The sequence below is a fragment of the Conger conger genome, chromosome 5 (assembly GCF_963514075.1).
Source record: "Conger conger chromosome 5, fConCon1.1, whole genome shotgun sequence".
In the NCBI taxonomy this organism is placed as follows: domain Eukaryota; kingdom Metazoa; phylum Chordata; class Actinopteri; order Anguilliformes; family Congridae; genus Conger; species Conger conger.
Window position 1 is genome coordinate 62,706,870 of NC_083764.1, and position 128,084 is coordinate 62,834,953.

General features: G+C 45.8%; 10 protein-coding genes across 10 annotated transcripts; all 10 read left to right on the plus strand.

Annotated features, from left to right (window-relative positions):
* The first annotated feature begins 262 nt into the window (after positions 1-262).
* On the plus strand, positions 263-4,347 carry LOC133129126 (E3 ubiquitin-protein ligase TRIM35-like). Its single transcript, XM_061242972.1, has 6 exons — positions 263-670; positions 1,653-1,748; positions 1,834-2,060; positions 2,457-2,491; positions 3,011-3,127; positions 3,554-4,347. The coding sequence occupies exons 1-6, from the start codon at positions 263-265 to the stop codon at positions 4,072-4,074; spliced, it is 1,404 nt and encodes a 467-aa protein (XP_061098956.1). The 3' UTR covers positions 4,075-4,347.
* A 5,800-nt stretch (positions 4,348-10,147) lies between these two features.
* LOC133128957 (E3 ubiquitin-protein ligase TRIM35-like) lies at positions 10,148-14,142 on the plus strand (the record flags this gene model as incomplete). Its single annotated transcript, XM_061242765.1, has 6 exons — positions 10,148-10,531; positions 11,497-11,592; positions 11,678-11,908; positions 12,243-12,265; positions 13,236-13,354; positions 13,619-14,142. Coding segments are annotated over 6 exons (1,377 nt in total), but the record flags the coding sequence as incomplete, so codon positions are not given.
* Positions 14,143-21,898: 7,756 nt separating this feature from the next.
* LOC133128958 (E3 ubiquitin-protein ligase TRIM35-like) lies at positions 21,899-25,571 on the plus strand. The gene is made up of 5 exons (XM_061242766.1): positions 21,899-22,306; positions 23,242-23,337; positions 23,423-23,687; positions 24,507-24,623; positions 25,054-25,571. The coding sequence occupies exons 1-5, from the start codon at positions 21,899-21,901 to the stop codon at positions 25,569-25,571; spliced, it is 1,404 nt and encodes a 467-aa protein (XP_061098750.1).
* A 3,930-nt stretch (positions 25,572-29,501) lies between these two features.
* Positions 29,502-31,224, plus strand: LOC133128959 (cullin-3-B-like). The gene is made up of 3 exons (XM_061242767.1): positions 29,502-29,610; positions 30,209-30,354; positions 30,882-31,224. The coding sequence occupies exons 1-3, from the start codon at positions 29,502-29,504 to the stop codon at positions 31,011-31,013; spliced, it is 387 nt and encodes a 128-aa protein (XP_061098751.1). The 3' UTR covers positions 31,014-31,224.
* Positions 31,225-32,601: 1,377 nt separating this feature from the next.
* LOC133128960 (E3 ubiquitin-protein ligase TRIM35-like) lies at positions 32,602-38,895 on the plus strand. Its single transcript, XM_061242768.1, has 6 exons — positions 32,602-32,727; positions 34,400-34,771; positions 36,313-36,408; positions 36,494-36,758; positions 37,622-37,738; positions 38,169-38,895. The coding sequence occupies exons 1-6, from the start codon at positions 32,602-32,604 to the stop codon at positions 38,687-38,689; spliced, it is 1,497 nt and encodes a 498-aa protein (XP_061098752.1). The 3' UTR covers positions 38,690-38,895.
* Positions 38,896-45,994: 7,099 nt separating this feature from the next.
* Positions 45,995-60,193, plus strand: LOC133129267 (E3 ubiquitin-protein ligase TRIM35-like). Its single transcript, XM_061243230.1, has 6 exons — positions 45,995-46,487; positions 47,210-47,305; positions 47,390-47,620; positions 47,934-47,956; positions 58,918-59,036; positions 59,467-60,193. The coding sequence occupies exons 1-6, from the start codon at positions 46,083-46,085 to the stop codon at positions 59,982-59,984; spliced, it is 1,392 nt and encodes a 463-aa protein (XP_061099214.1). The 5' UTR covers positions 45,995-46,082; the 3' UTR covers positions 59,985-60,193.
* Positions 60,194-68,706: 8,513 nt separating this feature from the next.
* Positions 68,707-72,971, plus strand: LOC133128962 (E3 ubiquitin-protein ligase TRIM35-like; the record flags this gene model as incomplete). The annotated part of the gene is made up of 5 exons (XM_061242769.1): positions 68,707-69,084; positions 70,321-70,416; positions 70,502-70,726; positions 71,522-71,600; positions 72,031-72,971. Coding segments are annotated over 5 exons (1,302 nt in total), but the record flags the coding sequence as incomplete, so codon positions are not given.
* A 7,260-nt stretch (positions 72,972-80,231) lies between these two features.
* On the plus strand, positions 80,232-84,252 carry LOC133129848 (E3 ubiquitin-protein ligase TRIM35-like). Its single transcript, XM_061244197.1, has 6 exons — positions 80,232-80,639; positions 81,606-81,701; positions 81,787-82,017; positions 82,350-82,372; positions 83,005-83,123; positions 83,554-84,252. Exons 1-6 carry the CDS (start codon positions 80,232-80,234, stop codon positions 84,072-84,074), a joined length of 1,398 nt encoding a protein of 465 aa, XP_061100181.1. The 3' UTR covers positions 84,075-84,252.
* Positions 84,253-91,720: 7,468 nt separating this feature from the next.
* LOC133128080 (E3 ubiquitin-protein ligase TRIM35-like) lies at positions 91,721-106,331 on the plus strand. Its single transcript, XM_061241323.1, has 6 exons — positions 91,721-92,128; positions 93,550-93,645; positions 93,731-93,957; positions 94,373-94,407; positions 105,171-105,287; positions 105,717-106,331. Exons 1-6 carry the CDS (start codon positions 91,721-91,723, stop codon positions 106,235-106,237), a joined length of 1,404 nt encoding a protein of 467 aa, XP_061097307.1. The 3' UTR covers positions 106,238-106,331.
* Positions 106,332-115,054: 8,723 nt separating this feature from the next.
* LOC133128081 (E3 ubiquitin-protein ligase TRIM35-like) lies at positions 115,055-118,958 on the plus strand. Its single transcript, XM_061241324.1, has 6 exons — positions 115,055-115,462; positions 116,447-116,542; positions 116,627-116,857; positions 117,200-117,222; positions 117,884-118,002; positions 118,432-118,958. The coding sequence occupies exons 1-6, from the start codon at positions 115,055-115,057 to the stop codon at positions 118,956-118,958; spliced, it is 1,404 nt and encodes a 467-aa protein (XP_061097308.1).
* Positions 118,959-128,084: the final 9,126 nt, after the last annotated feature.

Sequence of the window (128,084 nt, forward strand, 5' to 3'; positions counted from 1 at the left end):
AGTTAATCAGTTTGAAACTATACAGGGTACATATCATACTTTAATACAGATATATTGATAAACTTTTAGCACACATCGTCGAGAGTTTTGAAGGAACCAGCCTGCTCACTAAGGCGGAGTCTGATTTTGACTTGTGATTGGTTATCATGCTTTTAGGAGGGAGATCTTTCGTTCTGTGAATTTTCCCCTACATAAGTAAAAGTGAAACTAAACTGCAGATATAGCAGAAGCCATTACTGAGCTCAGAACAGACGGAGACAGAATGGCGTCTGGATCTCCTTCTCTCCTGGAAGAGGAGCTCTCCTGTCCTGTGTGCTCTGAAATCTTCAGGGATCCTGTTGTCCTGAGTTGCAGCCACAGCTTCTGTAAGGTCTGTCTGCAGCAGTACTGGGATCAGAAGGGATCTCTGGAGTGCCCAGTTTGCAGGAGAAGATCTTCAAAGGAAAATCCTCCCATTAACCTGTCTCTGAAGAATATCTGTGAGATGTTCTTAAAGGACAGAAGTCAGAGAGCTAAAGCAGGATCTGAAGTGCTCTGCAGTCTGCACAGTGAGAAACTCAAAGTCTTCTGTTTGGATGATCAAATACCCATCTGTGTTATCTGTCAAATTTCCAAAAAACATGAAAACCACAAAATGCGACCAGTTAAGGAGGCTGCAGAAGAGTATAAGGTAACCGGTTAAAACACAATTTACACATTCATAATTTCTTTTATTAACTTTATATTTTACAAATTTCATCAGAAAATTCTTGCTGACTAAAAATGATTTGTTTTGCTTTCATCTACTGAGCCCTTGGTGAAGGTTATCAGACTGAAAACAGAAGTATAATTAACATTGAATATTAAAATGTTTCACTATTTTCACATTCTAATGTAAGTATTTATTGCATTTCCAAAGTGAAATGATCTGCAAAAGGAGCCATTTTAGTTCTCAGGCCTGACTGCAGTTGGAGCTCCTCACTACGTGTCACATGACTGACAGAGAGAGACAGGAGGGAGGGGCAGGAGTGTGGAGACGTTCTCAGAGCTGTGTTAGGGAGCAGTGCTCAGCATGGGACAGTCGGGGTCAAAGTTCATGCTCTGATAAATGTGTCTGAAACAATGTGGTCTAAGATGGAAGATCACTGTTAATGTGTCATGAGAGACTAAGTATACATTGTAGGATATTTTCATTTTAAAACATCTGGATATTGAATGCCTCACAGCAAGGAGGTTCTGGGTTTGAATCCTTGTCAGCCGGGGCCTCTCTGTGTGGAGCTCGCATGTTCGCCCCGTGTTTGCGTGGGTTTCATCCCACAGTCCAAAGACATGCAGGTTAGGCTGATTGGAGAGTCTAAATTGCCCGTAGGTATGAGTGTGTGAGCGAATGGTGTGTGTGCCCTGCGATGGGCTGGCGACCTGTCCAGGGTATATTCCTGCCTTTCGCCCAATGTATGCTGGGATAGGCTCCAGCCCCCCTGTGACCCTGTTCAGGATAAGCGGGTTAAGATAATGGATGGATGGATGGATGGATATTGAATTTTGTCTGTGAAAGCAGAATAGAGCCATTCTGTCTCCCCTCTGTCTGAGCAGGGACTCTTGTGCTGTCTGTAGGCAATGAAGTTTACTGTCTGTCCGTTTCCTCAGTAAAGTGTGGACTCATTTCTTTCCAGAAGAAACTCAGGACTGCACTGGCTCCACTGCAGGAGAAGCTAGAAGCCTTTAATGCAGTGAAGCTAATCTGTGATCAAACAGCAGAGCACATCAAGGTACTGAACTGAGGCCTTTAAATCACAGTGTTGAAAATGCAGCACTGGATTGTGCTGAAATGATGCTGAATAATGTTTATTCCAGAGCCAGGCCCAGCACACAGAGAGACAGATAAAGATGGAGTTTGAGAAACTTCAGCAGTTCCTAAAAGATGAAGAGGCAGCCGGGATCACTGCACTGAGGGAGGAAGAGGAGCAGAAGAGTCGGATGATGAAGGAGAAGATTGAGAAGATGACGGAAGAAATATCATCCCTTTCAGAACAGATCAGAGCCTTAGAACAGGAGCTGGGAGCTGAAGACATCTCATTCCTGCAGGTAAGACCTGTTCACTCTGTGTCTGTAGGACTCTATGTACACTGCTGTTAATGCTCACACACATTCATTTATACAATATAGTATTCTCTATTCTTGCAAAAGTCATTCAATCTCCTCAAAACTTAATCAAGCAGAATTATTGTCTTGCAGGGAAAGTGTTTTAAATCAATGCTATCATGCAACATACACTGTACACATGTATAACAGTGTTAAAGCAGAAGATTTATTTTTCTATGTCATATAATATCAAAAGGTATTTAAAGAGATTAATGTGGTTCCTAGCATGGTCTTAATGGACAGAGTATTGCTACAGTGATAATAATTCACTCTCTTTATTTCAGAGCTACAAGGACACACAAAACAGGTAAACAAACTCCATCCTCTCTCATAAGGTTAAATATCAAGAGTAGTTTATTAGCTCTGCAGTGTTCTATCAGTGAGCTACTGTGGAATGTGTTTGAAATGCCTCTCTCTCTGTAATAATTACTGCAGCTTTAATAATGACTATGGAGGAACATATATATATAATAATATTGAAGTATTTACAATATTATTTGCCTCAAATATAAATACCCCCCTTCCCCCCTCCCACACTCCTACGAGTGTGTGTCCCTCAGTGGGGCTGTGACTGTGTGTTTCTCACTGGGGCTGTGAGTGTGTGTTTCTCAATGGGGCTGTGAGTGTGTGTTTCTCAGTGGGGCTGTGAGTGTGTGTCTCTCAGTGGGGCTGTGAGTGTGTGTCTCTCAGTGGGGCTGTGAGTGTGTGTTTCTCAATGGGGCTGTGAGTGTGTTTCTCAATGGGGCTGTGAGTGTGTGTCTCTCAGTGGGGCTGTGTGGCAGAATGCTGGGAGGGATGGAGCCATTTTCTTCCAGAATGAAGATCTGATGTTGCTGCTGATAATCTTCTACGCCCACAGCACAAGTGACTCCTGAATATTATTGCAGAGCCCAGTGCACCCTGGGGGATCCAGAGACGGTCTCAGGAGCGCTGATTGATGTGGCCAAGCACCTGGGCAATCTGAAGTACAGAGTGTGGGAGAAGATGCTGGGGACTGTTCAATACAGTGAGTACTGGGGGCAGGGAGCTCCACATTGTCACTGTACAGGGGGAATCTTCAGCATCCTTTCCACAAGCTGATGAAGCCAGTCAGAGTCATATTGGTCCTGTCTATGTGAGAGCCCTGGAGTGAAGAGACTGAGCACCAGTCCTTAATCTCACTGATGCTCATAATAAAATGCTGCTTTCAAAGTGATACTGTATTTGCTACAGAAACACTGACAGGCTTTGCTCCTTCTTATTACTATATTATACAATCCTTGTGACTTAAGAAATATTATTGTCTTTTGGTTCTGCTGCTTCTCTCACACATGTATCTGAGGTTATAATGGTTGTTGTTGTGAAACCCAGTTTATATCAAGAGGACCCCATTGTGTCTGACGGTTTCCCTTTGTACAGCTCAGTGCTGACGTCTCATTCTCTGTCCCTTCAGCTCCTGTGACTCTGGACCCAAACACAGCATATCCCAAACTCTCACTGTCTGAGGATCTGACCAGTGTGAGACGCAGTGGTGAGAGACAGCAGGTTCCTGATAATCCAGAGAGATTTGATTGGTTGTGGGTGCTGGGCTCTGAGGGATTCAGCTCAGGGAGACACTGCTGGGATGTAGAAGTGGGGGGTGTGGCCTGGCGGGTGGGTGTGGTTAAAGAGTCCATCAGCAGGAAAGGGGGTGGGTATGTGAGCCCAGCAGCAGGAGTGTGGAGTATAGAGCTGTGCGATGGGAAATACAGAGCCCTGACCTCCCCACTCACACTCCTCACTGTGCAAAGGGACCTCCAGAGGGTCAGAGTGCAGCTGGACTGGGACAGGGGGGAGGTGTCATTCTCTGACCCCAGGGACAACACTCCTCTCTACACTTTTGAACACTCCTTCACTGAGAGACTGTTTCCAGTCTTTAGTCCTGTGGAGACAGTGCGGATCTGCCCACTGAAGGTGTCTCTAAGTGTAAAATAGCACTGTGGGATTGTTTGTAAACATCAGTTGAAGTCAAAGTACTGTATTTGATCAACTCAGAGCAGGTTTACTAAAAATGTTATAAACAAAAACACTACAAAATATTGTGCTTTATTTGAAATGTAAATAGAAACATTGTATTGTGCTTGATGAGAAATGTCTAATCTCTCTGTTATAACCTCAGAATGTTATTACTGAGTAATTCCTGTGGTACATGGTGGTATTGTAAGTACACTGGTGTGTGTGTAATGAGTCATTTCTGTGATATATGCTGGTATTGTAAGTACACTGGTGTGTGTGTGTAATGAGTTGGGGTTTAATAAATACAGCAGTGGAATCACTCCAGAGTGCTGCTCTTTTCCTGACCCGTCACCAGTGTGTCTCCCAGGTGTGTGATGAGGTAAGTCTCTCTCTCCGGTGCAGTATGAACGCAGACAGAGACAAATACACCCCTCATACGCTGGGTTTGGGCTCATTCCACACTCACTTGAGCTGATCTGAGATCAGTGGAGGCCCCCAAGGCTCCCTGGTTGAAAAAGAATCTCAGCGCAGAAAGTGTGCTGCAGTGCTGTGATTGGGTGTTCAGGTCTGCCAATCATTTCAGGAAAAACACAAAAGAGGGTGGAATCAGTAAGGATCCTACTTTATTGAGTCTAACCTCCAGAGATGCTCTGAAGAACCAAAAATCAAGCTTCCACCTTAGGCTACTATACACATCTCAGAATACATTTCATTGTTTAAAACGCATCCTCTTGGCACAAATAAAATAGTGCTCATAGCAGTTGTAATGGAGCGCTGGGATTGTGTGTGCAGTAACGTAAAGACAGGAGATATCTGTATCGTTACTTTCATTGGAAGTTGAACAGGACCAGAGAAACGAGTGTGACTCACACACCTCTTCTGACAGCCGACTTCTTCACTCCTTCTTCACCCCGACGCTGCTGCGTAACAGTGACTCTACCGCCCTCTAGTGGCATCAGAACTGGCAGTCTCACGCCACTCCACTCCATCTCCTGCCACCAAACATTTTTACCTACTATAACTCTACTTACCAGTCTAATCGTTCTACAATAACCACTGCAAAGTTCATTTTTACTTCTCAGCAATTATTTTCATAATCTGAAAAAATAAGATTATAAATTCTTGTAAGAAATAGCCATGGCTACAACACTTTATTAAAACGAACAAGAAACGGAACAAACAAAGCAATCACTATTAAACAAATGCAAAATCATCAGATCCAGTCCAGATCAAAAACGGGAGCCAAGAGTCACAACACCAGAGCAGCTAATCTGGAGGCGGAGAGAGACAGAAACACGGCAATAACGATCTCACTTTATTTATTTTAGTTATTTATTTAGAGTCTGGAATTTAGTGGGCGCGATTTAATGAAATTCACTATTTTGATTGCTGTTTGGAGAACATCTTTAAGATCGGGCTCAAGGGTCTTGGATGCCAGGGCCTCCCTGTGGATAATGCAGTGAGTGAACTTGACGTGCGGTGCAACGCTAAGGACCTTTGCTTTCAGTCCTTTATTTTCCCCAGCATAGCTCCGGCACCGTCAGTGCATATGCTTATGCAGTTATCCCAATACAGCCCTGCCTCCTCCATCCAACCATTAAGACAGTTAAAAATGTCACCTCCGGTACACCTTCCTTCCATCGGAGAGCAGAACAGCATGTCCTCATGAAGTTTCCCGTCATAACGGTAGCGAATAAATACCATTCAGTGCGCGACATTAATCAAGTCAGTAGACTCGTCTAACTGCAAAGAAAACCGGCAGTTTTTTACTCTCTCGATTAGCTGGCATTTAATGTCATTAGCGATCTCGTTAATGCGCTTGGACATGATATCATTGGAGAGGGGGATTTGTTTGAGCGCACTTGCAATCTTTTCACCATGCATTGCGGTGGTCATCGCAATTGCTGCAGGAAGGATGAGGCTTTCAGCAGTTGTGCGTGGCATTTGTGCTTTTGCTACAAGGTGGGCCACTTCGTATGACGCTGCCAAGGCTTTGGTGGGCATAGTAGCTTGCCCACGCGCTACAGTCTTTTGCCCATGCAGCGCAGCTTCTTTTCGCAGAAAGAATGTCATCGGGATGTCGGCTTTCGAGATGTCGTTTTCTTTTGACATATTTTAAACTCTCATTTGCCAGAACATCGCCGCAAATTACACACTGTGGGTGGTCGAGCTCATTTTTAACTTGGCACGTGAATCCATATTTCAGAAATTCTTTCTGATAGTGGCGACGCCTCGTTGGTGTTTCTTTTTTATTCTCACCGGCCTGTAGACTTGTCCCATCTGAGGATCGCGGAAGAGTAGACGCACTGGTAGATGGCACTTCTGAGCTTTTATCAGATTTTTTTAGCAGCCACCTGTCCATTTTCCATGCAAGTTATCGTGGCTAGTAACGCAAGAAACGTGGCAAGTAGCCTATGTCATTTTGTTTTGTTTTATTTAAAAAAAACCGGGAAGAAGTTGACCAGTAGCCCATACTAAACCAGAGCCATTGAATGACAGATTACTTTTTCTCTCTCTCTTCTCTTAACAGCGTGTAGGAATTAGAAAAAGGCAGATTTATGTTTTATTGACATTTTATTTTTTGTTGTTTCACCTGGCGTAATAACAGGCTAATTTCCGACTGAAGAAACAAATCATTTGGCGACCCCACAAAAGTTTTACCCCTAGTTTAAGAATCACTGCGCTACAGAGCCTCTGTGCTGAGTGATCTGGTTAGAGTTCAGAGACTCACTGAGTTCTCTGGTTAGAGTACAGAGGCTCACTGAGTTCTCTGGTTAGAGTACAGAGGCTCACTGAGTTCTCTGGTTAGAGTACAGAGCCTCACTGAGTTCTCTGGTTAGAGTACAGAGCCTCACTGAGTTCTCTGGTTAGAGTACAGAGCCTCACTGAGTTCTCTGGTTAGAGTACAGAGGCTCACTGAGTTCTCTGGTTAGAGTACAGGTGCTCACTGAGTTCTCTGGTTAGAGAACAGAGCCTCACTGAGTTCTCTGGTTAGAGTACAGAGCCTCACTGAGTTCTCTGGTTAGAGGACAGAGCCTCACTGAGTTCTCTGGTTAGAGTACAGAGCCTCACTGAGTTCTCTGGTTAGAGTACAGAGCCTCACTGAGTTCTCTGGTTAGAGTACAGAGCCTCACTGAGTTCTCTGGTTAGAGTACAGAGCCTCACTGAGTTCTCTGGTTAGAGTACAGGTGCTCACTGAGTTCTCTGGTTAGAGTACAGAGCCTCACTGAGTTCTCTGGTTAGAGTACAGAGCCTCACTGAGTTCTCTGGTTAGAGTACAGAGCCTCACTGAGTTCTCTGGTTAGAGTACAGAGGCTCACTGAGTTCTCTGGTTAGAGTACAGGTGCTCACTGAGTTCTCTGGTTAGAGAACAGAGCCTCACTGAGTTCTCTGGTTAGAGTACAGAGCCTCACTGAGTTCTCTGGTTAGAGTACAGAGCCTCACTGAGTTCTCTGGTTAGAGTACAGAGCCTCACTGAGTTCTCTGGTTAGAGTACAGAGCCTCACTGAGTTCTCTGGTTAGAGTACAGAGCCTCACTGAGTTCTCTGGTTAGAGTACAGAGCCTCACTGAGTTCTCTGGTTAGAGTACAGAGCCTCACTGAGTTCTCTGGTTAGAGTACAGATATACAGGAGTACACCTCCTCTCTCAGCAGGTGGTCAAGCTCTGCTTCCACTTTCGCTCCCATAGCATAGGGGACTGGTCTTGGTTTAAAGAATCTAGGAGTGGCTTCCTTATCCACGTAGATGTTTGCTGGTGGTCCATTCAGCTTACCCAGCTGCTCTTTGAACACCGCTTGGTTTTGTCTGAGCACTCCTTCAATGTCTCTACTTTAGTGTCTGTCGGTTGATTTACAGAGCTCCATTCTAAACCTAGTTCTTTTATCCAGCCTCTCCCTCGTACATTTGGTCCTGTTCCCAGTACTTCTACTACAGGAAGGTTCTTTACAGCGTCCTTGTGTTTTACCATCACTCTCACAGAACCCAGTATCACTACCTTTTGGCCTGTGTAAGTTTTCAGCTTGAGAGGGCCTGTCTTCAGCTCTGGCGTTACTTCCCTGTTCCATAGCGCTGTAGAGTCAGACTCGTTCATTAGAGTTACTCCAGCGCGTCCACTTCAAACTGCGTCTCTGTCTCATATCCCCTCAACATTATGGCGAGGGGTGCTACTTTGGGAATCACCGTGTCATTTACGGCAAGCATTACAAACATGTCCGCTGTTCCTCTTCCAAGTCATTTTCCTCTCTTCCAGTGACGTGATGTGTTCTTTGTGCCTGCCCTTGTTTGCCTGTCTTCCATCCTCCCCCTTCACACTGTGCTGCATCTGATGCTGCTCTACATCTGCATACTTACTGAATGTGCCCCTTCTTGCCGCATCTGTGGCAGTTTTCTGAAATGAAACGACACTCACTGGCAATGTGCTGCTCCCAGCCGCACCTGTAGCACGCTCAGCGCTGCTCCCCTCTCCGCTCTGGTTGTGCGGCGGCCATCTTGTGTTTATCTGGGCTGTTCCCCTCTCTGCTCTGGTTGTGTGGCGGCCATCTTGTGTACATCTGGGCTGCTTGCAGAAGGAGAGGCCTCTGAATGATGAGTCTGTAAATCTGGCACGTCTTTGTTTGCCCCTTCCAACACTTGTGCTGCGCTCAGCGCCTGTTCAAAAGTCCGGTCCGTTTCCGACAAACAGACGGTGCCGAATACGGTCATCTCCAGCTCCACAAACCAGTCTCTCTCTCGTGGCATTTCTGTCTGCTCCGCCCCATCATTTCAGTCCCGTGCTGATTTTCTCCACACGACCACATAGCTCAACATGGATTCCCCCAGTTGCCTGAACCTCCAGGTTAGAGTTTGAGTTTGAAGCACTGAACCACCTCGCTTGGCTTCAGACTGGAATGTTCCTCGAGCAGTGTCACTCGCTCATGAGTCTCCTCATGATGGGGTGGGGGACGTAGAAGACGAAAACATGCTACGGGCGGTTTTCAACACATGTGCATGCCCATATAAAACTGACGCTTTTAAATGTAAAATTCAACGTAATTGTTCTGATAATTGTCTTTCTTTTTTTGGTATGGAGCCTGTATGCAATGAGAAGGCCTACATCTCTCCCACATACGCATCTATTAATATTGAAAAAATCTAGTCTTATTTTACCAGTCCCGTGCATAATTACTACTCTCCAGAATTCCCTTGGTTTATCCACTGGGAAGATTTCCTGACCGAACGGTTAAAAAAACGCACGTGTGTCTGTATGTACTGTCGTCCGTGTTCAAAAGGTGTTTCGCTTTTTAAAGCGTTTTTAAAGTCTTTAATTGAATGCATTTCATACGGATTTGGCTTTGCATCAATTATCTGCATCCCATGGCTTTGGTTTACTCTGCAGTGCACTCTTGTGGACAAACCAGGGTGGTACACCTGAGGAAGAAACAGGACAGAACTGGACTGGACAGAACTGCTCTGGACAGAACTGAATTGAGAGCCAATCATTATTACATTAGTGGCATTTGGCAGACGCTCTTATCCAGAGCGACGTGCAGTTGAGTAGACTAAGCAGGAGACAATCCTCCCCTGGAGCAATGCAGGGTTAAGGGCCTTGCTCAAGGGCCCAATGGCAGTGTGGCTACACTGGGATTAGAACCACCGACCTTGGTGTCCCAGTCATTTACCTTAACCACTACACCACAGGCTGCTCTTTCAATATTTGTGAAATTCAACTAATCTAAAGCACAGCTACCTAGCTTCATATTATGAAGACGAATGGATTGTGGACTCCAGTTATGCATCTGTGTGTGAATCATGTTTGTTAGGGAGGGTGTGTGCTTGAGTTTATGTGGATAATGCGATTCCATTTGCATTAATACATGAGAGAGAACTGGCAGAACCTGAAGAGCAGGGCTGGTGTAAAAGTGAAGACAGACTTTTACAGTGTACCACTTTCTCACAGACAGACGCTGTAGCTACACTGGGGAACTTATGATATGATTTCACTGTATATCCTTCAGATTGATTTACTGAGCTCAGAACAGACGGAGACAGAATGGCGTCTGGATCTCCTTCTCTCCTGGAAGAGGACCTCTCCTGTCCTGTGTGCACTGAAATCTTCAGGGATCCTGTTGTCCTGAGTTGCAGTCACAGCTTCTGTAAGGCCTGTCTGCAGCAGTACTGGGATCAGAAGGGATCTCAGGAGTGCCCAGTTTGCAGGAGAAGATCTTCGAAGGAACATCCTCTCACTAACCTGTCTCTGAGGAATATCTGTGAGACGTTCTTAAAGGAGAGAAGTCAGAGAGCTAAAGCAGTATCTGAAGTGTTCTGCAGTCTGCACAGTGAGAAACTCAAAGTCTTCTGTTTGGAGGATCAAATACCTATCTGTGCTATCTGTCAAATTTCCAAAAACCATGACAACCACAAAATGCGACCAGTTCAGGAGGCTGCAGAAGAGTATAAGGTAACTGGTTATAACGCAATTCACACATTCATAATTCATTTTATTAACTTTATATTTTACAAATTTCATCAGAAAATTGTTGATTGAAAAAAATTTGCTTTGCTGTCATCTACGTAGCCCTTGGTGAAGGTTATCAGTATAACTGAAAACAGAAGTATAATTAACATTAAATATTAAAATGTTTCATTATTTCACATTCTAATGTAAGTATTTACTGTATTTCCAAAGTGAAATGATCTGCAAAAGGAGCCATTTTAGTTCTCAGGCCTGACTGCAGTTGGAGCTCCTCACTACGTGTCACATGACTGACAGAGAGAGACAGGAGGGAGGGGCAGGAGTGTGGAGACGTTCTCAGAGCTGTGTTAGGGAGCAGTGCTCAGCATGGGACAGTCGGGGTCAAAGTTCATGCTCAGATAAATGTGTCAATGTGGTCTCAGATGGAAGATCACTGTTAATGTGTCATGAGAGACGAAGTATACATCGTAGGATATTTTCATTTTAAAACATCTGGATATTGAATGCCTCACAGCAAGGAGGTTCTGGGTTTGAATCCCGGTCGGCTGGGGCCTCTCTGTGTGGAGTTTGTATGTTCTCCCCGTGTTCATGTGGGTTTCCTCTGGGTACTCCGGTTTCCTCCCACAGTCCAAAGACATTCAGGTTAGGCTGATTGGAGAGTCTAAATTGCCCGTGGGTATGAGTGTGTGAGTGAATGGTGTGTGTGCCCTGCGATGGACTGGCGACCTGTCCAGGGTGTATTCCTGCCTTTCACCCAATGTATGCTGGGATAGGCTCCAGCCCCCCTGTGACCCTGTTCAGGATAAGTGGGTTAAGAAAATGGATGGATGGATGGTTGGATATTGAATTTTGTCTGTGAAAACAGAATAGAGCCATTCTGTCTGTAGGCAGTGAAGTTTACTGTGGGTCTGTTTCCTCAGTAAAGTGTGGACTCTGTCATTTCTTTCCAGGAGAAACTCAGGACTGCACTGGCTCCACTGCAGGAGAAGCGAGAAGCCTTTAATGCAGTGAAGCTAATCTGTGATCAAACAGCAGAGCACATCAAGGTACTGAACTGAGGCCTTTAAATCACAGAGTTGAAAATGCAGCACTGGATTGTACTGAAATGATGGTGAATAATGTTTATTCCAGAGCCAGGCCCAGCACACAGAGAGACAGATAAAGATGGAGTTTGAGAAACTTCAGCAGTTCCTAAAAGATGAAGAGGCAGCCAGGATCACTGCACTGAGGGAGGAAGAGGAGCAGAAGAGTCGGATGATGAAGGAGAAGATTGAGAAGATGACAGTAGAGATATCATCCCTTTCAGAACAGATCAAAGCCATAGAACAGGAGGTGGGAGCTGAAGACATCTCATTCCTGCAGGTAAGACCTGTTCACTCTGTGTCTGTAGGACTATGTACACTGATGTTAATGCTCACACACATTCATTTATACAATATAGTATTCTCTATTCTTGCAAAAATCATTCAATCTCCTCAAAACTTAATCAAGCAGAATTATTGAAAGCATTGCAAATGTTTTAAGTCAACTTCATCGTACAACATACACTGTACACATGTATAACAGTGTTAAAGCAGAACATTTATTTTTCTATGTCATATAATATCAAAAGGTATTTAAAGATATTAATGTGGTTCCTAACATGGTGTTAATGGACTGAGTATTGGCTGATAATAATTCACTCTCTTTATTTTAGAGCTACAAGGACACACAAAACAGGTAAACAAACTCCATCCTCTCTCATCAGGTTAAATATCAAGAGTAGTTTATTAGCCTGCAGTGTTCTATCAGTGAGCTACTGTGGAATGTGTTTGAAATGCCTCTCTCTCTCTCTCTCTCTCTCTCTCTCTCTCTCTCTCTCTTTAATAATTACTGCTGCTTTAATAATGACTATGGAGGAACATATATATATAATAATATTAAAGTATTTACAATATTATTTGCCTCAAATATAAATACCCCCCTTCCCCCCTCCCACACTCCTGTGAGTGTGTGTTTCTCAGTGGGGCTGTGAGTGTGTACTTCTCAGTGGGGCTGTGAGTGTGTGTCTCTCAGTGGGGCTGTGAGTGTGTGTCTCTCAGTGGGGCTGTGAGTGTGTGTCTCTCAGTGGGGTCAGGCCTTGAGTGTGTTTCTCTCAGTGGGGTCAGGCTGGGAGTGTGTGTCTCTCAGTGGGGCTGTGAGTGTGTGTCTCTCAGTGGGGCTGTGAGTGTGTGTTTCTCAGTGGGGCTGTGAGTGTGTGTTTCTCAGTGGGGCTGTGAGTGTGTGTCTCTCAGTGGGGCTGTGAGTGTGTGTTTCTCAGTGGGGCTGTGAGTGTGTGTCTCTCAGTGGGGCTGTGAGTGTGTGTCTCTCAGTGGGGCTGTGAGTGTGTGTCTCTCAGTGGGGCTGTGAGTGTGTGTTTCTCAGTGGGGCTGTGAGTGTGTGTCAGTGGGGATGTGAGTGTGTGTCTCTCAGTGGGGCTGTGAGTGTGTTTCTCAGTGGGGCTGTGAGTGTGTGTCTCTCAGTGGGGCTGTGAGTGTGTGTCTCTCAGTGGGGCTGTGAATGTGTGTCTCTCAGTGGGGCTGTGTGGCAGAATGCTGGGAGGGATGGAGCCATTTTCTTACAGAATGAAGATCTGATGTTGCTGCTGATAATCTTCTATGGTAATGAAACCCTGCCCACAGCACAAGTGACTCCTGAATATTTATTGCAGAGCCCAGTGCACCCTGGGGGATCCAGAGAAGGTCTCAGGAGCGCTGATTGATGTGGCCAAGCACCTGGGCAATCTGAAGTACAGAGTGTGGGAGAAGATGCTGGGGACTGTTCAATACAGTGAGTCCTGGGGGCAGGGAGCTCCACAGTGTCACTGTACAGGGGGAATCTTCAGCATCCTTTCCACAAGCTGATGAAGCCAGTCAGAGTCATATTGGTCCTGTCTGTGTGAGAGCCCTGGAGTGAAGAGACTGAGCACCAGTCCTTAATCTCACTGATGCTCATAATAAAATGCTGCTTGAAGAGTGATACTGTATTTAAGGGGCTACAGAAACACTGACAGTGTGCAGCTCAGTGCTGACGTCTCATTCTCTGTCCCTTCAGCTCCTGTGACTCTGGACCCAAATTCAGCACATCCCAAACTCTCATTTTCTGAGGATCTGACCAGTGTGAGATGGAGTGAAGAGAGACAGCAGGTTCCTGATAATCCAGAGAGATTTGATGGGTGGGGTTGGGTGCTGGGCTCTGAGGGATTCAGCTCAGGGAGACACTGCTGCGATGTAGAAGTGGGGGGTGTGGCCTGGCGGGTGGGTGTGGTTAAAGAGTCCATCAGCAGGAAAGGGCGTGTGGATGCGAGCCCAGCAGGAGGAGTGTGGAGTATAGGGCTATACGATGGGAAATACACAGCCATGACCTCCCCACGTAAACACCTCACTGTGCAGAGGGACCTCCAGAGGGTCAGAGTGCAGCTGGACTGGGACAGAGGGGAGGTGTCATTCTCTGACCCCAGTAACAACACTCCTCTCTACACTTTTAACCACTCCTTCACTGAGAGACTGTTTCCATTCTTTAGTTCTGTGAAGACTTTGCGGATCTGCCCACTGGCTGTGTCTGTAAGTGTTAAATAGCACTGTGGGATTGTTTGTAAACATCAGTTGAAGTCAAAGGACTGTATTTGAACTCAGAGCATGTTTATTACAAATGTTATAAACAATAACACATCATTACAAAATATTCTCTATTATTTCAAATGTAAATACAAACATTGTATTGTGCTTGGTGAGAAATGTCTAATCTCTCTGATATAACCTCAGAATGTTTTAACTGAGTAATTTCTGTGGTATATGGTGGTACTGTAAGTACACTGGTGTGTGTGTAATGAGTTGGGGTGTAATAAATACAGCAGTGGAATCACTCCAGAGTGCTGCTCTTTTCCTGTCCCGTCACCAGTGTGTCTCCCAGGTGTGTGATGAGGTAAGTCTCTCTCTCCGGTGCAGTATGAACACAGACAGAGACAAATACGCCCCTCATACGCTGGGTTTGGGTTCATTACACACTCACTTGAGCTGATCTGAGATTAGTTGAGAAACACAGAGCCATCATCATAAGCAGTGACGTGTGGTTGTGTTTTAAGCAGGGTCGTCGTGGTAACACATAAAAGGCCATCGCCATGGAGACAGCAGCTGTAGTACAGTGTGAATGTCACTCAAAGGTAGCGTAATATCAATCAGTGTCCGATTGGAGTGGTTTCAATCCAATTCAAAAAAGAACAATACCAAACCACCTTTTGTGTTTCATTGCATATTTCTAGGATTTTTATGACTTCTATTGTTACAACCAGTTTCACGATATGGAGAGCAAAGAATTGTGTTCAGCTTCATTCATAAACTGTGCTGCTCCATCAATCTGCAATCTGACTTGTGCCACAGCTGCACTGCCTGCTGCTAACGCTGACATACAGTAAGACAGGCAAGCGGCCATTACTGCCCTGTAGACCAGCACACATGGGCCATTACTGCCCTGTAGACCAGCACACATGGGCCATTACTGCCCTGTAGACCAGCACACATGGGCCATTACTGCCCTGTAGACCAGCACACATGGGCCATTACTGCCCTGTAGACCAGCACACATGGACCATTACTGTCCTGTAGACCAGCACACATGGGCCATTACTGCCCTGTAGACCAGCACACATGGGCCATTACTGCCCTGTAGACCAGCACACATGGGCCATTACTGCCCTGTAGACCAGCACACATGGGCCATTACTGCCCTGTAGACCAGCACACATGGGCCATTACTGCCCTGTAGACCAGCACACATGGGCCATTACTGCCCTGTAGACCAGCACACATGGGCCATTACTGCCCTGTAGACCAGCACACATGGGCCATTACTGCCCTGTAGACCAGCACACATGGGCCATTACTGCCCTATAGACCAGCACACGTGGGACTCATCCTTGCAAGGATGTCAGGCATCTTCAGCACGTGATTTTAGAGGTCCGGTTTCTTCAACATTCAGAATTAAAATTACATTTTCAAATAGCAGTGTGACTAAGCATTTCCTCATATCTTTTGGGTTTCCTGTTGAAAACACATTCGATATGTTTCTTCCAGTCCTTTAGGCAATAGAATATTTCAGGGATCTACGTCCCAGTACCGAGTACACCTTTTCAAAACTCTGAGCACAGGTAGCAAAACAGCAGTCTATGTGGGCTAAACTCTTAACACAGGTCGCACAACAGCATTCTATGTGGGCTAAACTCTTAACACAGATAGCACAACAGCAGTCTATGTGGGCTAAACTCTTAACACAGGTAGCATAACAGCAGTCTATGTGGGCTAAACTCTTAACACAGGTAGCAAAACAGCAGTCTATGTGGGCTAAACTCTTAACACAGGTCGCACAACAGCATTCTATGTGGGCTAAACTCTTAACACAGGTAGCACAACAGCAGTCTATGTGGGCTAAACTCTTAACACAGGTAGCATAACAGCAGTCTATGTGGGCTAAACTCTTAACACAGGTAGCATAACAGCAGTCTATGTGGGCTAAACTCTTAACACAGGAAGCACAACAGCAGTCTATGTGGGCTAAACTCTTAACACCGATAGCACAACAGCAGTCTATGTGGGCTAAACTCTTAACACCGGTAGCACAACAGCAGTCTATGTGGGCTAAACTCTTAACACAGGTAGCATAACAGCAGTCTATGTGGGCTAAACTCTTAACACAGGAAGCACAACAGCAGTCTATGTGGGCTAAACTCTTAACACCGATAGCACAACAGCAGTCTATGTGGGCTAAACTCTTACCACCGGTAGCACAACAGCAGTCTATGTGGGCTAAACTCTTAACACAGGTCGCACAACAGCAGTCTAAGTGGGACATTTTTCATTGCTTTCAAACAAAATGCATTTAGTGTCAACGTGAATTATTTTTTCACTCAAACACAAACACCAGCAAAACTCTGTGTATCGACAGCACTTTTTGCGCATGTGATGAACGTAATGTTTTAAAAACTGTTCAAAACATAACGCAATTGAGTTAGACAGCAATTTGACCTGTCCACCATAATACCATATTGAAATATATATATATATATATATATATAGGTATACATACATATCAAAACATTATACACCATCACAGAGTCGTAGCAGACAACTTTTGGAAATGTCCAGAATGTGAGTTTGACAGCCATTCCTGAGGAAACATGAGGTGATGATGAAGCGGCTGCATACCGTCCCCTTTGAGAGGAGCTGAGAGTGTGTGAAAGAGTGGAGGTGCCCATATGTCCAGGTAGGATGTCTGTACATCTCACCTTATCATTGGACAAAGAGCTACAGTGGATGGTCCTGGTCAGAGGGGAGCCAGCATACTGTAACAATGTGTGCAGCAATGTCCTCCGCTGGGCTGCTGTTCCACATAGCGCTGACTGGCCCATGCAACACTGAGCACCTCCTCTCATTTCTGGGTGACCTCCATGGAAGGCTCGTCCCAGAGAAACTACAGAGACTATTGTCCTCGTATGACCACCGTCCTCATGATGAGAGGTCCCTGCTGAACGCAGTGAAGGCTTGGGATGGATCAGGCATTCAAAGAGGCTTTTGCCCGTGTGTATGGCACGAGAGGATATAAGGTGTGATATAGATGAGAAATTCCCAAAGACAGGGCGGCCTGTAGCGTAGTGGTTAAGATAAAAGACTGGGATAGGCAAGGTCGGTGGTTTGAATCCCAGTGTAGCCGCAATACGATCCGCACAGCCGTTGGGCCCTTGAGCAAGGCCCTTAACCCTGCATTGCTCCAGGGGAGGATTGTCTCCTGCTTAGTCTAATCAACTGTACTTCGCTCAGGATCAAAGGGTCTGCCAAACACCAAAAATGTAACGTAATGTAAATTATGACCCAATTCTGAGGGCCTGGTTGACTAGCATTGATGTACATACAGTATTTATCAATGAGTATAAATTATACATATATTTTTTGTAAATGGTTGGCATTCATATAGCGCTTCAAAATTGATGCTTCTCATTCACCCATTCATACAAAATAAAGCATATTGGGAAATACTGCTGCTTTATTGATTCATTCTTTTAAAATGTAATTGTGGTACGTTGCATACAAAGTACCGTTCTTGTTTTTCGCAGGGGTTGATGAGTAAGCTACTTACCATCCTGCCACAGCATGTTGAGTATGGAGCTGGTCCGGGGGTTATGGGTCTTGCTCAAGGGCCCAATGGCTGTGCGGATCTTATTGTGGCTACACACAGGATTAGAACCACCGACCTTGGTGTCCCAGTCATTTACCTTAGCCGGTACACCACAGGCTGCTCTGTCATGAGTATTCGTGAAATTCAACTAATCTAAAGCACAGCTAACTCCATTAGCTTCATCAGTGACGATATTATGAAGAGGAATGGATTGTGGACTCCAGTTATGCATCTGTGTGTGAATCATGTTTGTAAGGGAGGGTGTGTGCTTGAGTTGATATGGGTAATGAGATTCCATTTGCATTAATGTTGTGTGGGGCCCCGGCGTCGGCGTTGGCATCTGAACCACGCTCATTATTAACACAGCACCTGTGTTATCAAATTCAAAACATTGGTGCTAGCCTTCCAAGCAGTTAAAGGGTCTTCCCCAGCTTATCTGCAAAAAATCATCAGACCCTACACCCCTGCCAGACCTCTTCGTTCAGCCTCCACAGGCCGCTTGGCACCTCCCCCTCTCAGAACCTCCACCTCACGCTCCCGACTACTGTCTTTTCTGGCTCCACGGTGGTGGAACGAACTCCCCGTTGAGGTCAGAACTATAGAATCACTCCCCACCTTCAAGCGCAAGCTGAAGACACACCTCTTCAAGCAGCACCTCTCCCCATCCCTCCCTACCTCCCTGTGAACCTTAATTGTTGTCTCTGTGACTTGCTTTGTGTATCGGTATTTTTAGTTGGCTAGGTAAGCAGTGTTTGGATAGTTAACTTTGGTGACTTTTGCTCTGTTTGTTTGTTTGTTCAAAAAAATAAAATAAAAAAAATAAATAAAATAAAATGGCCCTTGTCCTTATCTTTGTTGTACAGGTAGCAGTTGAAATTGTACTTACCTCTAGGGTCTTTCAGCGAACTTATCCCTGGTTATGGGTATGCACTTTGTTGTACGTCGCTCTGGATAAGAGCGTCTGCCAAATGCCAATAATGTAATGTAATGTAATGAGAGAGAACTGGCAGAACCTGAAGAACAGGGCTGGTGTAAAAGTGAAGACAGACTTTTACTGTGTACCACTTTCTCACAGACAGACGCTGTAGCTACACTGGGGAACTTATGATATGATTTCACTGTATATCCTTCAGATTTATTTACTGAGCTCAGAACAGACGGAGACAGAATGGCGTCTGGATCTCCTTCTCTCCTGGAAGAGGAGCTCTCCTGTCCTGTGTGCTCTGAAATCTTCAGGGATCCTGTTGTCCTGAGTTGCAGTCACAGCTTCTGTAAGGCCTGTCTGCAGCCTCTCTCTGTAGGATACCGGTCCAGTCACCGTCTCTGCGTATCCAGGAATCCATTTTGGTCCGTGACTGAAGTTCCTTGTGTGTACAGCATCACCGTTGACACGCCTCCATTTCAGGTGGGGGTGTATGGAGTCCAGGGTGCAGCGGAGAGCAACATTCCCGCTGGCGATAGAGCTGTCCTGGTCTGGAGAGTTGCTCTGCAGCTGAACAAGACTCTTGCCACTTTCATGTCCAGTGTTCCCTCCAGACAGTTTTTCATAATCTCCTTAAAGGTTTGGACTGGCCGCTCTGCAAGCCCGTTTCTTCCTCATGAACCCTGTAAACTCTCCACTCACAAAGCAGGCACCATTATCAGAGACCAAGAGTTCTGGCTGCCATGGCTACTGAAACTAATGTGCAGGCGCTCAGCTGTTCAGGCTGCAGTGGCTGAACTGGCTCGGTACACATCCATCCATTTTGAGTGTGTGTCCATGAGGATGAAAAACTCATGTCTGTCGGGTTCTGTGTTTTTCTGTATCTGCTCTTTGCGTTTTCGTTCCTTGTGACCCTCTGTGCTCACCGTAGTCAGTCTCTCTCATTCATTCGTTCCACCTGTGTCTCCACCTCCCACTCCTTATATGGACTTCCTTCCTGTCTCTTGTCATTCATTTCACCTGTTCCTTATCATCTGTTCTCCAGTTCACTCACCTGATTCTTGTTCCCCTTGTTATCTGTTTTGAAAATATATACTGGTCTGTTTCATTTGTTCATCTCAGGCGAGTTTATCTTCCCCTGTTTCCGAGTTCTGCCCTTGTTATTTCCTTTCCCCTGGTTCTAGCCTCCTCTTCCCTGTGCCTTTGCCCTGATATATTCTGTCTGGCTTTTGCTCTGCTTTTGGATTTTTCTGGTTTTTCATCTCTGCCTGGTTTTTGGATTTAGTTTTACACTTTTGCCGGTTTGGCTTCTTGGTTTTTGAACTCCTGCCTGTTTTCCAGATTACACTCTGTCTGCCCTGCATCTACCTGTCTGCCTGAATTACAACTACAGATTTTTTTTTTTTTTTAAACAAACAAACGCAAAAGTAAATCTTCTATTCTGGGAACAGAATATTGCTCTCCCTTTGACACTCAATTTAACGTCAGCTTGTACCCGCTACAGCAGTGGTTCTTAAACTTCTTGTCTGGCGACCCCACAAAAAAAACTGGAGAGGTCTGGCGACCCCACTTTCCCAAAACCCATTCCAAACCCATGTTAACAACTGTCAATCAAGCAAAAACGAATAAGGCAATGTAAGAAATAGCCTAGGCTACAACAATTTATTAAAACGAACAAGAACCGGAACAAACAAAGCAATCACGATTAAACAAATGCACAAATCATCAGATCCAGTCCAGATCAAAAACAGGAGCCAAGAGTCACAACACCAGAGCAGCTAATCTGGAGGCGGAGAGAGACAGAAACACGGCTATAACGATCTCGCTTTATTTATTTTAGTTTCTTCCTCCGGTTTATTTTCTTTAATAACATACATAGGCTATGTTAATGAGAAGGATGGGCCTGCTTCCACGAACATAGCAAGTTAATTCTTGGATTGATGCTGCACACGGCGACACAAAGATTTTCCTCCACGCTGCTGTATTTATTTTTTACATAGGCCAGAGCCGAAAATGTCTTCTCGCACAGATAGGTCAATCCAAAAGACGTATTCCTGCGCAATTGACAGCCAGAATTCATCCAGTGTTACAACGTCTGTAACGTGCGGTCACTGGACAGCTCAATCAGCGCATCCTTGAGCTCAGATGGCAGGTCGTTTGAAGAGCAGCTGGTGAATGGTTGTCGTATCCAGACATAATGCTCTACATTTGCTCTAAATATTGATGGAATTTGTCGAGGAGATTTCGGAGATGAATGGTAATTGAGGCTTTCAATGAATTGGCATTCATGTCGTTCTCCTCCAAAAAGTCATGCAGCTCCCAAAACATTTCAAAATCCTCACTCTCCGCACGGGCTGCCCAGCGCTGCAACTTTTTTGTGAAAGCGTTCAGTTTGTCCGAGAGGGTCAGGATGTTAGTGTTGAGGCCTTGTAGTGGCAGGTTGAGAGTGTTTAATTTATCAAATATGCATGCCAGTTAAGCAAGACGTGATATCCATTTGGAGTCAATGAGATGGTGCGCAAGAGGGGAGTGCGCGTCTGAGAGGAAGGTGCGCACCTCGCTTCCCAACTCAAACAGGCGTGTAAGAACCTTGCCCCATGAAAGCCACCTTACTTCTGAATGGAAAAGAAGGGATTCATGTGTAGACTGGATTGAGAGCCAATCATTATTACATTAGTGGCATTTGGCAGACGCTCTTATCCAGAGCGACGTGCAGTTGATTAGACTAAGCAGGTGACAATCCTCCCCTGGAGCAATGCAGGGTTAAGGGCCTTGCTCAAGGGCCCAATGGCTGTGCGGATCTTATTGTGGCTACACACAGGATTAGAACCACCGACCTTGCGTGTCCCAGTCATTTACCTTAACCACTACACCACAGGCTGCCCTGTCATGAGTATTTGTGAAATTCAACCAATCTAAAGCACAGCTAACTCCATCAGCTTCATCAGTGACAATATTATGAAGAGGAATGGATTGTGGACTCCAGTTATGCATCTGTGTGTGAATCATGTTTGTAAGGGAGGGTGTGTGCTTGAGTTTATGTGGGTAATGAGATTCCATTTGCATTACATCAGAGAGAACTGACAGAACCTGAAAAACAGGGCTGGTGTAAAAGTGAAGACAGACTTTTACAGTGTACCACTTTCTCACAGACAGACGCTGTAGCTACACTGGGGAACTTATGATATGATTTCACTGTATATCCTTCAGATTTATTTACTGAGCTCAGAACAGACGGAGACAGAATGGCGTCTGGATCTCCTTCTCTCCTGGAAAAGGAGCTCTCCTGTCCTGTGTGCTCTGACATCTTCAGGGATCCTGTTGTCCTGAGTTGCAGTCACAGCTTCTGTAAGGCCTGTCTGCAGCAGTACTGGGATCAGAAGGGATCTCAGGAGTGCCCACTTTGCAGGAGAAGATCTTCAAAGGAACATCCTCCCCTTAGCCTGTCTCTGAAGAATACCTGTGAGGTGTTCTTAAAGGAGAGAAGTCAGAGAGCTAAAGCAGGATCTGAAGTGCTCTGCAGTCTGCACAGTGAGAAACTCAAACTCTTCTGTTTGGATGATCAAATACCCATCTGTGTTATCTGTCAAACTTCAAAAGAACATGAAAACCACAAAATGCGACCAGTTCAGGAGGCTGCAGAAGAGTATAAGGTAACTGGTTACTACGCAATTTATTCTTGACGATTGAAAATGATTTGTTTTGCTGTCATCTACTGAGCCCATGGTAAAGGTTCTCACTATAACTGAAAACAGAAGTATAATTAACATTTTAATGTTAAGATTTGACATGATTTCACATTCTAATGTCAGTATTTACTGTATTTCCAAAGTGAAATGATCTGCAAAAGGAGCCATTTTAGTTCTCAGGCCTGACTGCAGTTGGAGCTCCTCACTACGTGTCACATGACTGACAGAGAGAGACAGGAGGGAGGGGCAGGAGTGTGGAGATGTTCTCAGAGCTGTGTTAGGGAGCAGTGCTCAGCATGGGACAGTCGGGGTCAAAGTTCATGCTCAGATAAATGTGTCTGACACAATGTGGTCTAAAATGGAAGATCACTGTTAATGTGTCATGAGAGACTAAGTATACATTGTAGGATATTTTCATTTGAAAACATCTGGATATTGAATGTCTCACAGCAAGGAGGTTCTGGGTTCGAATTCCGGTCAGCCGGGGCCTCTCTGTGTGGAGTTTCCATGTTCTCCCCATGTTTGCGTGGGTTTCCTCCCACAGTCCAATGCCTTGCAGGTTAGGCTGATTGGAGAGTCTAAATTGCCCGTAGGTATGAGTGTGTGAGTGAATGGTGTGTGTGCCCTGCGATGGACATGCGACCAGTCCAGGGTGCATTCCTACCTTTCACCCAATGTATGCTGGGATAGGCTCCAGCCCAACTGCGATCCATTTCAAGATAAGCGTTTTAAGATAATGGATGGATGGATGGATGGATGGATGGATATTGAATTTTTTCTGTGAAAACAGAATAGAGCCATTCTGTCTCCCCTCTGTCTGAGCAGGGACTCTGTGTAGGCAATGAAGTTTACTGTGGGTCCATTTCCTCAGTAAAGTGTGGACTGTCATTTCTTTCCAGGTGAAACTCAGGACTGCACTGGCTCCACTGCAGGAGAAGCTAGAAGCCTTTAATGCAGTGAAGCTAATCTGTGATCAAACAGCAGAGCACATCAAGGTACTGTACTGAGGCCTTTAAATCACTGTGTTGAAAATGCAGCTCTGGATTGTGCTGAAATGATGCTGAATAATGTTTATTCCAGAGCCAGGCCCAGCACACAGAGAGACAGATAAAGATGGAGTTTGAGAAACTTCAGCAGTTCCTAAAAGATGAAGAGGCAGCCAGGATCACTGCACTGAGGGAGGAAGAGGAGCAGAAGAGTCGGATGATGAAGGAGAAGATTGAAAAGATGACAGAAGAGATATCATCCCTTTCAGAACAGATCAGAGCCTTAGAACAGGAGCTGGGAGCTGAAGACGTCTCATTCCTGCAGGTAAGACCTGTTCACTCTGTGTCTGTAGGACTCTGTGTACACTGCTGTTAATGCTCACACACATTCATTTATACAATATAGTATACAATTCTGTATTCTTGCAAAAATCCTCAAACCTTAATCAAGCAGAATTATTGAAAGCATTGAAAATATTTTATGTCAACTTCATCGTGCAACATACACTGTACACATGTATAACAGTGTTAAAGCAGAACATTCATTTTTCTATGTCATATAATATCAAAAGGTATTTAAAGATATTAATGTGGTTTCTAACAGGGTGTTAATGGACTGAGTATTGGCTGATAATAATTCACTCTCTTTATTTTAGAGCTACAAGGACACACAGGTAAACAAACTCCATCCTCTCTCATCAGGTTAAATATCAAGAGTAGTTTATTAGCTCTGCAGTGTTCTATCAGTGAGCTATGGTGGAATGTGTTTGAAATGCCTCTCTCTCTGTAATAATTACTGCCGCTTTAATAATGACTATGGAGGAACATATATATTTAATAATATTGTAGTATTTACAATATTATTTGCCTCAAATATAAATACCCCCCTTCCCCCCTCCCACACTCCTGTGAGTGTGTGTTTCTCAGTGGGGCTGTGAGTGTGTGTCTCTGAATGGGACTGTGAGTGTGTTTCTCTCAGTGGGGCTGTGAGTGTGTATCTCTCAGTGGGGCTGTGACTGTGTGTCTCTCAGTGGGGCAGTGAGTGTGTTTCTCTCAGTGGGGCTGTGAGTGTGTGTCTCTCAGTTGGGCTGTGAGTGTGTGTTTCTCAGTGGGGCTGTGAGTGTGTGTCTCTCAGTGCAAGTGCTGAGCACAAGTGTCTCCTGAATATTATTACAGAGCCCAGTGCACCCTGGGGGATCCAGAGACGGTCTCAGGAGCGCTGATTGATGTGGCCAAGCACCTGGACAATCTGAAGTACAGAGTGTGGGAGAAGATGCTGGGGACTGTTCAATACAGTGAGTACTGGGGGCAGGGAGCTCCACATTGTCACTGTACAGGGGGAATCTTCAGCATCCTTTCCACAAGCTGATGAAGCCAGTCAGAGTCATATTGGTCCTGTCTGTGTGAGAGCCCTGGAGTGAAGAGACTGAGCACCAGTCCTTAATCTCACTGATGCTCATAATAAAATGCTGCTTTAAGAGTGATACTGTTTTTAAGGGGCTACAGAAACACTGACAGGCTTTGCTCCTTCTTACAACGATTATACTATCCTTGTGACTCTTAGAAATATTATTGTCTTTTAGTTCTGCTGCTTCTCTCACACATGTATCTGAGGCTATAATGGTTGTTGTTGTGAGACCCAGTTTATATCATGAGGACCCCATTGTGTCTGATGGTTTCCCTTTGTGCAGCTCAGTGCTGACATCTCATTCTCTGTCCCTTCAGCTCCTGTGACTCTGGACCTAAACACAGCACATCCTGAACTCTCCCTGTCTGAGGATCTGACCAGTGTGAGATGTAGTGATGAGGGACAGCAGGTTCCTGATAATCCAGAGAGACTTGATTGGGGTTGTGTGCTGGGCTCTGAGGGATTCAGCTCAGGGAGACACTGCTGGGATGTAGAAGTGGGGGGTGAGTTCTGGTGGGTGGGTGTGGTTAAAGAGTCCTTCAGCAGGAAAGGGGATGCGGATGTGAGCCCAGCAGGAGTGTGGAGTATTGGGCTGTGCGATGGGGAATACACAGCCACAACCTCCCCACGTACAGACCTCACTGTGCAGAGGGACCTCCAGAGGGTCAGAGTGCAGCTGGACTGGGACAGGGAGGAGGTGTCATTCTCTGACCCCAGTGACAACACTCCTCTCTACACTTTTAAACACTCCTTCAATGAGAGACTGTTTCCTTTTTTTTTTTCTGTGGAGACTTTGCGGATCAGCCCAGTGAAGGTGTCTGTAAGTGTAAAATAGCACTGTGGGATTGTTTGTAAACATCACTTGAAGTCAAAGGACTGTATTTAATCAACTCAGAGCAGGTTTACTACAAATGTTATAAACAAAAACACATCATGACAAAATATTGTGTATTATTTTATATGTAAATAGAAACATTGTATTGTGCTTGATGAGAAATGTCTAATCTCTCTGTTATAACCTCAGAATGTTATTACTGAGTAATTCCTGTGGTATATGGTGGTATTGTAAGTACACTGGTGTGTGTGTAATGAGTTGGGTGTAATAAATACAGCAGTGGAATCACTCCAGAGTGCTGCTCTTTTCCTGACCCGTCACCAGTGTGTCTCCCAGGTGTGTGATGAGGTAAGTCTCTCTCTCTCTCCGGTGCAGTATGAACGCAGACAGACAAATACGCCCCTCATACGCTGGGTTTGGGTTCATTCCACACTCACTTGAGCTGATCTGAGATCAGTTGAGAAACACAGAGCCATCATCATAAGCAGTGACGTGTGGTTGTGTCTTAAGGCGAGACACTACAGGTGAATAGGGTAAAAATTCTAACTAATAGATATCACCATGAAACTTCCCCAGTTGATTACCTACACTAAGCCAATCATTTCTTGTATTACAAGTTTTCTGAGATTTTATGTTTAGATATGCAAATGAGGCATTATCTACTTAAAAAATGCGCTAATTTGCATACATTTCCAGAACAGAAATCTGAACATTGGATAAAGCCAGATTCAAAATTCTAGTTTCATTTCGTTGATATATTAGAGCCAAAGGTATTTACAGAGGGAATTTTGGATATCTCTTTTTATCACTCTATAAATCAAAAAATATTGTCAACAGTCATAAAAAATCAATTTCCGCCATGTTTTTAGGAATAAAATGTGATATAAATGATGCTATAAATGATATATGAACAAACCCTTCTGTAAAAACCTTTAGAATATAGACCAGATGAAAACTGGAATGTTTGGTGTATGTAAGTGCTACTGAAGTGGAGATTTCTGGCTCAGAGTATGAGAAAAAACTCATTTTGAGAAAACGGCCTTTAAAGATTTGTATTGTAAAATTCCATACATTTTTATTGGAAACCACTATTTACAGACACAATATCTAATCGAATACTTAGCAACAACAATACCATATCATCATATCATATCAACATCTAAAACTCATCAGAAATCGTAACTGAATGCAATGGCCCATCATATCATCATATCAATATCTAAAACGCACACCAAAATTCATAACGGAATGCATCTATGGCCCATCATGTCATCATATAAATATCTAAATCTCATCAAAATTCATAACTGAATGCATGTATGGCCCATCATATAGCCTAAATATCTAAATCTCATCAAAATTCACAACTGAATTACACAAAATGTATGTGTGTGTGTGTGTGTGTAAACAGAACCAAAGTAATTGCCTGGGTCCAGACCAGGGAACCACAGTAACACAGTCACCCACACACTGCCACCAGTAGAACTGCCACCCTAGTTTGTTCTATGCCCGTCTGATCAATTCATTCAAACGCGCTACGTGAATTATCAGCCACTGCTGTGTAGCACGTTCGTCTCCCTCGCGGTCTAAACACTCCTGTTTCCCTAACGACAGCTTGCGCTTTGATGCACTTTGTGAAGGCATTTCATCATCTGCTTCATTTCGTTGTTTTTCCTTGTGTCTTCTAGCAAGTGACAACTGTTGTGGTCTTTTCTGAGAAGCTTTTACGCGCACTTCTTTAGGCATTTTGAAAGGTCCCGCGGAGAAAAGGAATGTCAGCAATGTCACGTCACGTGATGCGTCTGAACGAATCACGTTGTCAGAAATTGGCATCAGCCAATGAAATTTCGTGCTTAGGCTAAACCCTCCCTTTGTACTTTCATGTTTGGTTGCTGATACAAAGGAAATAACCAAGCTTGGTTGCGATTACATTGTGCAGGAGAGAGAGACCTTTCCAACGGTACCACATATGACATGGTGCAGACAACGAGCGCTGTACTGCACGTTGTGTTTAGAACGCCAAGTTTTGGTGAATTTAGGAAGAATTTACAGGCGCAGCATGACAAAGTGTAGTAAAATAAACATCGAAATGTGTATTTTGAACATTTTCTTTCCGCTAGTCTGAAAGAAGACATGTTATGGAAGCAAAATATCGCAAAATCTCAAAATTGACCAGTGCATGGAAAAACGTTTTTTCCACCTGCCGTGTCTCGCCTTAAGCAGGGTTGTGGTAACACAAAAAAAAGGCCATCACCATGGAGACGGCAGCTCTAATACAGTGTGAATGTCACTCAAAGGTAACATAAAATCAATCAGTGTCATATTGGAGTGGTTTCAATCCAATTCAAAACAGGACAATACCAAACCATCTTTTGTGTTCATTGCATATTTATAGGATTGTTATGACTTCTATCATTACAACCAGTTTCATGTCATGGAGAGCAAAGAATTGTGATCAGCTTCATTCATAATTGATGGCACTTGGCAGATGCTCTTATCCAGAGTGACATACAGTTGATTAGACTAAGCAGGAGACAATCCACCCAGGGAGCAATGTGTCTAATAATGACTTTTTTTATGCATTCCAGCAGTTCCTCTAGCTCCCCACAAAATGTTTTGTCATCAATAACTTTTCATCAATAACTTGAAGGTTGTAGCGTAAATCTTGTAAAAGTACGTATAAACAGGAGTGTAAACCTTAGATAACAGAACTGTGCTACAAGTGGAACGGCAGTTCCTTAGAAACGGCTCACTAGCGCTTTTTTTCCTCCATTTAATGTCTCCCCATGTGCCGATTTGTTAAGTTATTGTGTTATGTGGACAATATAGAAATATTTTGTGGATGTCATGAAGACTTCCTGTTTCCCTACTGCATTCTCTGACTCAACACTGTTACATTACATGTGATTTGGCAGATGCTTTCATCCAAAGCGACTTACAGTTGATTAGACTAAGCAGGAGACAATCCTCCCCTGGAGCAATGCAGGGTTGAGGGCCTTGCCCAATGGCCCAATGGCCCAATGGCCCAATGGCCCAATGGCCCAATGGCTGTGCGGATCTTATTGTGGCTACACCGGGATTAGAACCACCGACCTTGTGGGTCCCAGTCATTTACCTTAACCACTACGCTACAGGCCGTCCTTCTTTGTGTAACAAGCAGGCTGTTCCAGCGCGCATGCAGATCTGTGAGCTGCTGTGCTGCCCCCTGTTGGTGTAATCACACACAGATCTGTGAGCTGCTGTACTGCCCCCTGTTGGTGTAATCACACACAGATCTGTGAGCTGCTGTGCTGCCCCCTGGTGGTGTAATCACACACAGATCTGTGAGCTGCTGTGCTGCCCCCTGGTGGTGTAATGTGGAAGTGTCCCTCGCTGCCTGGCGTCTCTCCCGCCGTGTCTGTGCACGGGTGCTGCAGGTTTTCTGTCGAGGCAGAGCTCCACATGAGACGGCCTCTCTTAACTTGGGGTGTCAGCGACATGTTCCACAGACGCAGAGCCGACTTCAGACACGTGTGTGAGAAACGCCCCTCTCACCGAGGCACAGTTTGCACACCTGTGCTGTGTGTTCCACAGCTCTGTCTGTGCGTCCTTAGTGTTTTTATTGGAGCTTAAAAAAAAGTGTTAAATAAAACATTCTAGCGATGAATACAGGGGTACGATAAAAATGTGAAATGTCTCTCATGGAACCAGCCCCAACACCCTCAACTGCAGATGAAGCTGGTGAAGAATCCATCAATCAAATTTACACCTTGTAAAAAAAACTAAAAAAACAGCCACTGCTACAAATCCTGTCCTGATTCATTGGCTCTTTGCAATGAAAATGACACTCCAGCGCCCCCTCATGGCAGAAAAGTTAAATGGAAGTATTACTCCTATCAGCAAGCACACTTGAATTAATTCAAAGACTGCGTTATTATGTAACAGTTAACTATGGTTTCCTCCTATTCCCTGGGCTTAGAGCCACTGTATGTCTCCAAGGCTCTACAGAGAGCCAAGATGGAGGTCAGTGAAGAGGGAGCCAAAGCATCAGTTGCCACAGGTGAGGTGGCTTCCCTTTGAGAGGGCTCTGCGACTGTGCTCCAGGACAGCCGCAGAGTGTGCTGCTGTTTGTTGGCACTGAGTGTGGAACAGAGGTGGAAAGTCCAGGCGTACTGCCATTTTGTTTCTTCCAGCCATGACCTCAGCCAGCAGATTTGTCTGAGCTGGTAGCTGGTTAACCAGCTAGTGCTGGTGGCTTGTCTGTACGATGCACACTGGGACTGGGACATGACAGGCAAGGTCGGTGGTTCGATCCCCGGTGTAGCCCCAATAAGATCCGCACAGCCATTGGGCCTTTGAGCAAGGCTCTTAACCCTGCATTGCTCCAGGGGAATATTGTCTCCTGCTTAGTCTAATCAACTGTACGTTGCTCTGGATAAGAGCATCAGCAAAATGCCATTCATGTAATGTAATGTAGTCACTGTTTGCTTCACAAGTGAAATCTTCTCTCGCCATTGAGAGTTTTTTTTTTTGTCTTTTTTTGTTGTCTCATTTAGTAAAAAGGTAAAGGATTTGAAGTCTTTCAAAACCGCTTAAATCTGCTGCCTGCCCATTGCTAACCTGCCTGCCCCCCCCCACACACACACACACACACACAGTAGCTGCTAAACAGGACGAGTCGGACCCCGAGAGGAAGGAGACACGTCAGAAGGTGGACAATGACCGGAAGCACGAGATAGAGGCGCCCATCCTCCGCATCAGGAAGTCCAGGAAGATGATGCAGCACAACGTTCTCGTAGCAGAGGTGAGGCCTAGCGGCGTAGCCCGGGCCCACACTCCTAAACACTGGTGGAAGATCCCCTTCTCGCCTCATAATCGCTCACCTGAAGTGTCATGCTAGTTTGTGAAAGCTTGTGTGAGTTGGAGGTAACGGCTGGCAGTTTGCCTTCTTGTGAAATTCTGAAGTTAAATTCGGGTGCCTCTTTGACCGTACCTCTCGTTTGTAATTCAAAGTGACCAGGATGTTATCGTTTGTAAGTTGTTGTAATATCTCTGGGAAGCCGAAGGTAATTATTATTTGTCATATAATGTCAAGTGGCAGCCACAGTTGGGTCTGCCCCTAACTAGGGCAGGCCCGCGTCTGATTGGTTGAGTAGTGCACGTTGTGATTTAGGTCTTAATTTATTCAAATGAGTTAGTGATTGTGACATCAGCATTAGAATGCTCAGCTGAGAACATGCTAATGGCCTATGTGTGACCTCACACCTGACAGGGCTGTAATGGGAGAGTAGTGCACGTTGTGATTTAGGTCTTTTGTGTCTTGTTTCCCAGGTGACTCAGCAGCTGAGGGCCAGGTTCCTCCCCTGTCCCGTGGTCATTAAAAAGCGCACTGAAGGACTCATAGAGAGAGAATACTTGGCACGAACGCCCGAGGACCGCAAAGTATACACCTACGTAGCGTAAAGGAACACCTCGAACGGAGCGAGTGAAGGACCGGCAGAGAGAGAGAGAGAGAAGGGGAAAAAGAACGGAAAAAATAATCCCTTTGGACTGCTTTGCGCATGGACTGGGTAGTCCCTTTTACCTATAAACACCGGGAAACTGACTCTTCCTTCCATTAAGAACAAACAAAAAAACGCAAAAGAAAATGAAAAATAAATGTAAAATTTAAAAAGATGGCAGAAAAAACAATCCATGAAGTGTACAGATGATTTAAATGGGGCCTGGACTCCCAGCGCGAATTCTGAGCGGAGGACGGAGCGCGCCTCGGGCCGTGGAGTGTGGCGCCCCGTAGAGATCCACTTCAGAGAGAATTCCTCGGGAAAACTGTGAACGCTCCGCATTTCTCTTTTTTTTTTGTTGTTGTTTTCAATACTGTATAAAATAAAAAAGGAAAAAACAGGAAAATAAAAAGGTGAATAAAAATGTAAATGCCAAACATGGATTTCTGTAGACAAATTTAAAAATGGCCGTCCCCTCTTTCCCCTACTTTCACTGCTGATGTGAAAAGGATTTGTTGCGCCATGCTAGCTCCGCTGGAACAGGAGCGATCGGAGGGGTAATTGTTTTTAAATTCAAATGCTGTTCTGCGCTCGATTGATCCAGATCCACCAGAAGGTGGGGTTTGCACGTTTTGAGAGTATGTCTTTACCGTACAAACTCAGTAAAGCGTAGATAAGTATTTGAATCCAAAACAGTTGTGTGTTTGACCCAGGTCTGATTACCCCTTATTCCACCTTACTGTGTCTCATTGGTCCCTGGAGAACTGCAAATTTACAAAATGTAGTTCTTTAACCCCTCATTGGTTGCAAGGTTGTAAATTCTCTAGATATCCTACTTTCCACGTCCTAAATCTAAAGCAGATTTCGGACTGTGTTGTCATGGTAACGAGTGATTTTTTTTTTTAACCCCAGACCCAGTGGTGAACTTTTTTAACAATATTATCAGTGGACTGATGAATTTACCATCAAAAAGGTCCTCTTTTTAATAATAAAAAAGAGAAATAGAAATAATTTTCTTTTGCCGTTTCGCAGGGGTAAATGCGCTAGTTACTGTTGTTGGTTGGATTTGGAATCATTCTGGAAAAGCTATAGATTTTATTTTTATTTTATTTTTTTGTGTGTGTGACTTGTACAGTCGGTCAGCCCCAAAACATTTCTCTTCCTTTTTTAAATATTTGCGTCTTCCACACGCAGGTCACTGTGACTATAACAAAAGGAAATGAAATCGCTCCTTTGATTTTATTTTTTATTTTATTTTATTGTTGCTTTTCTTGCGGTTGCATAAGAGTACTCCTTGATTGTTTTTTTGTTCGTGATTTCCCTTCTTTTAAAGGGCAGGTTTGTTTTTCTGTAGTTCCCTAACACCACTGTGTGCTGTGTGCTGTGTCCAAATTTTGGGTTCACCGTAAACGGGTTTCGTTTTCTTCGTTTGAGACTTGGAATTGTAGTAGCATCTGTTGGTGTGCATGTCCCTTGTGTCAGAAACGCTGCCTTTGAATTGTCTTTCATGACGTTATTTAGAATAGCGTATCATACCAGCAATACACCGAATGGCGCCCTTCTGCTGTACGGACCATAGACGTGCAGCAGCGCCCTCTGCAGGCCCAACACGAAGCATCAAGCTGCTGCTGCTTCTGGAGATGTGTGCGGTCCTGAGACAACCTGAGACGAGTCGGGCAAAGACGCGTCTGGCGTAGCTTGAGCGACCAGGCCGTGAACACCCGACTGACCTGCAGAGGGCGACGGAGAGCAACGAGACACGGTCGCCCCGGGTGACACTGCAGCCAATTACGTCTGACCGGCAACACCACAGAGCAACGCCAGCCCGTGCAGCACATCCACTGGAGCGCTGCCGTACCCTCCTGAGATCCAGGGGTCAAAGTTTACATGACATAATACAAGTGTCTTTAATGACAACAACGTGTTGCAGTGGTAATATTTGCACAAATATATTTTATTTAGTTTTACTCAAATGCTCCTTACTGCCTGAGCCACGGGGGCGACATGGCTCAGGCAGTAAGAGCAGTCGTCTGGCAGTCGGAGGGTTGCCGGTTCGATCCCCCGCCCGGGCTGTGTCGAAGTGTCCCTGAGCAAGACACCTAACCCCCAAATGCTCCTGACGAGCTGGTTGGCGCCTTGCATGGCAGCCAATCACCGTTGGTGTGTGTGTGAGTGTATGTATGAATGGGTGAATGAAACATCAATTGTACAGCGCTTTGGATAAAGGCGCTATATAATTGCCAACCATTTAGCATTTACGATAAATACTGCAGCGCAGGGAAGCCAAAATGTCAGGCTAAATGTCGGGTTAGCCGCCATAGAGAACGCAGTGTGAAAACGCCGGATTAAACTCCTCTTCATCTGGACTGAAGACCGTAAGTTCTTTAGTTGAATCGGGTCAATTCTGTGATCGCAAAGGAAGTGGGTAGGATTTTACCACCCTGCGCACGTACCTCAAACTCTGTACAAAGCAAACGTGGAGTCAGGTGAAGGTGGAGCAATTTACTAACTACACCATTGCTGATGTGTACCTGTGAGAGCTTTGCAAAATCTTAATTTATTTATATTAACCTTCATATCTCCGTTTTATCTCTTCGTCTGAATGGATAGACTGAGATGTAAACCTCTATTTTATATTTAATAGAGGTTTACATCGAAAGGTTTGGTATAATCAGAACCCTTATGATGTATTTTCGGGAACTACAAATCATTCTGTACTTTATATAAGTTCTGCTAGTAGTTTTAGGCCTAAATATACATTTTCTCTTACTCGTAATAACTTTTACTTCGAGATTCTACGTTATAAGAAACTTTCTATTTAAAAATCAATGTAATTCCCAGAGGATCAACCTTAATAAGGAAGAAAATGCTGCCCTACGATGGCTTTCTAACATTGATGAACCTTCCCTCTCTTGCAGTGTTGGGGAAGTGACTTTCATCAAATAATGTGTTATTATTTTGTGACACTGGTGCAAATCTGCAGGCAGATCAGCCACTCAAATCTCAGTGGCACAATGCTGCTCCCTGCAGGAAGTGTCTCTGAAAACCAGGCGTGTCTACCAGGAAGAGCGAAATACAAGTTTCTCACGCACAGAGACGCTTCAGTTACACTGGGAATCTCAGGATATGATCTCACTGCATATTCTTCAGAAATTAAGGAACTTCTAAAGATAGAGAAACAAAAACAGACTGAGAAGCAGACATTTAAATAGATTTATGAAGTTTACCTGCAGTTAAAGCAGTAAATTAGAGTGAAACTAAACTGCAGATTTAGCAGAAGCCATTACTGAGCTCGGAACAGACGGAGACAGAATGGCGTCTGGATCTCCTTCTCTCCTGGAAGAGGAGCTCTCCTGTCCTGTGTGCTCTGAAATCTTCAGGGATCCTGTTGTCCTGAGTTGCAGTCACAGCTTCTGTAAGGCCTGTCTGCAGCAGTACTGGGATCAGAAGGGATCTCTGGAGTGCCCAGTTTGCAGGAAAAGATCTTCGAAGGAGCTTCCTCCCATTAACCTGTCTCTGAGGAATACCTGTGAGGCGTTCTTAAAGGAGAGAAGTCAGAGAGCTAAAGCAGGATCTGAAGTGCTCTGCAGTCTGCACAGTGAGAAACTCAAAGTCTTCTGTTTGGATGATCAAATACTCATCTGTGTTATCTGTCAAATTTCCAAAAAACATGAAAACCACAAAATGCGACCAGTTCAGGAGGCTGCAGAAGAATATAAGGTAACTGGTTATAACGCAATACACACATTCATCATTTCTTTTATTAACTTTATATTTTACAAATTTCAGCAGAAATTTTTTGATGATTAAAAATGATTTGTTTTGCTGCCAGAAGTATAATTAACATTGAATATTAAAATGTTTCATGATTTCACATTCTAATGTAAGTATTTACTGTATTTCCAAAGTGAAATGATCTGCAAAAGGAGCCATTTTAGTTCTCAGGCTTGACTGCAGGTGGAGCTCCTCACTACGTGTCACATGACTGACAGAGAGAGACAGGAGGGAGGGGCAGGAGTGTGGAGACGTTCTCAGAGCTGTGTTAGGGAGCAGTGCTCAGCATGGGACAGTCGGGGTCAAAGTTCATGCTCAGATAAATGTGTCTGACACAATGTGGTCTAAGATGCAAGATCACTGTTTATGTGTCATGAGAGACTAATTATACATTGAGGATATTTTCATTTTAAAACATCTGGATATTGAATGTCTCACAGCAAGGAGGTCCTGGGTTTGAATCCCGGTCGGCCGGGGCCTCTCTGTGTGGAGTTTGCATTGTAACCCTGTTAAGGAATCGGGTTCCATCAGTTAGCAGGGCCTGTAAACTCTTCCCAATCTCTTTATAGCTATACTTGCTAAGGTGCTAAGGAGAACAAAGGAAAAAATGTTTGGTGGAGTGGAGAGAATGGTTTTGGGCTAAGGCCAAGTTAGGACTGTTTGGGATCACTTTAAAAAACAGGGAAAAGGATTGCTTTGTTGGACTGATTGAACCATTGGGTAAAGGAAAGACAAAGGCCCATTGGATTGAAAAGATTTTTCTTTTTCTTTGGATTACTGGATTATAAGAACTGAAATGATAGACTTCCAAACCAGGGGTGAGAGCTAACCTTTTTCTTTTTGCCCTTCGTATTGTGGATTATTTCATCTTTTTGTTTTTTGTTTATTGTATGAACTTTTCGACTGGGAATCTTGACTGTCAGGCTTTTTAGCCTTTAACCTTGGGGAGTGATTCTGTCTGCCATTTCATTGAACTGCATGAATGCATACAGTTACTTTTTGTTAACATGACCACGTTCCCTCTCCTTCTCATTATTATTAATATCATTAATGGTTTTAGTCACAGGACAAAGCAACCGTTACAGCATGTTCTCCCCGTATTTGTGTGGGTTTCCACCGGGTACTCCGGTTTCCTCCCACAGTCCAAAGACAGGCAGGTTAGGCTGATTGGAGAGTCTAAATTGCCCGTAGGTATGAGTGTGTGTGTGAGTGAATGGTGTGTGTGCTCTGCGATGGACTGGCGACCTTTCCAGCGTGTATTCCTGCCTTTCACCCAATGTATGCTGGGATAGGCTCCAGCCCCCCTGCGACCCTGTTCAGGATAAGCGGGTTAAGATAATGGATGGAGGGATATTGAATTTTGTCTGTGAAAACAGAATAGAGCCATTCTGTCTCCCCTCTTTCTGAGCAGGGACTCTGTGTAGCCAGTGAAGTTTATTGTGGGTCTGTTTCCTCAGTAAAGTGTGGACTATGTCATTTCTTTCCAGGAGAAACTCAGGACTACACTGGCTGCACTGCAGGAGAAGCTAGAAGCCTTTAATGCAGTGAAGCTAATCTATGATCAAACAGCAGAGCACATCAAGGTACTGAACTGAGGCCTTTAAATAACAGTGTTGAAAATGCAGCACTGGATTGTTCTGAAATGATGGTGAATAATGTTTATTCCAGAGCCAGGCCCAGCACACAGAGAGACAGATAAAGATGGATTTTGAGAAACTTCAGCAGTTCCTAAAAGATGAAGAGGCAGCCAGGATCACTGCACTGAGGGAGGAAGAGGAGCAGAAGAGTCGCATGATGAAGGAGAAGATTGAGAAGATGACAGAAGAGATATCATCCCTTTCAGAACAGATCAGAGCCTTAGAACAGGAGCTGGGAGCTGAAGACATCTCATTCCTGCAGGTAAGACCTGTTCACTCTGTGTCTGTAGGACTCTGTGTACACTGCTGTTAATGCTCACACACATTCATTTATACAATATAGTATTCTCTATTTTTGCAAAAGTCATTCAATCTCCTCAAAACTTAAGCAGGCAGAATTATTGTCTTGCAGGGAAAGTGTTTTAAATCGACTTTATCATGCAACAATCACTGTACACATGTATACCAGTGTTAAAGCAGCTTATTTATTTTTCTATGTCATAGAATCTCAAAGGTTATTTAAATATATTAATGTGGTTCCTAACATGGTGTTAATGGACTGAGTATTGGCTACAGTGATAATTCACTCTCGTTATTTCAGAGCTACAAGGACACACAAAACAGGTAAACAAACTCCATCCTCTCTCATCAGGTTAAATATCAAGAGTAGTTTATTAGCTCTGCAGTGTTCTATCAGTGAGCTACTGTGGAATGTGTTTGAAATGCCTCTCTCTCTCTTTAATAAATACTGCAGCTTTAATAATGACTATGGAGGAACATTGAAGTATTTACAATATTATTTGCCTCAAAATTTAAATACCCCCTTCCCCCCTCACACACTCCTATGAGAGTGTGTTTCTCAGTGGGGCTGTGAGTGTGTGTCTCTCAGTGTGTTCGGGCTGTGAGTGTGTGTCTCTCAGTGGGGCTGTGAGTGTGTTTCTCAGTGGGGCTGTGAGTGTGTGTCTCTCAGTGGGGCTGTGAGTGTGTCTCTCTCAGTGGGGCTGTGAGTGTGTGTATCGCAGTGGGGCTGTGTGGCAGAATGCTGGGAGAGATGGAGCCTTTTTCTTTCAGAATGAAGATCTGATGTTGCTGCTGATAATCTTCTATGGTAATGAAGCCCCGCCCACAGCACAAGTGACCCCTGAATATTATTGCAGAGCCCAGTGCACCCTGGGGGATCCAGAGACGGTCTCAGGAGCGCTGATTGATGTGGCCAAGCACCTGGGCAATCTGAAGTACAGAGTGTGGGAGAAGATGCTGGGGACTGTTCAATACAGTGAGTACTGGGGGCAGGGAGCTCCACATTGTCACTGTACAGGGGGAATCTTCAGCATCCTTTCCACAAGCTGATGAAGCCAGTCAGAGTCATATTGGTCCTGTCTGTGTGAGAGCCCTGGAGTGAAGAGACTGAGCACCAGTCCTTAATCTCACTGATGCTCGTAATAAAATGCTGCTTTAAGAGTGATACTGTATTTAAGGGGCTACAGAAACACTGACAGGCTTTGCTCCTTCTTACAACGATTATACTATCCTTGTAACTCTTAGAAATATTATTGTCTTTTGGTTCTGCTGCTTCTCTCACACATGTATCTGAGGTTATAATGATTGCTGTTGTGAAACCCAGTTTATATCATGAGGACCCCATTGTGTCTGACGGTTTCCCTTTGTGCAGCTCAGTGCTGACGTCTCATTCTCTGTCCCTTCAGCTCCTGTGACTCTGGACCCAAACACAGCACATCCCAAACTCTCACTGTCTGAGGATCTGACTAGAGCGAGATGGAGTGGTCAGAACCAGTGGGATCTTTATAATCCAGAGAGATTTTATTGGTTGTGGGTGCTGGGCTCTGAGGGATTCAGCTCAGGGAGACACTGCTGGGATGTAGAAGTGGGGGTTAAGTACTGGTGGGTGGGTGTGGTTAAAGAGTCCATCAACAGGGATTGGGATGTGGATCTGAGCCCAGCAGGAGGAGTGTGGAGTGTAATCATGTGCAAGGGGAAATACAGTGCCATGACCTTCCCACCTACAGACCTCACTGTGCAGAGGGACCCCCAGAGGGTCAGAGTGCAGCTGGACTGGGACAGGGGGGAGGTGTCATTCTCTGACCCTAGTGACAACACTCCTCTCTACACCTTTAAACACTCCTTCACTGAGAGACTGTTTCCATTTTTTAGTACTCTGGGGACTGTGCGGATCTGCCCACTGAAGGTGTCTGTAAGTATAAAATAGCACTGTGGGATTGTTTGTAAACATCAGTTGAAGTTAAAGGACTGTATTTGATCAACTCAGAGCAGGTTTACTGCAAATGTTATAAACAAAAACACATCATAACAAAATATTGTCTATTATTTGAAATGTAAATACAAACATTGTATTGTGCTTGGTGAGAAATGTGTAATCTCTCTGATATAACCTCAGAATGTTATTACTGAGTTATTCCTGTGGTATATGGTGGTACTGTAAGTACACTGGTGTGTGTGTAATGAGTTGGGTGTAATAAATACAGCAGTGGAATCACTCCAGAGTGCTGCTCTTTTCCTGACCCATCACCAGTGTGTCTCCCAGGTGTGTGATGAGGTAAGTCTCTCTCTCCGGTGCAGTATGAACGCAGACAGAGACAAATACGCCCCTCATACGCTGGGTTTGGGTTCATTCCACACTCACTTGAGCTGATCTGAGATCAGTGGAGCCCCCCCAAGGCTCCCTCCTTGAAAATCAATCTCAGCGCAGAAAGGGTGCTGCAGTGCTGGGATTGGGTGTTCAGGTCTGCCAATCATTTCAGGAAAAACACAAAAGAGGGTGGAATCAGTAAGGATCCTACTTTATTGAGTATAACCTCCAGAGATGCCCTTAAGAACCAAAAATCAAGCTTCCACCTGAGGCTACTATACACATCTCAGAATACATTTCATTGTTTAAAACGCATCCTCTTGGCACAAATAAAATAGTGCTCATAGCAGTTGTAATGGAGCGCTGGGATTGTGTGCGCAGTAACGTAAAGACAGGAGATATCTGTATCGTTACTTTCATTGGAAGTTGAACAGGACCAGAGAAACGAGTGTGACTCACACACCTCTTCTAACAGCCGACTTCTTCACTCGTTCTTCACCCCGACGCTGCTGCGTAACAGTGACTCTACCGCCCTCTAGTGGAATCAGAACTGCCAGTCTCACGCCACTCCACTCCATCTCCTGCCTCCAAACATTTTTACCTACTATAACTCTACTTACCAGCCTAATCGTTCTACATTAACCACTGCAAAGTTAATTTTTACTTCTCAGCAATTATTTTCATAATCTGAAAAAATAAGATTATAAATTCTTGTAAGAAATAGCCATGGCTACAACAATTTATTAAAACGAACAAGAAACGGAACACACAAAGCAATCACGATTAAACAAATGCACAAATCATCAGATCCAGTCCAGATCTAAAACGGGAGCCAAGAGTCACAACACCAGAGCAGCTAATCTGGAGGCGGAGAGAGACAGAAACACGGCTATAACAATCTCACTTTATTTATTTTTGTTTCTTCCTCTGGTTTATTTTCTTTAATAACATACATAGGCTATGCTAATGAGAAGGATGGGCCTGCTTCCGCGAACATAGCAAGTTAATTCTTGGATTGATGCTGCACACGGCGATTTTCCTCCACGCAGCTGTATTTATTTTTTATATAGGCCAGAGCCGAAAATGTCTTCTCGCACAGATAGGTCGATCCTAAAGACGTATTCCTGCGCAATTGACAGCCAGAATTCATCCAGTGTTACAACGTCTGTAACGTGCGGTCGCTGGACAGCTCAATCAGCGCATCCTCGAGCTCAGATGGCAGGTCGTTTGAAGAGCAGCTGGTGAATGGTTGTCGTATCCAGTCATAATGCTCTACATTTCCCGTGAGAAAATATTGTAGGAATTTGTCGAGGAGACTTCGGAGATGAATGGTAATTGAGGCTTTCAATAAATTGTCATTCATGTCATTCTCCTCCAAAAAGTCATGCAGCTCCGAAAACATTTCAAAAACCCCGCTCTCCGCACGGGCTGCCCAACGCTGCAACTGTGATGTTTGAGTTTATAATAACCCTGAGGGCATCCGTAGTGTGTGACGTCATGGATTGTAATGCTATGCACGACAGTTGAAATTAATAACATGAACGGGGTAGCTGCGTGATTCTTTGAGCCAAGAGCTAGCAATATAAGTGTCTGATCTAAGTAAGCATTAAGAGGCAGACATAACAGCAACTTTTTTGTGAAAGCGTTCACTTTGTCCGAGAGGGTCAGAATGTTAGTGTTGAGGCCTTGTAGTGGCAGGTTGAGAGTGTTTAATTTATCAAATATGCATGGCAGGTAAGCAAGACGTGATATCCATTTGGAGTCAGTGAGATGGTGCGCAAGAGGGGAGTGCGCGTCTGAGAGGAAGGTGCGTACGTCGCTTCGCAACTCAAACAGGCGTGTAAGAACCTTGCCCCGTGAAAGCCACCTTACTTCTGAATGGAAAAGAAGGGATTCATGTGTAGACCCCATTTTCTGACAGAGAAGGGCGAAGAGTCTGGAATTTAGTTGGCGCGATTTCATGAAATTCATTATTTTGATTTCTGTTTGGAGAACATCGTTAAGATCGGGCTCAAGTGTCTTGGATGCCAGGGCCTCCCTGTGGATAATGCAGTGAGTGAACTTGACGTGCGGTGCAACGCTAAGGACCTTAGCTTTCAGTCCTTCATTTTTCCCCAGCATAGCTCCGGCACCGTCGGTGCATATGCTTATGCAGTTATCCCAATACAGCCCTGCCTCCTCCATCCAACCATTAAGACAGTTAAGAATGTCACCACCGGTACACCTTCCTTCCATCGGAGAGCAGAACAGCATGTCCTCGTGGATTTTCCCGTCATAACTGTAGCGAATAAATACCATTAAGTGCGCGACATTAATCAAGTCAGTTGACTCGTCTAACTGCAAAGAAAAGCGGCAGTTTTTTACTCTCTCGATTAGCTGGCATTTAATGTCATTAGCGATCTCGTTAATGCGCTTGGACATGGTATCATTGGAGAGGGGGATTTGTTTGAGAGCACTTGCAATCTGGTGGTCATCGCAATTGCTGCAGGAAGGATGAGGCTTTCAGCAATTGTGGGTGGCTTTTGTGCTTTTGCTACAAGGTGGGCCACTTCGTATGACACTGCCAAGGCATTGGTGGGCATAGTAGCTTGCCCATGCACTACAGTCTTTTGCCCAAGCAGCGCAGCTTCTTTTCGCAGAAAGAATGTCATCGAGATGTCCGCTTTCGAGATGTCGCTTCATTTTGACATGTTTTAAACTCTCATTTGCCAGAACATCGCCGCAAATTACACACTGTGGGTGGTCGAGCTCATTTTTAACTTGGCACGTGAATCCATATTTCACAAATTCTTTCTGATAGTGGCGACGCCTCGTTGGTGTTTCTTTTTTATTCTCACCGGCCTGTAGACTTGTCCCATCTGAGGATCGCGGAAGAGTAGACGCACTGGTAGATGGCACTTCTGAGCTTTTATCAGATTTTTTTAGCAGCCACCTGTCCATTTTCCATGCAAGTTATCGTGGCTAGTAACGCAAGAAACGTGGCAAGTAGCCTATGTCGTTTTGTTTTGTTTTATTTAAAAAAAACCGGGAAGAAGTTGACCAGTAGCCCATACTAAACCATTGAAAGACGGATAACTTTTTCTCTCTCTCTTCTCTTAACAGCGTGTAGGAATTAGAAAAAGGCAGATTTACGTTTTATTGACATTTTATTTTTTGTTGTTTCACCTGGCGTAATAACAGGCTAATTTCCGACTGAAGAAACAAATCATTTGGCGACCCCACAAAAGTTTTACCCGTAGTTTAAGAATCACTGCGCTACAGAGCCTCTGTGCTGAGTGATCTGGTTAGAGTACAGAGCCTCACTGAGTTCTCTGGTTAGAGTTCAGAGCCTCACTGAGTTCTCTGGTTAGAGTACAGAGCCTCACTGAGTTCTCTGGTTAGAGTACAGAGCCTCACTGAGTTCTCTGGTTAGAGTACAGAGCCTCACTGAGTTCTCTGGTTAGAGTACAGAGCCTCACTGAGTTCTCTGGTTAGAGTACAGAGCCTCACTGAGTTCTCTGGTTAGAGTACAGAGCCTCACTGAGTTCTCTGGTTAGAGTACAGAGCCTCACTGAGTTCTCTGGTTAGAGTACAGAGCCCCACTGAGTTCTCTGGTTAGAGTACAGAGGCTCACTGAGTTCTCTGGTTAGAGTACAGAGCCTCACTGAGTTCTCTGGTTAGAGTACAGGTGCTCACTGAGTTCTCTGGTTAGAGTACAGGTGCTCACTGAGTTCTCTGGTTAGAGTACAGAGGCTCACTGAGTTCTCTGGTTAGAGTACAGAGCCTCACTGAGTTCTCTGGTTAGAGTACAGAGCCCCACTGAGTTCTCTGGTTAGAGTACAGAGCCTCACTGAGTTCTCTGGTTAGAGTACAGAGCCTCACTGAGTTCTCTGGTTAGAGTACAGATATACAGGAGTACACCTCCTCTCTCAGCAGGTGGTCAAGCTCTGCTTCCACTTTCGCTCCCATAGCATAGGGGACTGGTCTTGGTTTAAAGAATCTAGGAGTGGCTTCCTTATCCACGTAGATGTTTGCTGGTGGTCCATTCAGCTTACCCAGCTGCTCTGGCCAAGACTAAAGCCTACCTCTCCCAGAAAGACTTGGAGAGGGTGATACACGCCTTCGTCACCACCCGCCTTGATTACTGTAATGCACTTTATGCAGGGATTGACCAGTCCCAGCTCCGCCGCTTACAACTGGTGCAAAATGCAGCTGCGCGCCTCCTTACGAGGACAAAGAAACGTGACCACATCAGCCCAGTTCTGTCTGCACTACACTGGCTGCCCGTGCGTTTCCGCATTGATTTTAAATTAGCTTTGACCACTTTTAAAGCGCTGCATGGAACGGCCCCTCTCTATCTCTCTGAGATCCTGCACCGCCACACCCCCTCCAGATCCCTTAGATCAGCCGACCAGCTACTGTTGGTGGTGCCCAGAACTAGGCTGAAAACTAGGGGAGACAGAGCTTTCGCGGCTGCTGCACCCAAGTTGTGGAATAGCCTCCCCCTCCACGTACGGGCCGCTCAGACCCTAGAGGTTTTTAAATCCCTTTTGAAAACCCACCTGTTCTCCCTGGCCTTCCCCCCCACGTAGCCATCCTTCTTCACTACCTTGTCCTCGTTCGGTCCCTGGCTTCTGTTGTTTTACTGTTTATTGTTTCTAATTGCTTTTAGCCCTTTTACTTTCTCTCCTTTTTTAATTATTATCATATATTGTTTTATATTGTATTCTGTTTGGTGCTGCTGCACTTTTATCTGCATTTATGCTCCTTATTTTATTTTCCTAAATCTGTAAAGCACTTTGGTTTCAGCTGTTGCTGCATGTAAATGTGCTATACAAATAAAGTTGACTTGACTTGACTTGACTTGACTCTTTGAACACCGCTTGGTTTTGTCTGAGCACTCCTTCAATGTCTCTACTTTAGTGTCTGTCGGTTGATTTACAGAGTTCCATTCTAAACCTAGTTCTTTTATCCAGCCTCTCCCTCGTACATTTGGTCCTGTTCCCAGTACTTCTACTACAGGAAGGTTCTTTACAGCGTCCTTGTGTTTTACCATCACTCTCACAGAACCCAGTATCACTACCTTTTGGCCTGTGTAAGTTTTCAGCTTGAGAGGGCCTGTCTTCAGCCCTGGCATTACTTCCCTGTTCCATAGTGCTGTAGAGTCAGACTCGTTCATTAGAGTTACTCCAGCGCGTCCACTTCAAACTGCGTCTCTGTCTCATTTCCCCTCAACATCATGGCGAGGGGTGCTACTTTGGGAATCACCGTGTCATTTACGGCAAGCGTTACAAACATGTCCGCTTCCTCTTCCAAGTCATTTTCCTCTCTTCCACTGACGTGATGTGTTCTTTGTGTCTGCCCTTGTTTGCTTGTCTTCTTCCATCCTCCCCCTTTACACTGTGCTGCATCTGATGCTGCTCTAGATCTGCATACTTTCTGAATGTGCCCCATCTTGCCTCATCTGTGGCAGTTTTCTGAAATGAAACGACACTCGCTGGCAATGTGCTGCTCCCAGCCGCACCTGTAGCACGCTCAGCGCTGCCCCCCTCTCCGCTCTGGTTGTGGCGGCCATCTTGTGTACATCTGGGCTGCTTGCAGAAGGAGAGGCCTCTGAATGATGAGTCTGTAAATCTGGCACGTCTTTGTTTGCCACTTCCAACGCTTGTGCCGCGTTCAGCGCCTGTTCAAAAGTCCGGTCCGTTTCCGACAAACAGACGGCGCTGAATACGGTCATCTCCAGCTCCACAAACCAGTCTCTCTCTCGTGGCATTTCCATTGGCTTCGCCCCATAATTGCAGTCCCGTGCTGATTTTCTCCACACGGCCACATAGCTCAACATGGATTCCCCCAGTTGCCTGAACCTCCAGGTGAGTTTGAAGCGCTGAACAGCCTCGCTCGGCTTCAGACCGGAATGTTCCTCGAGCAGTGTCACTCACTCATGAGTCTCCTCATGATGCGGTGGGGGTCGTAGAAGACGAAAACATGCTACGGGCGGTTTTCAACACATGTGCCTGCCCCTATAAAACTGAAGCTTTTAAATGTAAAATGCAACGTAATTGTTCTGATAATTGTCTTTCTTTTTTTGGTATGGAGCCTGTATGCAATGAGTAGGCCTACATCTCTCTCACATACGCATCTATTAATATTGAAAAAATCTTGTCTTATTTTACTAGTCCTGTGCATAATTACTACTCTCCAGAGTTCCCTTGGTTTATCCACTGGGAAGATTTCCTGACACAACGGTTAAAAAAACACACGTATGTCTGTATGTACTGTCATCCGTGTTCAAAAGGTGTTTAGCTTTTTAAAGTCTTTAATTGAATGTGTTTCATACGGATTTGGCTTAGCGTCAATTAACTGAATCCCATGGCTTTGGTTTACTCTGCAGTGCACTCTTGTGGACAAACCAGGGTGGTACACCTGAGGAAGAAACAGGAGCCTCTGGACAGAACTGAATTGAGAGCCAATTACATTAGTGGCATTTGGCAGAAGCGCTTATCCAGAGCAACGTGCAGTTGATTAGACTAAGCAGGAGACAATCCTCCCCTGGAGCAATGCAGGGTTAAGGGCCTTGCTGTGCGGATCTCATTATGGCTACACTGGGATTAGAACCACCGACCTTGCGTGTCCCAGTCATTTACCTTAACCACTACACCATAGGCTGCCCTGTCATGAGTATTTGTGAAATTCAACTAATCTAAAGCACAGCTAACTCCATCAGCTTCATCAGTGACAATATTATGAAGAGGAATGGATTGTGGACTCCAGTTATGCATCTGTGTGTGAATCATGTTTGTAAGGGAGGGTGTGTGCTTGAGTTTATGTGGGTAATGAGATTCCATTTGCATTAATACATGAGAGAGAACTGACAGAACCTGAAGAAGAGGGCTGGTGTAAAAGTGAAGACGGACTTTTACAGTGTACCACTTTCTCACAGACAGACGCTGTAGCTACACTGGGGAACTTATGATATGATTTCACTGTATATCCTTCAGATTTATTTACTGAGCTCAGAACAGACGGAGACAGAATGGCGTCTGGATCTTCTCTCCTGGAAGAGGACCTCTCCTGTCCTGTGTGCTCTGACATCTTCAGGGATCCTGTTGTCCTGAGATGCAGTCACAGCTTCTGTAAGGCCTGTCTGCAGCAGTACTGGGATCAGAAGGGATCTCTGGAGTGCCCAGTTTGCAGGAGAAGAGATTCTACGGATAATCCTCCCTATAACCTGTCTCTGAGGAATATCTGTGAGACGTTCTTAAAGGAGAGAAGTCAGAGAGCTAAAGCAGGATCTGAAGTGTTCTGCAGTCTGCACAGTGAGAAACTCAAACTCTTCTGTTTGGATGATCAAATACCCATCTGTGCTATCTGTCAAATTTCCAAAAAACATGAAAACCACAAACTGCTACCAGTTCAGGAGGCTGCAGAAGAGTTTAAGGTAACTGTTCCGTGTTTTTGTTTGTTTCGTGTTTTTTCTTGACGATTAGAAATTGTTCAGATTATGAAAAAGTGAGGTTTTTTAGTGCTGTCATCTATTGAAACCTTAGTGAAGCTTATCAAACAGCTTAAACAGCTCATGAATAATTTTTGTGTCAAAATGAATATTGAATATATGTTTTCCAAGATTTTTGAATGTAGAACAGAGTAGTTACTGGATTTTCAAAGGGTTATAATCGGGAGATAGAGCCATTTTAGTTCTCAGGCCTGACTGCAGTTGGAGCTCCTCACTACGTGTCACATGACTGACAGAGAGAGACAGGAGGGAGGGGCAGGAGTGTGGAGACGTTCTCAGAGCTGTGTTAGGGAGCAGTGCTCAGCATGGGACAGTCGGGGTCAAAGTTCATGCTCAGATAAATGTGTCTGACACAATGTGGCCTTAGAGGGCAGATCACTGTTAATGTGTGACTGGAGATTAAAAATACAACACATTAAACTTGGGTCATTTTCATTTTTAGAACTTTTATAAATTGAAATTTGAATATAAATACTGTTTACCTGGCATGTCCTGTCATAGAGGCAATGCACTGATATGTGTCACTGTGAATACAAGTTTTTTTTTTTACACATGTTGACCTGAGTCTCCATTTTGGCTCCCCTGTGTCTGAGTTTAGTGTCTGTCTGTTTCCTCAGTAAAGTGTGGACTGTGTCATTTCTTTCCAGGAGAAACTCAAGACTGCACTGGCTCCACTGCAGGAGAAGTTAAAAGCCTTTAATGCAGTGAAGCTAATCTGTGATCAAACAGCAGAGCACATCAAGGTACTGTACTGAGCCTTTAAATCACAGTGTTGAAAATGCAGCACTGGATTGTGCTGAAATGATGGTGAATAATGTTTATTCCAGAGCCAGGCCCAGCACACAGAGAGACAGATAAAGATGGAGTTTGAGAAACTTCAGCAGTTCCTAAAAGATGAAGAGGCAGCCAGGATCACTGCACTGAGGGCAGAAGAGGAGCAGAAGAGTCGGATGATGAAGGAGAAGATTGAGAAGATGACAGAAGAGATATCATCCCTTTCAGAACAGATCAGAGCCTTAGAACAGGAGCTGGGAGCTGAAGACATCTCATTCCTGCAGGTAAGACCTGTTCACTCTGTGTCTGTAGGACTCTATGTACACTGCTGTTAATGCTCACACACATTCATTTATACAATATAGTATTCTCTATTCTTGCAAAAGTCATGCAATCTCCTCAAAACTTAATCAAGCAGAATCATTGAAAGCATTGAAAGTTTTTTTAATCAACTTTATCATGCAACATACACTGTACACATGTATAACAGTGTTAAAGCAGAACATTTATTTTTCTCTGTCAAAAATATGCAAAGTTATTTAAAGATATTAATGAGGTTTCTAACATGGTGATAATAATTCACTCTCTTTATTTCAGAGCTACAAGGACACACAAAACAGGTAAACAAACTCCATCCTCTCTCATCAGGTTAAATATCAAGAGTAGTTTATTCTCTCTTCAGTGAGCTACTGTGGAATGTGTTTGAAATGCCTCTCTCTCTGTAATAATTAATGCAGCTTTAATAATGATGATGGAGCAACATTTAAAAATGTGAAAGTATTTACAATTTTATTTGCCTCAAATATAAATACCCCCCCTTACCCCCTCCCATGCTCCTGTGAGTGTGTGTTTCTCAGTGGGGCTGTGAGTGTGTGTCTCTCAGTGGGGCTGTGAGTGTGTGTCTCTCAGTGGGGCTGTGAGTGTGTGTCTCTCAGTGGGGCCGTGAGTGTGTGTCTCAGTGGGGCTGTGAGTGTGTGTCTCTCAGTGGGGCTGTGAGTGTGTGTCTCTCAGTGGGGCTGTGAGTGTGTGTCTCTCAGTGGGGCTGTGTGGCCGAATGCTGGAGCCATTTTCTGACAGAATGAAGATCTGATTTTGCTGCTGATAATCTTCTATGGTAATGAAGCCCCGCCCACAGCACAAGTGACTCCTGAATATTATTGCAGAGCCCAGTGCACCCTGGGGGATCCAGAGAAGGTCTCAGGAGCGCTGATTGATGTGGCCAAGCACCTGGGCAATCTGAAGTACAGAGTGTTGAAGAAGAAGCTGGGGACTGTTCAATACAGTGAGTACTGGGGGCAGGGAGCTCCACATTGTCACTGTACAGGGGGAATCTTCTGCATCCTTTCCACAAGCTGATGAAGCCAGTCAGAGTCATATTGGTCCTGTCTGTGTGAGAGCCCTGGAGTGAAGAGACTGAGCACCAGTCCTTAATCTCACTGATGCTCATAATAAAATGCTGCTTTAAGAGTGATACTGTATTTAAGGGGCTACAGAAACACTGACAGGCTTTGCTCCTTCTTACAACGATTACACTATCCTTGTGACTCTTAGAAATATTATTGTCTTTTGGTTCTGCTGCTTCTCTCACACATGTATCTGAGGTTATAATGGTTGTTGTTGTGAAACCCAGTTTATATCATGAGGACCCCATTGTGTCTGACGGTTTTCCTTTGTGCAGCTCAGTGCTGACGTCTCATTCTCTGTCCCTTCAGCTCCTGTGACTCTGGACCCAAACACAGCACATCCCAAACTCTCACTGTCTGAGGATCTGACCAGTGTGAGACGTCAGAGACAGCAGGTTCCTGTTAATCCAGAGAGATTTGATTGGGGGTGGTGGGTGCTGGGCTCTGAGGGATTCAGCTCAGGGAGACACTGCTGGGATGTAAAAGTGGGGGGTGAGTTCTGGCGGGTGGGTGTGGTTAAAGAGTCCATCAGCAGGAAAGGGGGTGGGTATGAGAGCCCAACAGGAGGAGTGTGGAGTATAGAGCTGTGCGATGGGAAATACAGAGCCATGACCTCCCCACTCACACACCTCACTGTGCAGAGGAACCTCCAGAGGGTCAGAGTGCAGCTGGACTGGGACAGGGGGGAGGTGTCATTCTCTGACCCCAGGGACAACACTCCTCTCTACACCTTTAAACACTCCTTCACTGAGAGACTGTTTCCATTCTTTAGAACTCTGGGGACTGTGCAAATCTGCCCACTGAAGGTGTCTGTAAGTGTAAAATAGCAAGGTGGGATTGTTTGTAAACATCAGTTGAAGTCAAAGGACTGTACTTAATCAACTCAGAGTAGGTTTACTCCAAATGTTAGAAACAAAAACACATCATTACAAAATATTGTGCATTATTTATAAATGTAAATACAAACATTGTATTGGGCTTGATGAGAAATGTCTAATCTCTCTGATATAACCTCAGAATGTTATTACTCAGTAATTCATGTGGTACATGGTGGAATTGTAATTACACTGGTGTGTGTGTAATGAGTTGGGGTGTAATAAATACACCAGTGGAATCACTCCAGAGTGCTGCTCTTTTCCTGACCCGTCACCAGTGTGTCTCCCAGGTGTGTGATGAGGTAAGTCTCTCTCTCCAGTGCAGTATGAACGCAGACAGAGACAAATACGCCCCTCATACGCTGGGTTTGGGTTCATTCCACACTCACTTGAGCTGATCTGAGATCAGTTGAGAAACACAGAGCCATCGTAATAAGCAAAGACGTGTGGTTGTGTCTTAAGCAGGGTCGTGGTAACACAAGAAAGGCCATCGCCATGGAGACAGCAGCTGTAGTACAGTGTGAATGTCACTCAATCCAATTAAAAAAAACAATACCAAACCATCTTTTGTGATTCATGGGATATTTCTTGGATTTTTAAGACTTCTATCATTACAACCAGTTTCACGTCATGGAGAGCAAAAAATTGTGTTCAGCTTCATTCATAAACTGTGCTGCTCCATCAATCTGCAATCTGACTTGTGCCACAGCTGCACTGCCTGCTGCTAACGCTGACATACAGTAAGACAGGCAAGCGGCCATTACTGCCCTGTAGACCAGCACACATGGGCCATTACTGCCCTGTAGACCAGCACACATGGGCCATTACTGCCTTGTAGACCAGCACACACGGGCCAGTACTGCCCTGTCGACCAGCACACATGGGCCATTACTGCCCTGTAGACCAGCACACATGGGCCATTACTGCCCTGTAGACCAGCACACATGGGCCATTACTGCCCTGTAGACCAGCACACATGGGTCATTACTGCCCTGTAGACCAGCACACGTGGGACTCATCTTTCCAAGGATGTCAGGCATCTTCAGCACGTGATGTTAGAGGTCTGGTTTCTTCAACATTCAGAATTAAAATGATATTTTCAAATAGCAGTGTGACTAAGCATTTTCTCATATCTTTTGGGTTTTCTGTTCAAAACATAACGCAATTGAGTTAGACAGCAATTTGACATGTCCACCATAATACCATATTGCAATATGTATGTGTACATATTGTGGTGGCCCGACGAGGGATCGGTACACCCCTGGGGTGGAACGGCCCGTGCGCCGGCACCAAGAGCTGGGGAAGCTGATTCACTCTGAATATTTTCCTATGTCCTATCTAAGAGAACGGCACCTTGGAGAGAGAGACCGGGAGGAGAATCAGCACCAAGGCCTGCAACCCCTTTGAAGTGCCCTGCAGGCACGTAAAAAAAAAAAAAAAAAAAGTTTATTTCACCAATTTTACTCTCTCTCTCTCAACCTACATATGGTGGAGAATGCAGGCACTGTGATCCAAGCTACCATGAGAGAGAGACCCGACACGAAAGGAAATTCAGCCCCTCTTGACCATGGAGGAAGCGATAAACGCCCTATTGTGCTCCCAAGGCGCCCTGCAGAAGGCCGTGGCAGAACTGTGCCAGAAGATGGGGTCGGTGACACCCGCCAGAGCTCCAAAGGATATGCTGCTAAAGCAAACGCCGGACGACAAGGTCGAGGCGTTCCTGGAGACCTTTGAGCGGATGGTCCCACGATGCCTGGGGCTCCATCCTGGCACCATTCCTCAGCGGGGCCCAGAAAGCTTATCGAGGCCTACCCCCCGCCGAGGCCCATGCCTACCCCACCCTGAAGGCTACCATCCTAGCCCAGTATGGGTACAGCCTGCCAGCCCGGGCACAGAGGTTCCATCAGTGGACCTACGACCCCGCCCTCCCGGCGTGGGCCCAGGTGATGGACCTGGGGCGGTTGACCAAGAGCTGGTTAGTGGGGGGGCGCCCCTCCTCGACCGGGTGGTGTTGGACCGCTGTGCCCGGGCCCTGGCCCCAGTACGTGGCCCAACAGGGGCTCCGGACCATTGATGGCCTCGTCAACCTCCTCGAGAAGCACCAGGTGGCGCAGGAGATGATCTGAACAACGAGAACGGACAGCCCCAGAAGACCTCCAGCTGCGGTCCGACCTGAGCCTCGGACCAGACCCCGGTGGAAAGAGGACGACCGGACGGAGGCGGCCTGAAGGAGGGAGATGAGGCGGTGCTTCACCTGCGGCCAGGAGGGCCATCTGAGCCGGGACTGCCCCGGCAGGGAGGAGTCCATGGCCACCGCTCCAGAGAGTGGCAGACCCTGCCACTACCTCACCACATGCTGGGCCCACCAGGGCACGGCAGCCCCGAGACTACCCATCGGGGGCCAAGACGCCGAGGCCCTGCTGGACTCTGGGAGCGCCATCACGCTGGTGAGACCCGCCCTAGCGGGAGAGAGGCGAGGCGAAACAATTGCTGTCACCTGCATCCATGGTGATGTGCGACACTACCCCACCACCGAGGTAACCATAACCACCCCTAGGGGGCAATTCACAGGGAAGGTGGGCGTGGTTGAAAACTTGCCGGTGGCGGTGCTATTGGGGCGAGATTGCCCGCTGTTCCTGAGCTACTGGGATGAGAGGCCGACACCGGGGAGGCCAGCCGCCACCCCCCCATCCCGCCGTAGGGGTCACCGGGGGCCACACTCGGTCTGGGTAGCCCCGTCCGGGGAGAGTGACGGAGAGGAGACCCCAACCCCAGCAGGGAGACGACCAACAGCGCGACCCCCCCATGGGAACCACGGACACCACCCCGGAGGGTCCGACCCCACAGCAACCCCTGGTGGCCGAACCCAGCAGCACTGGGGAATTTTCGGAATTCCGACCAGAGGCAGAAAAGGCCCCAACGGATTTCGGCACCGCCCAGCTGCAAGACCCCAACCTTGCCCAGGCCTGGAAGACCGCAGCCTATATTGAGGGCGTCCCACAAGACGGGGTGAGTAGGCAAGCCTTGCCATATTTCCATGTACAGAATGGCTTCTTGTATCGTGTCTGCAGGATTAACAATGAGAAAGTGGAGCAGCTACTGATACCCCAGACTCACACCTCCAAGGTCCTGTATCTCGCCCACACTCACCTGTTGGGGGCACACCTGGGGCGCGAGAAGACGCAGGAGAGGATTTTGTCCCGTTTCTACTGGCCGGGCGTCAAGAGGGCCGTGGAGGACTATTGCCGGCAGTGTGCAACATGCCAACTTCACAGCCCGAAGGTGACGTATCGCAACCCCCTAATACCCCTCCCCATCATAGATGTGCCGTTTCGTAGGATAGCCATGGACATAGTGGGACCCCTACCCAAGTCCAGCTGGGGCCACCGCTACATCCTGGTAATCCTAGATTACGCCACCCGCTACCCTGAGGCCGTGCCGTTACAGGCCGCGGGAAAAGTGTCCTGCTGTTCAGCCGACATCGTCACCGAGGCCGGGAAGAAGGTACGGCTGCGATCCCGGAGGCTAGAAGGCAGGCCATCCGGGGGGAGGTGGCAAGGATGCTGGACTTGGGGGTGATCGAAGAGTCCCAAAGCACTTGGTCCAGCCCGGTCGTGCTGGTGCCAAAACTGGATGGCAGTTGGCGTTTCTGCAATGACTTTCGGCGCCTGAACGAGATCTCCCAGTATGATGCCTATGCCTTGCCCCGGGTAGATGAACTGATTGAGCGGCTGGGACCGGCCAGATACATCAGCACTCTGGACCTCACCCGAGGGTACTGGCAGGTACCCCTCAACCTGCAGGCGAGGGAGAAGACGGCCTTTGCCACCCCAGATGGCCTGTTCTAGTACCGGGTACCGTGAGTCCATGGAGCCTCCGCCACCTTCCAACACCTGATGGACAAGATCCTACGACCACACAGGGAGTATGCCGCCACCTACCTGGATGACATTGTGATCCACAGCGCCAACTGGGAGAGCCACCTGAGGAGGCTGGAGGCCATGCTGAGGGCCCTCCAGTAGGCCGGGCTGACCGCTAATCCCGCTAAATGCCGCCTGGGTCTGGAGGAGGCCGACTACTTAGGCCACACGGTGGGACGAGGATGTGTTCGACCCCAGAGCCGGAAGGTGGACGGAATCGCTCACTGGCCACGACCCACCACCAAGAGGCAAGTCCGGGCGTTCCTGGGGTAAGTAGGCTATTACAGGCAATTCATCCGGGACTTCGCCACGAGAGCAGCCCCACTGCACAAACTGACGAAAAAGGACCGAGGCCATACCGTGAAGTGGTCTGAGGAGGCGGACCAAGCCTTCCTGGACCTGAGAGCGGCCCTGGGCCAGGAACCCATTTAACCACCCCTAACTTTGCCCAGAAATTTGTTTTACAGACGGACGCCTCGGAGACAGGACTGGGAGCTGTCCTGTCACAAATGCAAGATGCAACGGAACACCGCATAATGTACATCAGCTGGAAACTCTTAAAACACGAGAGAAACTACAGCACCGTGGAGAAGGAGTGCCTGGCCATCAGATGGGCAGTCGGTAAGCTTAAATATTACCTCTTGGGGCTTAATTTATTTATATTAACCTTTATATCTCCTTTTTATCTCTTCGTCTGAATGTATAGACTAAGATGTAGGCCTAAACTTTTATTTTATATTTTATAGAGGTTTACATCTAAGGGTTTGGTGCAATCAGAACCCTTATAATGTACTTTCGCGAACTACACATCATTCTGTACTTTATATAAGTTCTGTTTGTTGTTTTAGGCCAAAATATACATTTTCTCCTACTCGTAATAACGAGTAATCCATCATAGCTTTTATTAAGAAAGTTCCTGATGACGTAGAATCTCTATTTAAAAATCAATGTAATTCCCAGAGGATCAACCTCAAAAAGGAAGAAAATGCTGCCCTACGATGGCTTTCTAACATTGATGAACCTTCCCTCTCTTGCAGTGTTGGGGGAAGTTATTTTCAACAAATAATGAAATATTATTTTGTGGCGTAAAACTGCAGGCAGATCAGCCACTCAAATCTCAGTGGCACAATGCTGCGCCCTGCAGGAAGTGACTCTGATAACCAGGCGTGTCTACCAGGAAGAGCGAAAAAAAAGTTTCTCACACAGAGACGCTTCAGTTACACTGGGAATCTCAGGATATGATCTCACTGTATATTCTTCAGAAATTAAGGAACTTCTAAAGATAGAGAAACAAAAACAGACTGAGAAGCAGACATTTAAATAGATTTATTAAGTTTACCTGCAGTTACAGCAGTAAGTAAGAGTGAAACTAAACTGCAGATTTAGCAGAAGCCATTACTGAGCTCAGGACAGACGGAGACAGAATGGCGTCTGGATCTGTTCTGCAGTCTGCACAGTGAGAAACTCAAAGTCTTCTGTTTGGATGATCAAATATCCATCTGTGTTATCTGTCAAATTTCCAAAAAACATGAAAACCACAAAATGCGACCAGTTCAGGAGGCTGCAGAAGAGTATAAGGTAACTGGTTATAACGCAATTTACACACTCATCATTTATTTTATTAACTTTTTATATTACAAATTTTATCAGAAAATTCTTGCTTGATTTGTATTGTTGTCATCTACTGAGCCCTTGGTGAAGATTATCAGTGTAACTGAAAAAAGAAGTATAATTAACATTGAATATTAAAATGTTTCATGATTTCACATTCTAATGTAAGTATTTATTGTATTTCCAAAGTGAAATGATCTCCAAAAGGAACCATTTTAGTTCTCAGGCCTGACTGCAGTTGGAGCTCCTCACTACGTGTCATATGACTGACAGAGAGACAGGAGGGAGGGGCAGGAGTGTGGAGACGTTCTCAGAGCTGTGTTAGGGAGCAGTGCTCAGCATGGGACAGTCGGGGTCAAAGTTCATGCTCAGATAAATGTGTCTGACACAATGTGGTCTAAGATGGAAGATCACTGTTAATGTGTCATGAGAGACAAAGTATACATTGTAGGATATTTTCATTTTAAAACATCTGGATATTGAATGCCTCACAGCAAGGAGGTTCTGGGTTCGAATCCCAGTCGACCGGGGCCTCTCTGTGTGGAGTTTGCATGTTCTCCCTGTGTTTGCGTGGGTTTCCTCCGGGTACTCCGGTTTCCTCCCTCAGTCCAAAGACATGCAGATTAGGATGATTGGAGAGTCTAAATTGCCCATGGGTATGAGTGTGTGAATGAATGGTGTGTGTGCCCTGCGATGGACTGGCGACCTGTCCAGGGTGTATTCCTGCCTTTCGCCCAATGTATGCTGGGATAGGCTCCAGCCCCCTGCGACCCTGTTCAGGATAAGTGGATGGGTGGATGGATGGATGGATATTGAATTTTGTCTGTGAAAACAGAATAGAGCCATTCTGTCTCCCCTCTGTCTGAGCAGGGACTCTTGTGCTGTCTGTGTAGGTAGTGAAGTTTACTGTGGGTCTGCTTCCTCAGTAAAGTGTGGACTGTCATTTCTTTCCAGGAGAAACTCAGGACTGCACTGGCTCAACTTCAGAAGAAGCTAAAAGCCTTTAATGCAGTGAAGATAATCTGTGATCAAACAGCAGAGCACATCAAGGTACTGTTCTGAGGCCTTTAAATCACAGTGTTGAAAATGCAGCACTGGATTGTTCTGAAATGATGGTGAATAATGTTTATTCCAGAGCCAGGCCCAGCACACAGAGAGACAGATAAAGATGGAGTTTGAGAAACTTCAGCAGTTCCTAAAAGATGAAGAGGCAGCCAGGATCACTGCACTGAGGGAGGAAGAGGAGCAGAAGAGTCAGAAGATGAAGAAGAAGATTGAGAAGATGACAGAAGAGATATCATCACTTTCAGAACAGATCAGAGCCTTAGAACAGGAGCTGGGAGCTGAAGACATCTCATTCCTGCAGGTAAGACCTGTTCACTCTGTGTCTGTAGGACTCTATGTACACTGCTGTTAATGCTCACACACATTCATGTATGCAATATAGTATTCTCTATTCTTGCAATAGTCATTGAATCTCCTCAAAACTTAATCACGCAGACTTATTGTCTTGCAGGGAAAGTGTTTTCAATCAACTTTATCATGCAACATACACTGTACACATGTATAACAGTGTTAAAGCAGCATATTTATTTTTCTATGTCATAGAATATCAAAAGTTATTTAAATATATTAATGTGGTTCCTAACATGGTGTTAATGGACTGAGTATTGGCTACAGTGATAATAATTCACTCTCTTTATTTCAGAGCTACAAGGACACACAAAACAGGTATACAAACTCCATCCTCTCTCATCAGGTTAAATATCAAGAGTAGTTTATTAGCTCTGCAGTGTTCTATCAGTGAGCTACTGTGGAATGTGTTTGAAATGCCTCTCTCTCTGTAATAATCACTGCAGCTTTAATAATGACTATGGAGGAACATTTACAAATATTGAAGTATTTACAATATTATTTGCCTCTAATATAAATACCCCCCTTCCCCCTCCCACACTCCTGTGAGTGTGTGTCTCTCAGTGGGGCTGTGAGTGTGTGTCTCTCAGTGGAGCTGTGAGTGTGTGTCTCTCAATGGGGCTGTGAGTGTGTGTCTCTCAGTGGGGCTGTGAGTGTGTGTCTCTCAGTGGGGCTGTGAGTGTTTTGGTGCCTCGGGGTGGATCCTGAGGTGCAGTGGGTGGGCACAGCTGGAAAGCAGACACAGGAGATAGCAGATATCAGAAAAAATTATTCTTTTTAATTTTTCTGTGTTTTTTTTTTTTTTCGGGGTTTTGGTGATAGCGCCCAAGGGAAGGGGAAAACTGGAGAAATAAAAGGGGCCGTTCAGGCAAAATAAACTCAGGTTCTTCCAAGACTGGGGTTTTTGGGGTTGCCGTTCGTAAAGGTGGGGTCTCCTTCAGGGTCAGTACGGCAGGGCGTAGAAGGTCCTTCCTCTGTCTGCCTTTCACACTCTCACACACTCAGGAATGGCACCGACAGACCCTGTTTGCAGCCTCGACCGCGCCTTAAATACCATTCCCTGCTCATTAAGAAACAGGCTGCAGCTGAGTCAGTACTTTTCCACTCTGCTCACTCATGTGCGCTGTCCGGGGTCCTGGACTGCAGGTAGAGGGATCTCTCTCCAAGGTGCTGACCTCCCCATCACCTCTCTAGGAAGATACACTCCTTCACAGACCTCTCCCAATGCGCGACGTCTGCGCTGCGCGGGTCCCTCCAGGGTTCTCCACCCACGTGGCACAACATGCAGGAGCAGGGGTGCCACAGTGTGTGTCTCTCAGTGGGGCTGTGAGTGTGTGTCTCTCAGTGGGGCTGTGAGTGTGTGTTTCTCAGTGGGGCTGTGAGTGTGTGTCTCTCCGTGGGGCTTTGAGTGTGTGTCCCACAGTGGTGTGAGGCTGTGAGTGTGTGTTTCTCAGTGGGGCTGTGAGTGTGTGTCTCTCAGTGGGGCTGTGAGTGTGTGTTTCTCAGTGGGGTGGGGCTGTGAGTGTATGTCTCTCAGTGGGGCTGTGAGTGTGTGTTTCTCAGTGGGGCTGTGAGTGTGTGTTTCTCAGTGGGTTCAGGCTGTGAGTGTGTGTCTCTCAGTGGAGGTTTGAGTGTGTGTTTCTCAGTGGGGCTGTGAGTGTGTGTTTATCAGTGGGGCTGTGAGTGTGTGTCTCTCAGTGGGGCTGTGAGTGTGTCTCTCAGTGGGGCTGTGAGTGTGTGTTTCTCAGTGGGGCTGTGAGTGTGTGTCTCTCAGTGGGGCTGTGAGTGTGTGTTTCTCAGTGGAGCTGTGAGTGTGTGTCTCTCAGTGGGGCTTTGTGTGTGTGTCTCTCCGTGGGGCTGTGGGTGTGTGTTTCCCAGTGGGGTCAGGCTGTGAGTGTGTTTTTCCCAGTGGGGCTTTGAGTGTGTGTCCCACAGTGGTGTGGGGCTGTGAGTGTGTGTTTCTCAGTGGGGCTGTGAGTGTGTGTCTCTCAGTGGGGCTGTGAGTGTGTGTCTCTCAGTGGGGCTGTGAGTGTGTGTTTCTCAGTGGGGCTGTGAGTGTGTGTCTCTCAGTGGGGCTGTGAGTGTGTGTCTCTCAGTGGGGCTGTGATTGTGTGTCTCTCAGTGGGGCTGTGAGTGTGTGTCTCTCAGTGGGGCTGTGAGTGTTTGTCTCTCAGTGGGGCTGTGAGTGTGTCTCTCAGTGGGGCTGTGAGTGTGTGTTTCTCAGTGGGGTTGTGTAGCAGAATGCTGGGAGAGATGGAGCCATTTTCTTACAGAATGAAGATCTGATGTTGCTGCTGATAATCTTCTATGGTAATGAAGCCCCGCCCACAGCACAAGTGACTCCTGAATATTATTTCAGAGCCCAGTGCACCCTTGGGGATCCAGAGAAGGTCTCAGGTGCGCTGATTGATGTGGCCAAACACCTGGGCAATCTGAAGTACAGAGTGTGGGAGAAGATGCTGGGGACTGTTCAATACAGTGAGTACTGGGGGCAGGGAGCTCCACATTGTCACTGTACAGGGGGAATCTTCAGCATCCTTTCCACAAGCTGATGAAGCCAGTCAGAGTCATATTGGTCCTGTCTGTGTGAGAGCCCTGGAGTGAAGAGACTGAGCACCAGTCCTTAATCTCACTGATGCTCATAATAAAATGCTGCTTTAAGAGTGATACTGTTTTTAAGGGGCTACAGAAACACTGACAGGCTTTGCTCCTTCTTACAACGATTATACTATCCTTGTGACTCTTAGAAATATTATTGTCTTTTAGTTCTGCTGCTTCTCTCACACATGTATCTGAGGCTATAATGGTTGTTGTTGTGAGACCCAGTTTATATCATGAGGACCCCATTGTGTCTGATGGTTTCCCTTTGTGCAGCTCAGTGCTGACATCTCATTCTCTGTCCCTTCAGCTCCTGTGACTCTGGACCTAAACACAGCACATCCTGAACTCTCCCTGTCTGAGGATCTGACCAGTGTGAGATGTAGTGATGAGGGACAGCAGGTTCCTGATAATCCAGAGAGACTTGATTGGGGTTGTGTGCTGGGCTCTGAGGGATTCAGCTCAGGGAGACACTGCTGGGATGTAGAAGTGGGGGGTGAGTTCTGGTGGGTGGGTGTGGTTAAAGAGTCCTTCAGCAGGAAAGGGGATGCGGATGTGAGCCCAGCAGGAGTGTGGAGTATTGGGCTGTGCGATGGGGAATACACAGCCACAACCTCCCCACGTACAGACCTCACTGTGCAGAGGGACCTCCAGAGGGTCAGAGTGCAGCTGGACTGGGACAGGGAGGAGGTGTCATTCTCTGACCCCAGTGACAACACTCCTCTCTACACTTTTAAACACTCCTTCAATGAGAGACTGTTTCCTTTTTTTTTTTCTGTGGAGACTTTGCGGATCAGCCCAGTGAAGGTGTCTGTAAGTGTAAAATAGTACTGTGGGATTGTTTGTAAACATCACTTGAAGTCAAAGGACTGTATTTAATCAACTCAGAGCAGGTTTACTACAAATGTTATAAACAAAAACACATCATGACAAAATATTGTGTATTATTTTATATGTAAATAGAAACATTGTATTGTGCTTGATGAGAAATGTCTAATCTCTCTGTTATAACCTCAGAATGTTATTACTGAGTAATTCCTGTGGTATATGGTGGTATTGTAAGTACACTGGTGTGTGTGTAATGAGTTGGGTGTAATAAATACAGCAGTGGAATCACTCCAGAGTGCTGCTCTTTTCCTGACCCGTCACCAGTGTGTCTCCCAGGTGTGTGATGAGGTAAGTCTCTCTCTCTCCGGTGCAGTATGAACGCAGACAGACAAATACGCCCCTCATACGCTGGGTTTGGGTTCATTCCACACTCACTTGAGCTGATCTGAGATCAGTTGAGAAACACAGAGCCATCATCATAAGCAGTGACGTGTGGTTGTGTCTTAAGGCGAGACACTACAGGTGAATAGGGTAAAAATTCTAACTAATAGATATCACCATGAAACTTCCCCAGTTGATTACCTACACTAAGCCAATCATTTCTTGTATTACAAGTTTTCTGAGATTTTATGTTTAGATATGCAAATGAGGCATTATCTACTTAAAAAATGCGCTAATTTGCATACATTTCCAGAACAGAAATCTGAACATTGGATAAAGCCAGATTCAAAATTCTAGTTTCATTTCGTTGATATATTAGAGCCAAAGGTATTTACAGAGGGAATTTTGGATATCTCTTTTTATCACTCTATAAATCAAAAAATATTGTCAACAGTCATAAAAAATCAATTTCCGCCATGTTTTTAGGAATAAAATGTGATATAAATGATGCTATAAATGATATATGAACAAACCCTTCTGTAAAAACCTTTAGAATATAGACCAGATGAAAACTGGAATGTTTGGTGTATGTAAGTGCTACTGAAGTGGAGATTTCTGGCTCAGAGTATGAGAAAAAACTCATTTTGAGAAAACGGCCTTTAAAGATTTGTATTGTAAAATTCCATACATTTTTATTGGAAACCACTATTTACAGACACAATATCTAATCGAATACTTAGCAACAACAATACCATATCATCATATCATATCAACATCTAAAACTCATCAGAAATCGTAACTGAATGCAATGGCCCATCATATCATCATATCAATATCTAAAACGCACACCAAAATTCATAACGGAATGCATCTATGGCCCATCATGTCATCATATAAATATCTAAATCTCATCAAAATTCATAACTGAATGCATGTATGGCCCATCATATAGCCTAAATATCTAAATCTCATCAAAATTCACAACTGAATTACACAAAATGTATGTGTGTGTGTGTGTGTGTGTGTGTGTAAACAGAACCAAAGTAATTGCCTGGGTCCAGACCAGGGAACCACAGTAACACAGTCACCCACACACTGCCACCAGTAGAACTGCCACCCTAGTTTGTTCTATGCCCGTCTGATCAATTCATTCAAACGCGCTACGTGAATTATCAGCCACTGCTGTGTAGCACGTTCGTCTCCCTCGCGGTCTAAACACTCCTGTTTCCCTAACGACAGCTTGCGCTTTGATGCACTTTGTGAAGGCATTTCATCATCTGCTTCATTTCGTTCTTTTTCCTTGTGTCTTCTAGCAAGTGACAACTGTTGTGGTCTTTTCTGAGAAGCTTTTACGCGCACTTCTTTAGGCATTTTGAAAGGTCCCGCGGAGAAAAGGAATGTCAGCAATGTCACGTCACGTGATGCGTCTGAACGAATCACGTTGTCAGAAATTGGCATCAGCCAATGAAATTTCGTGCTTAGGCTAAACCCTCCCTTTGTACTTTCATGTTTGGTTGCTGATACAAAGGAAATAACCAAGCTTGGTTGCGATTACATTGTGCAGGAGAGAGAGACCTTTCCAACGGTACCACATATGACATGGTGCAGACAACGAGCGCTGTACTGCACGTTGTGTTTAGAACGCCAAGTTTTGGTGAATTTAGGAAGAATTTACAGGCGCAGCATGACAAAGTGTAGTAAAATAAACATCGAAATGTGTATTTTGAACATTTTCTTTCCGCTAGTCTGAAAGAAGACATGTTATGGAAGCAAAATATCGCAAAATCTCAAAATTGACCAGTGCATGGAAAAACGTTTTTTCCACCTGCCGTGTCTCGCCTTAAGCAGGGTTGTGGTAACACAAAAAAAAGGCCATCACCATGGAGACGGCAGCTCTAATACAGTGTGAATGTCACTCAAAGGTAACATAAAATCAATCAGTGTCATATTGGAGTGGTTTCAATCCAATTCAAAACAGGACAATACCAAACCATCTTTTGTGTTCATTGCATATTTATAGGATTGTTATGACTTCTATCATTACAACCAGTTTCATGTCATGGAGAGCAAAGAATTGTGATCAGCTTCATTCATAATTGATGGCACTTGGCAGATGCTCTTATCCAGAGTGACATACAGTTGATTAGACTAAGCAGGAGACAATCCACCCAGGGAGCAATGTGTCTAATAATGACTTTTTTTATGCATTCCAGCAGTTCCTCTAGCTCCCCACAAAATGTTTTGTCATCAATAACTTTTCATCAATAACTTGAAGGTTGTAGCGTAAATCTTGTAAAAGTACGTATAAACAGGAGTGTAAACCTTAGATAACAGAACTGTGCTACAAGTGGAACGGCAGTTCCTTAGAAACGGCTCACTAGCGCTTTTTTTCCTCCATTTAATGTCTCCCCATGTGCCGATTTGTTAAGTTATTGTGTTATGTGGACAATATAGAAATATTTTGTGGATGTCATGAAGACTTCCTGTTTCCCTACTGCATTCTCTGACTCAACACTGTTACATTACATGTGATTTGGCAGATGCTTTCATCCAAAGCGACTTACAGTTGATTAGACTAAGCAGGAGACAATCCTCCCCTGGAGCAATGCAGGGTTGAGGGCCTTGCCCAATGGCCCAATGGCCCAATGGCCCAATGGCCCAATGGCTGTGCGGATCTTATTGTGGCTACACCGGGATTAGAACCACCGACCTTGTGGGTCCCAGTCATTTACCTTAACCACTACGCTACAGGCCGTCCTTCTTTGTGTAACAAGCAGGCTGTTCCAGCGCGCATGCAGATCTGTGAGCTGCTGTGCTGCCCCCTGTTGGTGTAATCACATGCAGATCTGTGAGCTGCTGTACTGCCCCCTGTTGGTGTAATCACACACAGATCTGTGAGCTGCTGTACTGCCCCCTGTTGGTGTAATCACATGCAGATCTGTGAGCTGCTGTACTGCCCCCTGTTGGTGTAATCACACACAGATCTGTGAGCTGCTGTACTGCCCCCTGTTGGTGTAATCACATGCAGATCTGTGAGCTGCTGTACTGCCCCCTGTTGGTGTAATCACATGCAGATCTGTGAGCTGCTGTGCTGCCCCCTGGTGGTGTAATGTGGAAGTGTCCCTCGCTGCCTGGCGTCTCTCCCGCCGTGTCTGTGCACGGGTGCTGCAGGTTTTCTGTCGAGGCAGAGCTCCACATGAGACGGCCTCTCTTAACTTGGGGTGTCAGCGACAGACGCAGAGCCGACTTCAGACACGTGTGTGAGAAACGCCCCTCTCACCGAGGCACAGTTTGCACACCTGTGCTGTGTGTTCCACAGCTCTGTCTGTGCGTCCTTAGTGTTTTTATTGGGGCTTAAAAAAAAGTGTTCAATAAAACATTCTGGCCATGAATACAGGGGTACAATAAAAATGTGAAATGTCTCTCATTTCACCTTGTAAAAAAAAAACAAAAAAAAAACAGCCACTGCTACAATTTCTGTCCTGATTCCTTGGCTCTTTGATTTAAAAATTACACTCCAGCGCCCCCTCATGGCAGAAAAGCAAAATGGCAGTATTATTCCTATCAGCAAGCACACTTGAATTAATTCAAAGACTGCGTTATTATGTAACAGTTAATTATGGTTTCCTCCTATTCCCTAGGCTTAGAGCCACTGTATGTCTCCAAGGCTCTACAGAGAGCCAAGATGGAGGTCAGTGAAGAGGGAGCCAAAGCATCAGTTGCCACAGGTGAGGGGGCTTTGACTGTGCTCCAGGACAGCCGCAGAGTGTGCTGCTGTTTGTTGGCACTGAGTGTGGAACAGAGGTGGAAAGTCCAGGCGTACTGCCATTTCGTTTCTTCCAGCCATGACCTCAGCCAGCAGATTTGTCTGAGCTGGTAGCTGGTTAACCAGCTAGTGCTGGTAGCTTGTCTGAGCTGGTAGCTGGTTAACCAGCTACTGCTGGTAGCTTGTCTGTACGCTGCACACTGGGACTGGGACATGACAGGCAAGGTCGGTGGTTCGATCCCCGGTGTAGCCCCAATAAGATCCGCACAGCCATTGGGCCCTTGAGCAAGGCTCTTAACCCTGCATTGCTCCAGGGGAATATTGTCTCCTGCTTAGTCTAATCAACTGTACGTTGCTCTGGATAAGAGCATCAGCAAAATGCCATTCATGTAATGTAATGTAGTCACTGTTTGCTTCACAAGTGAAATCTTCTCTCGCCATTGAGTTTTTTTTTTGTCTTTTTTTGTTGTTTTCTCATTTAGTAAAAAGGTAAAGGATTTGAAGTCTTTCAAAACCGCTTAAATCTGCTGCCTACCCATTGGTAACCCCCCCCCCACACACACACACACACACACACACACAGTGGCTGCTAAACAGGACGAGTCGGACCCCGAGAGGAAGGAGACACGTCAGAAGGTGAACAATGACCGGAAGCACGCCCATTCTTCGCATCATGAAGTCCAGGAAGACGATGCAGCACAATGTTCTCGTAGCAGAGGTGAGGCCTAGCGGCGTAGCCCAGGCCCACACTCCTAAACACTGGTGGAAGATCCCCTTCTCGCCTCATAATCGCTCACCTGAAGTGTCATGCTAGTTTGTGAAAGCTTGTGTGATTTGGAGGTAACGGCTGGCAGTTTGCCTTCATGTGAAATTCTGACGTTAAATTCGGGTGCTTCTTTGATCGTACCTCTTGTGTGTAATTCAAAGTGACCAGGATGTTACCGTTTGTAAGTTGTGTAATCTCTCTGGTAAGCTGAAGGTGATTATTATAATTTTTTTTCCTGTCAAGTGGCACCCACAGTTGGGTCCGCCCCTAACTAGGGCAGGCCTGGGTCTGATTGGTTGAGTGATGAATTTATTCAAATGAGTTAGTGATTGTGACATCAGCATGAGAATGTTCAGCTGAGAACATGCTAATGGCCTATGTGTGACCTCACACCTGACAGGGCTGTAATGGGAGAGTAGTGCACGTTGTGATTTAGGTCTTTTGTGTCTTGTTTCCCAGGTGACTCAGCAGCTGAGGGCCAGGTTCCTCCCCAGTCCTGTGGTCATTAAAAAGCGCATTGAAGGACTCATAGAGAGAGAATACTTGGCACGAACGCCCGAGGACCAAAGTTTACACCTACGTAGCGTAAAGGAACACCTCGAACGGAGCGAGTGAAGGACCGGCAGAGAGAGAGAGAGAGAAGGGGAAAAAGAACGGAAAAAAGAATCCCTTTGGACTGTTTTGCGCATGGACTGGGTAGTCCCTTTTACCTATAAACACCGGGAAACTGACTCTTCCTTCCATTAAGAACAAACAAAAAAACGCAAAAGAAAATGAAAAATAAATGTAAAATTTAAAAAGATGGCAGAAAAAAAAAATCCATTAAGTGTTCTAGATTATTTAAAAATGGACTCCCAGCGCGAATTCTGAGCGGAGGACGGAGCGGGCCTCGGGCCGTGGAGTGTGGCGCCCCCGTAGAGATCCACTTCAGAGAGAATTCCTCGGGAAAACTGTGAACGCTCCGCATTTCTTGCATTTCTTTGTTGTTGTTTTCAATACTGTATAAAATAAAAAAGGAAAAAACAGGAAAATAAAAAGGTGAATAAAAATGTAAATGCCAAACATGGATTTCTGTAGACAAATTTTAAAATGGCCGTCCCCTCTTTCCCCTACTTTCACTGCTGATGTGAAAAGGATTTGTTGCGCCATGCTAGCTCCGCTGGAACAGGAGCGATCGGAGGGGTAATTGTTTTTTAATTCAAATGCTGTTCTGCGCTCGATTGATCCAGATCCACCAGAAGGTGGGGTTTGCACGTTTTGAGAGCATGTCTTTACCGTACAAACTCAGTAAAGCGTAGATAAGTATTTGAATCCGAAACAGTTGTGTGTTTGACCCAGGTCTGATTACCCCTTATTCTACCTTACTGTGTCTCATTGGTCCCTGGAGAACTGCAAATTTACAAAATGTAGTTGTTTAACCCCTCATTTGTTGCAAGGTTGTAAATTCTCTAGATATCCTACTTTCCACGTCCTAAATCTAAAGCAGATTTCGGACTGTGTTGTCATGGTAACGAGTGATTTTTTTTTTTTTAACCCCAGACCCAGTGGTGCACTTTTTAAACAATATTATCAGTGGACCGATCAATTTACCATCAAAAAGGTCCTATTTTTAATAATAAAAAAGAGAAATAAAAAGATTTTTTTTGCCGTTTCGCAGGGGTAAATGCGCTAGTTACTGTTGTTGGTTGGATTTGGAATCATTCTGGAAAAGCTATAGATTTAATTTTTTAATTTATTTTATTTCTTGTGTGTGTGACTTGTACAGTCGGTCAGCCCCAAAACATTTCTCTTCCTTTTTTAAATATTTGCGTCTTCCACACGCAGGTCACTGTGAATATAACAAAAGGAAATTAAATCGCTCCTTTGATTTTATTTATTTATTTATTTTATTGTTGCGGTTGCATAAGAGTGCTCCTTGGTTGTTTTTTTTGTTTGTGCTTTCCCTTCTTTTAAAGGGCAGGTTTGTTTTTCTGTAGTTCCCTCACACCACTATCTGCTGTGTCGAAATTGTGGGTTCACTGTAAACGGGTTTTCTTCTGTACGGACCATAGACGTGCAGCAGCGCCCTCTGCAGGCCCAACACGAAGCGTCAAGCTGCTGCTGCTTCTGGAGATGTGTGCGGTCCTGAGACAACCTGAGACGAGTCGGGCAAAGACGCGTCTGGCGTAGCTTGAGCGACCAGGCCGTGAACACCCGACTGACCTGCAGAGGGCGACGGAGAGCAACGAGACACGGTCGCCCCGGGCGACACTGCAGCCAATTACGTCTGACCGGCAACACCACAGAGCAACGCCAGCCCGTGCAGCACCTCCACTGGAGCGCTGCCGTACCCTCCTGAGATCCAGGGGTCAAAGTTTATACAAGTGTCTTTAATGACAACAACGTGTTGCAGTGGTAATATTTGCACAAATATATTTTATTTAGTTTTACTCAAATGCTCCTTACTGCCTGAGCCACGGGGGCGACATGGCTCAGGCAGTAAGAGCAGTCGTCTGGCAGTCGGAGGGTTGCCGGTTCGATCCCCCGCCCGGGCTGTGTCGAAGTGTCCCTGAGCAAGACACCTAACCCCCAAATGCTCCTGACGAGCTGGTTGGCGCCTTGCATGGCAGCCAATCACCGTTGGTGTGTGTGTGAGTGTATGTATGAATGGGTGAATGAAACATCAATTGTACAGCGCTTTGGATAAAGGCGCTATATAATTGCCAACCATTTAGCATTTACGATAAATACTGCAGCGCAGGGAAGCCAAAATGTCAGGCTAAATGTTGGGTTAGCCACCATAGAGAACGCAGTGTGAAAACGCCGGATTAAACTCCTCTTCATCTGGACTGAAGACCGTAAGTTCTTTAGTTGAATCGGGTCAATTCTGTGATCGCAAAGGAAGTGGGTAGGATTTTACCACCCTGCGCACGTACCTCAAACTCTGTACAAAGCAAACGTGGAGTCAGGTGAAGGTGGAGCAATTTACTAACTACAGCATTGCTGCTGTGTAACTGTTAGAGCTTTGCTAAAGCTTAATTTATTTATATTAACCTTTATATCTCCTTTTTATCTCCTACTCTAGTCTGAATGTATAGACTAAGATGTAGGCCTAAACCTTTATTTTATATTTTATAGAGGTTTACATCGAAGGGTTTCATACAATCAGAACTCTTATAATGTACTTTCAGGAACTACACATCTTTCTGTACTTTATATAAGTTCTGTTAGTCGTTTTAGGCCTAAATACACATTTTCTCTTACTCGTAATAACTTTTACTTAGAAAGTGTCTCATGATGTAGAATCTTTATTTAAAAATCAATGTAATTCCCAGAGGATTAACCTTAATATGGAAGAAAATGCTGCCCTACGATGGCTTTCTAACATTGATGAACCTTCCCTCTCTTGCAGTGATGGGGAAGTTTTTCTCAACAAATAATGAATTCTTTTTTTGTGGTGTAAAACTGCAGGCAGATCAGCCACTCAAATCTCAGTGGCACAATGCTGCCCCCTGCAGGAAGTGTCTCTGATAACCAGGCATGTCTACCAGGAAGAGCAAAGTACAAGTTTCTCACACACAGAGACACTTCAGTTACACTGGGAATCTCAGGATATGATCTCACTGCATATTCTTCAGAAATTAAGGAACTTCTAAAGATAGAGAAACAAAAACAGACTGAGAAGCAGACATTTAAATGGATGTATTAAGTTTACGTGCAATTACAGCAGTAAGAAAGAGTGAAACTAAACTGCACATTTAGCAGAAGCCATTACTGAGCTCAGAACAGACGGAGACAGAATGGCGTCTGGATCTCCTTCTCTCCTGGAAGAGGAGCTCACCTGTGCTGTGTGCTCTGAAATCTTCAGGGATCCTGTTCTCTTGAGTTGCAGTCACAGCTTCTGTAAGGCCTGTCTGCAGCAGTACTGGGATCTGAAGGGATCTCTGGAGTGCCCAGTTTGCAGGAGAAGATCTTCGAGGGAACTTCCTCTCATTAACCTGTCTCTGAGGAATACCTGTGAGGCGTTCTTAAAGGAGAGAAGTCAGAGAGCTAAAGCAGGATCTGAAGTGTTCTGCAGTCTGCACAGTGAGAAACTCAAACTCTTCTGTTTGGATGATCAAATACCCATCTGTGTTATCTGTCAAACTTCAAAAGAACATGAAAACCACAAAATGCGACCAGTTCAGGAGGCTGCAGAAGAGTATAAGGTAACTGGTTATAACGCAATTCACACATTCATAATTTATTTTATTAACTTTATATTTTACAAATTTCATCAGAAAATTCTTGATGATTAAAAATGATTTGTTTTACTGAGCCCTTGGTGAAGGTTATCAGACTGAAAACAGAAGTATAATTAACATTGAATATTAAAATGTTTCATTATTTCACATTCTAATGTAAGTATTTACTGTATTTCCAAAGTGAAATGATCTCTAAAAGGAGCCATTTTAGTTCTCAGGCCTGACTGCAGTTGGAGCTCCTCACTACATGTCACATGACTGACAGAGAGAGACAGGAGGGAGGGGCAGGAGTGTGGAGACGTTCTCAGAGCTGTGTTAGGGAGCAGTGCTCAGCATGGGACAGTCGGGGTCAAAGTTCATGCTCAGATAAATGTGTCTGACACAATGTCTGTTGGAAGGTCTAAGATGGAAGATCACTGTTAATGTGTCATGAGAGACGAAGTATACACCTTTTCAAACTCTACCTTAGTCCTCCCTCCTGATTTCCCCTGCCCCTCCTTTCTGATATCCCTATCCTTGTCTAAACCCCCCCAAAAAAAAAAAAAAAATGCACTTATGATGACAACTATGTTCAGAACAGCATTTCATGTGTATTTTGCTAGTTTCTGGATGTGATGCTTTGACTTATGGTAGAACCTGTGCACTTGTAAGTCGCTTTGGATTAAAAGCGTCTGCAAAATGACTAAAATGTAAATGTAAATGTAAATGTACATTGTAGGATATTTTCATTTTAAAACATCTGGATATTGAATGCCTCAAAGCAAGGAGTTTCTGGGTTTGAATCCCGGTCAGCCGGGGCCTCTCTGTGTGGAGTTTGCATGTTCTCCCCGTGTTTGCGTGGGTTTCCTCCCACAGTCCAAAGACATGCAGCTTCGGCTGATAGGAGAGTCTAAATTGCCCGTGGATATGAGTGTGTGAGTGAATGGTGTGTGTGCCCTGCGATGGACTGGCGACCTGTCCAGGGTGTATTCCTGCCCAATGCATGCTGGGATAGGTCCAGCCCCTCTGTGACCCTGTTCAGGATAAGCGGGTTAAGATAATGGATGGATGGATGGATGGATGGATGTTGAATTTTGTCTGTGAAAACAGAATTCTGTCTCCCCTCTGTCTGAGCATGGACTCTTGTGCTGTCTGTAGGCAGTAAAGTTTACTGTCTGTCCGTTTCCTCAGTAAAGTGTGGACTCTGTCATTTCTTTCCAGGAGAAACTCAGGACTGCACTGGCTCCACTGCAGGAGAAGCTAGAAGCCTTTAATGCAGTGAAGCTAATCTGTGATCAAACAGCAGAGCACATCAAGGTACTGAACTGAGGCCTTTAAATCACAGTGTTGAAAATGCAGCACTGGATTGTGCTGAAATGATGGTGAATAATGTTTATTCCAGAGCCAGGCCCAGCACACAGAGAGACAGATAAAGATGGAGTTTGAGAAACTTCAGCAGTTCCTAAAAGATGAAGAGGCAGCCAGGATCACTTCACTGAGGGAGGAAGAGGAGCAGAAGAGTCGCAGGATAAAGGAGAAGATTGAAAAGATGACAGAAGAGATATCATCCCTTTCAGAACAGATCAGAGCCTTAGAACAGGAGCTGGGAGCTGAAGACATCTCATTCCTGCAGGTAAGACCTGTTCACTCTGTGTCTGTAGGACTCTATGTACACTGCTGTTAATGCTCACACACATTCATTTATACAATATAGCATTCTCTATTCTTGCAAAAATCATTCAATCTCCTCAAAACTTAATCAAGCAGAATTATTGAAAACATTGAAAGTGTTTTAAGTCAACTTCATCATGCACTGTACACATGTATAACAGTGTTAAAGCAGAACATTTATTTTTCTATGTCATATAATATCAAAAGGTATTTAAAGATATTAATGTGGTTCCTAATATGGTGTTAATGGACTGAGTATTGGCTGATAATAATTCACTCTCTTTATTTTAGAGCTACAAGGACACACAAAACAGGTAAACAAACTCCATCCTCTCTCATCAGGTTAAATATCAAGAGTAGTTTATTAGCCTGCAGTGTTCTATCAGTGAGCTACTGTGGAATGTGTTTGAAATGCCTCTCTCTCTGTAATAATTACTGCAGCTTTAATAATGACTATGGAGGAACATATATATTTCATAATATTGAAGTATTTACAATATTATTTGCCTCAAATATAAATACCCCCCTTCCCCCCTCCCACACTCCTGTGAGTGTGTGTTTCTCAGTGGGGCTGTGAGTGTGTGTCTCTCAGTGGGGCTGTGAGTGTGTGTTTCTCAGTGGGGCTGTGACTGTGTGTTTCTCAGTGGGGCTGTGAGTGTGTGTTTCTCAGTGCAAGTGCTGAGCACAAGTGTCTCCTGAATATTATTACAGAGCCCAGTGCACCCTGGGGGATTCAGAGAAGGTCTCAGGAGCGCTGATTGATGTGGCCAAGCACCTGGGCAATCTGAAGTACAGAGTGTGGGAGAAGATGCTGGGGACTGTTCAATACAGTGAGTGCTGGGGGCAGGGAGCTCCCCATTGTCACTGTACAGGGGGAATCTTCAGCATCCTTTCCACAAGCTGATGAAGCCAGTCAGAGTCATATTGGTCCTGTCTGTGTGAGAGCCCTGGAGTGAAGAGACTGAGCACCAGTCCTTAATCTCACTGATGCTCATAATAAAATGCTGCTTTAAGAGTGATACTGTATTTAAGAGCCTACAGAAACACTGACAGGCTTTGCTCCTTCTTACAACGATTATACTATCCTTGTGACTCTTAGAAATATTATTGTCTTTTGGTTCTGCTGCTTCTCTCACACATGTATCTGAGGTTATAATGGTTGTTGTTGTGAAACCCAGTTTATATCATGAGGACCCCATTGTGTCTGACGGTTTCCCTTTGTGCAGCTCAGTGCTGACGTCTCATTCTCTGTCCCTTCAGCTCCTGTTACTCTGGACCCAAACACAGCAGATCCCAAACTCTCACTGTCTGAGGATCTGACCAGTGTGACATGGAGTGATGAGAGACAGCAGGTTCCTGATAATCCAGAGAGATTTGATTGGGGGTGTTGGGTGCTGGGCTCTGAGGGATTCAGCTCAGGGAGACACTGCTGGGATGTAGAAGTGGGGGGTGTGGCCTGGCGGGTGGGTGTGGTTAAAGAGTCCGTCAGCAGGAAAGGGGGTGGGTATGTGAGCCCAGCAGCAGGAGTGTGGAGTATAGAGCTGTGCGATGGGAAATACATAGCCCTGACCTCCACACTCACACGCCTCTCTGTGCAGAGGAACCTCCGGAGGGTCAGAGTGCAGCTGGACTGGGACAGGGGGGAGGTGTCATTCTCTGACCCCAGTGACAACACTCCTCTCTACACTTTTAAACACTCCTTCACTGAGAGACTGTTTCCAGTCTTTGGTACTCTGGAGACTGTGCAGATCTGCCGACTGAAGGTGTCTGTAAGTGTAAAATAGCACTGTGGGATTGTTTGTAAATATCACTTGAAGTCAAAGGACTGTATTTAATCAACTCAGAGTAGGTTTACTACAAATGTTAGAAACAAAAACGCATCATAACAAAATATTGTGTATAATTTTAAATGTAAATACAAACATTGTATTGTGCTTGATGAGAAATGTGTAATCTCTCTGATATAACCTCAGAATGTTATTACTGAGTAATTCCTGTGGTATATGGTGGTATAGTAAGTACACTGGTGTGTGTGTAATTAGTTATTCCTGTGGTATATGGTGGTATTGTAAGTACACTGGTGTGTGTGTAATTAGTTATTCCTGTGGTATATGGTGGTATTGTAAGTACACTGGTGTGTGTGTAATGAGTTGGGGTGTAATAAATACAGCAGTGGAATCACTCCAGAGTGCTGCTCTTTTCCTGACCCGTCACCAGTGTGTCTCCCAGGTGTGTGATGAGGTAAGTCTCTCTCTCCGGTGCAGTATGAACGCAGACAGAGACAAATACGCCCCTCCTACGCTGGGTTTGGGTTCTACACCCTACACCCCGGCCAGACCTCTTCGTTCAGCCTCCACAGGCCGCTTGGCACGTCCCCCTCTCCGAACTTCCACCTCCCGCTCACGACTACTGTCTGTTCTGGCTCCACGGTGGTGGAATGAACTCCCCGTTGAGGTCAGAACTGTAGAATCTCTCCCCACCTTCAAGCGCAAACTGAAGACGCACCTCTTCAAGCAGCACCTCTCCCCGTCCCTCCCTACCTGCCTGTGAACCTTAATTGTTGTCTTTCTGTGATTTACTTTTTTGTGTATCGGTATTTTTAGTTTGGCTAGTTAAGTTTGCAGTGTTTGGCTAGTTAAGTTTGGTCACTTATGCTTTGTTTGTTTGTTTATTTTAATGTTTAAAAAAAAAAAAAAAAATAGGCCCTGGTCCTTATCCTTTTTGTACAGGTAGCAGTTGCAATTGTACTTCCCTCTTGGGTCTTTCAGCGCACTTGTCCTTGGTTATGGGTATGCCCTTTTTGTACGTCGCTCTGGATAATGTAATGTAATGTAATGGGTTCATTCCACACTCACTTGAGCTGATCTGAGATCAGTTGAGAAACACAGAGCCATCATCATAAGCAAAGACGTGTGGTTGTGTCTTAAGCAGGGTCATGGTAACACATGAAAGGCCATCGCCATGGAGACAGCAGCTGTAGTACAGTGTGAATGTCACTCAAAGGTAACGTAAAATCAATCAGTGTCATATTGGAGTGGTTTCAATCCAATTCAAAACAGCACAGTACCGAACCATCTTTTGTGTTCATTGCATATTTCTGGGATTTTTATGACTTCTATCGTTACAACCAGTTTCACGTCATGGAGAGCAAAAAATTGTGATCAGCTTCATTCATAATTGATGGCATTTGGCAGACGCTCTTATCCAGAGCGACGTACAGTTGATTAGACTAAGCAGGAGACAATCCACCCCTGGAGCAATGCAGGGTTAAGGGCCTTACTCAAGGGCCCAACGGCTGTGCGGATCTTATACGATTGGTCAGCTGAGCGGAAATTGAAGAATGCGACGGCAAATCTGCCTGATCTTGTTTCCTGATCCTGATCTCTGGACATGAATTACACTCATGACACAGTCACACTCGTGTTCTATACACACACTCATGTTAAACACACTCACCAAGCAATTCATTATGTATCTTTAGACTTCTGCTGCTGTAGCCTATCCACTTAGAGTTATGATGCGTTGTGCGTTTCGAGATGCTTGTCTGCATACCACTGTTGTAATGTGTGGTTATTTGCATTACTGTCACCTTCCTGTCAGCTTTGGCCAGTCTGGCCATTCTCCTCTGACCTCTCTCACTAACAAGGCGTTTCTGTCTGCAGAACTGCTGCTCACTGGATTTTTTTTCTCTTCACCATTCTTTGCAACTCTAGAGACTGGTGTGCATGGAAATCCCAGCAGATCTCCAGTTTCTGAGATATTCAAACCATCCGTCTGCCACCAACAATCATTCCACGACCAATGTCACTTAGATCACATTTTCTCCCCATTCTGATGGTTGATGTGAACATTAACTGAAGCTCCTGACCCACATCTACATGATTGCATGCATTGCACTGCTGCCACACGATTGGCTGATTAGATAATCGCAGGAATAAGTTGGTGTAACAAAGTAAAAATGTTCCTAATGGATCATGTATATTCTCATGTCATATAGCAACACACACCCTTATAGTAACACACATGTAATACGCACACAATCATACAGACAAACGCACTGTGCAACACACACTCATATAGTGTACACACATGTAATATGCACACACTCATATAGTGTACACACATGTAATACGCACGCAATCATACAGACAAACGCATCGTGTCAGGTCAGGTCAGAACTCTTGGTTACAGTTGCTCACTTGTGTGGCTTGTGCATCTCCCTCCATGTGTATCTAATATTTACAGGGATGTTCTGGGCTAGAGTGACTATCACAGTGACTATCTCTTCTATGTCATGACTAGACACCACCTGCGGTTTCAAGCTGTCATGACATATTGTGACAGCTAGAACTCTGTCCTTACAAAGGGAAGGTTAGACCTGTTTCTGGGGCTGGACCTCATTACTGTCTATAATAAGGGTAGTTTTGTTTGAACTATTTATTATTATTTATTATCAGTGTGCATTAGTGTTCTGCAGTGGGTTGGAAGCATTTTCTCCTGGATTAGTCAAGTCATTTTGTTTGTTTGCGGTTTCTAATTCAGTTTAGTTGTCATTATAGTGTTCTGCTGTCTATTTGTTTGTTTGTTAGCTAATAGAAGTGGTGTTTATTTAGATTACAGTGAAACTGGGTTAGGTGTTTGTTTCTCTCAGGTGAGCTAGGCTATTAAGTTAGGCTATTGTTTTTACTGGCTGGCAGGCCACAGCTTTTGTTGTAGGAGGAGCCAATAGTTTGCACCCTGCTTAGGGTATAATTACTGGCACACCTGAACTCACTGGTAGCATTTTCTGTATTCAGCGTCAGTGTTATTTAAGCAGTTATGTAGCGCACCAGCGGCAGCTGTGTGCGGCAGCCTCGGCTACTTGTCTATCTACAGGTGTCCATCCAGGCTGTCTGAGAGCCTGATGAGTGTTTTTATTTTCACTGCCTGCCCTCATTTCACTATGTTTTATTCCTCTTGTCCTCCCTAGTTCCCTCCATGTGTTTCCTTCCCATCCCTGTCCTCTCGCCTCTCCCCAGGTCCCAGTCAGGTAGGAGGTTCGCCTCCCGCCAACATGCGCAGAATATCTCAAACCTCATCTTCCATCCCAGATCCGCTGGTATTGATCTCTGTGTGGCTGGTGGCCTCTGGAACTGCTAGTCTGCCATCCAGAAAGCAGACTTCATATCTGCCTATGCCTCCCACCTCAACCTTGACTTTCTTGCTTTAACTGAAATGTGGCTCTCACCAGAGAACACGGCCACCCGGCTGCCCTTTCCTCTGCCTTCTCTTTTTCCCCACACACCCAGAACCTCTGGCAGAGGAGGTGGCACAGGTCTCCTTATCTCATCCTCATGGAGATCTAGTGTCTTTTCCTCATCCCTCTCCTTCTCCTCTTTTGAATTTCATGCGGTTTCTGTTACTTTGCCGTGCAAACTGTTCATTATTGTTGTTTATCGCCCCCCGGGTCCTCTGGGGAGCTTCTTGGATGAGATGGACATCCTCCTTAGCTCCTCACCAGTAAATGACACCCCCCTGTTCCTCCTGGGTGACTTCAACCTCAACTCGGAGTCAACACCCAGTCTACCTTTCTTTCCCTCCTTTCTTCTTTTGACCTTACCCTCACTCTTTCCCCTCCCACCCACAAAGCAGGCAACCTTCTTGACCTCATCTTCACAAGGAGCTGCACAACAACCAACCTCTCTGTAACACCACTCCATATATCTGACCACTCCTTCATCTCTTTTTCTCTTCCACTCTCCTCTTATACCCATCCATCTCTCCCACCATCCACTGTCACCTGTCGGCGGAACCTACACCACCTGTCTTCCTCCACCCTCTCATCTACAATCCTCTCCTCCCTACCATCCGCGGAGTCTTTCTCTCGACTGTCTCCCAATGATGCTGCTACAACCCTTTTGTCCTCCCTCTCATCTTCCTTTGACTCTCTGTGTCCTCTCACAACCAAACTAGCTCGGGCCTCCCCCCCAGTCCTTGGCTTTCTGATGCTCTACGAGCGGAGAGAAAATGGAAAAGGTCCTGTCTCCCCAGTGATATGGCTTCCTTCCATGCCCTCTTATCATCTTTCCATTCCTCTGTCTCTCTAGCAAAATCTTCCTTCTTTCACTCGAAAATTAACTCGGCCGCCTCTAATCCCCGCAAACTGTTTTCAACCTTCTCTTCTCTTCTGGCCCCCCATCCCCCCCCACCCCCCTCATCACTCACACCTGATGACTTTGTCTCCTTCTTTGAAAAGAAGGTTGATGCCATTCGCAATTCCTTCTCACAACCTTCTCCCCCTGCTGACCCTCCTACCTTCCCCAACTCCCTACCCTCCTTTTCTCCCCTCTCTGATACCGACACATTGAAACTCCTTACATCCCACCGCCCGACCACCTGTCCTCTTGACCCCATCCCCTCTCCCCTCCTACAATCTATATCCAATGACATTCTCCCTTTTCTCTCCTCTCTAATCAATACCTCCCTCTCTTCCGGCATCATGCCCTCTTCCCTGAAGAGGGCCAGAGTCACTCCCCTGCTCAAAAAACCTACTTTTGACCCCTCTGCCCTGAACAACTACCGGCCTGTCTCTCTTCTTCCGGGCAGTCTGCTCCCAACTGTCCACTTATCTTCTCCAGAACAATCTCCATGACCCCAACCAGTCTGGCTTCAAGAGTGGCCACTCCACTGAGACTGCCCTGCTTGCGGTCACTGTGGCACTCCATTCTGCTAAAGCCAAATCCCTCTCCTCTGTCCTCATCTTCCTCGACCTGTCGGCCGCCTTCGATACAGTCAACCATGAGATTCTTCTCTCATCACTGTCTGGGATGGGGGTCACAGGGTCTGCACTCGCTTGGTTTTCCTCCTACCTCTCTGGTCGCTCCTACCAGGTGACTTGGAGGGGCTCAGTCTCTGACCCTCACCCCGTACAAACAAACCGAGTCCCACAGTGCTCAGTTCTTGGGCCTCTCCTCTTCTCGCTGTACACCATGTCTCTTGGTTCTGTTATCTCTTCCCATGGCTTTTCTTATCATTCTTACGCTGATGACACCCAACTCTTCATTTCCTTCCCCCCTGACACCCAAGTCACCACACAGATCTCTGCCTGCTTGGCTGATATCTCTGCGTGGATGACTTCCCACCACCTGAAGCTCAACCTTGCCAAAACTGAGTTTCTCTAAATCCCTGCTAAGTCCTCTCCACCAATCAACCTCTCACTGACCGTTGAGGACTTTGTAGTTTCCTCCTCCCGTACGGCAAAGAATCTTGGGGTGACTCTTGATAACTGCCTCACCCTGGCTCCACAAGTATCCTCCACTGCCAGAACCTGCAGGTTCTTTCTGTATAATATACGCCGTATCCGTCATCTCCTGACGGAGAAAGCCACCCAGATCCCAGTCCAGGCGTTCGTCATTTCCCGCCTGGATTACTGCAACTCCCTCCTAGCCGGTCTCCCAGCGTGTGCCATCAAGCCCCTCCAGCTGGTCCAGAATGCTGCAGCCCGCCTGATCACCAGTCAGCCCAGGTCGGCTCATGTCACCCCACTTCTCATTGGCCTCCACTGGCTTCCTATTGCCGCACGCATCCGATTCAAGGCTCTAGTGCTGGCATTTCAGGCTGCTAAGGGGACTGCCCCACCTTACATACAATCCTTGATCACTCCCTACTCCCCAGCTAGACCACCCCGGTCTGCCAGCTCTGGTCGCCTTATGGTTCCCTCTCTACGTGCACCTGGCGGTCGAGCTGCACGTTCACGCCTGTTTTCCGTTCTGGTTCCTCAGTGGTGGAATGACTTGCCTACCACTGTCAGGACAGCAGAATCCCTCCCCCTATTTTGACGCAGACTCAAACACCTTTTCAAACTCTACTTTAGTCCTCCCTCCTGATTTTCCCCGCCCCCCCTTTCTGATATCACTATCCTCCTTGTCTAACCCAAAAAAAAAACAAATCAATGTAATTCCCAGAGTATGAACCTTAAAAAGGAAGAAAATGCTACCCTACGATGGCTTTCTAACATTAATGAATCTTCCCACTCTTGCAGTGTTGGGGAAGTTATTCTCAACAAATAATGTGTTATTATTTCGTGACACTGGTGTAAATCTGCAGGCAGATCAGCCACTCAAATCTCAGTGACACAATGCTGCCCCCTGCAGGAAGTGTCTCTGATAACCAAGCGTGTCTACCAGGAAGAGCGAAATACAAGTTTCTCACCCACATAGACGCTTCAGTTACCCTGGGAATCTCAGGATATGATTCTTCAGGAATTAAGGAACTTCTAAAGATAGAGAAACAAAAACAGACTGAGAAGCAGACATTTAAAGAGATGTATTAAGTTTACCTGCAGTTACAGCAGTAAGTGTCGTGTCTAGGAAACGACAGAGTCCAAATCTTCAATTTGCCGAAAAACATCTTCGCGAGGGAAAAGACGACACCAGGCAGCAAGATCTTCAGGAAAATCAGACTTTATTAGCACACGTGCATAAAGCCGGATCAGCTCTCCAGAACTGACCCCCGACTGGCATTTGTACACCCATTTTATACACAGTTACTCCACCTACAACTCCTCCTCAAACCTCATTCTGGCAAATCACCCACACTTTTCTTATCGTAACTCCTCCCAACGCTCCTCCCACAACGTCATTGTGGCAAATTGCCAACGGTCCTTATGCTCTGCCAACTCTGTACAAAGTTCAGGGCATTCTGCCAACTACGTGTCCTCACTTCACCCCGCACCTGCTCTTGGCAAACTACCAGACCTCATAAAGTTCTGGATGCCCTCCCTCTAACACGTCATCCATACACGTCACTCTGTATCTTTCGCTTTTATAAGACAAACTAAGCAGCAGTAATCATTGAACATATACAGACAAATTAAACATTTAATTAATATTCACTTCTAATATACTTTTCTAATATACAGACATACTAAACATTTGATTAATTATTCTCTTCTAAGGGAATAAATGTATGTAGCATTCTTTGCTCTCATTTCAACAGTTTTCACTGTGGTTTCTTGCGTTTTCATAAGCTCAGCTATAATTAATGTTCAAGGTCAAATAGATACACTTCTGGCATAAAACATTGAGAGTCCCGGAGAAATCAGCTGTACAGTCATATCTTGCTCTGCCCGTGTCCTTGACAGTTTGGTCTACACAGTTCAAGACGGGCCCCCCCCCTGCCAGCTGGCTGGGCTCACTGTGTAATCCTAGCACAATTTAGCAGTTAATCAGTTTGAAACTATACAGGGTACATATCATACTTTAATACAGATATATTGATAAACTTTTAGCACACATCGTCGAGAGTTTTGAAGGAACCAGCCTGCTCACTAAGGCGGAGTCTGATTTTGACTTGTGATTGGTTATCATGCTTTTAGGAGGGAGATCTTTCTTTCTGTGAATTTTCCCCTACATAAGTAAAAGTGAAACTAAACTGCAGATATAGCAGAAGCCATTACTGAGCTCAGAACAGACGGAGACAGAATGGCATCTGGATCTCCTTCTCTCCTGGAAGAGGAGCTCTCCTGTCCTGTGTGCTCTGAAATCTTCAGGGATCCTGTTGTCCTGAGTTGCAGTCACAGCTTCTGTAAGGCCTGTCTGCAGCAGTACTGGGATCAGAAGGGTTCTCTGGAGTGCCCAGTTTGCAGGAGAAGATCTTCGAAGGAAAATCCTCTCACTAACCTGTCTCTGAGGAATATCTGTGAGACGTTCTTAAAGGAGAGAAGTCAGAGAGCTAAAGCAGGATCTGAAGTGTTCTGCAGTCTGCACAGTGAGAAACTCAAAGTCTTCTGTTTGGATGATCAAATACCCATCTGTGCTATCTGTCAAATTTCCAAAAAACATGAAAACCACAAAATGCGACCAGTTCAGGAGGCTGCAGAAGAGTATAAGGTAACTGGTTATAACGCAATTTACACATTCATCATTTCTTTTTATTAACTTTATATTTTAGATTTTGCAGATTAAAAATGATTTGTTTTGCTGTCATCTACTGAGCCCTTGGTGAAAGTTATCAGACTGAAGACAGAAGTATAATTAACATTGAATATTAAAATGTTTCATTATTTCACATTCTAATGTAAGTATTTACTGTATTTCCAAAGTGAAATGATCTGCAAAAGGAGCCATTTTAGTTCTCAGGCCTGACTGCAGTTGGAGCTCCTCACTACGTATCACATGACTGACAGAGAGAGACAGGAGGGAGGGGCAGGAGTGTGGAGACGTTCTCAGAGCTGTGTTTGGGAGCAGTGCTCAGCATGGGACAGTCAGGGTCAAAGTTCATGCTCAGATAAATGTGTCTGACACAATGTGGTCTAAAATGGAAGATCACTGTTAACGTGTCATGAGAGACTAAGTATACATTGTAGGATATTTTCATTTTAAAACATCTGGATATTGAATGCCTCACAGCAAGGAGGTTCTGGGTTTGAATCCCAATCAGCCGGGGCCTCTCTGTGTGGAGTTTGCATGTTCTCCCTGTGTTTGCGTGGGTTTCCTCCCACAGTCGAAAGACATGCAGGTTAGGCTGATTGGAGAGTCTAAATTGCCCATAGGTATGAGTGTGTGAGTGAATGGTGTGTGTGCCTTGCGATGGACTGGCGACCTGTCCAGGGTGTATTCCTGTCTTTCGCCCAATGTATGCTGGGATAGGCTCCAGCCCCCCTGTGACCCTGTTCAGGATAAGCGGGTTAAGATAATAGATGGATGGATGGATGGATGGATGTTGAATTTTGTCTCTAAAAACAGAATTCTGTCTCCCCTCTGTCTGAGCAGGGACTCTTGTGCTGTCTGTAGGCAGTGAAGTTTACTGTGGGTCCGTTTCCTCAGTAAAGTGTGGACTCTGTCATTTCTTTCCAGGAGAAACTCAGGACTGCACTGGCTCCACTGCAGAAGAAGCTAAAAGCCTTTAATGCAGTGAAGCTAATCTGTGATCAAACAGCAGAGCACATCAAGGTACTGAACTGAGGCCTTTAAATCACAGTGTTGAAAATGCAGCACTGGATTGTGCTGAAATGATGGTGAATAATGTTTATTCCAGAGCCAGGCCAAGCACACAGAGAGACAGATAAAGATGGAGTTTGAGAAACTTCAGCAGTTCCTAAAAGATGAAGAGGCAGCCAGGATCACTGCACTGAGGGAGGAAGAGGAGCAGAAGAGTCAGATGATGAAGGAGAAGATTGAGAAGATGACAGAAGAGATATCATCCCTTTCAGAACAGATCAGAGCCTTAGAACAGGAGCTGGGAGCTGAAGACATCTCATTCCTGCAGGTAAGACCTGTTCACTCTGTGTCTGTAGGACTCTATGTACACTGCTGTTAATGCTCACACACATTCATTTATACAATATCGTATTCTCTATTCTTGCAAAAGTCATTAAATCTCCTCAAAACTTAATGAAGCAGAATCTTGCAGGGAAAGTGTTTTAAATCAACGTTATCATGCAACATACACTGTACACATTTCAGTGTTAAAGCAGCACATTTCATTTTCTATGTCATGTAAAATCAAAAGTTATTTAAAGATATTAATGTGGTTCCTAACATGGTGTTAATGGATTGAGGATTAGCTACAGTGATAATTATTCACTCTCTTTATTTCAGAGCTATAAAGACACACAAAACAGGTAAACAAACTCCATCCTTTCTCATCAGGTTAAATATCAAGAGTAGTTTATTAGCTCTGCAGTGTTCTATCAGTGAGCTACTGTGGAATGTGTTTGAAATGCCTCTCTCTCTGTAATAATTACTGCAGCTTTAATAATGACTATGGAGGAACATTTTTAAATATTGAAGTATTTACAATATCATTTGCATCTAATATAAATACCCCCTTCCCCCTCCCACACTCCTGTGAGTGTGTGTCTCTCAGTGGGGCTGTGCGTGTGTGTCTCAGTGGGGCTGTGAGTGTGTGTCTCTCAGTGGGGCTGTGAGTGTGTGTCTCTCAGTGGGGCTGTGAGTGTGTGTTTCTCAGTGGGGCTGTGAGTGTGTTTCTCATTGGGGCTGTGAGTGTGTGTCTCTCAGTGGGGCTGTGAGTGTTTCTCATTGGGGCTGTGAGTGTGTGTCTCTCAGTGGGGCTGTGAGTGTGTCTCTCTCAGTGGGGCTGTGAGTGTGTGTCTCTCAGTGGGGCTGTGTGGCAGAATGCTGGGAGGGATGGAGCCATTTTCTTACAGAATGAAGATCTGATGTTGCTGCTGATAATCTTCTATGGTAATGAAGCCCCGCCCACAGCACAAGTGACTCCTGAATATTATTGCAGAGCCCAGTGCACCCTGGGGGATCCAGAGACGGTCTCAGGAGCACTGATTGATGTGGCCAAGCACCTGGGCAATCTGAAGTACAGAGTGTGGGAGAAGATGCTGGGGACTGTTCAATACAGTGAGTACTGGGGGCAGGGAGCTCCACATTGTCACTGTACAGGGGGAATCTTCAGCATCCTTTCCACAAGCTGATGAAGCCAGTCAGAGTCATATTGGTCCTGTCTGTGTGAGAGCCCTGGAGTGAAGAGACTGAGCACCAGTCCTTAATCTCACTGATGCTCATAATAAAATGCTGCTTTAAGAGTGATACTGTATTTAAGGGGCTACAGAAACACTGACAGGCTTTGCTCCTTCTTACAACGATTATACTATCCTTGTGACTCTTAGAAATATTATTGTCTTTTGGTTCTGCTGCTTCTCTCACACATGTATCTGAGGCTATAATGGTTGTTGTTGTGAAACCCAGTTGATATCACGAGGACCCCATTGTGTCTGACGGTTTCCCTTTGTGCAGCTGAGTGCTGACGTCTCATTCTCTGTCCCTTCAGCTCCTGTGACTCTGGACCCAAACACAGCAAATCCCAACCTCTCACTGTCTGAGGATCTGACCAGTGTGAGACGCAGTGGTGAGAGAGAGCAGGTTCCTGATAATCCAGAGAGATTTGATTGGTTGTGGGTGCTGGGCTCTGAGGGATTCAGCTCAGGGAGACACTGCTGGGATGTAGAAGTTGGGGGTAGACATTGGTGGGTGGGTGTGGTTAAAGAGTCCATCAGCAGGAAAGCAGGTGTGTCTCTGAGCCCAGCAGGAGGACTGTGGAGTATAGAGATGTACGATGTGGAATACAGAGCCCTGACCTCCCCATCTACACTCCTCACTGTGCAGAGGGACCTCCAGAGGGTCAGAGTGCAGCTGGACTGGGACAGGGGGGAGGTATCATTCTCTGACCCCAGTGACAACACTCCTCTCTACACTTTTAAACACTCCTTCACTGAGAGACTGTTTCCATTCTTTAGGACTCTGGGGACTGCGAGGATCTGCCCACTGACGGTGTCTGTAAATGTAAAATAGCACTGTGGGATTGTTTGTAAACATTAGTTGAAGTCAAAGGACTGTATTTAATCAACTCAGAGCAGGTTTACTACAAATGTTATAAACAAAAACACATCATGACAAAATATTGTGTATTATTTGAAATGTAAATAGAAACATTGTATTGTGCTTGATGAGAAATGTCTAATCTCTCTGATATAACCACAGAATGTTATTACTGAGTAATTCCTGTGGTATATGGTGGTATTTTAAGTACACTGGTGTGTGTGTAATGAGTCATTCCGGTGGTATATGGTGGTATTGTAAGTACACTGGTGTGTGTGTGTGTGTGTGTGTGTGTGTGTAATGAGTTGGGTGTAATAAATACAGTAGTGGAATCACTCTGGAGTGCTGCTCTTTTCCTGACCCGTCACCAGTGTGTCTCCCAGGTGTGTGATGAGGTAAGTCTCTCTCTCCGGTGCAGTATGAACGCAGACAGAGACAAATACGCCCCTCATACGCTGGGTTTGGGTTCATTCCACACTCACTTGAGCTGATCTGAGATCAGTTGAGAAACACAGAGCCATCATCATAAGCAGTGACGTGTGGTTGAGTCTTAAGCAGGGTCATGGTAACACAAAAAAGGCCATCACCATGGAGACAGCAGCTGTAGTACAGTGTGAATGTCACTGAAAGGTAACGTAAAATCAATCAGTGTCATATTGGAGTGGTTTCAATCCAATTCAAAACAGCACAGTACCGAACCTTCTTTTGTGTTCATTGAATATTTCTAGGATTTTTATGACTTCTATCGTTGCAACCAGTTTCACGTCATGGAGAGCAAGAAATTGTGATCAGCTTCATTCATAATTGATGGCATTTGGCAGACGCTCTTATCCAGAGCGACATACAGTTGATTAGACTAAGCAGGAGACAATCCACCCCTGGAGCAATGCAGGGTTAAGGGCCTTGCTCAAGGGCCCAACGGCTGTGTGGATCTTATACGATTGGTCAGCTGAACGGAAATTGAAGAATGCGACGGCAAATCTGCCTGATCTTGTCTCCTGATCCTGATCTCTGGACATGAATTACACTCATGACACAGTCACACTCGTGTTATATACACACACTCATGTTAAACACACTCACCGAGCAATTCATTATGTATCTTTAGACTTCTGCTGCTGTAGCCTATCCACTTAGTATTCTATACACTTCGCAGGAATGAGTTGGTGTAACAAAGTAAAAATGTTCCTAATGGATCATGTATATTCTCATGTCATATAGCAACACACACTCATATAGTGTACACACATGTAATACGCACACAATCATACAGACAAACGCACTGTGCAACACACACTCATATAGTGTACACACATGTAATACGCACGCAATCATACAGACAAACGCATCGTGTCAGGTCAGGTCAGAACTCTTGGTTACAGTTGCTCACTTGTGTGGCTTGTGCATCTCCCTCCATGTGTATCTAATATTTACAGGGATGTTCTGGGCTAGAGTGACTATCACAGTGACTATCTCTTCTATGTCATGACTAGACACCACCTGCGGTTTCAATCTGTCATGACATATTGTGACAGCTAGAACTCTGTCCTTACAAAGGGAAGGTTAGACCTGTTTCTGGGGCTGGACCTCATTACTGTCTACAATAAGGGTCGGACCCCAAATAGAGTTTTGTTTTAACTATTTATTATTGTCTTGTTATTGTTTCTTTTCTGTGTTCATCTCCATGTCCAGCTCACTCTGTGAAATGTGCTGTAGTCGGCTGTGTTGGTGCCTTGCATGGCAACCAATCGCTGTTGGTGTGTGAGTGTGTGTATGAGTGGGTGAATGTTGGCGGAGCTACACAGGAGCCAGACCAAGCCCAGCCTGGGCGCCACGGCGACCGTCTCCAATGGCGTTTTCGTGCAGAAGGGCTTGGCGATGAAGGGTCCCCTCCTCTCCTCTGTCCGGAGCGTCTCCCAGTGTGGGAGCAGGAGCCTGCAGCCTGGACTTCTCCAACACCGTTCACGCAGCCAGAACCATGAACCACTGGATCACGGACCGCACCAAGGGTCTCCTCCACGCGGGCGTGGCCGCCGCACAGGCGTGGGCGGGGCTCCTGGGCCCCAGGACTGTTCACCTGTCCCCAGGTGAGGACGTTCCCCTGTGACCCGCTGGAGGCCGTGGATACACCACTCTGTTCACATGCTAATGGCCCAGCTAACACAAAAACATTCTCGTAGTGTTGCCGCCACGTTGTGGCAATGTTGTGATGACATTGACAAAACATTCCAGTAACATTGGGAGAACATTTTGTGTGATCTGGGGTGTGTGTCTAATAATGTCTTTTTTGATGCATTCCATCAGTTCCTCTAGCTCCCCACAAAGTGTTTTGTCTTCTACTTTTCATCAATAACTTGAAGGTTGTAGCTTAAATCTTGTAAAAGTACATCTAAACAGGAGTGTAAACCTTAGATAACAGAACTGTGCTACGAGTGGAACGGCAGTTCCTTAGAAACGGCTCACTAGCGCTTTTCTTTCTCCATTTAATGTCTCCCCATGTGCCGATTTGTTAAGTTATTGTGTTATGTGGACAATATAGAAATATTTTCCCTACTGCACTCTCTGACTCTGACTGTAATGTAACATTGTTACATTACATTACATGTGATTTGGCAGATGCTTTTATCCAAAGCAACTTACAGTTGATTAGACTAAGCAGGAGACAGTCCTCCCCTGGAGCAATGCAGGGTTAAGGGCCTTGCCCAAGGGCCCAATGGCTGCGCGGATCTTATTGTGGCTACACCGGGATTAGAACCACCGACCTTGTGGGTCCCAGTCATTTACCTTAACCACTACGCTACAGGCCGTCCTTCTTTGTGTAACAAGCAGGCTGTTCCAGCGCGCATGCAGATCTGTGAGCTGCTCTACTGCCCCCTGTTGGTGTAATCACATGCAGATCTGTGAGCTGCTGTACTGCCCCCTGTTGGTGTAATCACACACAGATGTGTGAGCTGCTGTACTGCCCCCTGTTGGTGTAATCACATGCAGATCTGTGAGCTGCTGTACTGCCCCCTGTTGGTGTAATCACATGCAGATCTGTGAGCTGCTGTGCTGCCCCCTGTTGGTGTAATCACATGCAGATCTGTGAGCTGCTGTGCTGCCCCCTGGTGGTGTAATCACACACAGATCTGTGAGCTGCTGTGCTGCCCCCTGGTGGTGTAATGTGGAAGTGTCCCTCGCTGCCTGGCGTCTCTCCCGCCGTGTCTGTGCACGGGTGCTGCAGGTTTTCTGTCGAGGCAGAGCTCCACATGAGACGGCCTCTCTTAACTTGGGGTGTCAGCGACATGTTCCACAGACGCAGAGCCGACTTCAGACACGTGTGTGAGAAACGCACCTCTCACCGAGGCACAGTTTGCACACCTGTGCTGTGTGTTCCACAGCTCTGTCTGTGCGTCCTTAGTGTTTTTATTGGAGCTTAAAAAAAAGTGTTCAATAAAACATTCTGGCCATGAATACAGGGGTACAATAAAAATGTGAAATGTCTCGCATGGAACCAGCCCCAACACCCTCAACTGCAGATGAAGCTGGTGAAGAATCCATCAATCAAATTTACACCTTGTAACAAAAACTCAAAAAACAGCCACTGCTACAAATCCTGTCCTGATTCATTGGCTCTTTGCAATAAAAATGACACTCCACCGCCCCCTCATGGCAGAAAAGCAAAATGGCAGTATTACTCCTATCAGCAAGCACACTTGAATTAATTCAAAGACTGCGATATTATGTAACAGTTAACTATGGTTTCCTCCTATTCCCTGGGCTTTGAGCCACTGTATGTCTCCAAGGCTCTACAGAGAGCCAAGATGGAGGTCAGTGAAGAGGGAGCCAAAGCATCAGTTGCCACAGGTGAGGGTCCAGGACAGCCGCAGAGCGTGCTGCTGTTTGTTGGCACTGAGTGTGGAACAGAGGTGGAAAGTCCAGGGGTAGCATGAGATGCAGCACAACGTTCTCGTAGCAGAGGTGAGGCCTAGCGGCGTAGCCCAGGCCCACACTCCTAAACACTGGTGGAAGATCCCCTTCTCGCCTCATAATCGCTCACCTGAAGCGTCATGCTAGTTTGTGAAAGCTTGTGTGAGTTGGAGGTAACGGCTGGCAGTTTGCCTTCATGTGAAATTCTGACGTTAAATTTGGGTGCCTCTTTGACCGTGCCTCTCGTGTGTAATTCAAAGTGACCAGGATGTTACCGTTTGTAAGTTGTTGTAATATCTCTGGTAAGCCGAAGGTAATTATTATTTGTCATATAATGTCAAGTGGCAGCCACAGTTGGGTCTGCCCCTAACTAGGGCCGGCCTGGGTCTGATTGGTTGAGTGATTACTTTATTCAAATGAGTTAGTGATTGTGACATCAGCATGAGAATGCTCAGCTGAGAACATGCTAATGGCCTATGTGTGACCTCACACCTGACAGGGCTGTAATGGGAGAGTAGTGCACGTTGTGATTTAGGTCTTTTGTGTCTTGTTTCCCAGGTGACTCAGCAGCTGAGGGCCAGGTTCCTCCCCTGTCCCGTGGTCATTAAAAAGCGCCTTGAAGGACTCATAGAGAGAGAATACTTGGCACGAACGCCCGAGGACCGCAAAGTTTACACCTACGTAGCGTGAAGGAACACCTCGAACGGAGCGAGTGAAGGACCGGCAGAGAGAGAGAGAGAGAAGGGGAAAAAGAACGGAAAAAATAATCCCTTTGGACTGTTTTGCGCATGGACTGGGTAGTCCCTTTTACCTATAAACACCGGGAAACTGACTCTTCCTTCCATTAAGAACAAACAAAAAAACGCAAAAGAAAATGAAAAATAAATGTCAAATGTAAAAAGATGGCAGAAAAAAAGAAAAAACAGTCCATGAAGTGTTGTAGATGATTTAAAAATGGGGCCTGGACTCCCAGCGCAGATTCTGAGCGGAGGACGGAGCGCGCCTCGGGCCGTGGAGTGTGGCGCCCCGTAGAGATCCACTTCAGAGAGAATTCCTCGGGAAAACTGTGAACGCTCCGCATTTCTCTTTTTTTTTTGTTGTTGTTTTCAATACTGTATAAAATAAAAAAGGAAAAAACAGGAAAATAAAAAGGTGAATAAAAATGTAAATGCCAAACATGGATTTCTGTAGACAAATTTAAAAATGGCCACCCCCTCCTTCCCCTACTTCTACTGCTGATGTGAAAAGGATTTGTTGCGCCATGCTAGCTCCGCTGGAACAGGAGCGATCGGAGGGGTAATTGTTTTTAAATTCAAATGCTGTTCTGCGCTCGATTGATCCAGATCCACCAGAAGGTGGGTTTTGCACGTTTTGAGAGTATGTCTTTACTGTACAAACTCAGTAAAGCGTAGATAAGTATTTGAATCCAAAACAGTTGTGTGTTTGACCCAGGTCTGATTACTCCTTATTCTACCTTACTGTGTCTCATTGGTCCCTGGAGAACTGCAAATTTACAAAATGTAATTCTTTAACCCCTCATTGGTTGCAAGGTTGTAAATTCTCTAGATATCCTACTTTCCACGTCCTAAATCTAAAGCAGATTTCGGACTGTGTTGTCATGGTAACGAGTGATTTCCTTTTTTTTTTAACCCCAGACCCAGTGGTGCACTTTTTAAACAATATTATCAGTGGACCGATCAATTTACCATCAAAAAGGTCCTCTTTTTAATAATAAAAAAGAGAAATAGAAAGATATTTGTTTTGCCGTTTCGCATTAAATGTACTAGTTACTGTTGTTGGTTGGATTTGGAATCATTCTGGAAAAGCTATCATTTTTTTATTTTTTTATTTATTTTATTTTTTGTGTGTGTGACTTGTACAGTCGGTCAGCCCCAAAACATTTCTCTTCCTTTTTTAAATATTTGCGTCTTCCACACGCAGGTCACTGTGAATATAACAAAAGGAAATTAAATCGCTCCTTTGATTTTATTTTTTATTTTATTTTATTGTTGATTTTCTTGCGGTTGCATAAGAGTGCTCCTTGGTTGTTTTTTTTGTTTGTGATTTCCCTTCTTTTAAAGGGCAGGTTTGTTTTCCTGTAGTTCCCTAACACCACTGTGTGCTGTGTGCTGTGTCCAAATTTTGGGTTCACCGTAAACGGGTTTCGTTTTTTTCGTTTGAGCCTTGGAATTGTAGTGCGTCTGTTGGTGTGCATGTCCCTTGTGTCAGAAACGCTCCCTTTGAATTGTCTTTCACAACGTTATTTAGAATAGCGTATCATACCAGCCGTACACCGAATGGCGCTCTTCTGCTGTACGGACCATAGACGTGCAGCAGCGCCCCCTGCAGGCCCAACACGAAGCGTCAAGCTGCTGCTGCTTCTGGAGATGTGTGCGGTCCTGAGACGACCTGAGACGAGTCGGGCAAAGACACGTCTGGCGTAGCTCGAGCGACCAGGCCGTGAACACCCGACTGACCTGCAGAGGGCGACGGAGAGCAACGAGACACGGTCGCCCCGGGCGAGACTGCAGCCAATTACGTGTGACCGGCAACACCACAGAGCAACGTCAGCCCGTGCAGCACATCCACTGGAGCGCTGCCGTACCCTCCTGAGATCCAGGGGTCAAAGTTTATACAAGTGTCTTTAATGACAACAACGTGTTGCAGTGATAATATTTGCACAAATGTATATATACCAAAATGTCAGGGTAACTGTCGGGTTAGCCACCACAGAGAACGCAGTGTGAAAACGCCGGATTAAACTCTACATCTTGACTGAAGACCGGAAGTTATTTCGTTGAATCGGGTGAATTCAGTGGATAGGATTTTACCGACCTGCGCACGTACCTCAAACTCTGTACAAAGCAAACGTGGAGTCAGGTTAAGGTGGAGCAATTTACTAACTACACCATTGCTGCTGTGTACCTGTTAGAGCTTTGCAAAAGCTTAATTTATTGATAATAACCTTTATATCTCCTTTTCATCTCTTTGTCTGAATGGATAGACTAAGATGTAAACCACTAATTTAAATTTTATAGAGGTTTACATCGAAAGGTTTCGTACAATCAGAACCCTTATGATGTACTTTCGGGAACTACACATCATTCTGTACTTTATATTAGTTCTGCTAGTCGTTTTAGGCCTAAATCTTAATTTTCTCTTACTCGTAATAACTTTTACTTAGAGATTCTATGTCAAAATAAACTTTCTATTTAAAAATCAATGTAATTCCCAGAGGATCAACCTTAATAAGGAAGAAAATGCTGCCCTACGATGGCTTTCTAACATTGATGAACCTTCCCTCTCTTGCAGTGTTGGGGAAGTGACTTTCATCAAATAATGTGTTATTACTTCGTGACACTGGTGTAAATCTGCAGGCAGATCAGCCACTCAAATCTCAGTGGCACAATGCTGCCCCCTGCAGGAAGTGTCTCTGATAACCAGGCGTGTCTACCAGGAAGAGCGAAATACAAGTTTCTCACGCACATAGACGCTTCACTTGCGCTGGGAATCTCAGGATATGATCTCACTGCATATTCTTCAGAAATTAAGGAACCTCTAAAGATAGAGAAACAAAAGCAGACTGACAAGTAGACATTTAAATAGATGTATTAAGTTTACCTGCAGTTACAGCAGTAAGTAAAAGTGAAACTAAACTGCAGATTAAAAAAAAAAAAGCCATTACTGAGCTCAGAACAGACGGAGAGAGAATGGCGTCTGGATCTCCTTCTCTCCTGGAAGAGGAGCTCTCCTGTCCTGTGTGCTCTGAAATCTTCAGGGATCCTGTTCTCCTGAGTTGCAGTCACAGCTTCTGTAAGGCCTGTCTGCAGCAGTACTGGGATCAGAAGGGATCTCTGGAGTGCCCAGTTTGCAGGAGAAGGTCTTCAAAGGAAAAACCTCCCTGTAATCTTTCCCTGAGGAATACCTGTGAGGCATTCTTAAAGGACAGAAGTCAGAGAGCTAAAGCAGGATCTGAAGTGCTCTGCAGTCTGCACAGTGAAAAACTCAAAGTCTTCTGTTTGGATGATCAAATACCCATCTGTGTTATCTGTCAAATTTCCAAAAAACATGAAAACCACAAAATGCGACCAGTTCAGGAGGCTGCAGAAGAGTATAAGGTAACTGGTTATAACGCAATTTACACATTCATCATTTCTTTTATGAACTTTATATTTTACAAATTTCATCAGAAAATTCTTGGGGATTAAAAATGATTTGTTTTGCTGTCATCTACTGAGCCCTTGGTGACGGTTATCAGAATAACTGAAAACAGAAGTATAATTAACATTAAATATTAAAATGTTTCATTATTTCACATGATAATGTAAGTATTTACAGTATTTCCAAAGTGAAATGATCTGCAAAAGGAGCCATTTTAGTTCTCAGGCCTGACTGCAGTTGGAGCTCCTCACTACTTGTCACATGACTGAGAGAGAGAGACAGGAGGGAGGGGCAGGAGTGTGGAGACGTTCTCAGAGCTGTGTTAGGGAGAAGTGCTCAGCATGGGACAGTCGGGGTCAAAGTTCATGCTCAGATAAATGTGTCTGACACAATGTGGTCTAAGATGGAAGATCACTGTTAATATGTCATAAGAGACTAAGTATACATTGTAGGATATTTTCATTTTAAAACATCTGGATATTGAATGCCTCACAGCAAAGGTTTTGGGTTTGAATCCCGGTCAGCCGGGGCCTCTCTGTGTGGAGTTTGCATGTTCTCCCCGTGTTTGCGTGGGTTTCCTCCCACAGTCCAATGACATTCAGGTTAGGCTGATTGGAGAGTCTAAATTACCCGTGAGTATGAGTGTGTGAGTGAATGGTGTGTGTGCCCTGCGATGGACTGGCGACCTGTCCAGGGTGTATTCCTGCCTTTCACCCAATGTATGCTGGGATAGGCTCGGGTGTATTTGTCAGGGTTGGAGGTAGTGACTGGTTGTGGCCACCAGGGGGCAGGGTGTCATTATTTTCACCTGGCCCTCGTTAGTGCCAGGGGAGCCTACCTCCTGAGGGTATTTAAAGCCCTCGCTGGCAGTCTGTCAGTGCTTTGGTGTCAACCGTTCGCTCTTGCACCAAGCTGGTAAGCACGCGGTAGACTAGGTGTGTTAGTGAGTCAGGTATCGTGCTGGTGCGGGGTTTCGTTCACTCTTAAAAGAAAAGGTAAGGAAGGTGTTCAGGTCGTTAGTGCGGCGTGTGCTTCTGACGCCTTCCTGAAGGTTCTTTTTATTTCTAGCTCGTGTGAGCTTTTGGGTGAGGGACGTTGTGCCCGGTATTATATTTATAGTCCCCGTCTTTACAGTATTCCTGCCTTTCGCCCAATGTATTCTGGGATAGGCTCCAGCCCCCCTGCGACCCTGTTCAGGATAAGCAGGTTAAGATAATGGATGGATGGATGGATATTGAATTTTGTCTGTGAAAACAGAATAGAGCCATTCTGTCTCCCCTCTGTCTGAGCAGGGACTCTTGTGCTGTCTGTGTAGCCAGTGAAGTTTACTGTGGGTCTGTTTCCTCAGTAAAGTGTGGACTCTGTCATTTCTTTCCAGGAGAAACTCAGGACTGCACTGGCTCCACTGCAGAAGAAGCTAAAAGCCTTTAATGCAGTGAAGCTAATCTGTGATCAAACAGCAGAGCACATCAAGGTACTGTACTGAGGCCTTTAAATCACAGTGTTGAAAATGCAGCACTGGATTGTGCTGAAATGATGGTGAATAATGTTTATTCCAGAGCCAGGCCCAGCACACAGAGAGACAGATAAAGATGGAGTTTGAGAAACTTCAGCAGTTCCTAAAAGATGAAGAGGCAGCCAGGATCACTGCACTGAGGGAGGAAGAGGAGCAGAAGAGTCAGATGATGAAGGAGAAGATTGAGAAGATGACAGAAGAGATATCATCCCTTTCAGAACAGATCAGAGCCTTAGAACAGGAGCTGGGAGCTGAAGACATCTCATTTCTGCAGGTAAGACCTGTTCACTCTGTGTCTGTAGGACTCTATGTACACTGCTGTTAATGCTCACACACATTCATTTATACAATATAGTATTCTCTATTCTTGCAAAAGTCATTCAATCTCCTCAAAACTTAATCAAGCAGATTCATTGTCTGGATTCAGTGGTTAGCAGTGATATTCAAGTGTTTTAAATCAATGTTATCATGCAACATACAATGTACACATGTATAACAGTGTTAAAGTAGCACATTTAATTTTCTATGTCATGTAATATCAAAAGTTATTTAAAGATATTAATGTGGTTCCTAACATGGTCTTAATGGACTGAGAATTGGCTACAGTGATAATAATTCACTCTTTTTATTTCAGAGCTACAAGGACACACAAAACAGGTAAACAAACTCCATCCTCTCTCATCAGATTAAATATCAAGAGTAGTTTATTAGCTCTGCAGTGTTCTATCAGTGAGCTACTGTGGAGTGTGTTTGAAATGCCTCTCTCTCTGTAATAATTAATGCAGCTTTAATAATGACTATGGAGGAACATTTAAAAATATTGAAGTATTTACAATATTAATTACCTATAATATGAATACCGCCCTTCCCCCCTCCCACACTCCTGTGAGTGTGTGTTTCTCAGTGGACCTGTGAGTGTGTGTCTCTCAGTGGGGCTGTGAGTGTGTGTCCCTCAGTGGGGCTGTGAGTGTGTGTCTCTCAGTGGGGCTGTGAGTGTGTGTCTCTCAGTGGGGGTGTGAGTGTGTGTCTCTCAGAGGGGTCAGGCTGTGAGTGTGTGTTTCTCAGTGGGGCTGTGAGTGTGTGTTTCTCAGTGGGGCTGTGAGTGTGTGTTTCTCAGTGGGGCTGTGAGTGTGTGTTTCTCAGTGGAGCTGTGAGTGTGTGTCTCTCAGTGGGGCTGTTAGTGTGTGTCTCTCAGTGGGGCTGTGAGTGTGTGTTTCTCAGTGGGGCTGTGAGTGTGTGTTTCTCAGAGGGGTCAGGCTGTGAGTGTGTGTCTCTCAGTGGGGCTGTGAGTGTGTGTTTCTCAGTGGAGCTGTGAGTGTGTGTTTCTCAGTGGGGCTGTGAGTGTGTGTTTCTCAGTGGGGCTGTGAGTGTGTTTCTCAGTGGGGCTGTGAGTGTGTGTCTCTCAGTGGGGCTGTGAGTGTGTGTCTCTCAGTGGGGCTGTGTAGCAGAACGCTGGGAGGGATGGAGCCATTTTCTTACAGAATGAAGATCTGATGTTGCTGCTGATAATCTTCTACGCCCACAGCACAAGTGACTCCTGAATATTATTGCAGAGCCCAGTGCACCCTGGGGGTTCCAGAGAAGGTCTCAGGAGCGCTGATTGATGTGGCCAAGCACCTGGGCAATCTGAAGTACAGAGTGTGGGAGAAGATGCTGGGGACTGTTCAATACAGTGAGTACTGGGGGCAGGGAGCTCCACATTGTCACTGTACTGGGGGAATCTTCAGCATCCTTTCCACAAGCTGATGAAGCCAGTCAGAGTCATATTGGTCCTGTCTGTGTGAGAGCCCTGGAGTGAAGAGACTGAGCACCAGTCCTTAATCTCACTGATGCTCATCATAAAATGCTGCTTTAAGAGTTATACTGTATTTAAGGGGCTACAGAAACACTGACAGGCTTTGTTCCTTCTTACAAGGATTATATTATCCTTGTGAAATCCTTAGAAATATTATTTTCTTTTGGTTCTGCTGCTTCTCTCACACATGTATCTGAGGCTATAATGGTTGTTGTTGTGAAACCCAGTTTATATCATGAGGACCCCATTGTGTCTGACAGTTTCCCTTTGTGCAGCTCAGTGCTGACGTCTCATTCTCTGTCCCTTCAGCTCCTGTGACTCTGGACCCAAACACAGCATATCCCAAACTCTCACTGTCTGAGGATCTGACCAGTGTGAGACGCAGTGATGAGGGACAGCAGGTTCCTGATAATCCAGAGAGATTTGATTGGGGGTGGTGGGTGCTGGGCTCTGAGGGATTCAGCTCAGGGAGACACTGCTGGGATGTAGAAGTGGGGGGTAAATTCTGGCGGGTGGGTGTGGTTAAAGAGTCCATCACCAGGAAAGGGGGTGTGTATGAGAGCCCAGCAGGAGGAGTGTGGAGTGTCATGATGTGTGATGGGGAATACACAGCCCTGACCTCCCCACTCACATGCCTCACTGTGCAGAGGAACCTCCAGAGGGTCAGAGTGCAGCTGGACTGGGACAGGGGGGAGGTGTCATTCTCTGACCCCAGTGACAACACTCCTCTCTACACTTTTAAACACTCCTTCACTGAGAGACTGTTTCCAATCTTTTGTTCTGTGGAGACTGTGCGGATCTGCCCACTGAAGGTGTCTGTAAGTGTAAAATAGTACTGCGGCATAGTTTGTAAACATCACTTGAAGTCAAAGGACTGTATTTGATCAACTCAGAGCAGGTTTACTACAAATATCATAAAGAAAAACACATCATTACAAAATATTGTCTTTTATTTAAAATGTAAATAGAAACATTGTATTGTGCTTGATGAGAAATGTCTAATCTCTCTGATACAACCTCAGAATGTTATTACTGAGTTATTCCTGTGGTATATGGTGGTATTGTAAGTACACTGGTGTGTGTGTAATGAGTTGGGGTGTAATAAATACACCAGTGGAATCACTCCAGAGTGCTGCTCTTTTCCTGACCCGTCACATTTTACATTTACATTTTAGTCATTTGGCAGACGCTTTTAATCCAAAGCGACTTACAAGTGCATAGGTTCTACCACAAGTCAAAGCATCACAACCAGAACTAGGAAAATACACCTGGACTGCTGTTCTAAACATATAGTCGTCATCATAATTTATTATGATTTTTTTTTTTTTTTTTTTTTTTGGGGGGGGGGGGGGGGGGGTTAGACAGGGATAGGGGTATCAGAAGGGGGGGGCGGGGTAAGTCAGGAGGGAGGACTAAGGTAGAGTTTGAAGAGGTGTGTTTTGAGTCTGCGTCGAAATAGGGGGAGGGATTCTGCTGTCCTGACAGTGGTAGGCAAGTCATTCCACCACTGAGGGACCAGAACGGAAAACAGGCGTGAACGTGCAGCTCGACCGCCAGGTGCCCGTAGAGAGGGAACCGTAAGGCGACCAGAGCTGGCAGACCGGAGTGGTCTAGCTGGGGAGTAGGGAGTGATCAGGGATTGTATGTAATGTTGGGCAGTCCCCTTAGCAGCCTGACATGCCAACACTAGGGCCTTGAATCGGATGCGTGCGGCAATAGGAAGCCAGTGGAGGCCAATGAGAAGCGGGGTGACATGAGCCGACCTGGGCTGACTGGTGGACAGGCGGGCTGCAGCATTCTGGACCAGCTGGAGGGGCTTGATGGCGCACGCTGGGAGACCGGCTAGGAGGGAGTTGCAGTAATCCAGGCGGGAAATGACGAGCGCCTGGACTAGGAGCTGGGTGGCTTTCTCCATCAGGAGATGACGGATGCGGCGTATATTATACAGAAAGAACCTGCAGGTTCTGGCAGTGGAGGATACTTGTGGAACCAGGGAGAGGCAGTTATCAAGAGTCACCCCAAGATTCTTTGCCGTACGGGAGGAAACCAGTGACCAGTGTGTCTCCCAGGTGTGTGATGAGGTAAGTCTCTCTCTCCAGTGCAGTATGAACGCAGACAGAGACAAATACGCCCCTCATACGCTGGGTTTGGGCTCATTCCACACTCACTTGAGCTGATCTGAGATCAGTGGAGCCCCCCCCCCAAGGCTCCCTCCTTGAAAATCAATCTCAGCGCAGAAAGGGTGCTGCAGTGCTGGGATTGGGTGTTCAGGTCTGCCAATCATTTCAGGAAAAACACAAAAGAGGGTGGAATCAGTAAGGATGCTACTTTATTGAGTCTAACCTCCAGAGATGCCCTTAAGAACCAAAAATCAAGCTTCCACCTTAGGCTACTATACACATCTCAGAATACATTTCATTGTTTAAAACGCATCCTCTTGGCACAAATAAAATAGTGCTCAAAGCAGTTGTAATGGAGCGCTGGGATTGTGTGCGCAGTAACGTAAAGACAGGAGATATCTGTATCGTTACTTTCATTGGAAGTTGAACAGGACCAGAGAAACGAGTGTGACTCACCACCTCTTCTAACAGCCGACTTCTTCACTCGTTCTTCACCCCGACGCTGGTGCATAACAGTGACTCTACCGCCCTCTAGTGGAATCAGAAAACTGGCAGTCTCACGCCACTCCACTCCATCTCCTGCCACCAAACATTTTTACCTACTATAACTCTACTTACCAGCCTAATCGTTCTACATTAACCACTGCAAAGTGAATTTTTACTTCTCAGCAATTATTTTCATAATCTGAAAAAATAAATTATAAATTATAAATTCATGTCAGAAATAGCCATGGCTACAACAATTTATTAAAACGAACAAGAAACGGAACACACAAAGCAATCACGATTAAACAAATGCACAAATCATCAGATCCAGTCCAGATCTAAAACGGGAGCCAAGAGTCACAACACCAGAGCAGCTAATCTGGAGGCGGAGAGAGACAGAAACACAGCTATAACAATCTCACTTTATTTATTTTAGTTTCTTCCTCTGGTTTATTTTCTTTAATAACATACATAGGCTATGTTAATGAGATGGATGGGCCTGCTTCCGCGAACATAGCAAGTTAATTCTTGGATTGATGCTGCACACGGCGACACGAAGATTTTCCTCCACGCTGCTGAGCCGACATCTGTATTTATTTTTTATATAAGCCAGAGACAAAAATGTCTTCTCGCACAGATAGGTCGATCCAAAAGACGTATTCCTGCGCAATTGACAGCCAGAATTCCTCCAGTGTTACAACGTCTGTAATGTGCGGTCGCTGGGCAGCTCAATCAGCGCATCCTCGAGCTCAGATGGCAGGTCGTTTGAAGAGCAGCTGGTGAATGGTTGTCGTATCCAGTCATAATGCTCTACATTTCCCGTGAGAAAATATTGTAGGAATTTGTCGAGGAGACTTCGGAGATGAATGGTAATTGAGGCTTTCAATGAATTGTCATTCATGTCATTCTCCTCCAAAAAGTCATGCAGCTCCGAAAACATTTCAAAAACCCCGCTCTCCGCACGGGCTGCCCAACGCTGCAACTGTGATGTTTGAGTTTATAATAACCCTGAGGGCATCCGTAGTGTGTGACGTCATGGATTGTAATGCTATGCACGACAGTTGAAATAAATAACATGAACGGGGTAGCTGCGTGATTCTTTGAGCCAAGAGCTAGCAATATAAGTGTCTGATCTAAGTAAGTATTAAGAGGCAGACATAACAGCAACTTTTTTGGGAAAGCGTTCACTTTGTCCGAGAGGGTCAGAATGTTAGTGTTGAGGCCTTGTAGTGGCAGGTTGAGAGTGTTTAATTTATCAAATATGCATGCCAGGTAAGCAAGACGTGATATCCATTTGGAGTCAGTGAGATGGTGCGCAAGAGGGGAGTGCGCGTCTGAGAGGAAGGTGCACACCTCGCTTCGCAACTCAAACAGGCGTGTAAGAACCTTGCCCCGTGAAAGCCACCTGAGGTCTGAATGGAAAAGAAGGGATTCATGTGTAGACCCCATTTCCTGACAGAGAAGGGCGAAGAGTCTGGAATTTAGTGGGCGCGATTTTATGAAATTCACTATTTTGATTTCTGTTTGGAGAACATCGTTAAGATCGGGCTCAAGTGTCTTGGATGCCAGGGCCTCCCCGTGGATAATGCAGTGAGTGAACTTGATGTGCGGTGCAACGCTAAGGACCTTTGCTTTCAGTCCTTCATTTTTCCCCAGCATAGCTCCGGCACCGTCAGTGCATATGCTTATGCAGTTATCCCAATACAGCCCTGCCTCCTCCATCCAACCATTAAGACAGTTAAAAATGTCACCACCGGTACACCTTCCTTCCATCGGAGAGCAGAACAGCATGTCCTCATGGAGTTTCCCGTCATAACTGTAGCGAATAAATACCATTAAGTGCGCGACATTAATCAAGTCAGTTGACTCGTCTAACTGCAAAGAAAAGCGGCAGTTTTTTACTCTCTCGATTAGCTGGCATTTAATGTCATTAGCGATCTCGTTAATGCGCTTGGACATGGTATCATTGGAGAGGGGGATTTGTTTGAGCGCACTTGCAATCTTTTCCCCATGCATTGCGGTGGTCATCGCAATTGCTGCAGGAAGGATGAGGCTTTCAGCAATTGTGCGTGGCTTTTGTGCTTTTGCTACAAGGTGGGCCACTTCGTATGACGCTGCCAAGGCTTTGGTGGGCATAGTAGCTTGCCCACGCGCTACAGTCTTTTTCCCATGCAGCGCGGCTTCTTTTCGCAGAAAGAATGTCATCGGGATGTCGGCTTTCGAGATGTCGTTTCATTTTGACATGTTTTAAACTCTCATTTGCCAGAAAATCGCCGCAAATTACACATTGTGGGTGGTCGAGCTCATTTTTAACTTGGCACGTGAATCCATATTTCAGAAATTCTTTATGATAGTGGCGACGCCTCGTTGGTGTTTCTTTTTAAATTCTCACCGGCCTGTAGACTTGTCCCATCTGAGGATCACGGAAGAGTAGACGCACTGGTAGATGGCACTTCTGAGCTTTTATCAGATTTTCTTTTAGCAGCCACCTGTCCATTTTCCATGCAAGTTATCTTGGCTAGTAACGCAAGAAACGTGGCTAGTAGGCTATGTCGTTTTGTTTTGTTTTATTATTTTAAAAAACGGGAAGAAATTAAGTTTGAGTTTGCATAGTGGGAGCAGATAGTTACATTGTTTCTATCGGAGGACCAGTAGCCCATACTAAACCAGAGCCATTGAAAGACGGATAACTTTTTCAGAGCCTCACTGAGTTCTCTGGTTAGAGTACAGAGGCTCACTGAGTTCTCTGGTTAGAGTACAGAGCCTCACTGAGTTCTCTGGTTAGAGTCCAGAGGCTCACTGAGTTCTCTGGTTAGAGTACAGAGCCTCACTGAGTTCTCTGGTTAGAGTACAGAGCCTCACTGAGTTCTCTGGTTAGAGTACAGATATACAGGAGTACACCTCCTCTCTCAGCAGGTGGTCAAGCTCTGCTTCCACTTTCGCTCCCATAGCATAGGGGACTGGTCTTGGTTTAAAGAATCTAGGAGTGGCTTCCTTATCCACGTAGATGTTTGCTGGTGGTCCATTCAGCTTACCCAGCTGCTCTTTGAACACCGCTTGGTTTTGTCTGAACCTAGTTCTTTTATCCAGCCTCTCCCTCGTACATTTGGTCCTGTTCCCAGTACTTCTACTACAGGAAGGTTCTTTACAGCGTCCTTGTGTTTTACCATCACTCTCACAGAACCCAGTATCACTACCTTTTGGCCTGTGTAAGTTTTCAGCTTGAGAGGGCCTGTCTTCAGCTCTGGCGTTACTTCCCTGTTCCATAGTCAGACTCGTTCATTAGAGTTACTCCAGCACGTCCACTTCAAACTGCGTCTCTGTCTCATTTCCCCTCAACATCATGGCGAGGGGTGCTACTTTGGGAATCACTGTGTCATTCACGGCAAGCGTTACAAACATGTCCGCTTCCTCTTCCAAGTCATTTTCCTCTCTTCCACTGACGTGATGTGTTCTTTGTGCCTGCCCTTGTTTGCCTGTCTTCTTCCATCCTCCCCCTTCACGCTGTGCTGCATCTGATGCTGCTCTAGATCTGCATACTTTCTGAATGTGCCCCTTCTTGCCACAGTTTTCTGAAATGAAACGACACTCGCTGGCAATGTGCTGCTCCCAGCCGCACCTGTAGCACGCTCAGCGCTGCTCCCCTCTCCGCTCTGATTGTGCGGCAGCCATCTTGTGTGTGTCTGGGCTGTTCCCCTCTCCGCTCTGGTTGTGCGGCGGCCATCTTGTGTACATCTGGGCTGTTCCCCTCTCTACTCTGGTTGTGCGGCGGCCATCTTGTGTGCTTCTGGGCTGCTCCCCTCCCTGCTCTGGTTGAGCGGCGGCCATCTTGTGTGCGTCTGGGCTGCTCCCCTCTCCACTCTGGTTGTGCGGCGGCCATCTTGTGTGCTTCTGGGCTGCTTGCAGAAGGAGAGGCCTCTGAATGATGAGTCTGTAAATCTGGCACGTCTTTGTTTGGCCCTTCCAACGCTTGTGCCGCGTTCAGCGCCTGTTCAAAAGTCCGGTCCGTTTCCGACAAACAGACGGCGCTGAATACGGTCATCTCCAGCTCCACAAACCAGTCTCTCTCTCGTGGCATTTCCGTCGGCTTCGCCCCATAATTGCAGTCCCGTGCTGATTTTCTCCACACGGCCACATAGCTCAACATGGATTCCCCCAGTTGCCTGAACCTCCAGGTGAGTTTGAAGCGCTGAACAGCCTCGCTCGGCTTCAGACTGGAATGTTCCTCGAGCAGTGTCACTCGCTCATGAGTCTCCTCATGATGGGGTGGGGGACGTAGAAGACGAAAACATGCTATGGGCGGTTTTCAACACATGTGCATGCCCATATAAAACTGAAGCTTTTAAATGTAAAATACAACGTAATTGTTCTGATAATTGTCTTTCTTTTTTAGGTATGGAGCCTGTATGCAATGAGTAGGCAATGATCTCTCTCACATACGCATCTATTAATATTGAAAAAATCTAGTCCTTATTTTACCATTTTTCAGCCCGTATCTCTGCTTGCCTGAGGGACATCCAGAGCTGGATGGACAACCACCATCTAAAGCTCAACCCAGGTAAAACTGAAATGATATTCATCCCTGCTAATACCTCTCCCCATCTGGATCTCTCCATTTCCCTCGGGGATACCACACTCACGCCGTCACCCAGTGCAAGGAACCTCGGCGTGGTGATGGACAGCAGACTGTCCCTTTCCGAGAACATTGCGGCGGTGACCCGGTCTTGCAGGTTCTTCCTATACAACATACGGAGAATCCGCCCCTTTCTCACCCCCTACTCGACCCAGCTCCTGGTCCAAGCGATGGTTCTGTCCCGCCTGGACTACTGCAATTCCCTCTTGGCTGGCCTCCCAGCGTCCGCCATCAGACCCCTCCAACTCATCCAGAATGCAGCAGCTCGTCTGGTCTTCAACCTTCCCAAATACTCACACGTCACCCCCCTGCTTACTTCCCTCCACTGGCTGCCTGTCATGGCTCGCATCAAATTCAAAACATTGGTGCTAGCCTTCCAAGCAGTTAAAGGGTCTTCCCCAGCTTATCTGCAAAAAATCATCAGACCCTACACCCCTGCCAGACCTCTTCGTTCAGCCTCCACAGGCCGCTTGGCAGCTCCCCCTCTCAGAACCTCCACCTCACGCTCACGACTACTATCTGTTCTGGCTCCACGGTGGTGGAACGAACTCCCCGTTGAGGTCAGAACTATAGAATCTCTCCCCACCTTCAAGCGCAAGCTGAAGACACACCTCTTCAAGCAGAACCTCTCCCCATCCCTCCCTACCTCCCTGTGAACCTTAATTGTTGTCTCTGTGACTTGCTTTGTGTATCGGTATTTTAGTTGGCTAGGTAAGCAGTGTTTGGATAGTTAACTTTGGTGACTTTTGCTCTGTTTGTTTGTTCAAAAAAAAAAAAAATTGAAATTTGAAATTTGAATGTGAAATTTGAATATAAATACTGTTTACCTGGCATGTCCTGTCATAGAGGCAATGCACTGATATGTGTCACTGTGAATACATTTTTTCTACACATTTTGACCTGAGTCTCCATTTTGGCTCCCCTGTGTCTGAGTTTACTGTCTGTCTGTTTCCTCAGTAGACTGTGGACTCTGTCATTTCTTTCCAGGAGAAACTCAAGACTGCACTGGCTCCACTGCAGAAGAAGCTAAAAGCCTTTAATGCAGTGAAGCTAATCTGTGATCAAACAGCAGAGCACATCAAGGTACTGAACTGAGGCCTTTAAATCACAGTGTTGAAAATGCAGCACTGGATTGTCCTGAAATGATGGTGAATGATGTTTATTCCAGAGCCAGGCCCAGCGCACAGAGAGACAGATAAAGATGGAGTTTGAGAAACTTCAGCAGTTCCTTAAAGATGAAGAGGCAGCCAGGATCACTGCAGTGAGGGAGGAAGAGGAGCAGAAGAGTCGGCTGATGAAGGAGAAGATTGAAAAGATGACAGAAGAAATATCATCCCTTTCAGAACAGATCAGAGCCTTAGAACAGGAGCTGGGAGCTGAAGACGTCTCATTCCTGCAGGTAAGACCTGTTCACTCTGTGTCTGTAGGACTCTGTGTACACTGCTGTTAATGCTCACACACATTCATTTATACAATATAGTATTCTCTATTCTTGCAAAAGTCACTCAATCTCCTCAAAACTTAATCAAGCAGAATTATTGAAAGCATTGAAAGTGTTTTAAGTCAACTTCATCATGCAACATACACTGTACACATGTATAAAAGTGTTAAAGTAGCACATTTTATTTTCTATGTCATGGAATATCAAAAGTTATTTAAAGATATTAATGTGGTTCCTAACGTGGTGTTAATGTACTGAGTATTGGCTACAGTGATAATAATTCACTCTCTTTATTTCAGAGCTACAAGGACACACAAAACAGGTAAACAAACTCCATCCTCTCTCATCAGGTTAAATATCAAGAGTAGTTTATTAGCCTGCAGTGTTCTATCAGTGAGCTACTGTGGAATGTGTTTGAAATGCCCCTCTCTCTGTAATAATTACTGCAGTTTTAATAATGACGATGGAGGAACATATATATATATATATATATATATATATATATATATATATATATATATATATAATATTGAAGTATTTACAATATTATTTGCCTCTCATATAAATACCCCCCTTCCCCCCTCCCACACTCCTGTGAGTGTGTGTTTCTCAATGGGGTTCTGAGTGTGTGTTTCTCAGTGGGGCTGTGAGTGTGTGTCTCTCAGTGGGGCTGTGAGTGTGTTTCTCAGTGGGGCTGTGAGTGTGTGTTTCTCAGTGGGGCTGTGAGTGTGTGTCTCTTAGTGGGGCTGTGAGTGTGTGTCTCTCAGTGGGGCTGTGAGTGTGTGTCTCTCAGTGGGGCTGTGAGTGTGTGTTTCTCAGTGGGGCTGTGAGTGTGTGTTTCTCAGTGGGGCTGTGAGTGTGTCTCTCTCAGTGGGGCTGTGTGGCAGAATGCTGGGAGGGATGGGGCCATTTTCTTACAGAATGAAGATCTGATGTTGCTGCTGATAATCTTCTATGGTAATTAAGCCTCGCTCACAGCACAAGTGACTCCTGAATATTATTGCAGAGCCCAGTGCACCCTGGGGGATCCAGAGAAGGTCTCGGGTGCGCTGATTGATGTGGCCAAGCACCTGGGCAATCTGAAGTACAGAGTGTGGGAGAAGATGCTGGGGACTGTTCAATACAGTGAGTACTGGGGGCAGGGAGCTCCACATTGTCACTGTACGGGGAAATCTTCAGCATCCTTTCCACAAGCTGATGAAGCCAATCAGAGTCATATTGGTCCTGTCTGTGTGAGAGCCCTGGAGTGAAGAGACTGAGCACCAGTCCTTAATCTCACTGATGCTCATAATAAAATGCTGCTTTAAGAGTGATACTGTGTTTAAGGGGCTACAGAAACACTGACAGGCTTTGCTCCTACTTTCAACGATTATACTATCCTTGTGACTCTGAGAAATATTATTGTCTTTTAGTTCTGCTGCTTCTCTCACACATGTATCTGAGGTTATAATGGTTGTTGTTGTGAAACCCAGTTTATATCATGAGGACCCCATTGTGTCTGACGGTTTCCCTTTGTGCAGCTCAGTGCTGACGTCTCATTCTCTGTCCCTTCAGCTCCTGTGACTCTGGACCCAAACACAGCACATCCCAAACTCTCACTGTCTGAGGATCTGACCAGTGTGAGACGCAGTGGTGAGAGACAGCAGGTTCCTGATAATCCAGAGAGACTTGATTGGGGTTGTGTGCTGGGCTCTGAGGGATTCAGCTCAGGGAGACACTGCTGGCATGTAGAAGTGGGGGGTGTGGACTGGTGGGTGGGTGTGGTTAAAGAGTCCATCAGCAGGAAAGGGCGTGTGGATGTGAGCCCAGCAGGAGGACTGTGGAGTATAGCCCTGTACGATGGGAAATACAGAGCCATGACCTCCCCACCTACACTCCTCACTGTGCAGAGGAACCTCCAGAGGGTCAGAGTGAAGCTGGACTGGGACAGGGGGGAGGTGTCATTCTCTGACCCCAGTAACAACACTCCTCTCTACACTTTTAAACACTCCTTCACTGAGAGACTGTTTCCAGTCTTTGGTATTCAGGGGACTGTGCGGATCTGCCCACTGAAGGTGTCTGTAAGTGTAAAATAGCACTGTGGCATTGTTTGTAAACATCAGTTGAAGTCAAAGGAATGTATTTAATCAACTCAGAGTAGGTTTACTCCAAATGTTAGAAACAAAAACACATCATTACAAAATATTGTGTATAATTTTAAATGTAAATAGAAACATTGTATTGTGATTGATGAGAAATGTGTAATCTCTCTGATATAACCTCAGAATGTTATTACTGAGTAATTCCTGTGGTACATGGTGGTATTGTAAGTACACTGGTGTGTGTGTAATGAGTTATTCCTGTGGTACATGGTGGTATTGTAAGTACACTGGTGTGTGTGTAATGAGTTGGGTGTAATAAATACATCAGTGGAATCACTCCAGAGTGCTGCTCTTTTCCTGACCCGTCACCAGTGTGTCTCCCAGGTGTGTGATGAGGTAAGTCTCTCTCTCCGGTGCAGTATGAACGCAGACAGAGACAAATACGCCCCTCCTACGCTGGGTTTGGGTTCTACACCCTACACCCCGGCCAGACCTCTTCGTTCAGCCTCCACAGGCCGCTTGGCACCTCCCCCTCTCCGAACCTCCACCTCCCGCTCAAGACTACTGTCTGTTCTGGCTCCACGGTGGTGGAATGAACTCCCCGCTGAGGTCAGAACTGTAGAATCTCTCCCCACCTTCAAGCGCAAACTGAAGACGCACCTCTTCAAGCAGCACCTCTCCCCGTCCCTCCCTACCTCCCTGTGAACCTTAATTGTTGTCTTTCTGTGATTTACTTTTTGTATCGGTATTTTTAGTTTGGCTAGGTAAGCAGTGTTTGGCTAGTTAAGTTTGGTCACTTATGCTTTGTTTGTTTATTTTTATGTTTAAAAAAAATAAAGAAATAGGCCCTGGTCCTTAGCCTTGTTGTACAGGTAGCAGTTGAAATTGTACTTCCCTCTTGGGTCTTTCAGCGCACTTGTCCTTGGTTATGGGGATGCCCTTTTTGTACGTCGCTCTGGATAATGTAATGTAATGTAATGGGTCCATTCCACACTCACTGTGGAGCTGATCTGAGATCAGTTGAGAAACACAGAGCCATCATCATAAGCAGTGACGTGTGGTTGTGTCTTAAGCAGGGTCATGGTAACACATAAAAGGCCATCACCATGGAGACAGCAGCTGTAGTACAGTGTGAATGTCACTCAAAGGTAACGTAAAATCAATCACTGTCATATTGGAGTGGTTTCAATCCAATTCAAAACAGGACAATACCAAACCGTCCTTTGTGTTCATTGCATATTTCTAGGATTTTTATGACTTCTTTCGTGACAACCAGTTTCACGTCATGGAGCGTAATAAATTGTGATCTGATTCATTCATAATTGATGGCATTTGGCAGACGCTCTTATCCAGAGCGACATACAGTTGATTAGACTAAGCAGGAGACAATCCACTCCTGGAGTAATGCAGGATTAAGGGCCTTGCTCAAGGGCCCAATGGCTGTGCGGATTTTATTGTGGCTACACTGGGATTAGAACCACAGACTTTGTGTGTCCCAGTAATTTACCTTAACCACTACGGTACAGGCCACCTGTCGCATAAACATTACCTCATTCAGAGGTTTTTGGGTTTCCTGTTGAAAACGGTCAATATGTTTATTCTAGCCCTTTAGGCAATAAAATACTTGGAATCTTATTATTATAATTTTTTTACAATTGGTTATACCCATGTCCCAGTACCGAGTACACTTTTTCAAAACTCTTAACACAGGAAGCACAACAGCAGTCTGTGGGCTAAACTCTGAACACAGGAAGCACAACAGCAGTTTGTGGGCTAAACTCTTAGCACAGGAAGCACAACAGCAGTCTGTGGGCTAAACTATGGATAAATGACCAGCTTAAAATACCAATACCAGCTGTTTTAAAATTTAGCTTGAGCTGGTCTGTACTGGTCAACCAGCTACCAGTTGTATGAAGACCTGGATTGAGCTGGTTTTTCAGCAGCGATGGGAAGTTGTTTCTGCAGAGGGCGCCAGAGAGCAGCGAGACACGGTCGCCCAGCGTACTGAGCAAAGGTGGAGTCAGGTTAAGGTGGAGCACTTTACTAACTACAGCCACTGCTTAACTAATAGAGCAAAGGCTTAATTTCCCTCTCACATTCATTTAACCAGGAAGTCCCTTGACAAAGCCAAGACAGCGGCTTTAGTGCGTACAAACACTTCAAATCAAAGTGACATCCATTATGCAATACCATTACAGTATACAAATGAGCAGAAACCTGTCATATGGAAACGGTAACATGGTAAGTAACCACCGAGCTAGAGATGGGTGAAGCTACAGTCACATCAGCACCTTCAGGAATGCTAATAACCCAGCTAATAACGTCCCCCAGACCAGTCCGCTAAAGTGCAAAATCAATAAAGCACTTCATGCAAATGAACCTATGGAAGCCTAGAACTGCAATACAAATCTGCTTCATATAGCTAATTCCCAAAACAAGACGGAAACAGTCTAAAGCGTGAGGTCCATTAATGACAGCGAGACATCCCATCCAAAAGCGAGGGCCGACCTTGACGGTACTCTGAAACATGAATTTTATTATCGCACTAATACGACCCAAACTGATCGCAAACGAGTCTTTGAGCGTCTATTTACACGTTCCAGGACACAGCGTGACGGATAGCATTGTTTTTCTTTTTGTTTGCTCGTATCAGTGAAAGGTTGTCTGGGAACAAGGCACATGAAAGCCGACCAAGAGAATAGTGCTTATATCTTCTCAAGGTCGTTGTAATGTGTTGTTAGTTTGACTCGAGCTTGAAGTACACTACTAAACATGAAAGGCGGCTGGGAGTTGGGTCGACCTTTTGTCATCCAAAGACAGGAGAGGACGCGTCGTGCCAAAACTGTTCCACAGAGTTCCTCTCGGACACTGGCGAAAGGAGACCCACGAGTTTTGAGGCTGTCTCATAAAGTTCTGCGGCGATCCCAGTGCGTTTGGCTGTTATGTACGTGTCTAATATGCCACGTGACGTGGGCGTGCGTTCCTTTCCTTTCCATGAAAATGTCCGCAATGGGTTCACTGCTCACCACTTGCCGTGTGTTGTGAGGTTGTTTTAGGCCACTGCATTGCGTGAGTATTTGAAGGCTCTGTCTGTTCTATCTAGTTTTGAGTTATTGAGCTTCAAAGATCCCAAAGTGAATGCGCTTATAGTTATAATGACCTTCTAATTCTCAGCTCACGATTGGTCAGCTGAGCGGAAATTGAAGAATGCGACGGCTCACGTTTTCTCCCCATTCTGATGGCTGAAGCTCCTGACCCGCATCTACATGATTGCATGCATTGCACTGCTGCCACACGATTGGCTGATTACAGTGCATCCGGAAAGTATTCACAGCGCTTCACTTTTCCCACATTTTGTTTTGTTACAGCCTTATTCCAAAAAAAAATGTATTCCATTTTGGAATAAGGCTGTAACATAACAAAATGTGGGAAAAGTGAAGCGCTGTGAATACTTTCCGGATGCACTGTAGATAATCGCACAAATAACTTGGTGTAACAAAGTAAAAATGTTCCTAATGGATCATGTACCTTATCATGTCATATAGCAACAGAGCGACACAGGAGCCTAACCAAGCCCAGCCTGGGCGCCACGGCGACCGTCTCCAATGGCGTTTTTGTGCAGAAGGGCTTGGCGATGAAGGGTCCCCTCCTCTTCTCTGTCCGGAACGTCTCCCAGTGTGGGAGCAGGAGCCTGCAGCCTGGACTTCTCCAACACCGTTCACACAGCCAGAACCATGAACCACTGGATCACGGACAGCACCAAGGGTCTCCCCCACGCGGGCGTGGCCACCGCACAGGAGTGGGCGGGGCTCCTGGGCCCCAGGACTGTTCACCTGTCCCCAGGTGAGGACGTTCCCCTGTGACCCGCTGGAGGCCGTGGATACACCACTCTGTTCACATGCTAATGGCCCAGCTAACACAAAAACATTCTCGGAATATTTGGGTGCAGGTCACTGTGCAGGTCAAAGACTCCCATGATACGGCCACACAAAGACCCAGTTACCTCGCCCGGAAAAGGGAAACCGGGGCCCCCTGCTGGAGCCAGACCCGGGAGGGGAGCTCGTCGGCGAGCGTCTGGTGGCCGGGCCTTATCCCATAGGGCCCGGCCGGGCACAGCCCGAACTGGTCACGTGGGGTCGCCGCCCTGTGGGCTCACCACCTGCAGGGGTCGGCATCGGAGTCGGGTGCTTTGTCCAACGGGCAGTAGGCAAAGGCGGGGATCTTTTCTGGAGTGAGAGGCGCCGGGCGGGTGTGGGGATACTCACAAGCCACCGGCTGAGCGCCACTGTGTTGGAGTTCCACCCGGGGAACGAGAGGGTCGCCTCTCTGCGACTACGTGTCGCTGGGGGGAAGGCTCTGATTGTCATTTGTGCTTATGCACCAAATGGCAGTTCAGAGTATCCGGCCTTCTTGGAGTCATTGGGCGGCATCCTGGAAAGGGTGCCACCCGGAGACTCCATAGTTCTGCTGGGCGACTTCAACGCTCACGTGGGCAAGGACGGAGAAACCTGGAGGGGGGTGATTGGGAGGAATGGCCTGCCTGATCTGAACCCAAGCGGTGTTTTGTTATTGGACTTCTGTGCTGGTCATGGATTGTCGATAACAAACACCATGTTCGAGCATAGGGTAGCTCATAAGTGTACTTGGTACCAGAGCACCTTAGGCCAAAGATCGATGATCGACTTTGTGGTCGTATCATCAGACCTGCGGCCGTATGTCTTGGACACTCGGGTGAAGAGAGGAGCAGAGCTGTCAACTGATCACCACCTGGTGGTGAGTTGGATCAAGTGGCCGGGGAGGCTGCCGGACAGACCCGGTAAACCCAAACGTGTAGTGAGGGTGAACTGGGAACGTCTGGCGGAGGCCCCTGTTCGCGAGGTCTTCAACTCCCACCTCCGGAAGAACTTCTCACGCATCCCGGGGGAAGCTGGGGACATGGAGGGTGGGCCATGTTCAAAGCCTCCATTGCAGAGGCGGCAAGCAGGAGCTGTGGCCAGAAGGTCATCGGTGCCTGTCGGGGCGGAAACCCAAGAACCCGCTGGTGGACACCAGCGGTGAGGGAGGCCGTCAAGCTGAAGAAGGAGGCCTTTCGGGCTTGGCTGGCCCGGGGGTCCCCTGAAGCAGCAGACAGGTACCAGGTGGCCAGAAGGGCTGCAGCTTCGGCAGTCGCTGAAGCAAAAACCCGGGTATGGGAGGAGTTCGGGGAGGCTATGGAGAAGGACTTTCGGTTGGCCTCGAGGAAGTTCTGGCAAACCATCCGACGACTCAGAAAGGGAAAGCAGGGCTTGTCTCAGGCTGTTTTCAGCAGGGGAGGAGAACTGCTGACCCGGACTGGGGATATTGTCGGGCGGTGGAAAGAGCATTTCGAGGAGCTCCTGAACCCGAACAACACGTCCTCTGTGGAAGAGGCAGAGCCTGAAGACTCGGGGGAATCTGCACCTATATCCCTGGCGGAAGTTGCTGAGGTAGTCAAAAAGCTCCTCAGTGGCAAGTCGCCGGGTGTAGATGAGATTCGCCCTGAGATGCTGAAGGCTCTGGACATTGTTGGGCTGTCTTGGCTGACACGCCTCTTCAGTGTCGCGTGGAGGTCGGGGACAGTACCTGTAGAGTGGCAGACCGGGGTGGTGGTCCCCATGTTCAAGAAGGGGGACCGGAGGGTGTGCTCCAATTACCGGGGTATCACACTCCTCAGCCTCCCTGGGAAAGCTTACTCTAGGGTACTGGAAAGGAGGCTCCGACCGACGGTCGAACCTCGGATTCAGGAGGAGCAATGTGGCTTCCGTCCTGGCCGTGGAACAGGGGACCAGCTCTTTACCTTGGCAGGGTTGCTGGCGGGGTCATGGGAGTTTGCCCATCCAGTCCACATGTGCTTTGTGGACTTGGAGAAGGCTTTCGACCGTGTCCCCCGGGGAACCCTGTGGGGTGTACTGCGGGAGTATGGGGTACCGGGGCCGTTGTTACGAGCCATCAGGTCCCTGTATAACCAAAGTGAGAGCTGTGTCCGCATTCTCGGCACAAAGTCAAGCACGTTTCCGGTGGGTGTTGGACTCCGCCAAGGTTGCCCCTTGTCACCGGTCCTGTTTGTGGTATTCATGGACAGGATCTCAAGGCGCAGCCGAGGTGAGGAGAGTGTCCGGTTTGGTGACCTCAGAATCGCATCTCTGCTTTTTGCGGATGATGTGGTTCTGCTGGCTTCATCGGACCGTGACCTTCAGCATGCACTGGAGCGGTTTGCAGCCGAGTGTGAAGCGGCCGGGATGAGAGTCAGCACCTCCAAGTCCGAGGCCATGGTTCTCTGCCGGAAAACGGTGGATTGCTCCCTCCGGGTTGGGAACGAGTCTTTGCCCCAAGTGAAGGAGTTCAAGTATCTCGGGGTCTTGTTCACGAGTGAGGGTAGAAGGGAGCGTGAGATCGACAGGCGGATCGGTGCAGCGTCAGCAGTAATGCGGGCGTTGCACCGGACCGTTGTGGTGAAGAAGGAGCTGAGGCGGAAGGCAAAGCTCTCGATTTACTGGTCGATCTACGTCCCAACCCTCACCTATGGTCACGAGCTTTGGGTAGTGACCGAAAGAACGAGATCGCGTATACAAGCGGCCGAAATGAGCTTCCTCCGTAGGGTGGCCGGGCTCAGCCTTAGAGATAGGGTGAGGAGCTCGGACATCTGGAGGGAGCTCGGAGTAGAGCCGCTGCTCCTTCGCGTCGAAAGGAGCCAATTGAGGTGGTTCGGGCATCTGATCAAGATGCCTCCCGGGCGCCTCCCTTTGGAGGTTTTCCGGGCTCGTCCAACTGGGCGGAGACCCCGAGGGAGACCCAGAGCCCGCTGGAGAGATTATATATCTCTCCTGGCCAGGGAACGCCTCGGGATCCCCGAGGAGGAGCTAGAATGCGTTGCTGGGGACGCCTGGAATACCCGGCTTTGCCTACTGCCCCCGTGACCCGACTCCGGATAAGCTGGTGATGATGGATGGATGGATGGATGGAGGTCACTGTGAATATAACAAAAGGAAATTAAATCGCTCCTTTGATTTTTAAAATTTAATTATTTTATTGTTGCTTTTCTTGCGGTTGCATAAGAGTACTCCTTGGTTGTTTTTTTGTTCGTGATTTCCCTTCTTTTAAAGGGCAGGTTTGTTTTTCTGTAGTTCCCTAACACCACTGTGTGCTGTGTGCTGTGTCCAAATTTTGGGTTCACCGTAAACGGGCTTCGTTTTTTTCGTTTGAGCCTTGGAATTGTAGTGCGTCTGTTGGTGTGCATGTCCCTTGTGTAAGAAACGCTCCCTTTGAATTGTCTTTCACAACGTTATTTAGAATAGCGTATCATACCAGCAATACACCGAATGGCGCTCTTCTGCTGTACGGACCATAGACGTGCAGCAGCGCCCTCTGCAGGCCCAACACGAAGCGTCAAGCTGCTGCTGCTTCTGGAGATGTGTGCGGTCCTGAGACGACCTGAGACGAGTCGGGCAAAGACGCGTCTGGCGTAGCTTGAGCGACCAGGCCGTGAACACCCGACTGACCTGCAGAGGGCGACGGAGAGCAACGAGACACGGTCGCCCCGGGCGACACTGCAGCCAATTACGTGTGACCGGCAACACCACAGAGCAACGCCAGCCCGTGCAGCACATCCACTGGAGAGCTGCCGTACTCCTGAGATCCAGGGGTGAAAGTTTACATGACATAATACAAGTGTCTTTAATGACAACAACGTGTTGCAGTGGTAATATTTGCATAAATATATTTTATTTCGTTTTACTGTAATGCCCCTTATGTTGAGATAAATGCTGTAGCTCAGGGTAAATGTAGGTAAATGTGGAGTGAGCCACCTGAGACTCAGAGTGAAAACGCCGGATTCAACTCCTCTCCATCTGGACTGAAGACCGTAAGTTCTTTAGTTGAATCGGGTGAATTCAGTGATCGCAAAGGAAGTGAGTAGGCTTTTACCGCCCTGTGCACGTACCTCAAACTCTGTACATAGCAAACGTGGAGGTTAAGGTGGAGCAATTTACTAACTACAGCATTGCTGCTGTGTACCTGTTAGAGCTTTGCTTAAGCTTAATTTATTTATATTAACCTTTATATCTCCTTTTATCTCCTACTCTAGTCTGAATGTATAGAGTAAGATGTAGGCCTAAACCTTTATTTTATATTTTATAGAGGTTTACATTGAAGGGTTTCATACAATCAGAACTCTTATAATGTACTTTCAGGAACTACACATCTTTCTGTACTTTATATAAGTTCTGTTAGTCGTTTTAGGCCTAAATATACATTTTCTCTGACTCAAAATAACTTTTACTAAGAAAGTGTCTTATGATGTAGAATCTTTATTTAAAAATCAATGTAATTCCCAGAGGATCAACCTTAATAAGGAAGAAAATGCTGCCCTACGATGGCTTTCTAACATTGATGAACCTTCCCTCTCTTGCAGTGTTGGGGAAGTTTTTCTCAACAAATAATGAATTATTTTTTTGTGGTGTAAAACTGCAGGCAGATCAGCCACTCAAATCTCAGTGGCACAATGTTCCCCCTGCAGGAATTGTCTCTGATAACCAGGCATGTCTACCAGGAAGAGCAAAGTACAAGTTTCTCACACACAGAGACGCTTCAGTTACACTAAGAATCTCAGGATATGATCTCACTGCATATTCTTCAGAAATTAAGGAACTTCTAAAGATAGAGAAAAACAGACTGAGAAGCACACATTTAAAGAGATGTATTAAGTTTACCTGCAGTTACAGCAGTAAGTAAAGGTGAAACTAAACTGCAGATTTAGCAGAAGCCATTACTGAGCTCAGAACAGACGGAGACAGAATGGCGTCTGGATCTCCTTCTCTCCTGGAAGAGGAGCTCACCTGTCCTGTGTGCTCTGAAATCTTCAGGGATCCTGTTGTCCTGAGTTGCAGTCACAGCTTCTGTAAGGCCTGTCTGCAGCAGTACTGGGATCAGAAGGGATCTCTGGAGTGCCCAGTTTGCAGGAGAAGATCTTCGAAGGAAAATCCTCTCACAAACCTGTCTCTGAGGAATATCTGTGAGACGTTCTTAAAGGAGAGAAGTCAGAGAGCTGAAGCAGGATCTGAAGTGTTCTGCAGTCTGCACAGTGAGAAACTCAAAGTCTTCTGTTTGGATGATCAAATACCCATCTGTGCTATCTGTCAAATTTCCAAAAAACATGAAAACCACAAAATGCGACCAGTTCAGGAGGCTGCAGAAGAGTATAAGGTAACTGGTTATAACGCAATTTACACATTCATCATTTCTTTTTATTAACTTTATATTTTAAATTTCATCAGAAAATTCTTGCAGATTAAAAATGATGTGTTTTGCTGTCATCTACTGAGCCCTTGGTGAAAGTTATCAGACTGAAAACAGAAGTATAATTAACATTGAATATTAAAATGTTTCATTATTTCACATTCTAATGTAAGTATTTACTGTATTTCCAAAGTGAAATGATCTGCACAAGGAGCCATTTTAGTTCTCAGGCCTGACTGCAGTTGGAGCTCCTCACTACGTGTCACATGACTGACAGAGAGAGACAGGAGGGAGGGGCAGGAGTGTGGAGACGTTCTCAGAGCTGTGTTTGGGAGCAGTGCTCAGCATGGGACAGTCGGGGTCAAAGTTCATGCTCAGATAAATGTGTCCGACACAATGTGGTCTCAGATGGAAGATCACTGTTAATGTGTCATGAGAGACTAAGTATACATTGTAGGATATTTTCATTTTAAAACATCTGGATATTGAATGCCTCACAACAAGGAGGTTCTGGGTTTGAATCCCGGTCAGCCGGGGGCCTCTCTGTGTGGAGTTTGCATGTTCTCCCCGTGTTTGCGTGGGTTTCCTCCCACAGTCCAAAGACATGCAAGTTAGGCTGATTTGAGAGTCTAAATTGCCCGTGGGTATGAGTGTGTGAGTGAATGGTGTGTGTGCCTTGCAATGGACTGGCGACCTGTCCAGGGTGTATTCCTGTCTTTCGCCCAATGTATGCTGGGATAGGCTCCAGCCTCCCTGCGACCCTGTTGAGGATAAGCGGGTTAAGATAATCGATGGATGGATGGATTGAGTTGAATTTTGTCTCTGAAAACAAAATAGAGCCTTTCTGTCTCCCCTCTGTCTGAGCAGGGACTCTTGTGCTGTCCGTAGGCAGTGAAGTTTACTGTGGGTCCGTTTCCTCAGTAAAGTGTGGACTCTGTCATTTCTTTCCAGGAGAAACTCAGGACTGAACTGGCTCCACTGCAGGAGAAGCTAGAAGCCTTTAATGCAGTGAAGCTAATCTGTGATCAAACAGCAGAGCACATCAAGGTACTGAACTGAGGCCTTTAAATCACAGATTGAAAATGCAGCACTGGATTGTTCTGAAATGATGGTGAATAATGTTTATTCCAGAGCCAGGCCCAGCACACAGAGAGACAGATAAAGATGGAGTTTGAGAAACTTCAGCAGTTCCTAAAAGATGAAGAGGCAACCAGGATCACTGCACTGAGGGAGGAAGAAGAGCAGAAGAGTTGCATGATGAAGGAGAAGATTGAAAAGATGACAGAAGAGATATCATCCCTTTCAGAACAGATCAGAGCCTTAGAACAGGAGCTGGGAGCTGAAGACGTCTCATTCCTGCAGGTAAGACCTGTTCACTCTGTGTCTGTAGGACTCTATGTACACTGCTGTTAATGCTCACACACATTCATTTATACAATATAGTATTCTCTATTCTTGTAAAAGTCATTCAATCTCCTCAAAACTTAATCAAGCAGAATTATTGTCTTGCAGGGAAAGTGTTTTAAATCAACTTTATCGTGCAACATACACTGTACACATGTATAACAGTGTTAAAGCAGCATATTTATTTTTCTATGTCATAGAATATCAAAAGTTATTTAAATATATTAATGTGGTTCCTAACATGGTGTTAATGGACTGAGTATTGGCTCCAGTGATAATAATTCACTCTCTTTATTTCAGAACTACAAGGACACACAAAACAGGTAAAAAAACTCCATCCTCTCTCATCAGGTTAAATATCAAGAGTAGTTTATTACCCTGCAGTGTTCTATCAGTGAGCTACTGTGGAATGTGTTTGAAATGCCTCTCTCTCTGTAATAATCACTGCAGCTTTAATAATGACTATGGAGGAACATTTACAAATATTTACAATATTATTTGCCTCAAATATAAATACCCCCCTTCCCCCCTCCCACACTCCTGTGTGTGTGTGTGTCTCTCAGTGGGGCTGTGAGTGTGTGTTTCTCAGTGGGGCTGTGAGTGTGTGTCTCTCAGTGGGGCTGTGAGTGTGTGTTTCTCAGTGGAGCCGTGAGTGTGTGTCTCTCAGTGGAGCTGTGTGTGTGTGTCTCTCAGTGGGGCTGTGAGTGTGTGTCTCTCAGTGGGGCCGTGAGTGTGTGTCTCTCAGTGGGGCTGTGAGTGTGTGTCTCTCAGTGGGGCTGTGAGTGTGTGTCTCTCAGTGGGGCTGAGAGTGTGTGTCTCTCAGTGGGGCTGTGAGTGTGTGTCTCTCAGTGGGGCTGTGTGGCAGAACGCTGGGAGGGATGGAGCCATTTTCTAACAGAATGAAGATCTGATGTTGCTGCTGATAATCTTCTATGGTAATGAAGCCCCGCCCACAGCACAAGTGACTCCTGAATATTATTGCAGAGCCCAGTGCACCCTGGGGGATCCAGAGAAGGTCTCAGGAGCGTTGATTGATGTGGCCAAGCACCTGGGCAATCTGAACTACAGAGTGTGGGAGAAGATGCTGGGGACTGTTCAATACAGTGAGTACTGGGGGCAGGGAGCTCCACATTGTCACTGTACAGGGGGAATCTTCAGCATCCTTTCCACAAGCTGATGAAGCCAGTCAGAGTCCTATTGGTCCTGTCTGTGTAAGAGCCCTGGAGTGAAGAGACTGAGCACCAGTCCTTAATCTCACTGTTGCTCATAATAAAATGCTGCTTTAAGAGTGATACTGTATTTAAGGGGCTACAGAAACACTGACAGGCTTTGCTCCTTCTTAAAAAGATTATACTATCCTTGTGACTTAAGAAATATTATTGTCTTTTGGTTCTGCTGCTTCTCTCACACATGTATCTGAGGTTATAATGGTTGTTGTTGTGAAACCCAGTTTATATCATGAGGACCCCATTGTGTCTGACGGTTTCCCTTTGTGCAGCTCAGTGCTGATGTCTCATTCTCTGTCCCTTCAGCTCCTGTGACTCTGGACCCAAACACAGCAGATCCCAAACTCTCACTGTCTGAGGATCTGACCAGTGTGAGACGCAGTGGTGAGAGACAGCAGGTTCCTGATCATCCTGAGAGATTTGATTGGGGGTGGTGGGTGCTGGGCTCTGAGGGATTCAGCTCAGGGAGACACTGCTGGGATGTAGAAGTGGGGTGTGTGGCCTGGCGGGTGGGTGTGGTTAAAGAGTCCATCAGCAGGAAAGGGGGTGGGTATGTGAGCCCAGCAGCAGGAGTGTGGAGTATAGAGCTGTGCGATGGGAAATACAGAGCCCTGACCTCCCCACTCACACACCTCACTGTGCAGAGGAACCTCCAGAGGGTCAGAGTGCAGCTGGACTGGGACAGGGGGGAGGTGTCATTCTCTGACCCCAGTGACAACACTCCTCTCTACACTTTTAAACACTCCTTCACTGAGAGACTGTTTCCAGTCTTTGGTACTCTGGGGACTGTGCGGATCTGCCCACTGAAGGTGTCTGTAAGTGTAAAATCATAACAAAATATTGTGTATAATTTTAAATGTAAATACAAACATTGTATTGTGCTTGATGAGAAATGTCTAATCTCTCTGATATAACTTCAGAATGTTATTACTGAGTAATTCCTGTGGTATATGGTGGTACTGTAAGTACACTGGTGTGTGTGTAATGAGTCATTCCTGTGGTATATGGCGGTATGTAAGTACACTGGTGTGTGTGGAATGAGTAATTCCTGTGGTATATGGTGGTATTGTAAGTACACTGGTGTGTGTGTGTGTGTGTGTGTGTGTGTAATGAGTTGGGTGTAATAAATACAGCAGAGGAATCACTCCAGAGTGCTGCTCTTTTCCTGTGTGATGAGGCAAGTCTCTCTCTCCGGTGCAGTATGAACGCAGACAGAGACAAATACGCCCCTCCTACGCTGGGTTTGGGTTCTACACCCTACACCCCGGCCAGACCTCTTCGTTCAGCCTCCACAGGCCGCTTGGCACCTCCCCCTCTCCGAACTTCCACCTCACGCTCACGACTACTGTCTGTTCTGGCTCCACGGTGGTGGAACGAACTCCCCGCTGAGGTCAGAACTGTAGAATCTCTCCCCACCTTCAAGCGCAAACTGAAGACGCACCTCTTCAAGCAGCACCTCTCCCCGTCCCTCCCTACCTCCCTGTGAACCTTAATTGTTGTCTTTCTGTGATTTACTTTTTTGTGTATCGGTATTTTTAGTTTGGCTAGGTAAGCAGTGTTTGGCTAGTTAAGTTTGGTCACTTATGCTTTGTTTGTTTGTTTATTTTTATGTTTAAAAAAAATTAAAAAATAGGCCCTGGTCCTTATCCTTGTTGTACAGGTAGCAGTTGCAATTGTACTTCCCTCTTGGGTCTTTCAGCACACTTGTCCTTGGTTATGGGTATGCCTTTTTCGTACGTCGCTCTGGATAATGTAATGTAATGTAATGGGTTCATTCCACACTCACTTGAGCTGATCTGAGATCAGTTGAGAAACACAGAGCCATCATCATAAGCAGTGACGTGTGGTTGTGTCTTAAGCAGGGTCATGGTAACACATAAAAGGCCATCGCCATGGAGACAGCAGCTGTAGTACAGTGTGAATGTCACTCAAAGGTAACGTAAAATCAATCAGTATCATTTTGGAGTGGTTTCAATCCAATTCAAAACAGCACAGTACCAAACCATCTTTTGTGTTCATTGCATATTTCTAGGATTTTTATGACTTCTATCGTTACAACCAGTTTCACGTCATGGAGCGCAAAAAATTGTGATCAGCTTCATTCATAATTGATGGCATTTGGCAGACGCTCTTATCCAGAGCGACATACAGTTGATTAGACTAAGCAGGAGACAATCCACCCCTGGAGCAATGCAGGGTTAAGGGCCTTGCTCAAGGGCCCAACGGCTGTGCGGATCTTATACGATTGGTCAGCTGAGCGGAAATTGAAGAATGCGACGGCAAATCTGCCTGATCTTGTTTCCTGATCCTGATCTCTGGACATGAATTACACTCATGACACAGTCACACTCGTGTTATATACACACACTCATGACACAGTCACACTCGTGTTATATACACACACTCATGTTAAACACACTCACCGAGCAATTCATTATGTATCTTTAGACTTCTGCTGCTGTAGCCTATCCACTGAGAGTTATGATGCGTTGTGCGTTTCGAGATGCTTGTCTGCATACCACTGTTGTAATGTGTGGTTATTTGCGTTACTGTCACCTTCCTGTCAGCTTTGGCCAGTCTGGCCATTGTCCTCTGACCTCTCTCACTAACAAGGCGTTTCTGTCTGCAGAACTGCTGCTCACTGGATTTTTTTTCTCTTCACCATTCTTTGCAACTCTAGAGACTGGTGTGCATGGAAATCCCAGCAGATCTGCAGTTTCTGAGATACTCAAACCATCCTGTCTGCCACCAACAATCATTCCACGAACAATGTCACTTAGATCACATTTTCTCCCCATTCTGATGGTCGATGTGAACATGAACTGAAGCTCCTCACCCGCATCTACATGATTGCATGCATTGCACTGCTGCCACACGATTGGCTGATTAGATAATCGCACGAATAAGTTGGTGTAACAAAGTAAAAATGTTCCTAATGGATCATGTATCTTCTCATGTCATATAGCAACACACACTCATATAATAACACATGTAATATGCACACACTCATATAGTGTACACACATGTAATATGCACACACTCATATAGTGTACACACCTGTAATATGCACACACTCATATAGTGTACACACATGTAATACGCATGCAATCATACAGACAAACACATCGTGTCAGGTCAGGTCAGAACTCTTGGTTACAGTTGCTCACTTGTGTGGCTTGTGCATCTCCCTCCATGTGTATCTAATATTTACAGGGATGTTCTGGGCTAGAGTGACTATTACAGTGACTATCTCTTCTATGTCATGACTAGACACCACCTGCGGTTTCAATCTGTCATGACATATTGTGACAGCTAGAACTCTGTCCTTACAAAGGGAAGGTTAGACCTGTTTCTGGGGCTGGACCTCATTACTGTCTACAATAAGGGTGGGACCCCAAATAGAGTTTTGTTTTAACTATTTATTATTGTCTTGTTTTTGTTTCTTTTCTGTGTTCATCTCCATGTCCAGCTCACTCTGTGAAATGTGCTGAAGTCGGCTGTGTTGGTGCCTTGCATGGCAACCAATCGCTGTTGGTGTGTGAGTGTGTGTATGAGTGGGTGAATGTTGGTGGAGCTACACAGGAGCCTAACCAAGCCCAGCCTGGGCGCCACGGCGACCGTCTCCAATGGCGTTTTCGTGCAGAAGGGCTTGGCGATGAAGGGTCCCCTCCTCTCCTCTGTCCGGAGCGTCTCCCAGTGTGGGAGCAGGAGCCTGCAGCCTGGACTTCTCCAACACCGTTCACACAGCCAGAACCATGAACCACTGGATCACGGACCGCACCAAGGGTCTCCCCCACGCGGGCGTGGCCGCCGCACAGGCGTGGGCGGGGCTCCTGGGCCCCAGGACTGCTCACCTGTCCCCAGGTGAGGACGTTCCCCTGTGACCCGCTAGAGGCCGTGGATGCACCACTCTGTTCACATGCTAATAGCCCAGCTAAAACAAAAACATTCTCGTAGTGTTGCCGCCACGTTGTGGCAATGTTGTGATGACATTGACAAAACATTCCAGTAACATTGGGAGAACATTTTGTGTTATCTGGGATGTGTGTCAAATAATGTCTTTTTTTATGCATTCCATCAGTTCCTCTTGCTCCCCACAAAATGTTTTGTCTTCCACTTTTCATCAATAACTTGAAGGTTGTAGCTTAAATCTTGTAAAAGTACATCTAAACAGGAGTGTAAGCCTTAGATAACAGAACTGTGCTACGAGTGGAACGGCAGTTCCTTAGAAACGGCTCACTAGCGCTTTTCTTTCTCCATTTAATGTCTCCCCATGTGCCGATTTGTTAAGTTATTGTGTTATGTGGACAATATAGAAATATTTTCCCTACTGCACTCTCTGACTCTGACTGTAATGTAACATTGTTACATTACATTACATGTGATTTGGCATATGCTTTTATCCAAAGCAACTTACAGTTGATTAGACTAAGCAGGAGACAATCCTCCCCTGGAGCAGTGCAGGGTTAAGGGCCTTGCCCAAGGGCCCAATGGCTGCGCGGATCTTATTGTGGCTACACCGGGATTAGAACCACCGACCTTGTGGGTCCCCGTCATTTACCTTAACCACTATGCTTCAGGCCGTCCTTCTTTGCGTAACAAGCTGACTGTTCCTGCTCAGGAACACTGTGCTGCCCCCTGTTGGTGTAATCACATGCAGATCTGTGAGCTGCTGTACTGCCCCCTGTTGGTGTAATCACACACAGATCTGTGAGCTGCTGTGCTGCCCCCTGGTGGTGTAATGTGGAAGTGTCCCTCGCTGCCTGGCGTCTCTCCCGCCGTGTCTGTGCACGGGTGCTGCAGGTTTTCTGTCGAGGCAGAGCTCCACATGAAACGGCCTCTCTCTTAACTTGGGGTGTCAGCTACATGTTCCACAGACGCAGAGCCGACTTCAGACACGTGTGTGAGAAACGCCCCTCTCACCGAGGCACAGTTTGCACACCTGTGCTGTGTGTTCCACAGCTCTGTCTGTGCGTCCTTAGTGTTTTTATTGGAGCTTAAAAAAAAGTGTTAAATAAAACATTCTGGCCATGAATACAGGGGTACAATAAAAATGTGAAATGTCTCGCATGGAACCAGCCCCAACACCCTCAACTGCAGATGAAGCTGGTGAAGAATCCATCAGTCAAATTTACACCTTGTAAAAAAAACTCAAAAAACAGCCACTGCTACAAATCCTGTCCTGATTCATTGGCTCTTTGCAATGAAAATGACACTCCACCGCCCCCTCCTGGCAGAAAAGCAAAACGGCAGTATTACTCCTAGCAGCAAGCACACTTGAATTAATTCAAAGACTGTGTTATTATGTAACAGTTAATTATGGTTTCCTCCTATTCCCTGGGCTTAGAGCCACTGTATGTCTCCAAGGCTCTACAGAGAGCCAAGATGGAGGTCAATGAAGAGGGAGCCAAAGCATCAGTTGCCACAGGTGAGGGGGCTTTGACTGTGCTCCAGGACAGCCGCAGAGTGTGCTGCTGTTTGTTGGCACTGAGTGTGGAACAGAGGTGGAAAGTCCAGGGGTAGCATGAGATGCAGCACAATGTTCTGGTAGCAGAGGTGAGGCCTAGCGGCGTAGCCCAGGCCCACACTCCTAAACACTGGTGGAAGATCCCCTTCTCGCCTCATAATCGCTCACCTGAAGTGTCATGTTAGTTTGTGAAAGCTTGTGTGATTTGGAGGTAACGGCTGGCAGTTTGCCTTCATGTGAAATTCTGACGTTAAATTCGGGTGCCTCTTTGATCGTACCTCAAATGTGTAATTCAGTTGCCGTCGCCATCGGTGTGAGTGTGTGTATGAATGTTTATAAAAAAATTAAAAAAGAGTAGTGCACGTTGTGATTTAGGTCTTTTGTGTCTTGTTTCCCAGGTGACTCAGCAGCTGAGGGCCAGGTTCCTCCCCAGTCCCGTGGTCATTAAAAAGCGCATTGAAGGACTCATAGAGAGAGAATACTTGGCACGAACGCCCGAGGACCGCAAAGTATACACCTACGTAGCGTAAAGGAACACCTCAAACGGAGCGAGTGAAGGGCCGGCAGAGAGAGAGAGAGAGAAGGGGAAAAAGAACGAAAAAAATAATCCCTTTGGCCTGTTTTGCGCATGGACTGGGTAGTCCCTTTTACCTATAAACACCGGGAAACTGACTCTTCCTTCCATTAAGAACAAACAAAAAAACGCAAAAGAAAATGAAAAATAAATGTAAAATTTAAAAAGATGGCAGAAAAAAAAAATCCATTAAGTGTTGTAGATGATTTAAAAATGGACTCCCAGCGCGAATTCTGAGCGGAGGACGGAGCGCGCCTCGGGCCGTGGAGTGTGGCGCCCCGTAGAGATCCACTTCAGAGAGAATTCCTCGGGAAAACTGTGAACGCTCCGCATTTCTCTTTTTTTGTTGTTGTTTTCAATACTGTATAAAATAAAAAAGGAAAAAACAGGAAAATAAAAAGGTGAATAAAAATGTAAATGCCAAAATTTCTGTAGACAATTTTAAAAATGGCCACCCCCTCCTTCCCCTACTTTCACTGCTGATGTGAAAAGGATTTGTTGCGCCATGCTAGCTCCGCTGGAACAGGAGCGATCGGAGGGGTAATTGTTTTTAAATTCAAATGCTGTTCTGCGCTCGATTGATCCAGATCCACCAGAAGGTGGGGTTTGCACGTTTTGAGAGTATGTCTTTACCGTACAAACTCAGTAAAGCGTAGATAAGTATTTGAATCCAAAACAATTGTGTATTTGACCCAGGTCTGATTACCCCTTATTCCACCTTACTGTGTCTCATTGGTCCCTGGAGAACTGCAAATTTACTAAATGTAGTTCTTTAACCCCTCATTGGTTGCAACATTGTACATTCTCTAGATATCCTACTTTCCACGTCCTGAATCTAAAGCAGATTCTGGCTGTATTGTCATGGTAACGAGTGATTTCTTTATTTTTACCCCAGACCGAGTGGTGCACTTTTTTTAACAATATTATCAGTGGACCTGAGACGGGTGCGCGGGGGTTGGACCCAAAATGCACGACTCAGAAACAATGGTTAGATAAAGTCCCGTCAGGGCTTTATTCGGGACGAATCCCAGGAGCGTAGTCAAAACAAGCAATGTCCATACACGTAGATCCAGCCAAACAAAGAAAACAAACAAAAAACACGGTGCCGACGGAAGAGGCAAACTCGTAGTCGGTAGACGTGCAGGAAGGTCCGGTAGCAGGAGAGCCGTCAGCGGGGCAGAAATACAGGCGGACGGCAGGCAGAGTTGTAGTCGAGGGCGATGCGGAAGTCGAAACCATGAAACAATCCGCGAGGCAAAGGTACATTTTACATTATTGGCATTTGGCAGACGCTCTTATCCAGAGCGACGTACAACAAAGTGCATACCCATAACCAGGGATAAGTTCGCTGAAAGACCCTAGAGGGAAGTACAATTTCAACTGCTTTTTTTTTTGAGAACAAAAACAAACAGAGCAAAAGTGACCAAAGTTAACCATCCAAACACTGCTTACCTAGCCAACTAAAAATACCGATACACAAAGCAAGTCACAGAGACAACAATTAAGGTTCACAGGGAGGTAGGGAGGGATGGGGAGAGGTGCTGCTTGAAGAGGTGTGTCTTCAGCTTGCGCTTGAAGGTGGGGAGAGATTCTACAGTTCTGAGTTCGTTCCACCACCGTGGAGCCAGAACACAGTAGTCGTGAGCCTGATGTGGAGGTTCGGAGAGGGGGAGGTGCCAAGCGGCCTGTGGAGGCTGAACGAAGACGTCTGGCAGGGGTGTAGGGTCTGATTATTTTTTGTAGATAAGCTGGGGAAGACCCTTTAACTGCTTGGAATGTTTTGAATTTGATTCGAATTTAATTTGATGCGAAAACGGTAGGCGAAGACGTGGTCAAAAAACAAACGATGGTCAACGAAACAGAAATCAATAAACGATGGTCGGTAAAACAGGCTTGGATCGTAACGTGGCTTGGATCGTAACGTGGCTTGGATCGTAACGTGGCTTGGATCGTAACGTGGCTTGGATCGTAACGTGACTCAAACCGTAAATAATGCTCAACGTTGCGTTGTAAACAAGAGGCAGACAATTTCGCAGTGAACAGTAGCGCGACTGGGATATAAATGTAGGTGTAGACAGGTGTAGACAATTAGTTAGAGCGTAGCAAGGAAATGGAAAACAGGTGCGATGGATGACAAGTTTAACAAGGTAATTAGTAATCGTTAGTAATAAACCTATCCTGCCCTAGCATTAGTAAATTAGTAAATGACATGCACGAGAAACGTAAGGTAACATGAACACATGATTAGTTTGTTAGTTTCTACCCAATCCTCATCTAGCGTTAGTAGTTTTAGTAAATAGACAAAATAGAAACAATTAGGGTGTGAATGACAGAAAGAGAGAGAGAGAAAGGCGGAACGCAAGGTTTGCGGAAAGACATGTAAAAGTGTATGTTTAACCAATGACCAGTCTACGTAACAATAAACACTAAACGAACTAAGACGATAACCACTCAACATAACAAGGAAAAAAAAAATCGTAACGAAACATAACTAGACATGACAAGAAAATAAATCGTAACAAGAAATAAACGAAACAACATGACGAACCTAGACTAACATAATACATGATTAGACAATACGAGACTAAGACAAAATGAATAAACATAAAACATGGCAAAACAGAAACGTGACAGGACCGATCAATTTACCATCAAAAACCTGAGGGCAGAGGTCCTCTTTTTTATAATAAAAAAGAAATAGAAAGATATTTGTTTTGCCGTTTCGCAGGGGTAAATGCGCTAGTTACTGTTGTTGGTTGGATTTGGAATCATTCTGGAAAACCTATAGATTTTTTTCATTTATTATTTTTTGTGTGTGTGACTTGTACCGTCGGTCAGCCCCAAAACATTTCTCTTCCTTGTTTAAATATTTGGGTCTTCCACGCGCAGGTCACTGTGACTATAACAAAAGGAAATTAAATCGCTCCTTTGATTTTATTTATTTATTTATTTATTTTATTGTTGCTTTTCTTGCGGTTGCATAAGAGTGCTCCTTGGTTGTTTGTTTTTCTGTAGTTCCCTAACACCACTGTCACCATGTCTGTTGGCTGTGCTGTGTCCAAATTTTGGGTTCACCGTAAACGGTTTCGTTTTTTCGTTTGAGCCTTGGAATTGTAGTAGCGTCTTTTGGTGTGCATGTCCCTTGTGTCAGAAACGCTCCCTTTGAATTGTCTTTCATGACGTTATTTAGAATAGCGTATCATACCAGCCGTACACCGAATGGCGCTCTTCTGCTGTACGGACCATAGACGTGCAGCAGCGCCCTCTGCAGGCCCAACACGAAGCGTCAAGCTGCTGCTGCTTCTGGAGATGTGTGCGGTCCTGAGACGACCTGAGACGAGTCGGGCAAAGACACGTCTGGCGTAGCTTGAGCGACCAGGCCGTGAACACCCGACTGACCTGCAGAGGGCGACGGAGAGCAACGAGACACGGTCGCCCCGGGCGACACTGCAGCCAATTACGTGTGACCGGCAACACCACAGAGCAACGCCAGCCCGTGCAGCACATCCACTGGAGCGCTGCCGTACCCTCCTGAGATCCAGGGGTGAAAGTTTACGTGACATAATACAAGTGTCTTTAATGACAACAACCTGTTGCAGTGGTAATATTCTCACAAATATATTTTATTTAGTTTTACTGTAATGCCCCTTATGTTGCGATAAATGCTGTAGCTCAACGTAAATGTAGGAAAATATCGCGTTAGCCGCCTGAGGCTCAGAGTGAAAACGCCGGATTCAGCTCCTCTCCATCTGGACTGAAGACCGTAAGTTCTTTAGTTGAATCGGGTGAATTCAGTGGATAGGATTTTACCGACCTGCGCACGTACGTCAAACTCTGTACAAAGCAAACGTGGAGTCAGGTTAAGGTGGAGCAATTTACTAACTACACCATTGCTGCTGTGTACCTGTTAGAGCTTTG

Excerpts from the sequence above, each read along its gene's own strand:
- LOC133129126 (XM_061242972.1), top strand. The coding sequence starts at position 263 with ATGGCGTCTGGATCTCCTTCTCTCCTGGAAGAGGAGCTCTCCTGTCCT. Across the intron at positions 671-1,652 it reads AGGCTGCAGAAGAGTATAAG|AAGAAACTCAGGACTGCACT; the intron begins GTAACCGGTTAA and ends ATTTCTTTCCAG. Across the intron at positions 2,492-3,010 it reads TAGTTTATTAGCTCTGCAGT|CCCAGTGCACCCTGGGGGAT; the intron begins GTTCTATCAGTG and ends ATTATTGCAGAG.
- LOC133128958 (XM_061242766.1), top strand. The coding sequence starts at position 21,899 with ATGGCGTCTGGATCTCCTTCTCTCCTGGAAAAGGAGCTCTCCTGTCCT. Across the intron at positions 23,688-24,506 it reads CTCTGTGTCTGTAGGACTCT|CCCAGTGCACCCTGGGGGAT; the intron begins GTGTACACTGCT and ends ATTATTACAGAG. Across the intron at positions 24,624-25,053 it reads GCTGGGGACTGTTCAATACA|CTCCTGTGACTCTGGACCTA; the intron begins GTGAGTACTGGG and ends CTGTCCCTTCAG.
- LOC133128959 (XM_061242767.1), top strand. The coding sequence starts at position 29,502 with ATGGTTTCCTCCTATTCCCTGGGCTTAGAGCCACTGTATGTCTCCAAG. Across the intron at positions 29,611-30,208 it reads CAAAGCATCAGTTGCCACAG|TAGCTGCTAAACAGGACGAG; the intron begins GTGAGGTGGCTT and ends ACACACACACAG. Across the intron at positions 30,355-30,881 it reads ACAACGTTCTCGTAGCAGAG|GTGACTCAGCAGCTGAGGGC; the intron begins GTGAGGCCTAGC and ends CTTGTTTCCCAG.
- LOC133128960 (XM_061242768.1), top strand. The coding sequence starts at position 32,602 with ATGGCGCCCTTCTGCTGTACGGACCATAGACGTGCAGCAGCGCCCTCT. Across the intron at positions 36,759-37,621 it reads CTCTGTGTCTGTAGGACTCT|CCCAGTGCACCCTGGGGGAT; the intron begins GTGTACACTGCT and ends ATTATTGCAGAG. Across the intron at positions 37,739-38,168 it reads GCTGGGGACTGTTCAATACA|CTCCTGTGACTCTGGACCCA; the intron begins GTGAGTACTGGG and ends CTGTCCCTTCAG.
- LOC133129267 (XM_061243230.1), top strand. The coding sequence starts at position 46,083 with ATGGCGTCTGGATCTTCTCTCCTGGAAGAGGACCTCTCCTGTCCTGTG. Across the intron at positions 47,621-47,933 it reads AAGACATCTCATTCCTGCAG|AGCTACAAGGACACACAAAA; the intron begins GTAAGACCTGTT and ends TCTTTATTTCAG. Across the intron at positions 47,957-58,917 it reads TACAAGGACACACAAAACAG|AGCCCAGTGCACCCTTGGGG; the intron begins GTAAACAAACTC and ends ATATTATTTCAG.
- LOC133129848 (XM_061244197.1), top strand. The coding sequence starts at position 80,232 with ATGGCATCTGGATCTCCTTCTCTCCTGGAAGAGGAGCTCTCCTGTCCT. Across the intron at positions 80,640-81,605 it reads AGGCTGCAGAAGAGTATAAG|GAGAAACTCAGGACTGCACT; the intron begins GTAACTGGTTAT and ends ATTTCTTTCCAG. Across the intron at positions 83,124-83,553 it reads GCTGGGGACTGTTCAATACA|CTCCTGTGACTCTGGACCCA; the intron begins GTGAGTACTGGG and ends CTGTCCCTTCAG.
- LOC133128080 (XM_061241323.1), top strand. The coding sequence starts at position 91,721 with ATGGCGTCTGGATCTCCTTCTCTCCTGGAAGAGGAGCTCTCCTGTCCT. Across the intron at positions 93,646-93,730 it reads AAACAGCAGAGCACATCAAG|AGCCAGGCCCAGCACACAGA; the intron begins GTACTGTACTGA and ends TGTTTATTCCAG. Across the intron at positions 94,408-105,170 it reads TAGTTTATTAGCTCTGCAGT|CCCAGTGCACCCTGGGGGAT; the intron begins GTTCTATCAGTG and ends ATTATTGCAGAG.
- LOC133128081 (XM_061241324.1), top strand. The coding sequence starts at position 115,055 with ATGGCGTCTGGATCTCCTTCTCTCCTGGAAGAGGAGCTCACCTGTCCT. Across the intron at positions 116,858-117,199 it reads AAGACGTCTCATTCCTGCAG|AACTACAAGGACACACAAAA; the intron begins GTAAGACCTGTT and ends TCTTTATTTCAG. Across the intron at positions 117,223-117,883 it reads TACAAGGACACACAAAACAG|AGCCCAGTGCACCCTGGGGG; the intron begins GTAAAAAAACTC and ends ATATTATTGCAG.